Genomic DNA, 143,423 nt, shown 5'->3' with positions numbered 1-143,423 from the left:
TTCCTTCCAAAGTCCTCTCAGGCTTTTCTGCCACTCCTTTTTGATTGAGAGCTTCCTACCTTCTCCCCCTTCTCTCGTCTCCTGCCTCTACATTGGTCTTTTCCAATGGTGGCAGCGACAGAGCCTGCTGCCAGCAAGGCACGGCAAGGCACGAGCCGTGGGCAGTTGGGTCACACCTCTGCCAACTGGAAGCTGCTCAAACAGGGAACTGCAACGCTGTGCAGGGGTGTCTCCCCGTGCTCCACGAGGGAAAACCACTGCACAGATGGATGCTACTGTGGGAATACTGGATATTGAAAGGGAAGCATTCGCCACCAAGACAAAGAAACTAATAACATGCCAGCAAACTGTTTTGTATAAAGGCAAACAAATCTCTCCTGTACAAAATGGGACGCATATCCAAACGGTAACCTTTTCTGTGCTTTGGCCTCTGAAACAGAGCAGCTGCGTGAAGAGAATTTAGGAAGTGCTTTTAAAGAGAAAAACATGTGGTTTGGGAATACAAAAACAATAGACAATCTACCTTCTGTTGACACTGATATTACGCATCGATAGTATGTAATCGTAGACCAAGGAAGAAGACAAATTAAATAAGAAACAATCCCCTCTTGCACTTATTTCTTGCCAGTAAATTCTTCTACTAAAAACCTCTACTAGCAGGAAGAACATGCAGTATCTGCTTTCTTCTGGTACTCAAGACTTTTGACACTCTCGTACCTGTGCACATTACAGGACTGCAGTTCTGCCTTGAGGGGAGTATCTTTTGGTGTGAAACACGGCTCACATCCTGCTCCCAGTTACACCGATGTGAAACCAAGGTGCTGGATTTATTCCAGCAAAGGGAACAGGGAACAGAAAACAACAAAGCCATTTTTGAAGACAGAACTGATTTGAAAAAAGGTGAGATCCCATCACGGAAATCAAAATAACAAACACTGAAATGTATTTTGCCTTCTGATATGTTCCAAAAGTAATGCCCCACTTTGCTGCAAGCCATATCTATGTATAAAAAAAGCCAGAGGAACTTAAACAGTGTCACAGCCTTAGGACTGATTCATGTGTTTGATCAACACCTTACCAATTTCATGACAAATTACCAGTCAGTACAATTTAATGCAAAAAGTTGTATACTCTGTGATATTTGGGTAATGCTTGATATATAAAACGAGATTTTTCAGTAGCAGGTTTTTTTCAACTATTTAATACAAATTTCTTGCAGTTTTTGTTGCATTACAATATTTTTCATTACTTTTGAAATTCAGTGGCAATGTAATATACCTTTATGTGGAGACTACCAAGACAGTTTCTCTGAACAGAGTAATTTTTATGTTGTTATTCTGCTGGTTCCTATTAGATTCATATGCACATACATATTTAATATTTTATATCCTTGCATCTTTGTAATGCTAATTGTTCAGTAAGAACAAAACACATTTAGGCTAACTTTCCCTTTTGGTATTCCTGCACTAACTATGGGAAGAATTAACCTTAATTATCTGTGAAGCATCACATACACTTACAACACTCTGAAAGTAATAAGCCAAATTTTGAAGCTTCTCCAAAGCTCAAAATATTCTATGTCCCACATGAGTATATTGGTGCACAGCAGTACTGAGGGACTCCTCTTTCTAAGGTATAGGTTGATCCATCCTATTCTTTGTTGTTTCTCCATCTCAGAAAAAGTTCAGAGCTCTGTGCCTCAGTTAATGTAAGTGCACCTCAGCTACTTACTTAATGCATTTTGCAACAGAGAACGTGGCAGCCACCTGAAAAATCAACCCTCTGCAGAGGCTAAAATTGATGGCCATCCTCTGGTTTTACTCGGTCTTCCAGTCAACTCCTACGGAGTTTGATCTGCTTGTGTAGAAACTCAGTCACGGCTTCAGCATTTGGCCCAATAATAATAAAAATTTAAAAAAGAAGAAAAAAAAAAAAGTGAAGCCTCTCTTCAAGGAAAATATCAACATCACAGTATCTTCAATTCTCCATTGCCCAGCGTCTAATTTAGTCACTAGACAAATGAAAGAAAATGAGCGTTTAGAAACACTATGGACTTCTGTAAGGTCCTCAAGTTTCTCCGGCACTCCTTTGTGCTAGGCTGAAGGGCTGGCTTTCCTTTTAAATAGCCAGAGAAGATCCAGTTTGAACCAGAGCAGGATTAGCTGGCTGCATAAGAAATCCCTGGAGAGGAGAGGAACGCACAGAGCTGCAGCACTCTGCCAGGCAACGAGCACCGCTCCAGCCCATAGTACAAACCAGGAAAGCTGCCATCACCAACAGATGAGCTTCAGAAAAGAGGAGCTGAAATAGTTTAATACACTGGTGCCCACACGCAGTGTCCACCCTACACCTCTGATGGGCGAAATACAGCAGAGGAGAGCATGTCCACACATCTCCTTTGCTTGGCATTACAGCCCTGGACTGGGAACCAGTGCAGCTGAGATGCTGCTCACATTTGCTCCTACCACCGAGGCAGCAACCTCCAGCAAAGGAGCCGTGCTGACAGCAGGGAGCAAAAACTTCTAAAGACCACCACAGACCTTTGCTTCAGTGCCCACAAAACAAAGGCTCTGGGGAAGCCACCAGGGTGGTTTTAATCACTGCAGGATCCTCTCCAGGCACCAGAATTTCTCAGGTTCGCAATGGCAGAAGAAGTGGCTAAACGGTTCAATAAGCTCCTGTCCTGCCTACACCAGACTCTTCATCCTGGGCCTCGTGATTTAGACCTTTTGGGACCTGATAGAGCTTGGCCATGCTGGACACTGGGAAAATATAGGCACAATGGGATTAATTTATTTTCACAAACTAAAAATGTATTGTGCTTTTGGAAAGAAATTCATAAATATTATGCTTCCATGGAGTAAAAACAATATGTACCAATATAATTTCTGCCCCAACTTAGGAAACATGTTTCCAAATCCAAGATTACATAAATGTGTTAGTGAGCACAGTTTTACATGTACGTAATTCATTCTTTTTCCTGATGTATTTGCAGGTCAAAATGACATGTGTGATAGTTCTTACATGTTTGTAATATATCTCTACCTGAAAAGCAGCAAATTATAAAAGCAGATTCTGCATAAGCTATCAGATTGCTGCAGAGGAAAAAACAACCGATAAAATAAAAGAACCTCCCCGCAAAACCAAACAAACACTGATCTCACATTTAAAACTGTTTTCCTGACTTTTTCTCTCAAAAAATGCATAACATTAGTTGTGTAAAAACTAAACCACCATATGAGGCATATTTTAAAGCCTCATATAAACAATGAAGCTTTTATGGCATCCTCAGAGCAAAGAATGTCCAAATATGGCTGAGTTAAGTACCCTGAGAATTAACTGCTCTTAATAAATTCACTGAAGTTTGTAAGTCCACATTTACCAAGAATCAGAAGAGAAATAAAGGGAAGGGAACATGGTTCAACTCATTTTCCTGTACCATTCTCTAAAGATGTTGTGTTATAAACTTCCTCCATATCTTGGATGCTGGAGGCGTCTGTGGAATCTTGGTCGCTGACTACAATTCCTACCGAAGAAAGGCTAGAAATGAAGGAGTGCATCTTTTTTGCATAAATATCCCTAATGTTAAAATAAGGTAGGTCATTACATTTCTCTTTGCGATCATTGTTGCATTGGTCTGGATCAATATCTTTTTGTTTTTGATAGTACTTAGAGAACTTATTGAAAATAATGGTGATTGGAAGTGCTACTACTAGTATTCCGCAGATAATGCACAGGGTGCCAAGCAGCTTTCCAGCAAGCGTGACCGGGTAAGTGTCCCCATAACCAACAGTGGTCATGCTGATGGTTGCCCACCACCAGCAAACAGGGATGCTGTGCAGTTCTGATGAGTCATCATCTTTCTCCACTGAGTAGACAAGCACTGAAAAAATAGAAATCCCAACTGACAAAAACAAAAGCAGAAGTCCAACTTCCTGATAGCTATGTCTCAAAGTGGCGCCTAAAGACCGCAGTCCTACAGAGTGCCTGGCCAGTTTCAGGATGCGAAATATCCTCATTAACCTCAGGATCTGAACCACTTTCCCCATGTTTTCAATATCTTCACTTTCTTCTTCCTTCGTGTCCACAGCCAACGTGGCATAAAATGGGATAATAGAGACAAAATCAATGATATTCAGTGGTTTCTTCCAGAACTTCTTTTGACTCGGAGCAGTGATGAGCCTGATTACTAGCTCAGCAGTGAACCAGATGATGCACGTAATCTCCACAGCTTCCAGCACAGGGTCTTCAATCTCCCTGTCATTGGCATCCAGCCTTTGAAACTCTGGCATGCTGTGAATGCACATGGCCACGATTGACGCCAGGACGACACTGAGGGACGACACGGCAATTAACTTGGCAGACAAGCAGTATGCAGGATTTTCCATTCTGACCCAGATCTTCTTTCTTATTTCACCAAAACACAGATTGTCAAACTTTTCCAGCTCTTTATCAAATATGGATGACTCTTCGTTAGAGGAGTCTATACTTCTGTCATTGCTCTTCTGATCCCAGTCTTTCTCAGGACCTTCTTCTTTCCTTTCTTGGTACCGATTGCTGCAGCAGGAATCAATAAACAGCTCATTTATCCCCCAGTACTCTATTTCCTGGCAGAAGGAAAAGACACAAAGTTCTTCCATGACATGAAGTTTGCCCGTGTAGTAAAAATTCAGAACATATCGGAACAAGGAAGGATTCCTGTCAAAGTAATATTCCTTGTCTGCAACACTATAATCATCACACAGTTCTAGAATAGCCTCTTCCGAATGGCATTTGAGAAGTTTCCCGAGTCTGGTATGGGGAAATCGGAGCAAGGTGCTTTGATCCACTGATTGTTTAAAGCCACCCACATTCAAGTTGATAAGTTCTGCATCTTTGCCGGGTCTGCGGAAAAATTCACCATAAACCATTTTGAACAGAAGAGTTCTACTTCCACAAGATTACATTGAACCTGGAAAGAACATAAGATACTGTTAGAGCATTTGATTCGGTTTTGCTCTTGTGACACATTCTTTTTTCTGTCTCTGGTTACTGTGAAATGCTATAACAAAAAAGAAACTAAATGATGAATACCATTATTCAGCATTTCACAGAAATAGGTTTAAATCAGTTTGATGGTTTAACACAGCTTCAGCAAATTTGAAAGCAATGGGTTCTGGTTTTGGTCTCCTTAATTTTTTCTAGTGTGGAGGAAGAATGCCTAATTCATCAGTAAATCAGTTTCTGTTCCGCTATCACATTGAAATTAATAGTCATGAAATAAGTTTACTTCAATGATGTAAAAAATCTTTAGTTTAAAGACAGAAAACGTGTCAATCCACCAAAACATTTAGGACAAAACTTAAGAGCAGGTGTCTCTCAATTACAGTTTCAGTAAAGTTGTATTGATTTATACGATGTTGCAATTTACAATCCACTGCTTTCAATGTTATCTGATTGAATATGGTCTGCAATTACTTCTGTTGTCATATGAATTAATTTCTTTCTAGAGTCATCCACAGAAGAGCATTCCGTATTCTTGAAAACATACCAAATGTGCATTCGGAGCTTTCCAATTCCTGGCTTCAGAGTTATGTCTAGCACATATTTTGGTATCTGCACTGGCTCAGGATATTTTTCTACCTGCCTTCCTACTCACCTGGAGTGCCACAGCCCTCTAACGACCTTGGTCAGTTCCAGAAGCAATTCCTATTCTGCCACAGCATAGCCATAACCACTATGGTAATGCCGACAAGTTGGTGTTGAAATGTCATTTCTGGAAACAGGAGCTTCCAGACATGGAACTTCCAGAGAAATGTTGCCTCAGCAAGTACCTGTAGATACCTGCAGAGAGATGGAAGGACATTTCAATGTTTCATATTTTACTGTAAGTTAAATCATTCAGCTGAAACTGAATTCAAAAAGGCAGATACAGTTACTAGCAAATAAGTTAACTTTTTCAGGAGAACTTCACTCTTGCTTTCCCTCTAAGGAACAGTTGTCTTCAAGCCAAAACTGGCAGTTCTTACACTTGTCATGAGATGATACATAACTTCTGATCATGAGGAAAGCAATTTTTTTTTTATCTCTCACACTTAAACATTAATTGATGTATACTAAGCTAATTTATTTCAATTTAATATGGAAGTCAATGAATTTTAAATGTGACGAGAGAGCATCGTAATTCTCTAGTCCTAACAGATGGACCTATATCATGCAAAGAAATTGCTTTGGTGCTCTTTAATGTCTTGGGGAAGCTACTCAAGGAACAGACTGCAATTTCTATACCTGTCCATCATTCAGTGCTTCCTGCAACAGCACCAATTATGATTCAAAGTTGGGACATGTCTGAATATTTTGAATAGTTTGAATATTTTTTTGCTGCTCTTCAAGGTCTCCTGACTCAGTTAATGAAGGTCATTAAGGTTATATCTATTTCCATGTTCGTAGTGTGTGCACCATGGTTGCATCCCTGCTGTATGTCGGCATGAGAGAGGAGCGCCAGCACTGTTTTACATAAAAGAAACCTGGGCATTTTCCTCAAACCAGAGTCACTGTAGACTTCAATAAGTGCCAGAGTAGATGGTTGGGATACTGGGCCTCATGGGTGAGCACCAGTTTACAGCAACAGAACAAGCAGGAGGCAAAAGAAAGAGATAATCCCACCCCACAATTCAGCTTTCATTCAGCCCCAGGTACTTGCATTAATGGCCTAGTTCTTTTGAGCCATATAAGCCCCACTCTCTGAATTTGTAAAGACAGCAAGTGTTTTCTTTCTGTAGCATCACACAGAAGACTAGAGCCATGGGATCTTGTGGAGAAGGGAAGACTCCACTGAGATATGACCTCTTGATATGAATCAACTGTGAATATCCTGAACAGAGATAAGTCTGCATCGCCACCACTGCTAGCTACAGCTCCATCAGTCACCCAAAATAACGCACTATGAAAACTCTTAGGCACCTCTATCTAATCCAGAACTGACTTCCTTATGATTTTTAAAACAAAATGACTGAACTGGTTGCATCACAGAGGTGGAACCATTTTCCAGCTACTGACCCCAAGTCTATCATCCCAGATGGAAGGATCCAGAGAGGCTGCTTGCCTTGGAGGGACCCACTGTGATGCAGAGCTCCCAACCTCCTTTTACGGCAGCAAGACCTAAAGGGAGACAACCCCATCCATCCTGCTTCATAGTAGGGTCAACCCTCATGCACAATTTTGTCCTTGTCACTTTTTGATTATAGCAAAAGATGGAAATGGGAAAAGCCTTAAAAACTGGGTTCAAACTTCTGATTAAACACCAAGGAGAGGGGAAGGAAAGGCAGATACAGAACCATGCTGGGAGGGAAAGCGCCAAACTGTCCAGAGAGCTGAAGAGTTTATCAGACAGAAGTTGAAACCCTCCAGCTGAGACTGTTTCATGGTATCTATAAAATGTGATGGAGAACACCTACTGTTTAGAGGAACAGCAACTCCGTGTAACTGCCATGAAGGAAAGGACTTCTGTTGCCTTCTTGCCACTCCAGTGCCTTCCAGACAGGGTGAGAACAGAGAAATAGATCTCTGGGAGGTCGTGGTGGCAGGGTTTCAGGGCACAAGTTAATGCACATCAGGTTTTAATACACATCCATTTTTCTGTGTAGGAGGAGGTTACAAAGGACTTTCTGAGCCATGATCTTCTCACTCACCTCACCTTTAGCTTCCCCACGTGCAAGGGTTTCTTTAGGTTTGCCACAAACATCACTAGACACCTACTCAGTGATGTTCTCTCTTACTATTTTCGTCGTATTACTTTTTGATAGTCCTTCACACAAGCAGGAACACAGGGTCTGATGCGATAAACCTCACGTATTCTACTTGTGCTTCTTCATGGGACTCATTCCAACCAAAGCTACTGAAAATCTCATAGGAATCTCCCTGTGTATAACAACTACTGACGCATATAACACATGAACAACCAGGCCCAGAAGATGCTGAAACGACATATTTGCTCTGGTAATTAATTCTGCAAAAACAGATCTCTATCCAGAGGGAGCTTTATTTATAAGAAATAAAAATGTTATTCTGAAAAATAGGAAAAAGCATTTCTTTCTCTGGCCACACTACAACCCTCTTTAAACAACTTATCTTAAACCCAAATTAGTTTGAAACATTAATTTTCCTGTGTGCGTAGCCTACTGCATAATCAAGATAAAGTTCTTGTTCTGCTAAGACACAGGGGGGTGGGGAAAGCCCTACATGAGACATACTGCTTTCTAGCTAACCAAGACAAGGAATAGTCAGCTTTTACGGCATGATAAACTGTGTACACAGAAGTGATTTTACACCTTATTTTGAAGACAGGTATTTACTAGCTAATGGAATGATTGTAAGACCCAGTTGCTCCAGGCATTTCCCAAGGCTCAGCTGTTAGGAATGATTAAGACATAAAATAACAGCACTGATCTCTGCTCACAGATGAAGGGCAGCAGGACTCAGCTGATAAACAGTACCACACTTATGATCTAAAGCCAAGCTGTGTTTTTACAACACTATAAATTAAAAAAAATAAATAAAATAAAATCAATCTCAAGGACTGGGGGGATTAGAGGTCAAACTATATTCAAAACCAAACTGACTCTATTTATGGATTAATTTCAGTGAGTAAAATCTCTAATTCGTTTTCAGTAATTCATTAAGATGAAAGCACTAGCAATGCAAACTAATACAAAAACCAGGCAAGATCTCGTGTTACCTACAGGCATTTCTGACCGTAACAAAACCCAAGCAAGTTTTACTTAGAAATAACTAAAGCAAGAACTTAGTGCTCAGCAAATCCTCCATACACTAGACTCTGACTTACTGTTGAGACAGCAACATAAAACCATATTGATTATGCAGATGATATTCATAATGGTGCCTCCATGTAATTGCTCTGTATAATAAATTCAGTGAGCAACAATTTACTGCTTTGTTTTGAGGGCACTGTGGTCATAATTTGTGCAAGATACAGAGAGAAAATGGATCTTGCTTAGGAAGGCCATGGTCCAGAACCTGCTATAATACCACTATTAAGTGATTTTTAGATTAAGACAAGAACATACAGGAAAGTTTCATGATAACTATGTCGAGGGGAGCTTCATGATCTGAAGAATGTCTTGTTTGACTTGCAGGGACGTTGATCCCTGAGCCATGGACGAGGACATTGTTGTGCCAGGCACCATCAGAACAATCTGCGGCATTTAAACAAGTGACTCCGGCCACAGGGCAAAGACCACAGATGATAACTTCTGTCTCAGCACAACATGCTCTCTACTCAAGGGAACCCTTTACTCACTCAACTGACTTTTTAACTCAAGGGTAAAACTGTGTTTAGCTGGAAACGATGCTTTCCTGGAGTGCCAAAGCCTGTGAACATCCTAAGAACACAGAGCTACCACAAACTTTGCAACTCTCAACTTGAAGTGCAACATTAGCCTCTTTGATCTTCTGTAAACAACAAGTATTCATATATAACATAATAAACTGCTAACCATTCCAAAGCACACACTTCTTGCCCTGGAGAGAGTATAAGAGAGTAAGCAAACACATACCAGATGTTAGTTACTTGGTTGCTTTAATTGCTTCAATTGTTTCAATGAGCTACTGGATAAGAACTCATATAGAATAGAAAATGAAACAAAACACAAAAGAATGATGCCTACTGGAAGAATCAACTTTATTTTCCGAGACGATGGAAAAAACCCCAACAAATAGAAGTTCCAAATGTTAAGCTTGAGGGCCAAATAAAAGCCAGTCATAAGGAAAGCTGTGTGAAAAGGATACAAACACTACAATAAAAAACAAAGCAACAGGATCCAACTCTTCCCAATCCAATTTGGAGATGGGCTCCAGCCAGCGCTTCTGCAGTCATACATTGTTGGTGAGGCCACAGGCCCATTGTCTGGCTTGGAAGGGGGATAGCAAATTTCTGGGCTTTTAGCACGCTGTGAAATCCCTAAAGCTCACAAAAGGAGAGTCACAGAGGCAGAGTTTATACATACGGTCCCTTTGAGAGAGCTATGACACAGATGTATAACATACCCCAAAGTGCTGTGGTTTCCAGTCTCTTCTGGAACAAATCCCTAAAAGATTTTTAGTGGCAATGTGGATCCCCATACCACAAATTTATTTGTCAGCAAAGTTTCTCTTTCTCAGTTATCTTTCACATATTATCTACGCAAAGTCCCCGTACTCTGTGAGGTCCTGTATCACAAGCCTCAGCATATCTTTTTTGATGTGCTGCACATTTGAGCATGGTAGTACCTCAGCTGCTGGTAATTCCAAATTGGTACAGTTTCAGCTTTTGTTAGCATTAATCTGTCTGTGATTATCCGGGCACAATAGAAAGTAAGTTGAACTGATTTACAGTTGGATAGACTATGTTGTGCTTTGCTACTTAAAATATTCAAAGACAGGACATCCCTACAGATTTTGTACAAGTTTGCTTCACAACTATGTTTTCTACAGCCTTACCTCCTACTTGCTACACAGTAGCACTTCATAAACCTCTCAAGACTAAGAAAGTTCACATTTTAGGATCATTTCCTCTAAATTGAAAGCATATGAATAAAAAGGGACAAGTCCTGCTCACACTGACGTCATGAGGGATACAATACTGACGTGAACTTGAAAGGGCAGGCAAATCCCTGTAACTCTACAAACTATTTATAAACAGAGCTCAAGGATAATTTTTCCCAAAGAATCTGACGATCTTGGTAGATTTCCATTTTAGCATTCCCAATTCAGAAAACTGAATTTTGAGCAAATTCACTCTAAACAGTCTTAATTGGGCATCCAACCATCCCCAGGCACCAGATTTTGCCTCCTAATGATGCAGACAACCACCTGGGCTCTAACTTCTGCTAATTTCCTAATAGTTAAGAGGTTCTACAAATTACAAACGTGCAGCTTTAGACACCTAAGTACTTTTAAAAAGCTGTGGATATGACCCTAACAAACTTGAGCTCAGGATCAACATTTTCACTGATTTTTTTTAAATGTTTGAATTTGTCCATTCATCATAGGGCAAATACTTGTCTAATGCATCACCTAAAAGTACTGTCTATGCTTTCTGACTCACTGAGCATAGTAAAACATCTAAATGCATGTATAATTTACTTGATCAATCACAATTAAGGATTTGGACTGAAATCCAGTTAGTATGACTTAAGCTATTGCCTGTCAGCTGGGCAGTAATAACTGCTTTAGCACACATAATTAAACCTAAAAAAATGTAAGGTAATATTACTTGGCACAGCCTCTTTCATTGTGAGATAAGCTGTAACCATCAACTCTCCTTTTTAATATTTGACACAGTTAACTGTAAAATCATTCGCAAACAGCCTGTGGAGGCAGAGGTTAACTTTAAAAAGCCAGCACAAATAGCAAGACCATCTAAAGAAACTGCTCTGTGGTTACGGACATTCTGTGAGGCAAAGAGGATAAATTCATCTACTAAATTATTTGCTCAGCTGTAATTTATTTTTTATATTTCATTGGCAGTGACATCCTTTATCCAGAATATTGCATTAAAATGCCATGAAAATAATAGAATTATGCAACTACATTTCTCTTAAAATAGATTCAATACAACCTCTCAGGAGACCTTAGGTAACTAAAGTTTGAGTTGAAATATCCAGGGCCAAATTTTGTTCTGACGTTACTTCCACATATGCCTACTTGGCTAAGTTCACCCCGGTACAATTCTACTGATGTCACCAAACTGTTTCAGAAACTGAATTTGCACCAAATGTTCGTGCATCTTTGTAATAAAACGTAGATGACAAAGAAACGATCATCATTTGGAAACAACAGTAGCTGATAGGAGCACTGCTGCCAACAAAACGCAGAATTATTTAAATACCTGTATCTGTGGAAAAATAGTCTTCAAGGCAAAATATACTTTCTTTGAAAAAAATCACCTCCTCCAAAAGACTGCATAAGAAAGAAATGGAAAAGAACACAATCCGAAAGAACACAAGCAAGAATAGAAGAATAAGCACCTCCGGCCCACGGCTCATACTGTTTAGCTTAGGCACATGTTTTCAGGAGGGGTGAATCATCTACTGGAGAAACCCATCTCTATTGACTAGATAAGCAGCCTACGTGACTAGTGTCAATAAGGCGTCTAACTTGCATATGGCCAATACTAGGTAACATGAATCCTCCCAAAGTTAAATTCTGCTGGTTTTCACTACGAGGATGCTGGCAAGGACAGAGTATATGCCAAGGGGTGGGTAGGAGAACGGGGCAAGGAAAAACAGTGCTGGTTGTAGCATCAACATGACAGAAGCTTCTTTGGGAATGCAGTCAGTGATCTAATTGGCTTTCTTATACATGTAAAGAGCAGGGACCGAGATCTAATATCACCATAAGAACGTCATCTTGTAAAATGATTTAAGGAAAAGGGAAAAAAAAAAAAAAGAAGAAAGAAAGAAAAAGGTATCTCCTTCCTAACTTGAAAAGCTCCTGGAGATAACACACATTATGACAGTTAATAAGGCTTGCACCTTGCAACATTCCCAAAGGCTCTGCAATTTATATTCTGTTCATATAAATTAAAAGATCATTATCCACCTTAACTAAGTGGAATTTACAGATTAAAATGCCTTTACTTGAAAATCTACCCGTAAATCCCCACCAATTAAGCAAAGTTATAATGCCGCACTTACGATACCTGTTGGCTTCCAGACAGCTGACCACATTAAGCATTTCCTTGAGCTGTATTGTCCCAATTGCTGAAGTTCATGAAAGTAATTAAGAAGATAAGAAGATCCTCAAGGCACTATTATGACCAGGTCAGCATTGCTGTGGTTTGATGGTAAAAAAATTTTCGCTCTCCAAGTTAATTTTTTGGCAATAACCTTGTTTGACAGGTCATCTCAATGACAACCATCAAGAGCACAGTTTCAAAACAAGAAGTACTCTTTGAAGTGAACATTGTAACTTGCAGGTCAAAGGATCTCTGCAATGAGTGCAGTTTCTATAGATTCCCTTCCTCAAATTAATATTCTGTACCCCATTCTCCACTGAATCCTACATTGTTGCCATTCGAGTACTTCTCCAACAAGCGTGACGAACGAAAAAAATCCTATTGTTATGCCTATTAGGTAATTTGTAGTACCATTAGTGGCCAAGAACATCTGACAATGATCAGATGCTTTTCCATATAGGAAAAATGACATGGAATAAATGTACATCAATGTATTTCTTTAAAAAAAACAACACCTGCATTCTTCTTTCATCATTAGATTAGTCTAGAGTCTAAGGAAGTCCTCAGCGAAAGTCTATTTCATGAGGTAGTTTGGCTTTGAAAGGTTAATTATCTAAGCAAATAAGATGATGCAGATACCCAGACAGATAAAGCAGCAGATCAGCTGTCCATGAACAAGCGCAGCCCACGTCCCCTTGCACCATGACTCTCTCCACGAACTCCTCAATACCAAGCACATTCCAAACCAGGTAGTGGTACCCAGAGACACAGGGCCCAGAGCCAGCAGTCAAACACGTTCTCACAGACTAGCCCTATAGCAGGTAATTTAAAAAAAAAAAAGTGATTTATAGGAGTCCCCTCACAAACAGAAAGGACAGTCTCTAACTGGACTCAGTGGCAGGTTCAGTAGTCCCTTTAATATGCGTGCTGCTGCTGTTATCCAGAAAAACTAGTCAGCTACCCCGTTAATGATCCTACAGAGGCTCATTTTTCCTGAAACATGACATCTTCAAATATTTCTTCATCTAAAAAAAAAAAAAAGGCACATTTAGCTAGAGTAGAAAATCTAAATATTATTCCTGCATGTATAGTGCAGTTTCAAGAGTCAGTGGTAGCATTGGGAGGCTATGATGGCCAAGGTGAGAAACTGCACAATTCATCCCACCACTACCAATGCCCCCAGGCCTAACATAAAGGGATGAACAATTAGACGTGATATTTTTTCTCTAATACACAGGTGCACGAACCATTTAAGACTCTCCTGAGTTTTCAAGAAGAGTGTTAATGGTTCACAAGCCTCTGCACAGGGGTGAATTATACCCACAGTGAACCATAATTCTTCCATGTTAAAGGAAGGCATATGGAGTTTGGTGAAATTCAGAATGTTCTTATCTCTTGTGGAAGGGGGACAGAGAGTTAAAATTAAGATTTAACTTACTGCCAGGAACATTGACCTGATATTTAAAATTTTCCATTCATTAGTCCAGCCTACAGTTTTGTGATTGTAAAGGAAAACTAGTTATTCTCATTTCTCTCTTTGGAGTCTGAGGAATTGTCCTCCAGTTCCCAGCACCGATGATTCCTGATGCTGCAGGACTGTTGATCATTTCTGCTCCTAGATTATCTCTTCCCCCTCCTAATCTTTCTTTTTTTTTTTCCTTTTTAGAAGCAAGACAATGCTTCTAAAGGACACAAAGTCCAATCACAACAGTCAGATTCACTGGGTGAAAAAGTTGTTCTGAACAACGACAAATCTACGCACTCCATAAAGCAGGGCCTTTCCACCTTATGCTGGGGAAGAGACATCTATGAACATACAACTCAGGACTACACTGTAGTACATCATAGCAGAAAAAAACGTTAGGAGACATGTGAAATCAGCCCTGCCTGTGCCACCAATCACGCCTTCCCTAGCACTTAGCCACAGGACCAAAATAGCTAAAAGGGCAATTTGGCTGCAGATGGCACTGTCCTAAACCACTCAGTTGGCTACCCATAACTTTTGAATCCATTATAGTTTTATTCTAAAGTCTTGCCTTTGGGATAAGCTGCTTAAAAAAAAAACAACAAACATTTCCCACAATGTTGTTATGGGTGTCTCTCAGTCACTTTGGCTATTTTTATTTATAAATTAAATGGTATACGTTAGTAATATACTATCAACTACAGAAATTAGGTCGCGAATGGACCTTGAAGAGTAATATAATTCAATCCCGCCCCCACCTCAAGGCAGGATCAGTTTTTCTTAAACAATTTCTGACAGATGTTTATTTAATCTCCCACGATAAACCCTGCTCAAAAAGGTTGTGGAATCTAGTCCAGTGCTTGAATGCCCTTCTTCTCTCAAAATTATTCTCCTAACATCTACTTAAGTATCTTGTTCAGTTCAGGCCCGTGGATGTGTATACTTAGAGTAGGTTTGGAATGGGATGGAGTCACTGAGGATGGACAGCAGAAACAGGCTGTCTACAAATTCTTCATAACAGTTCGGTTTCTTCCTTTGCTATATATCAAATTTTACTTGGCAGTCTGAGTAGCTAAAGTTACATGGTATTTATTTTTTTATGTTTTGAAAAAAGTCTATTAATCTCAGACATAAACAAAGGTTTTCTTTACCATGGTGAAATTCTGCAAGACGCTTGCAGAGTCTCTTAGGCAACAAGAACACAAGCAATTGTTGTTGTGGATATTTTGGGTGAAACCCTCAACTGAAAAGCTGTAAAAACCTTTGTGTTTGAAGCATGTTAATTTCATTAAAAGGAGTCTGCGTTGTTCAAAAGAAAATTCTCTTGACCCAAGACAACTCTGAAGAAGAGCTCCAGATCTCACTTATTTAAGTCCTGCAAGTCTGCTTCGATCCAACAATCGCTTTCAAAGCATCCAAATAACTTTTACAGCGTGTGAGCATGCATGACATGAGGCCACACATTAAGGGAGGATATGTGGAGGCAGATGGAGAGAATATCTGCAAGGGAGACCTTCTTGAGCACAGAAACCTCTGGATGCAAAAAGGAGTTGGGGACAGCCTTCCAGCCAACACTGGGAGCAGCTGGTCCAGCATGCTACAGGTCAAACCAGCCAGCTGTGTCCAGCAGGTACCATCTCTGAATGGGAGACAGGCTGTAGCATGGTGCTACAGAAACGTTAGATGTAGACCAAGCCCTGGGGACATACTGCTCGGAGCCACTGTGTAAACCTCTGGAAGCCTCAATTTCTTGGAGCACTCAGATTTTGAGACACATGCTCACCACTCCTATATTGGACATCACTTTGTTCTACTCCTCCTCTTGACTTTCCAGGTAGCATCACGAACTAATTTGTGTTGAAAAGGTCCTTTGGAGGCCATATTGTCCAACTCAATCTGCAAAGCTGGTCCAGTCAGAGCAGCCTGTTCAGGGCCAATTGAGTTTTGAATATCTCCAGGATTTCCCAAACTCTCTGGGCAATGTGGGCCAGTGCTGAAACCCTCCGATGGTGAAAATAGTCTAATCAAAAGCTCTTTTGTTCCAACTTGGGTTCACTGGCTTGCATCCCATTGCTGTGCATCTCTGAGAAAAGTTACACATTAGGCAACTGTAGACCACAGTAAAGTTTCCCCTGCAACTTCTCTTCTCTAGATTGAACGAACCCATCTTTGTCAGCCTCTCCTTGTACCCTGTGTGCTCCAACCCCCAACTAACTTGATGGCCTTCTACAGGACTCACTCCAGTACATCCATGTCTGTAGCAGAGAGCCCAAATCTGGACACAATCCTTCAGATGCAGTCTCACGGTGCCAAGCAGGGAGGAATAACTGCTGCTGTGGAACTGCTGGCTACAGCCTTGCTAATAAAGCCCAGAATGCAGCTGGCCTTCATTGCGAGGGCACACTACTCACCCATGTTCAACACGTTGCCTACCAGGATGCCCATGTCCTTCTCTACTGAACTCCTTTCCATTCAGTCAGTCCCACAAACTGCACTGTTGCCTGGGGCTACTGCAGCCCAGATAGAGTTTCTCCAAGATGTTGAAATCCCGTTTAACAGTATCCCATCAGCGTATCAGTGTAGTATTAGCCATCTCAGTCCTCAAAAACTAAAGGTATTTTCCTCACTTACTTCAACTTTGCTGTCCCCACAAAGCATTTAGCAAGAAAGGACATTGCCAGAAAACGTGTGAAGCAAGTACATGGCAGGCTAAGATATAAAATTGCATCACTGCACCACTGTTAAATTGCATATTGATAGAAATAGCTGAGGCATTGTCATGATACACAAAAAGGAACAGCCAGCAAATAAGTTTTTCACCAAATAAGCATCAGTCCTACCAGTGCAATTCATCTCGGCACCTGTCAATATGATTACCCATCATTTTTTCGGGAAGTGTTGAGTAGCTACTAACACCTGGATTTACATATGCAAAATAATACCGCACATTGGCACAATCCGTAAGGTACTGCAATGTGTAGGCTGGATTCTGGCAATGTCAATACATGGGTTTGCACAGCCCATAAAAATATAGCCATTTACTCAACCCAGTGTCAGGCCCTATAAAGTTATTCAGGTATAACTTTGACTATTGCCTTCCAGTGACAGAAATTTTGGAACAGAATATAAAGCCAAGCCAAATTAGAAGGAATTTTGGAAGCCAGAAACAGCCCTTCCTCTCATTCCTTCTCCCACCTTGTTTTTACAAACACTTTTTCTAATGTCTAAGATGACCCATACAAAATCCAAGAAGAAAAATGAAGAGAGGTGGCTGGGTAAATCCTCATCCCCCAAAATCAGCAGAGATTTTGCAGAAGACTTTAATAGGATGAGGGATTTCTTAGGTTTTTGCCTGGGATAACCTTCAACTAGAAAGATTGATAAACTCCCACAACAAGCCCCAAGGATTTTGAAGGTACCACAAGACGGAGGCAGTTCATACCAACAGGTCCAGAGGAAAACCTGAAAATCTGATCACATATCTTCAGAGAAAGAATTAGATTTAATTAAGCATATGCGGTGCATTGGAAGAAACTAATTTAAGAGCAATAGATATTTGGTTTAGTTGGTATTTTCCCTTTATAAGCTGCTGCTTGAAGCAAAGTACCACGAAGCACCACTTTAAGCTAAAACCTGTTTGGCCTTAGCAGCAGCACTAATCCAAAACTCACTAGGAGGAAGAAGACACCTGAAATTACATTTCTTTCTTTTTGTCTACATTGGAATGAAATACTTCAGTATGTGCTCAGTAAAACCTTGGAGAGAAAAATGACGACTTCTGCCTCTCACTTCATTTGTGCAGCACTTTCCCACAGGTCCCAGGGGCCCCGAAGATCTTTAAAGTTCAGACTTCGTTTCTGAATACATAAACACTTGATATCAGCTGAAATCAGTAAGATTTATCACTAAGAGAAACCTGTCTGATTGCCTAAGACTCAAGTCGCGGGCCTGGGGCCAGGAGCTGTCAAAGATGCCAGCTGAGACTCGGTCCAAAGTTTTCAGATAGAGGTGGATAAACACAAGCAAAAAGAGCCTCTTTCAAGTCACACTGGACTTCTTACAAGCTAATGAATAAACCTGTGCTTAAGTATTACCTTGAACTGGAGCTTTTGCTCAGCGCCAAGGAGAACTGATAGCTTAAAAAGGCTGAAACACATTCCCTGCCTCTAGCATTTACAGAAAACCTCAGAAAAGGCTGGCTTCAGGGCCAGGAGATGGATGGAGCATCCCAGAGAGCCAGGAATAAGCACTTTGCCTAGCAGCAAGTGTTTTCAGATTAAGCTTTTCTCATTTTTAAGTATACCAGGTTTCAATGTGTCCCACCACAACTCTTATTTGAGCGTTAAATAGACTATGAGACCTGGAGAGATAGCTTTTCCTTAGCTTTTTATTTTTCTGTCATCCTAAAAAATTAATCAAAATTAGTGGGGAAAACTGCTCTCTGCCTGGCCTAACACACAGCAAACAGCAGAACAAAATCACAACTCCCTGAAAAAAACAGTTTACAAAAAATGAAGCCATAAACACCGTTACTATTCCCAGACTAATGGCACCGAGCAAAAATACCAGCAAGGACCCAGGCTATCCCCCTTGTTCAGCTCAAGCTTTTAGCAATTTCATGGGTGAATTAAAAGAGCGGTATTGATCCAAACCGCCAGTGCAAACGTTGCACTGGACTGGGAGACACACAGATCTTCTCAGCTTAAGGAGAACATACAAGGCAGCATCCTTTTCAGCTGCTTACTCAGAGAAAAGGCGTCTGCCACTAAAACGTCACGCTGAAACCGTCATTCAACGCTTGTCACTAGCGAGGGCTGAAACATGGAGGACTTAAATCTGTGCTGCAGTAATGAGTTAGTTATTTTCAAAATCAAAACCTAACTTATGACTCTATTTGTTCTTCTTTCAACTGGCAATAAATAGAGTTCATAAAACTACAAAGCAGCTTTGGAAATGTAATCCACTTAAATTAGCGGTTATTATGATTCAGATAACTGAAGAATTTTAATTGAAAAAAAAAGAAGATAAAAGATATAATAAAAACCTTCAATAAAAAGGAGTCTTCTTTGGGAGATATCCAATCCTTCACCGCCCCCCTTTTAAATGTACTGATTGACAATAACTGTACACTAAAGTAGTATTGTAGATTTATCATTGCACCTCACAAACTATGAGGTCGATTTTTCTCCCCCTTAAGTTAAAAGTGACTTTTCCTTTCCCTCTGCAACACGCTCTCCCCTGGCATCACGAAGGTTTCTGAGCCGAAGCTTTCACAGCAGTTAACACCGCTGGAAGCAGCACCAGCTCCTGTCAGCTCAAGGAGAGTTGGTGGAAGAGGAGCAAGGAGCAGAGCAGAGCTATCAGAAATGCTGCCAACTGTTATCAAACTACCCAGGCTGTGCCTTAACTCCTCCATGCAAACCAAAGCTGTTCATAGATTTTTCCCCGAGTTGGCTTTCTGCCTCCCCCAGGTAACTTGCCCGTGGTTACATCAACAGTAGCAATCAATTTGTTACGCTCAGAGAAAAAAAGAAAAAAAAACAAAAAAAACCAGAGAAATATAAAATTCCCCCTATACATGGCAGAAAATTGCTAATACTAAGTTTTACATGACTATTAACAGGTTTTGTCCATAAATCTCACAGCACTTTATTAACTTAAAACTGCTGTGAGGCAGAGATGCCTTGAGCTCCGTGATTTGGAAGCCGAACCTGTGACTTGAGAAGTGACCTGTTCAGTGTTACGTAGCAGGTCAGCATGTTCTGCTTCAATGTTCTCAAGTCCATAAAGCCCCTGTCTTTGCTTTGCTTTTAGTGAAAACTGAAGAAGAAGGGCCAGCAGCCCTCTGCACAGGTTGAGCTCTGAGCTAGCACTGGACTAGAATGATTAAAAACATGGAAGAATTAACCTGTTTTTAAGATGTCAGGTGGCATCTAAATTGCTTTTCCAAGCTGATGAACAAAGGACAAAAGTGTACAAAAGATAAGGAAAAAAAAAGGAAAGTAAAATTCTCTCTGTCTCAGATGATCAATATCCTGTCATCCTTAAACCAGCCACGCTCCGTTTTGTCCATGTGGCCTTTGCTGGTTTTTACTGGCAGGCTGGTAAGACCCAAATATTCCCAAAAAAGGGAAAAGTTCATGTATTAGACTTTACCCCAAGACAATCCTCTTCAAAGCACGGGCAGCTCCAGCAGAACAGCGACCCTTCCAGGGCACGCACACCTTGCCAGCACGAGCCCTTGCAGGGTGAGAGGGGACAGCTGCGTTTCTTGCTGCTGCTGGCAGAGGTAAGGACGGTGCAATGCACCACACGCGGATCGATTCTGCTGGATCAAAATTGGGCACCTCCCCCTACCCAAGTTCAACCTTCAAGACATAAATGGCAACAGACACAGAGCAAGCTGAAGCCAGGCTGATGTCTGCAGTCAGGGCACGTGGCTGTCCTGAACGGAGAGACCAAAGGGCTGAGCCGTAACAGTCTCCCCTTGTGCCACCTCCCAGCAACCCCTCAGCAGCCAGGAGAACCAGGAAATCAAGATCTCTCACCTCAAGGCAAAATGGATAAGGCACTTGAGCGTGAAGGGCAAGAAGATGAGCTGGAGAGCTTGTGGATAAAGGGATGGGAAACAGAAAATCACGCTAAGAGCAAGGACATAAGGAGTACCTATCAGACAGATATCAGTGAGGGAAACAATTTAGAGAGGCCAAAATGAGTGAAGCCTTCCACAATCCTTTGTATCAACGTTACCAACACTTCAACCACAGACCACCATGCTCACTCCAGACTTGTCCTTGCAGAATAACGCATGAAAATCAAGGTCTCAGGCTTGAGAGCAAATGGCCTGAATCCAGAGTAAACTAAGCTCCAAAATAAGAGCAGTGACCACAACGGGACCTTCTAACATAAGTGATAAAGCTCATCCCTACAGAAGACAAATCTCTCTTGAAAAAAAGATCATGACTGTGGAATGAGCTCCCTCAGAAACTAAGGACCAACATGGTCAACACCATCTTCCCTCTCCAAGCAGGATAAATATTTTAGAAGTCATCTCTTCCAGAGCAGAATGAAAAACAAAAGAAAGGAAAACCATTACAAGCAACTCTCCCATACAGAAGTGCCTTCTAAGAAAAAATGGGCAAGTTACCCAGAAATGACAGATGACAGCAGTTTACGGTTGTCAGGACTTCAGATATGTTATGAATGATGGTAAGACAAATTCAAATAAAATGGAAAGTAGAGTATAAGAAGCATACATAAAATATGGAAAAATAAAACGGGCCAGAAGGAAATGGGGTGTAAAAAGAATAAATGGTAAAGAATGGAGAAGCATACTGGGGTTACACCTCGGAGCAGATGATCGCCTGACATTAACTGGTGCAGAACTATTGAGAGGAACTGGTCAAGGACAATTTCTGTCAGCTGAGGATTTGGCTCTCTACACAGAACCAGACAAGGGCAATCACACAGCATCCTGCCTGGTTTTCAGGGGGTGCTTTCCCTCTCGGAAAATAAAGGAGAAAAATAAGATGGTCTCATAAATTAAAAAGGAGAAAGAGGCTAAACAGAAAAAAAAAATATATGAAGAGCAAGAAATAAGAATAAAGAGAGGGGGCAAAGGCAAGATAAGAATAAATATCCACAGGTTAGTGGAATACATTTTATTTATTCATGAGCTCTGTTTTATTATGTGTCCTTGGCAGACATCCCATAACTGAAAATTTGCAAGGCAGGGAATGATGTGAGTTTAGAGACTTGAGCCTTGTTTCTAGTCATTAGCCTTGGGCAGATCTTCTTAACATACGTGCCCCAGTAGCAAGTAAACAAGTTCTTTAAATCCAGAGCCTATAGGCAGGAGGCATGCTCCAAACAAACGGGCTTGGCCAGAGAGGGATTCCAGGAGAAAAGACACAACCTGCTTTCCAGTAACCGAGCTGAAGGACAGGCTGTTAGGCAAGAGATTGCCCAACAGGATACAGTCCGCTTCTCACGCTGACCCTAGCTCACATCAGACTCTGCAGAGCATCCGCCTTTCCCACGCACTCCTTGTTAACCGGCACTTATTTTACCTGAGAGCGTGCGGAGGCTCAGCTTGCCCGGCTGGCAGGGAGGAGGGATGCACAGAGCAGGCAGCCACCGGAGCAGCGGTCCCTGGCAGCCATCCCAGCACCGAGGCAGGCCAACGTGTCCAACTCCGGCTTCGCTGGGGGCTCAGCCGGGACAAAGAGCACCCCTCTGGCAGATGCACCCAGGCTGAGCGGGGAAAGCCGGCTGTCTCCGCTCTCCGGGTGGGTTTACGGTGCCTCTGCAGCTCAGCTCAGTCACTGCTCAGCCCGGTTTTGCATGGAGGCTGAAACTGGCCCACGGTCTTGGCACCTAGTATTAATAGTTGATTTTACCTTGCCTATAGCTGTAATTGCACAACTAAGGCGATATTGCTGGCTTAATACCAATTTATCATCTGTTCAGGTTTGAGATGTTTTCACTCTTCTTGCCCTGGGAAATTTCCTAAGTCCTAGAGAGGGTGAGCAAAGAAATGCTTCACCTTCTGTTTCTACAGAGGAGATTTTAGGAAAACATCTGACCTCACCTGTCTCAGGAATAATGCTAGGGATCACACTGGAGTTTGCACCAGCTCAGCTAAAAACCTCTGTTTATTGATTTCTTTTGCCCACACTCACAAATAGGAAGTTGACGGGCTGCGACCATTTCTGTGGGTTGCCTTAATGCTGAGACTGATAACAAGACATAGACATTTAGACACAGCATTCAAGGAAGGTCTTTTCAAAAAGAGCTTTAATGTCCTCTGCTATGAATACGTATAGATTTTTCTTATTTTAAGATCAACTTAAATCTTTTCAGCCTGTGTAAAGAAGGTCTAACAGACAAGTAAAAAACTGTGACTTAGGAAATTTGGATACTATTTCTGGACCTTCCCCATTCTTCAGTTCCTGAAATTGAAAAAAAAAATGAAATCATGATACTGCATCTCTTTATAAAAAGAACTGCTTTGAAATCTATAGGTAACAAGCACCATGTAAAAGTTCAGTATGATTACTGGCAGTTATAACTCTTTTATCATCATTTAGCTACCTACCTATATACAAATAATTTACACAATTTCAGAACATAAAATCATTTGTCTACCCACAGTGCTATCTCAGCAGAAGTTTAAATACAGAAACTAAGAAGTTTTTTCCTTATTAGCCGATTGTCTTCCACTCGCCCAAGTACTATCTTTTTGAACAGTGAAATCTAGAAAAGTAGAAGGCAATGAGGAGAGGATGCAGTTCCCTATAAAAAACCCTCCATTCTCATCACAAATGATTACTGGTTTTTCAACCCCACTGCAATGGGCAGCTTCTCCCTAGCAGCAGATACCAAATACTTTTTCAGTAAATCTGAAAAGCCACCTCTACTTCCTACTGAGTTTAGGATATCAACACTGATCATATCCTACCAAAACTGTGGATGACTTAACTCTGGAGCAGAGAAGGATTTTGGAAAACACTGCACTTGTGACCAAGGAAAATAAGAACGCATGGCCTGGGACATGCTTCTAAAAATGAGACCTTCCCAAGGTATCACCAGTCGGACACACAGAATTTGGCTCAAACATACCTTCGGAAAATCCTGGCTCAAGTACAAAGTGTATTCTAGCCTCCTCTGTCCTCTTAGGATGTTAGCCTGAGTACCTTATGCCATCTATTGGCCTAGACCAGCGACAGATGCTCTGAGGAGAACTTTAATTCTGGGAAAGCGACTGTGTTAAAAGGGATCTGTCGGTAGATCTGTAAATTCTGCTAATGGAATCAATACGCTGCCGCTGCTCAGATCTTGAGGTCTACCTTCCCCAGCAGACACTCTGAGTTCAGCTCCCAGAATAACCAGCAGTTGGGCTTTGCATTAGGCAAAAGAGAAATAGTATTGACACAGGGCGCTCTCACGGGTGAGAACATCCAGAAACTGCGCGGTGAGGATTTTCACTGTCTTGCAGAAGCACACAGGAAAAGTTTTTATAGTAAAAATAGAAAGCCCCTTCAAAAATCAACCTGGATGTAAAATCAGGGAAACTATCCCCAACTTGGTAAGTCTACTTTAAATCAGCCACGCAGAGAGAAGAGACTTCTCCCACATTTCTTTAGCCGCAGAGGCTCCTGTAGTAATTCCCGGCTGCTTAAACCTAGTTTACTTTTTAATCTAAACGTGGTTTTAAAAGGCAAAGGCAGAGCTCTGCAATGCGAAAGGGATTCAGAGACACCTCTATTGACCAAGCCAGTAAAGTCGGCAGGAAAACCGAACCGCCCGGCCGCCCCGTCCCCTCCGCGGGGGCCAAAGCGCTCCCCACCGCCGCCGCCTCCCCGCAGCCGCCTCCTTTCGCTGGGGGGGGACGCAGAGGGGCTGCACGTCCCGAGCCGGAGAGTTCAGGGCAAGACTTCGGCAGAGCAACGAAGCCCGCCGGGGATGCACCCCCCCACCCTCCTCTTCCTCCTCCTCCTCCTCCTCCTCCTCCTCCCCCGGCGCTGCCTACCTGGAGCTGCGGGCCGCCGCCGGCCGCTCCGCCCGGCTCCGCGGGGCCGCACCGCGCAGCCCGGGGTGGGAGGGGATGGAAAGCGGCGGCGGGCGGGCTCAGGCGAGTCCCCACCCCGGCCTCGGGTATCCCCGGCCCCCGCCCCGGCGCCCCGCTCCCGTCCCGGCGCCGCAACGGAGCCGGCACCGTCCGGGCGGGGCGGGAGCCGCGCTGCCTCCGCCCCTCGGGGTCCCGCACCGCCCTCGGGGGGGTCCCGCTCCCCACCGCGGCGTCCCGCAGCGTGACTGAGAGGTGTCGCCTTGCCTCCTGCCACCGCTGCCGGGGTGTCCTGCATCGCTCCCGGGCGTCCCGCTTCATGCCCCGGCGGTCCCGCTCGGTGTTACCTGCAAGTTCCGCAGCGGCCCCGGGGGATCCTGCCCCGTGGCCCCCGGGGGGGGGGGTCCCGCACCGTCCCCGGGGGTCCCTCTCCTCTCTCGCAGAGTTCCCGCACTTTGCCTGGGGTTCCCGTACTTTGCCTAGGGTTCCCGCACCGCATCCGTGGGGTCTCACACCGCGCCCGGAGAGTCCCCGCTCCGCGTCTCGCGGGGGATCCCGCTCAGTGCGGGGGAGTCCCACAGCCCGGCCCCGGACCCCGTCCCCGCAGCACGCCTGGAGACCTGGCTGCCCCGCTCCTTCCCGTGGCCACCTACCAGGCAGTTCCCCGCTCTCCCACGAGTGGGAGGAGGACGCGGGGCTGGGGGCAGCCCGCCTGGGGAGGGTGATGCTGCCGGGGCCGGGCCGTCGGCGCGGGGGTGGGGTGGGGGGCAGCCTCCTCCTGCGGAGCCGGTTCTGCTTGTGCCGCCGGTCCCCGCAAACTGGGCTGCTCGGCTTTTACCTTCCCGCCCTTGTGCGGCAGCGGTGCCAGGGACCACGCAGATAACGAGAAGGCGAACGGGATTGATCCGCGATTGATTCGCTAGCGCTGATTTGCTGAAGTGGCAAATACACGGCTTTATTTGCCGGCTGAACGGCGTGAGATGTGGAGTGTCCGTCCCCCCCTTCCCCCCCCCCCCCCCCCCCGCAAGCTGCAGAGGGAACTGGTTTCTCCTCCGTAATTAGCCCCAAAAGTAGTCGTCTGTATCAAGGCTCACATCTGCCTTAGTCAAAGTCAGAGGGTAATGGGAAGCCAGGCCAGCTCCCAGTATAACTGCAAAGCACAGCCGCACCGACCTTCCAGAACAGAACATTTTGCCAATTCCATTGGTATCGTTTTGAAAATTGCCAGGGGTGAACGTGGAGGTTTATTCCTTCCTTACAAATTTTGACACGAAGAAAAGTACTTTCTGTACTTCTGCCAAACTTTTTTCAAACTTTTCATTTAAAAACTCCTCTGAACCATCCACATCATCATAACCAGCTGCAGTATTTGGAAAAAAAAATCTGCTTAGTAACTATGTCTGTCATTTTTTTTTTCCTAATCAATCTTCCCTTGAAAAAAATAATGCATGAATGTTGCAGAAAATTGTCCTCTGATTCTCCTCTGTTTTGTTGTTAGGTTTTTGGGGGGGTTGGTTTGTTTTGCTGGTTTTGTTGGGTTTTTTTGTTTTGCTTTTTTTTTTTGCGGGGGTGGGGTGGTGTTAGAAGTCATTTCAAGTTTTAAGCAAAATAATTCAATGGCCTCTTGTTGTAGTGTCAACAAAACTACTCACCATGCTGTTGTGTTCCACATAATAATTTTGAAGTCTTACAAGTGGCCTCAGTTAAAAAGACTGAGGAGACCGGGGATCCTAAGACAATATATTTCTCTCTGATTGTGTTTACTGGCATTCCCCTAAGTTACTATTGCTGTGCAGAAAGGGTTCTTTTTCTTATGAGTTATGGTCTATAATTGCATTAATAAATTCATTGTTTATCACCTTCCTGTTTCATTAATCATAGGAGTTTTAATCACTGCAGAATATGGCTTGTCGAGATATTACATCAACCCTTCAGTGTTGTGCACAGCAATCTGCATTTCTGTGACTTTTTTTTATTGAAAACCACATATAATTAACCAGAAGTAATACTAAGATGAAAAGTAACGACGTACACAGAATGACATTTAGTTACATTTTTTGTGAGAAAGCAGTGCACTGAGTGCAGAGTGAATTTCTCAGAACTATCCAAATATAAGAATGTGAACAGAATACTTCCTGAAGACAAATGAGGTCATCTTAGTGGGTCGTTTGGAGATTTCAGCATAAAATTTGAAAGATCCTGCAGAAATATTGTCACTGACTCTGGAAGTGATACAGAGCACAGCAGCCCATCAGACGGTTACACAACCCAAGCTGTCACAGGCGAGAATGTGAGATGCTGGAGATTGCCCAGGCAGGTGAGCAGCAGTTCCCTGGCCAGCAAGGGCATGTACGTTTTTGTAACTGGGAGATCTGTAGTGGCAAAGGGGGATGCGGTGGGCTCATTGCTCAGGTTGACATGTCAAGTGACGCCGGTGACCCTGTCCTTAGCCATCGTTGTGGCCACTGGACATGTCCCATGGTCCTGCTCTGCCTGGCATGGAGGGCAGAAACGTGCTGGCTTGGCTTCTTACCGAGCCTGTCAAGCTTCAACCTACATTACCATAACGTACAGCTCCTTACATCAGCATGAGCTTGCATTGCTCTTTTCTGGACAACAGACGCAGTCCCTTGGGGGCAGCGCATTTAGAAATGCCAGTTCTCTCCTCCCAGTGTTCTGCAAACCCAGACGTCTTCTCTTTTTTATCATCTGCATCAAGAAATATCACAAGACTTAGGAATTGCATTTATTTTTGTATTTGATGCATCGTGGTTTCTTCTCACACAAGCAGTGTCTGAGCACCGAGCATCTTCCCTTACAAAGCAGTTTTTCATGTGCTTCCACTAAAACACAGCAAGCCCCCTGAGCTGTGATCGTGCTTTTACACGGAGGGATGACTTGAGGGGTTTGGCAGGTTTTTGCATCTTCGTTTGAAAACATGCCCCAGAATTTGCATGACTCGTTCATCTGGAAAAGGAGAGAGGTCATTTCTAGCTTCCTGATGCAGGAAAACTTATTGGCACCTGTTTATGGTGGGCATGAGTTTAGCTGCTGGCAGTGGGGAAAAGAGAGGAAGGGAAATCTAGGCTATAGCACCGTCATCTTCATCGCACTGCAGTGGTTTACAATATTGCAAAATGGTGTTAACTGTTGCCCACCAGCTTAAAAAGACTATGAGATGAAGACTATTCGGGAAAGTGGCATATATAAGACTGGCTCACAGTGTCTTGTGCTCCAGCCAAAGGTCACCCAGAAATATTTGTATTCTGGAACAAATCATTACAAAGTGTCCAGACTGGTTTTTATAAATATTAACTCCTTCAAAGCTGCCAGTAGTAAGTTAACTCAAGACAAAACTGTTGTTTTAAAACCCTTTTAAGATGACAGGATTTTTCACCGGTGGAGTGAAAATTTGCACTAGTGGCCATATGGCTATATCGGAAGGGCTTGTGACCCCCATAAAATGGCTTACATCCTTTTTATGGCTCTCTAAAGCATGCAGTGAGCCTATCCAAAGTCAAGCTGCCACTGGCTAATCTAAACTGGAAACAACAACGCCCTGAGCACTGTTGTGCATGAGTTTGTTGTGTTTGTGTAATGCTGCCATCCCTAGGGGCTGGCCATTTTTCCCCCTATTTGTTTTCTTCCCTGAATTGCCTTCATTCAACCAGATGCTGTCAGCAGTTCACCAGGGGGACCCTATTAAAGGCAAATGGACTCAATGTTCTTCCTCCACAAATGCTCATAATTTAAACTGCACAGCTGTGGGACAAAGCCGGAGTAACTCTGCCTTAGGTGCTTTCTTGGGGGAAAAAAAAAGAGAAAAAAAAAAAACCAACAACAACACAAAGGCAATTAGAATGGCAATTCTTCTGTCAGCGAGAGCTGAATCTGATCTGCTCTGCCTGCTGCAATCCCACCCTCTCCAGCCCGCGGGAAGGCACGTGGGACAGGGGCTGCAGCACCGCCGCCAGTCCCTGCGGTACTCGCTGATGTGCATCCACGGCCGCCGCAGCAGCGAGCACGGGGAGTTTTCTCTTGCCGCACAACCAGCCGCACGAATCACAGCTTGTCACTCTCCCACTGACCGAGGCGTTTCTCGGCGCAGGAGTGCGGGTTTCCTTTGCGCCCTGGCTGGATGCGAATGGCTTCGTTCAGTCGAGTTTTACAGGGGGTCTGCGCCACATCCGAGCAGGCCCAGCCCTCCCTCTCATCCGAATCAGAGGAACCACTGTTGTCATGTTATGTTTTCCCATTGTCACAAGCGAGAGGTGGATTGGTAACAGAGCACTCCTGTACTTGTTTTTCTGTTCCCAACCTGGGGACTGTCTATGCTCTTTTGATTTAAGAAAATCAGTGGGAATTTACCGCTTCTGTTGTTTAGCTCAGGAGACAAACTTTCTTTGTAAATGATAGGGTCCCTCCTTAATTAGCTTGAGAAAATAACTTCATATAATGCAACAAAGCTCCTTCAGTTCACTAAATAGCATATGCCCAACGATAACAAAGTATTACCAAGAGAATGATAAAGAGTTTTAAAGGGTTTCTGAGGCAGCATGATCCAGTAGCTTGAGGAAACTCTACATCTGCTGCAGAGCCAGGAACAGAGCTTAGAGCTCCAGAGTTTTTACTGATTTTTTAATGCTAAGGTTAGTAGTAAAGTAGTCAGAGTAGTCAGAGGAGCATACTGCTAGCATTTGGATTTAAAAGCATCTGTAAATGTTTCTAGGAATATGTGAATCACAACAGATCTTCAATCAAGCAGAAGGAAAGAAATTTATCAATGCCAGCCACTCGCCAGTTACTGGGCTACTGACATATTTCTTAGGAGGATAAGTCAGACGTACATGTGTGTTAAGCATATTCCATTTCTGGAAAGTATGTTTGCCATTTATTCTGAAAACATATTAATGTAAAAGCTAGTTTAATAGAAGATGAAGGACAGCAAGTTACTGAATCACTATTCACTGAGGTGGATTCAATGGCCGGTACCTTTCCTAACTCAAGGTAATAAGAAATTACAATGTGACTTGTAGCAGAATAGGTCTAAAGCAGGGCCTTGGAAGCACAATATCGACATGACAACTTGTGTAGAAATGCTGAATGCAGCAGCTATTGTTACACAGGCTACTAATACAGTAATTACACACTGGATATATGAGCTGGCTTGCCTGTCACAGACGAATTCTTGCTTACAACAAATAAACTGGGCTCCACAGTGCTATGCTTTTAAAAAAAAAGTAATGTGAAATCATTAGTGACTGAGTTAGTGAGGTAAGAGAAGACAGGGTGTTTCAGTGGGAAAAGCAGCTCTGTAAAGAATGGTGAAGGAGGGTTGTATGTAATCTTTTAATTTCTCCTACAAGTTTATAGAGGATTGTTTTTTTTTCCTTTAGGAAGACAAAGTAGAAGAAAGTTAGAGCCTGCTTTCTTCATCTTTCTTCCTCTTCCCTTTATTTTTTCTTTGTTGTCTTTCTTCTTGGTTTTCAACTCTATTACTATTCAGTGTTACTACGGTAGTCCCTTAGGAACCTCAGTCCAGGCACATGACTTCATTTGGGTAGATGTGATACAATCAAGTACAAGGGAAGCAGACAGGGCTATAGAAGAAACTGAAAATGGGGGTTTGGAAGGCGAGGTAATACTAAAATGAATAGAGCAATATTAAAGCTATAGCAGTGTTTCAATTTGCTTAACTTTTAAACCTGCTTTTCTTCTATTTCTCTTCAAATCTACAATAGTTTTTCTTCTAGTTCTACTTTCTTTTCTTTCCTTTTGGGGATTTGTCCTTACTTTGCATTTCTGTTCGACTCTGAAGTCCTTGACACGTCCATTTCTCTGACTTGCCCTCAGTCACTGGCTGTGCGGGTGAAAGACAAAATTGCAAAGATTTCCTTCAATACTTGAGAGAAAAACTGGCCAGGAATCAATATAGCCATACCGGCATATAGCACTGATTATCAAGATGTAAGGGTATTTACATCTGAAAGCATTCCACCATGCTCTTCTCATGAATAATGAAAGAAGTTACGGCATTCTTGTGGGTCTGGGTTAGCCAAATAAAATCTTAGGAGTGTATGAAGGGACTACTACATCTTCATTACCATCCTGTGTTTACTTAATGTGTTCTGGGAAAAAAAAAATAATAGAGTACTAGAAGCTAAGAACTTTGTCCACATTTTGGAAAGTTTCTATTCTGAAGAATCTATGGAGGCAGACCATTGACACAATTACTATATAATTTCCAAAGAGGGTCAATACAGAAGTCTTTCAGCTCTAGAATTATTGCATTGTAATTGCATGTAAAATAGTATGAAGTTTGCTCATGCCTCCAAAGGCTGTCTTCAGTCTAAGGCAACGAGTTAGGACCTTCTTCTGTCAGTGACAAGTGATTTATTCCATCTGTCTTAGACACACACCTGATAAGAAGAATTGCGTTTTTGGGGGCGCTCATTTTCATCTGACTAACTACAGGAAAAGTTTAAGCCTAATGGCTTCAAAAAAAACCCCTAAAATCAAAGGACTAAAACTGAAACGCATTCTATGTGATTAACATGGAGGGAAATCTCTCTCTGGTTAAGACGAAAGATATTTACCTGATTATTTTGTTGTGATTTAGCAGTTATGGAAAAAGCACTGACCAAAATGGCAGCATGAAAAAAATGACTGCACAGCCCATTGCAGAGACACTAACACAGTTTTGGTGACACAGCCAAGAAGAAACATTGATCATAGAATCATAGAATCTTCATGGTTGGAAAGGACCTTTGAGATCGAGTCCAACCAAACAACCTACAATCTCTGCCACTAGAGCATGCCCTGAAGTGCCACATCTAGATGTTTCTTAAACACCTCTAGAGATGGTGACTCAACCCCCTCCCTGGGCAGGCTGTTCCAGTGCCTGACCACTCGTTCAGTAAAGGAATTCTTCCTAATATGTTTGATATGTTGATGTTTGAAAAGGAATGCTTGTTCTGCCCTCAAAAAAATTCATAACCATCCTTGTCACTACATCTATAAACTGGCTAAAATTGTAGATGTTAAGTGGAGAAAGCGGATGAACTGGGGTGTTCTACCCTGCTTTGCTATCAGCTGTAAAGCCCTGTTTTGCCAAAATCTTCTTTGGCTACTATCTAATTTCCCATTAAACAGCAATACGTTCTGTTGCATTATGCTTGGTATGTTCTAGACTCCCCAGAAGTCTGCCAGAACCCAGAAAATTAACAACCCTGCTTAGAACTCAGGTCCAATGTCCAGCAAAGAATGATTAAGCAGGACACAGGCTGTACTGGTGGTTAAGTATAGCTGGTTAACAACTGGCTTACTTTTCACATTGCACATACCTTTTTTTGTGTAGCTTCTCTCTCCTTTCTGGAAGTTTTTTGAATGTAAACAAGCTACATTTCATATAGCTGTATTAACAGGGCACATAACATGATACAGTTTTGTGCTGCTTAAAGGTAGGAGACATTTCGCATCCAGCAGTTCAAATGCAACAAGGAGATAAGCTGAAACCTTCTGCTCAGAGTTTTGACTAGAAAGAATAGAGGAAGATGTCATTAAGGTAATTAGTCACAGCATGGCTATGAGCCATCGACAGAACACGGCCATAAAAAAGCCCAAATATTTTCGGTAGTGATAGAGAAACATCCTTATCGTTCTGTACAGTGCTGGTGAAACCTCATCTGTATTCACTTCTGATCGTCCGTATTACAGAAAAATATGCTACAAGGATGTTCAGAGGAATGGAGAGTCAAGTGTAAGAGATGGGATGAAAAAGACTAGGATGCTTTAGTCCACAAAACGGAGAGTAACAGTAAGTATAAGTTCTTCTTTTGAAAATGAGAAATAAAACCAGCAGGTGAATAAGAGTAATTTAGGCTCAAGAGCTATACTGGTACAAGAACAAATCAATGTAAACTGCTCAAGAACACAATCTGGATAAAAATTAGAACATTTCCAAATGTCAAGGAAATAAAGATCTGGAACGCTCTTTCAATAGAGAGTTGGGGGTGGGGCAACAAATTTGTTTGCTTTTGGAGTGGGTTTTAATCAGCTGGTGAAAATGAACGTATGGTGGATTGCCTGCAATGGTGGGGCAATAACTACATGGATTTATGGACTCATAAACCTCTTCCTAGTCCTGAGATTTTTAAGGATACCACTGTAGCCAAATGTGGAAAACCTCCAAATTAAAGTATCAGCATTTAACATCTGCACAAAGGAAGCTGTAAACAGTCACCCCAGTCACCCTGATCGAAAGCCCTTTTAATGCTATAGACATTTTCTTACAGTGATTAGAATCAGGTGCTTTAAGAACTGTTTCCTTCAGCAACAAACATCTATTTACATGCCCAGTTTGAACGTGGAGGCATTAGATGAACATAGATGCAAGTAATGCCTCTGATGAGGCTGGGCTTACCAAAGGAAAAACAGGTGGGCCAATTATAAATCAGCTATGGAGCAACCTGATTGCTTAATGGAAAGATATATGAATCCCACAGTGACCTTAGGTTTCATGGTGCTGTAGCCCACCTTTGTACAAATGCAATAAATAGCACAGAACTCAGTAAAATCTTTATCTGTACGAATTATGAGGGTTCTAACACAGTGTCGTGTCAAAACATGAGTTTTTTGACCGCTACAGGTCTATGAAATTTTTTTGATGATCCCTATAACACTTGGATTTTTCCAGATATCTGAGTTAAAGCAGTTGCAGCGGAATCTGTTATTTTATTAATACTTTCTTGAACACCAGCCACTGTTCATTGCCTTGCGAGAGGAAAAAACAACACTCAGCGCCTTGAGGAGCTGGACACATTCAAGGCACATAGTGCTTTCCCAAAAGAAAATCACATTAACATCAGCATTGTTTCCCAGTCCTGGGCTATAAAGAGACTGCAAAGGAGTTTAAAGCAAACTGCTTTGCAAACATACAGGATTCACTTGCTACACACAGGAGCTCTAAAAGCAGTCCTGGGACATCTATTGGACTAATATGCAATATTATCAGACTGACAGATAGTTTTAAAAGCTGCATCACTACTTCTATCCTGATGTCAGAGCGCTGCTCTAATTTAAAAATAACATTGAAAGGGGATTCCTTCAATTTATGTAACATTAAATCATATCATTAAGTCTAACGTGATTTTATTGTCAAGCCGTAATAGTCTTGCCTCTAATATGTACAAAATCCAGAACAGCGTATTTGTATGTTCTTTAGGGTATGGCAACTGCACCATAAAAAAGAGTCGGGCCACAACTCCCCAGCTCTTCCCCCTGTTCTTCTCCTGGTCTTAGTCAGGAGTCTCCTGACAGGCTTGCTCTTGCTGAGCAACATCACAGGCAAACAGACCTGCAAGTTCAGCACAGTGACGTAGTAGTTTTATAAACAGACAAGGATATGAAGCATCTAAACCCAATTTTCAGGCGGCTTCTCCAGTAGTTATGTGCCATGCTCAAATCTCACCTTTCAGATGCCTGACTGAGGCATTCTGACTGCAGTCATGTCATCTAAGTTCAAGAGTGGAGTAAGTCGCACTCCCTGCTATTCAAGGTTGGCAGATACCACCTCCATACACAGTCCCTCCCCCATGCCAAAACAACCCAGGTCCTCTCCCCTCGCCCAGTTGTGCCAGTGCTGATTTAGGAGAACTGCAAAAATGGGTGTTTTCTTCTAATGGTGGTGCAGTCAGCCAATTCGGTACACAGCATAGCCCCCTAAGTAGTTGAAATTATGCTCCTACGGGGGTAGCACCTTGCAGCATGAACACAGAAAGGTCTACCAGGTCATGGGAGCCAAGCAGGGAAGACATTCACGCAGTTTTGCCACTGTGAGCAATACATAGTCAAACCCTCGCTTATTCTGGGAGGAGCCAAATAAGCTAATAAACAGGTGTTTTCACTAAGCTGCACTAAATGAGCTCCTGAGCTCTTCAAGAAACTCTAATTCTACATCCCTCCTACAACCTAAATAATGAAGTTACAGCCAGAACCTGTTCAGAGCTAGATCACGGGTCGTGTGACACCAGGCTTCTCCTAATTGATCTTCACTCTTTCAAAAGAACAATTACTAATTTCCCTGTGATAAGAGTAAGATCATAATCAAATATTCAATTGTTTGATAAATTGGATTTTTTTTTAAAGAAACAGTTTCTGCTGGTTCTTTTGAAATGTAAGCAAAAAGAACTGTTGGCATTTTCAGTAGAAAATACTAAGCTTTTACATGAATTCAGTAAGGGTCCATTTATGAAATTTTTATTAAAATCAAATTCTGAAATCTTAGTGAATAAGTGTTTTCTGTCAGCAAAGTGAAATTAAGAAGCAAAACTTAATGTATAAGTCAAGGTCAAAGCAAAATGGGGTGGCTTACACGCCTTCATCCATCCTGGGATTTCAGCATCATCCTGACTCTCAATTGTAATCGCAATTACTGTAGAGTAATTCCTTTCAGCAAGATGACATCAGTATCTATATTAAAACTTGCCACGACTTACTGCCAAACGACTAAGTGTCCATGCAACTCTGAAATGATCAGTATTGGCATACTGTCATCAGCTCCCACGGCAGCTTCTGAAGCTGTAGTTCAGTTGCTGAATGTCTCCTGTTCTTCTCCATGGTCTGGAGCCTCTTGCCATGCAGCATCTTCCTGGACGTGGGACAGGCTGTTATCCATTGAGACACGGGAGTATATTGCAGATGAGGAAGTCTGGCAGCAGAATTCGGCCTACTGTGGAGAGCAGTGAGATAAGACATTTAGTCTATAATCTCCAAATGATACCGCAGAACCTCAAGAGGCTTCAACCGATCATCAAAGCAAGCTGAAGCGAAGCCCTTAGATTCTTCCAGACTGAATTTCTTCTGAATTTTTCTTTCCAAACTGAAATTCAGTTCTTCTGAACTTTCTTTTCTGCTAAGTATTTCATTATTTCTGCTCTTTATCTCTATTTGGGAATAAAACAAATGTCAAACTTATTACCAGGACATAATGCCATTTTTTTGACCGGAAATGATGGATGTTCAATGACATTTATTGTGGAATCAATAGGAGTATATGAAACACAGAAAAAATGTGCGCAGTATCTCCTTATGCCACAAACTTCTCCCATCTCTGTAAAATACTTAATCTAGGGCCCATTTTCCCTGTAGTTATTCAACAGCAGTGTAAATCTAGATTGGTTATATTTAAAATAATGCAACTACAGGAAAGTGCAAGTCACCTTCCTTACTGATATGACCTTTTTGGTACATGTATTCTGCGGTGTATGAACAGTTCACAAACTATTTTGTATCTTGTATTTTGCATCACAGTACTGTGAAACATTCTTAACCCTGTCTTATAAATAGGAGATGTAGATACAGAGGTTTAATGAGACTTCCAAGATCGCATAGAAGCTCTGAAGCAGACTGACCCAGTCTCAGTATAATGTTCTAATTCAGTTTTGTCTGATTCCTCAAGATAATAAGGGGAAAAAATGGAAGGGGATTTTGGAAGAGACAGCATGTCTTTTCTTTAGTCTTTTTCACAGACTGCTGTGGAGCTGAATTGGAGGTTAAGCCAATTTTGCTTTGCCTCTCTGGCCTCGTTCATAGGGCAGTCTCCCTTACACAAGAGCTGGTTCCTTACACAACCCACTGCACAAGGTGGAGATCTTCCCTGACCTTATCCATGTCTTTCATGGTCCCGCATAAAGGTCATTCATCATTTGGCTCTTTATGATTAGAATCTGTTTCCACAGAAGAAAGAAATCTGACAAAAAGCCAGATTTGCCCCCTAACCATTATGAAAAGTGCCGTGAGACCTTTAACTTAATGCTGGATGGCTGACAGTTCTGGGGAGAGGAGATGTGTCATCTGAATTTGAACTTATCTTCTTCCCCACAGGCAATATGAAGCTCTATCAGCAGACCAATGCAGATAAACACTGATGCAATTGAATACACTTCCAAATTTCAAAATAAATCAATCAATAAAAAAGAAGTTTTCTGCTGCTTACAGTGTACTGGGAACACAGACAAGCTCGTCCTCCAAACTTTGAGAGCCTAATCCAAAGCTCACTGAAATTGGAGAGGATCAGATTGTTGTTCGTTCAAGGCTGCAGCATTAAATGCTAGAGACTTCAATAAACAAGCATAAAACTGTATTTAAATAAATTACAGTGAGACTTACAAGTTAAAAGTTATAAAGATACCCTGGGAAGATTACTCTTCCCTTGGTTCTATATGGCTTCATTTTGGCTGCTAATAAGACACTGTGTGGAATTACTTGAACAGACAGAACAAATCTGTTTATTTGCTGAAGAAGACACACTATTTTCACTTGCCGTCTCTGTTGCTACAAAGTCTAATTAGTACTGGGGCACGGTCTTGCACCAAAGAAAATTTTCTTCCTTCTTATAGCACCTAAGACTCACTTACTCCATAAGTAAATGACAGTGCAAGATCTCAAAGATTTTACATAAATAGAGACAGGATAGGATTCCAAACCAGTGAAATAGCCAGTATAAATCCAGAAAAGTATGGGAAGTGACCAAAGAAAGGAAATCTGTGACTGAAGAGAAACCTGTCTTCTGAGCATGGGCCTGAGTGTTTCAGGTTCTTCAGCATCGCAGGAGGATTGAAACTGAAGATAAGCTAAAAATACAAAAGGATTGTATTGCAATATACAATATCTGCACAGCCCATCTGCATGACAGGAGCTAGTTTATGTGTCCATTACTTTGAGGGATATAAATGTGCAATAGCATCTTCAAATACAGACAAAGAGAGAGAACGGAAGGGAAGAGTAAAATGCGTTTGTCTATATTTGAAATAGAACTAGATCACAGATTGTATGTTCAATTTAAGAACAAGTAATTCTTTCCTTGTTTATTACAATTGTCAAGTAACCATATATAACTGCATATAGACAAAGACAGGGTTGTACAGGGGCAGCAATTACTAATGGACACCACTGAATGATAAATAAAGAGCTAGCTCAAAAATGGTATTTATTGCACACAGATGTCTGGACCATGGGCAGATGTCTTAAATTGTCTACACAAAGCGCTTTTGTGCTATCACAGTAATCTAAATTGCTTTGCATTTGGTTCCAGACATTCCCACAGACCGTTCTCCACCACACATAAATTCCTATTCTCAAATTCTAACTGGACTTCAAGGGCCAAGTTTCTTCCTGGTGTAACTCTTTCACTTAATTTGACTCAGTTTTATTGACGCAGACAAATTTGGAGAATGGTACTCTCAGTTTTAGGAGATCTTGTACATAACTCCATAGGTTATGGTCCTGGTTCAGGGGAGGCCATCCGCTGCTCTGACACTACCATATTGAAGGAGACGACGCTCAGGAAGCACGAGCAGGGAGCAGGTGGGATGGAGGCATGGCTTCACGCATGCTCTGTGTGCAAAACACAATGCACTTCACAAGACAATCAGGTCATCGTCGACATCCTTGGGGGAGGCTTGTTTCAAACGTCCTGCTGAACCCTATCCCCAGAAGAAAGGACTAACACAGCATGCCTTATAAAGCTTTAACTAGGGCCATTTGTCCTTTTATATGTGCTAGTCCCTGGTTTAATCTGTGAATTGTCAGCTGATAATCTTCATACCTACTGCGCCTGAATATGGGGGAACCCAAAGAAAACCACCCACAACTCTGAGACAGATGGTTCCCTGACTCTCTGGGGATCTTAGCTCTACTGTACTCCTATAGCAGGACAGTTCCTAACCAAAAATCAAGTCAGTGATGATTTAGGAAATCATTTATATCCCCAGAGGAGGCATATCTTGCAGCAGAGACAGCCCAGCATAAGTTGCTGGGTTTTAGTTAATGGCCTCGTTATATCTAATGTGTCTGCTCTTGCAGATATCACTTACAGATGAACTGTGTGTTTTCTGTCTGCCCATTTTTTTTTTTTTTACACAGAAAATATTTGAATTAGGCTAGCACATAAACACACTGTCTAGGAATAGATTCATGGGAGGAGAAGGAAACAGAGAGAGGCAGATAGAGTAGTTGATTGAATATCTATTATTCTGAATTGCAGCCCTGTGAAGAAAATGAGTAATACATTTCCTCGTGGACATATTACAAGGGTCACTTTATAAGGGTGAGACTGCAAAATCTCTCTTGGTTTTATTATTCCTATTAGCATAGAATTATCTGTTACCTAATCCTAGAGGAACTATGGTGCAGCTTTAATTTATCACGTGTTTTTTCATGCAGTCAAAATAGCTTTCAAGGTATGCTTAACAAATAGCCATATTAGATGGTACAGACCTTTTTTTTCTTCATCCAAGGGTCATGGCACTACATGATCTGACCCTACAGCCCAGTCGCTGCTTGCTGTGGGAGAATTACCAGTTACCAGCTGAAATGCTGGTAACATTAAAATATGCTGATACCAGGACGTGGTTCCACGTAGTGGTTAGACCTGAAAGAGTGCGTAATACTGCAACGTTTCTTCTTCTTCTTGCCCTGATACTGATTGAAAGGCCCAGAAGGAAATTTTTATCTGTCACCTTGGACATTTTGGTCATAGAGTTTGAGAAAAGCCTTTTATATTTCAGTATTCTTTAGAAATTAAAATTGTGGCAGACAAGACTTCTTGTTGCCTTTTAGTTGTCAGCTCATAATTTAGGTTTGACTGGATATAAATAATCTCAGCTTAATTTGTGTTATTGTATTGCTCAGAATCATAATTACGGTCCAAGATGACATGTGTTACATACTAAAAAAGATTATAAAAAAAAACCCACAACAACCTGGAAACATTAAAGTGTCTAGGAATTAATCTACACTTGATTGGCAAAAACGGAAAAAGATGGAGACAAAGAAACAGTGATTATGTGGGTAAATTAGATGTGGAATGCTTTGAATACCGCTGTGATAAATCTGAGTTGTAGCAGGACTACTGCAATTCTCCTCCCATTCCAGTATATGGTTGATAGTTATCACGATCCTGTTTAAGCTGCACGAAGTGAATAAGACACCTCCAGGATGCTGCTTTGCCCCATAACCTCAGCCTGCTCTTGAGTATTGGCAGGTTGAAGGATTAATGGAAAAATGGCTGGAATCTGGGGTGGAAAAGCACGAGTAACCTTGACACTTACCGTACAATTGTTGTGATGGGCTTGTCAGCAGCACAGATCTGCTTTAAACGTCATGTGGAGTTCATGCAAGCTAGAGGAAATCTCAGGCACTTCCCTAGTGGTACCTAAAATCAAGTTCTGGAAAAGTGTAATAACCGGCTTGTAGTATTGTAAAAATACACTGCACAGGGCAATAAAGCCATAATGCAAATAATCTCCACTCTAACAATAATAAACAGGGATGTGCCAGCCGATATTTAAGCCATGGCTGCCTGATCATGGTTTTATTTTTTATCATAATTCATTACTTATATTGTATCCTTGGTGGATAGGGCTTCTTAGGAAAACTCCCCGTAAAGTCAAAAAATTTATCAGATCGGGAATTTCAGAAGGAGACAACAGCAACACGAACCAGTTGTGGATAAAACTTGCTTCTGGGGCAAAATCCAACATCCTGGAGCATGGCAAACTTTGGGGTTTTTTTTACATTCGATTAAATTTTTGATACCCTTGAAGAGGTGGGAGCGGTGCGGTGCGGTGCGGTGCGGTGCGGTGAGGTTAGCCGGGAGGCACCGGCTGAGCCGCCCGGTGGGAGAGTCTCAGGCTCCCTCTGGAGGACATCGGTGTCAATTGCAAATAAATCCTCCAGCTTTCCGGCTCCTGCAGCCCTTGCACATGCAGAGCAAGGAGCAAAACCCAAATGCGACGGGCACAAGCCTAGGACAGAAGAATCCCTAATATAAGGTTAACCTAAATATGAAATGTATACATAGAGAGGGACGCGGGCAATTGTGACACTGCCAAGCTTGCCTCCTGGCAAAGGTGTTTCAGACAGAGGAATGACACGCGCTGACATGCGTAATATTCCTTCGGTCCTGGTAAAGCTGCTAGAAAATACATAGGTGCACAAAGAAAATGTGGAAATTTTAGCAATATTTTAGCCATGAAAGAGGAGAAATTATAGAATCATAGAACCACAGAATAGTTAGAGTTGGAAGCGACCTTAAAGATCCTCTAGTTCCGTGGGCAGGGACACCTCCCACTAGACCAGGCTGCTCAAAGCCCCATCCAGCCTGGCCTTGAACACCTCCAGGGATGGGGCACCCACAGCTTCTCTGGGCAACCTGTGCCAGTGCCTCACCACCCTGGAACAGGTCGCCCAGAAAAGTCGTCATTATTTCATGGCAGTTATCATGGTCACGGGGGAACTACGGCTCTGAGAGTTGAGGATGCATTTGCACAGAGTGACTGACAGCTGAACGGGATGATGACCAAGACAAGGAATACTGACTTCTAGCACCCTTTATTACATAAAACAATAGCGCAGCTATTATTGTTTATGCTATTGATATTCTATAGTTGTACACAAACAGGGCTCATCACTTACAGAAAATGTGAATGGACACCACACCAACGCCTTTGCACAGTAAGAGGCCTGGCCACCTTCTGACGACCAGCAGCTCAACAGCCCCAGGGACATCACACCCCATCACTGACCGAGACCCAAGGCCACAGGTATAACTTCTCTGCCTTCAGCATGCAGCAAAGGCAGGATCCTTTTCTTCAACCTGTTAGTGGTCAGATCCACTCCTCCACAGTTTTGGGGTAAATTTTCCCCAAACTGGGGGATGATTTATGGTCTAGGTGTCCCACAGGTCACCCAGTCAGTTCTTCGTTTCGTTTGTGACACCCATCAGCCTCCAGCTAGGTTCCCTTATACTGTTGGTTTTGAGTTACCTTAAAGATCAACAGTTCCTTCCTTTTTTTTGTTATACTAATTGCCTTAAAGCTGCAGTTTACACATTTGCCTCTGGCAGAGTTCAGCTGTCTGGGGAAGGCCATGCGAAATGCTCCACAGAGGAGACCGGGTGAAGAGAAGTAACCCCGGAACAATGAGTTGCCACATGTTTTACCAGAACAGCACCAGTTATCCTACTGCCCCCTGACAACCTGGTAGGAGCTAGCAACCATCCAAACAGGGAGGCCTAGGTAGGAGCAGATTTAATCAGTAAAGCAAATGAACAGGTGACATGAATTACAGGTTAATAATTAGGAGGGTAAACAACTGGAAATTAGTTTCACCAGTATAAAGGTGGCAGCCTTTCTACTTAACCCAAGGCTCTGAGAACTCAGAAAGGCTTTGATTTCTATGCAAAGCTAATGAAGGAGATTTTTGTTTGTGTGTGACCATAAGGGGAAAAAGCACCACAGGTAGAGGCTGAGCAACTGCAAAATGGAGCTGAGGCTGGTGCGGAGGTGAGAGCTTTGTGGTGGCTGCTAACCATAAATGGTTTTACCCTAAGGCATTAAATATATTAACTTTTCTGATTTAGCTTCCCTAGCTTCTGGTGGTGACTAAGGAAATCCCATTTTGTAATTTCCAGATCTAGAACTGTAGCTCTAAACTTAAGAATAGTTTAATATCCAGACTGGGACTTCCTCAGCACAGAAGTTTGTTAGCAAGCTGTTGTCACAGCTGAAGCTGCTGCTAATCTCTGCCTTTTCTTACAGGTTGGTATTAATAGGGATATTAATCTCTGCAATACGGACCCAAAGGAGATCAGGTAATGCTGCTGTAAACTACTTTCAAGTAACAATTTCCAGGTTTTTTCATAGGTGATATCTGTGTGTGTCCTTCAGAAGAGTCTGAAGCTCTCGTGGCATCTATGTTTTTCTGAGAAACTCCAAACATAGAGGTGTTTATTTGTAACTACTCCCAGCCACAGGTTTATGTACCGTCATATTAAATGAATGTTTCTACCAATAGGGACTTTATTGTTGTTCTTGTTTTCTTGAGCCTAGTTATTGTTATTGACCGTACAATATGTAAGGTCTTTTAAACACTGTAAATATATCAGTGCTTTGCCTGAGGAGAAACGGTTTTCTTAACCAAAAACTGTTGTCTGGTTTAACTTCTTCCTTACAAAATAGGGCTGGTCCTGGAACGGCAGATACAGAGAGACGGTTCTAGGACTGTCTGCCCTACTGGTGCTGTATGAACATGTTTGCATTTACCAAAGTAAAAAGATATTGAAGGAGGTTTTATCCAGCCTGGAGTAATTATATAGCTTCTGCACTGAATCCAGTTGGTAGCTTGGAATATGGGCAGAATAAGTTCATGTTTGCCAGCATCTGTTTGATGTTCCATAGTACGACCATCTCTGATGTCTCTGGTTAACTTAAGGGTATAGTGCTGAACTCTGTAGGAAAAAGGATCCTCTCAGCCCTTTAAAATGCACTGTTACTATAGAAGGTCTAGTCAGCATTAGCTCACTATGCCATAGAAACTTCTGTTTGAAACAAAAAAATCCCAGTTTATTATAAATATATGTCAAATAAAAAGCCTTCTCTGGTCTCCAGTCCTACATTTAGAGTAGTTTTTGCCTGCGTCCTGCCTTAAGAGGTTTGGCAGCCATAGCTTGGCATATGCTGTGGTGGTAGCTTCGGACTTGAGCTTCTCAAGCTATCCTCTTTGTTCCTCTGCGGTCCTGCCCCAGAGTGAGCCAACTGGCTCCTGGTACTGGGGCAGGTGAGCAGGGTAGGCTGATGGGTAGCTGATGTGGCTGCTCCCCACTCTGAGTTGGCTTGTGGCTCCTCTTGTGAGTAGGTGCGTGTGATCTTGGTGCTTTATTTGAGGTCTTTTTGGTTGCTTGGGGTTCTGGGATTTCAAGGATTTCTCTCTTTTGCAGGGGTGGGCAGGGTGGGGATGACAATGATGACTTTCTTAACTGTCATCTTCTGTTTTATTCCATTTAAAGTATTTGGATTAGGGCAGCCAATTCAGTACTTTGTTGTCCCTTTAAAAATCCTACTTCCATGACTGGCTGCTGCAGGTAGCATTGCCAGCTGACCAGACAGTTACTATTGGAATACTAATTTCAGAGCTGGCCTTTCTACTTTAAGCATTGCTGTTTGTTTTTGTTTTTTTTAAAAAAAAAAAACCTTTAACACTTCCTGGCCAGATATGCTAGAATATGACTGTTGTAATATTGACTTTATAAAGTAGTCTGGGAAGTAACAAATTTCTGTTTGTATGTTACCTTTAATTCCCTACTTACTAGCCTTTCAATATGCTCAACACAGGACCTGTGACTTCAGAGTGCTTGGGGAACCGTTTGCGTGTAACACTGAGTGCAGAATACTTTGAGGACAAATACTTATCTTTTTCTGTTGTTGGTAAGTTGATACAGAAGAACTTGGAGAGGAAATTACATGTGGTGAAACGCAATTCTCTGAGGTCCTTCTATGCTAGAATTGCCTGGATTATACTAAGATCACAATGCTTAGTAGGTTGCACCTCATTGTAACAGCCAGATGCTACCTTTATTTCTATCTAACCTATCCTATAGACTTGTAGAGTGATAACTTTGCAGTAACAAGTCTAATCATGGTGGACTTTGGACTGAAATTAAAATGCGCGTGGTAGTTTCTAGGTATGTTAATGCTGGTGGATTTCCCTCCTGGTAAAAATGTTCTCCAGTAACAGCATGGACTATTCTGAAAATTCACCAGCTGAAGCTGGCCCTACATTACTGATTTAACACTAGTGGCTCTCCACTGTCTTTGCTTACAGCTAAGGGACCTGGTGGAGGCATATAAATTTTTAATGAAGCTAAGAAAAACTAGCTGGGCCCTCTGGCTATGGGCTTAGTAATAAAAAAGTGGTGCATTTGAGTGAAAAGCACTACTGAGTGCCCTAAAGGGCAGAGTGAGATAGCTTTTGGGCTATAAACATCAACAGGTGTAAGATTATATGCATAAACTGTAAACTCATCCTTGAACTAGTTCTCCATGCTAGTTAGCTGTCTAACTAGATATAGTCCATAACCTCCATCTGTCTAGAATGTTAAACTTGTCTAAAAATCCACTTAATGTATGTTCATTTTTTAGGCACTTTCATCCATACATAAAGACACTCTGCAATTGGGGTATGCACAGCTTGAAAGCATAAAGCAATTATTTTTGGAAGAGAGAGATTTTTAAAAGGGAAAAAAAAAGACCACAAAGACAATTTTGAAAAATCCAAGCTAAGCTTTAGTGTGCTCATTATCCTCGTTAGACCCTTGAAGATGCTCTGGCCAGGTGGGCACCAGAGAGAAACATGGACCAGGCACAGATCTGACTCTTGATGCTGCTATGCTGTCATCTGTCAGTCCTGAAAACTTTGACACTGACGACCTAACCGACTGTTCTCTGCTTAGTGGGGGTTTTGCCCTTCAGGATTTAATATCTTTACATGTTGGAGATTTTTTTTCATCTTTGGTCCTTGAGCTGTTAGTGTTCCCTGTCCTAGCCTGTCTGTAATTTTACCTTTCTTCCTTTTTATAGATTTTGTTACAGCTCTTTTTCACCACTTTGCAGTTCTCTTATGTCTCAGCCCAGGGCACGCAGCTGGGCTGTACTGGAGCAGGGTCAGCTGAACCCTGGGGGCAAGGGCAGGTTGCTCAGGGAGTTTGCAGAGTAGGAGTTATACTCATTAATATGGCTCTCTGCTAATTGCCCATAGATCAATCCGGCGTAGCCTGGGAGCTAGATGAGGCCATGGCATCACAGTGCGGCTACACAGTCACTTACAGCAATTGGAGTAACATTGAGTTTCGTGCTTCTGCGCTAAGCTGCCATTCTCATTTAGAGGTAAGTCTGTTATAGGCGTTTTGACTACAGCACTGTTATATGTGACCTTATGCAAGAGACTACCAAATTATTGATGGGTATTAACCGAGGTGTCATAATGCCTTGAACATCTATTAGCAAAAAAACCCAATTTAATTCTCAATTGTAGCCAGGCATCTGAGAACATACCTTGTCTTGCTTTCATTGTCCTACAGCAAAGCACAGATAGACACAGGAAGAAGCATATTGCACATATGCCCTTGAAGAGTAACTGGTTTCTCCTGGATAAGGACAGGGAATCCTGTCTGGCAGCTGGGTTGGCCCCTGCTCTAGTATTTAGTGTCTGAGACACGTAAGGGTAAAAGCTCAAAAGCTTTGGTTACTTGCGTTGCTTGCTCACTGCTGCTATGTCAGAAAACGCAAGATCAGCTGTATTCTAGGGAGCTCCTTTTTTTGTCCAGCTCTAGGGCTATGTGAAATGTTGAAGCTGCCCCCCTCCCCCCCCACCCCGAGTATTTGTGTTGCTATGTACTATAGGCACATAGCCTGTGTAGTTAACCAAGTAGAAAACAATAGTGCTTCCGAGTGGATTTGTTCCTCTGCGCAGAGGCTGGTAAGTGGATTTTGTAAGTTACTTTTAATTCACAAGGGTAGGTGGTGTCTAACTAGGAAAAACTGGTGTAACAAGCACGCATTCCCTGTGTCCGTGCAGAGAGATGTGTTCACAGTAACCTTACAAATCAAAGCATCGCGTACTCCTGATATGAAAAATGCTGCAACTCATCTGAAAAGTGCAACTTGCCCTTATGGCCCATGGAGTCCAAGAGAGGTAGTATGTGAAAGTAACTACATGGAGGTAAGTACTGGAAGTACAACTGGGAAGGTACTTAAGGTGAGAAGGTAAATACTCAAAGATACTCTTTTTTGGGAGTTTTTTAGTTGCTAGGAATGTGTATTGGAAACAGACTTCAAATGCCCCACCATGAACAGCTCACTAGTGAATGCACAGCATGCATCTTGGGTGTAGTGATACGCTTATTATGCTTATGTAGCCTATTAACCAGCATTAACAGCCAACAAAAAGTTGTGAAATAGTATTCAAAAGGTTGAGCTAATGGATTAAAGTTCCTGAATGTTGCCTGAACAAATCTTATTTGAGATGATAACGGAAATGCATACTTTCAGAATTTGCTGGGGAGAAGGTGGGGAGGGCAGAAAAGGATTCCACTTTGAAGAGGATATGGGCTTTAACTGGAAGTAGAAATGGGAAGATACGCTCAAAATAAAATGAACCTGAAATCAAGTGGATTATCAATAATGCACCATGCATGATGACATTTTATGCCTTTTTCTTTTTTAACTTGAAGCGGGTGGGAACCTCCCTTTACAATATACTAGTCTCCTCTCTCAATCCTATGCTGTTCTGAAAGTATTGAAAAAGACTTACAGGGTGTTGGAGACAAGCAAACAAGTGCCTCCTGCAAACCCCTTGCAGAGCCTTTTTCCCTTCAGGTTTCTGTCAGGAAGGAGGTTCCACAGACTGTAAAGGACTTCATTCAAGATGAGCCTGAGGACTGGACTCTTGCCTTTCCAGAGGTAAAACTACAGGTTTTCTTCCTAGTTAAAAGCTAGCGCTACTTCTGGCCCAACATCTTCTATGTCTGCACAGTATGAAATGTCATTTCAAAAAGCACTTAAGAAGGGAAGAACTTCTGCATCAAGTGGTTTTAGCATAAAGATTATATACACTAGAAATAGCTGTAGGCCACGTCTCCAAGGAAGAACTGGAAACTGATTTCTCAAAAACCCTAGAAATCAAATCTTCCCCAGACAAGAGACTGCAACAAAAAGACCAAGAGGTCTCTAAGACCTCATGGCCCAGGAGTGCACTGTGGATAGGCTTTTTTTCTTCTTGGGCCCTGTATTTGTGATGTAGCAGTGCAGTTAATCTCCAGTGCTCTTAATATGGGAAGCTTTCTGTATGTGAGAGGCTGAGCAGGGGAAGGCTGGAGCAGCGTCACATTAGCAGTATTTAGAATAAGGCAACAAAACTGCTGGGCAGTTCAGTATAATAAATCATTCCAGGTAGCAAATAAGAAATTACTTTGAATAGAATGTTTGAAACCTTAACGAATTTCTCTGGGTAGGCAAAAGTAAGAGAAGCCTCGATATGGCAAGTAGTGTTTCATCAACCAGAAGAAAAAAAGGCTCTTCTTGTGAGCGATGCTTGGAGCGCAGGCTATGGACTCAACACAACAGACACCAGGGTTCTGCTGCGGATACCATACACGGCTGAGCAAATTCAGCTGGTCGAGGTTGGTATGCTCTTTCTGGCCCAGCAAGCTGCCACGAAGGGTAGGTCCAACCAGATCTCTTCCTACAGGATCAAGGAATTACCTTTTCTGCAGTAAGATCAAGTACGTTCTACAAACAGCGATGGATGATCCTGATGGTGGATACTGCTGTGGCGTGTCCTGTAGGTGAGAAATGTGGTACACTACTCCAATGCTTAAATGTACAGGGACCGACTTAAAACTAGAGAAATGAGCTGACAGCTTTCATATCTTGTCCCCAAGATGGTGTGGACTATGCTAACAGAACAATCATCTGGACTGTTCCGAAATACATTCAGCTGCTCTCTGCTGGAGCAACTAGCTTTAAGGATGTGCTTGTTGAAGCTGGTGTGGACCTACACAAACTGTCTGCCAAAGAAATGGCTTCCAGGAGATATGTGTTATTGAATGACTTAAATGCAATTACAGTGAAGATGCCAATAGGTGCAGAAGGTGGCTATTACAAGGTTAGTGACTTGTGTTATGTCTGTTGGGCAAAATACTTTCTGTTCTTTCCTCTTTTTTTTTCCTTGAGAGGAATAATTCTTCATTGTGTTCCTTCCAAATGAAGGATGGGGATGAAGGGGAAGAAAGGATATATTAAAAATCCCCAGAGCCTTGACCAAAGATAACTCTTATAGCCGCTACTTTGTGAAGAATTTGTTTTTTTAAAGCACAGGTGGACAGAATCCTATACAGAACTATTGATTTGCCGCCTCCTCAGGTTAACACAGAGCTTTTGCCTTTTAGTCCTGACATCATACCCCTTGGAGACAGTCCTAACTGGACTGTAAAGCATGTGTGGGTTCTGTTGTATTTTACACAGACCATTTAAAAGAATGGGAACAACCCATTTGTCCATCAGACTGTAGGATATTGGGATGGGCTGAAACTATATGTCTAAATCTAGTTCCATGGAGTGGACTGATTCCTGGGCAAATGCTGTAAAAACTGAACCTCAAAGGAAGCTGCAGGATGAGCCCTTTCACTGGTGAAGTATTCCCCTGCTGCTTTGAAACTTGGGAATGGGGGACAATTTTCAAAAGGAAGTCTTCTGAGATATTCTAAACTCTTAGGCAAAAATAGAGCCCATAATAGTGATACGGCAAGTGCCACTTAGGAATTCCTTATTCCTCATAGGTGGTGTGGTTTTGCAGATTTCTTTCTCAATATAAAAGCAGGGCCACAGAGCTGAGAAGGACGTTTGTTTGGAACTGTGGCTGAACCTTGAGATGCTCCAACTTTAATGTAAAATCATGTTATACTGAAGGCTGTTGATTTGAAATTCTAGACTTCTGTGAGCAGTGGCCAGCATGGGGCAAAATACACCGTCAACCTATTCTTGGAACACCAGTGGGAAGATAACAAATGGGGACTAACCAAATATACTATCATCAAGGAGATAGAAACTCCGTTTGAACAAGTAGAACTTGCCATAACCAACAGTAAGTAGCCTCACATGGAATATACGGAAGGTTTTGGTACTGATAAGAGTTTAATGTTACTGTGTTCCTTTCAGACTCAAACCTGAGTGCGAGGCTAATGAATGTGACAGTGGGAACGTTCCTCCCAGATGTGGAGCTTGTGAACTTAATCATTGAGGGGGTAACTGTTGCTGTACCTGAGGCTGTTCAGCATGGGTGTCTAATACATGAGATCAGACATGCTAATGGAAGCAAAGCCTATGTAATACAAGTCCCGTTTGATGCACCAAGCATTAAGAAAGAGGTGTGTGCTAAGACACTGCAGCATACCATGGTATAGAAATTATGATGTCACTTGGTGATTTTTTTTATTTCTAAATATGATTTTTTTTCCTAGTACGTGAGCACGGACATGAGAGCATACACCCTGAATGTCACACTGATGTTCATAATCCATCCAATAAGTGAGACCTTCACTGTCCCAGTCACAACAGTCTCCACTGTTAAAGATGCAGGTAAACTAGTGGAACTTGAGTAAAACTGCACTGACCTGGCTGTGACTATCCTGGCTGTGAAGTCAGCTGTTAACCGGGTCTACTTCAGCCAGGGATACTGTCAGTCCTAAATAGCCCTATTAAACTCTGATGACAGCTAGTGTGCTGGCTGACTCTTGACTGTATTACAGTACTGCCCACCGCAAGAGGATTTTGTGATGGGAGGAACCTTCATCTCATTATCACTCGTGGAAATGTGGACCAAAACTGGCTACCTTTCATCTCAGACTGGCACCTGACCCCAGAAGCTGCGCAGAAGTACAGTTACAGCCTGAGGGACAATGGCAGTCACTTGGCTATCTCTGTCCCTTTCCTTTCTTCCCATGTGAGATATGAGGTAAGGATGCCAGCATGTAGCAATTAAAGGCAAGCTCTAGCTGTGAGAGATGAACAAGATACACCATGTCCTTGAAGGTCATAAAATAAAAGGTACCTTTGAGAAAGGCTTCAAAGGATTAATGGAGGACTATTTCTGCTCCTGGAAGGGCGCTTTAATTTCCCTTGGTTAATATTGACCCAAGTAGTCAAGGAAAAAAACATTCTGCAAGCACTTTAAGGCTGAGCTATCTTTAATGGTAATTGTACATGCAATAGAGTTTGGATTGCACTCTATTGCAAAATGACTGAAAAAGCTCATTGTGTCAGCTTCTAGATTAAAAAAAAAAATCCCTCCTGTGGATCTGACTTTGATCAAGCATCATTACCTTTGGCTTATGATAACCTGCCCTCTTAGTTTTTTTGCATGCTTTAGTTGAACACTGTGTCTTTATTATCTTGTTCAACCTGTGATTGTCATTTCCAGGATTTTCATGCCTCTGGAATAAAGGCTTCACTCCACTTAACCTTGAAGGATGGCATCACCTTGGCTAATAGGAAGGACTTCTCAATTTCCTGCAGATTTTCACCTTCAGAGCTAATACGTAATAACATGTTGGGGGATTAGCTACTAATGCTCTTTGAATCGTGTAATGTAACTAAGTCGCACAAACCCGTGCGGTCTGAAGTTTCTAGAGTTTATGCTTGTGTGATACCCTGTCTGCCTGTCAGATTTCCTACAAAGTAATATGCTACAAGGCAAGTCAAATTACGTATTGAAGTGACTATCCTGCCTAACTCAGGAGACGGCAAAGGAGGTGGGAAACTGCTTGCCCTCACACCTCCAAAAGCATGAAGCTTTTAAAGGTGTTTTGGGGTCGTTCTGGGGTTTCTGTTCCAAGGGGGTTGGGTTTTCATCTGAGTTCTTTGGGGCTTTTTATTTTTTTGGGTGTGGGGGGGTGTCAGCTTATAAATTAGTCATTCCAAAGCTACTCATCCGGATTGAATATCTTGCCTAGAAAAATACCTTTGGGAGGCGTGAGACCTCTTGGGGCGAAAAAGGTGAGTGAAATGACAGTCTTCACCCATGTAGTGCACATTCTACTGTCAGTAAGCTTGAAGAAAATCAAATGTTAGTACTGAAGAGCATCTTGCTCAAAACTTAATCTTCATGAGCTTCCAGAACACTTGCTGGTAAATCCACGCAGAACCTCTTTGTTGTGCTAGGCTGCATAATAAAGGAGCCTGAGTCCTGACTTGTATGGAAAAACATATTTATTTTTTTTCTTTCAGAGTGCCTGCCCAATGGCACTGTGGTTATTACTGCAGTGAAATTGGTAGGAATTGCAGACCTGGACACCAGCCTGCTTGTCTTGAGAGACAGAGAGTGCAAACCCAGTTTAGTGACAGAGAAGACTGCAACCTTCAAGTTCAATGTGAACACGTGTGGAACAAATAGAAAGGTAAGGACTTAGTCCCATGAAGTTTATTCTGCATTGGGGTAGGGTTATTACTAGAACTGGCTGAGGTTCAGAGTTGAGCAGAAGCTGCAAGAAGGTCACAGCTGACTCTTTGATAAGTAGTATATCTATATTCCTTTGAGGATAATAAATTCAGTTGGGCAGAAGTTCTTATTTGGTAAAACCAGTTTTCAAGGCCAGAGGTGCTTTCTGAAACTAGCCTTCAGTTTGACACCTCTGAATTGTTTAGTAATGGACTTGAACGTTAGTTTACACTAGTGATATATACACATGTGCCTTGCAAAGGCTGGTTAGGTGTAGCTAATGACTCCTTGGCTCAAGACTAGGGTTGGTCCTGTTCCTGCCACCTATGCACTGCATAAATAGAAAACAGACAAAATAACAAAGGATCAAATTATGCTCAAATTCAGGTCACCACAAGAGCAGATTACTTCCGCGAGTGTTGTGTCTTATGCAAGACACTGATTCTGTCAACAGAAACACCTGATCTCTTAGGCCCAGTGCTCTCTTTTATGGGGTGTTAGGTCATGTTCAAGGTATTTTTAGCCAATAATCTGTTTATAATCTGTTTCTTCTTGACTATGTCATAGCTTCAGCTGTAGTTGGCTTTAGTTCAGTAGGTATGGGGCTGTTGGCCAGAAACTTCTGATCATTCCTAAGCACACCATGCTCAGGTCAAATCTGCAAGTGAAGGGATGTGGCTAATGTGTCAAACCCAAAGTAAACTCTAATGTAACTGTCCTGTTTGTAATGTTGTGTATCTTTCAGTTCAATAGCACAACTATGACATATGAAAACGAGGTACTCTATTTCAGACCTGGCAATGATACACCAGTGTACCAGTAAGTGTCATTCCCTAGAAGAAGGTTGTCCAATGTATTTTGGTTTCTAAAATCTAATGTTAAACCTCTTCCCTCAGACTGAAATTTGCGTGCTCATATGCAATCAAGCAGACAGTTGATGTCCGATATGAATCAAAGAAGAACCCACCACCCAGTATTAAGCCAGGGTTTGGCTCTCTTGCTCTTTCACTGAAGCTTTTCAAAGGTAACATTTATGCTTAGACTTCATGAAATGGTTGAGGTGGGAAGGGACCTCTGAAGGTCATCTTGTCCAACCCCTGCTCAAGCAGGGCCATCTAGAGCAAGTTGCCCAGGACCACGTCCAGATGACTTTTGAGTATCTTCAAGGATGAAGTGGAAACATCTTTAAGGCCTCTAATAGAGGTTTCCATTCCAGAATGCAATACAAAGGATCAAGTATCAGCAGTGGATCAGACAGACGCTTGTGTTGTCACTGACACAGGTGTGGCTTTCCAGCTTGATCTGGGCATGCTAAAAGTTTTGCGTAGTGGGTGTGCTATCAGCTTCTCTCCCCTGGCAACTCCCTAAGTGTTGCTAAGCAGAGTTAGCACTGATTGAAATAATCATAACCTGTGTCAGAGAAGGAGGCTACATGTAATACTGCTGTAAAATGGTAACTACAATGGCAGAAAGTGTTAACTGAAGCTTGAACCAAACCCTCAGACCTTGCTGTAGTGGCCCTGAGGCATTTTTATAACTTCTTTAGTGTCTTTCTAGAGACAGTTCTGAATGAGCATCTTACTCCAATGAGGGTTTTGCAGAAGGAGGAATGTCTCTCTTCTGGATCCTCAGAGCCAAGGAACACAGTTCAGGTCTTTACTTTTGTTACCAGTTCTTATTTTTCTGCCACCCTATCCCCGTTTGCTGACATCCATATGCTCTCCCAGACTTTAACGTTACGGTGCTAGAGTCAATTGTGTTGGAAAGAAGAGTGAAGCAGAGAGTTCATGAATATTCACTCTGCGAAAGGAAACTCTAACATCAATACTCTCTTCTAGAGAAATCCTACTCAGACCCCTATCAGGAATTGGAATATCCTGTGGTAAAGTACCTGAGGGAGGCACTGTATTTTGAAGTGAAACTGCTCCAGCCTGAAGATGAGAGACTGGAACTAAACCTGAATGACTGTTGGGCTACAAACTCCCAAAGCCAGGACAGCCTTCCACAGTGGCCCATCCTTATAAATGGGTAAGGAGGGCTTCCCTGTTCGGTAGCTGTTCAGCACCAGGCCCCTTACCTTGACTGGGAGGCGAAGGGAAGAGGACAGAAATCAGCTCAGATGCACTGTTTTGTCCTCACTGTGCAACTGCTGCTACGCTGTGGAGCACGTGTCAGTGTCAGTACAGTGGCTGTGCCTTCTGGTGGCAGCAGGTCATGGAGGTGGCCAGAAGTGCTCCTAGATAACAGCTTCCCACTGGAAAGAAGAACAAAAAGGAGCCCTGACTGTGGCCAAAGACACAAAAGCTCTATCCTCTGGCCAGACAAAAACAGAGAGGGAACTTTCTCTGCAATCCATCTCTTTGACATGTTTAAAGATCCAGTTGAAGTGATGAGGGTTTAATTTAAACTTATTCTTTTTCATGTTCCCAAAAAGGTGTGCAAACAGTGAAGACTCCTACAGAACAGTCTTCCACGAAGTTAACTATAGCTCCAGAGTAAAATTTCCTCAGCACCTAAAGAGATTTGAAGTGAGGATGTTCACCTTTGTACAAGGCACGACTCTGTTACAAGAGCAGGTGAGATGCCCCCATGGTTTGTCATGTGTTGTCAGCAGTCCCAAATTAACCATGGAGTGGTGCAGGCAGCGAATGCTGCTCAAGATCTCAGCTGGCCCGGTGCTACCTGAGACTATCAGCCATGTCCCGAAGGCATAACACTGTGAGTAGTAAATAAAGACTAGCAACTTAGCAATGTTCAGTTCATCCACTTTGGGGTCACTACACATATCAGATGTTTGCCAAATAAGACTCCCCTACATATAATATAAATATTCTTGCCTCGTAGCTGTATTTCCACTGCAGCGTGGTGATCTGCAGCACTATGCAACAGCCTTCAGGCTTTCCGTGTCCAAGGAGATGCAGTCCTGGGAAACATAAACTTGGTAAGAAAACGGTCACTTCTCAAGTCACTCCTGAATCTTTGCTCAGCAACATGGTACATGCTCTCAGGAGCTGTGACAGATGACAGACTCCTAGTCCTAGTGTTTGCTGTACAGAAAACTAAAAGCTAAAATGTCTCACTAGACCGCAGTGCAGAACCACATCCACATGGGCAAGCATCATCTGGAGCAGTCCTTGTTAGGAAGGAAAATGACTAGCAGAGGTTGGTGTCAATCTTAATTTACACTGCTGTAATACCAAGCATACTGCTGGCTGTACCATAACAGACTTCTGCGTGTGTTTCTTCTCCCTGTAGGTGAATACACTGACTTCTGAGAGAGACTGAGCAAGAACTATTTAGTTTTACGAAGCTGCAGTTAGGTAGCCTAAGCAAGCACAGCCTGCCCAGACTTAAGTAAGGACGTCTCAAAAGTATCTACTAGAAAAATATACTGATGGTGTCTACTGAGAAAAGTGTCAGCTAACCGGTATGAATGTATCTCTGCCTCTAAGTTAGTGTTGTTCTCTTCTGTTCCTCTGCAGTGTTGAACCCGTAGTCTTTTGTGTGACTGGCATCTGACCTAGTCCGCTCAGCTAACACATCCAAAACTTGTGTCCGGTCACTTTGCAGCTGGAAGCATCTGGTTTGGGGTAGGGGGAGGAAGGTGGCAACAGGTGTGAAATCAATTGTAAATCACTTTGGACTTTTTTTTAAAGCTTCAGTATGAACAAAGCATTGTAGGGAGCTTAATGTCAGTAAAAGAAAGTGGTTTTTGAAGCAAAATGAGGATGAACATACTTGATCCTGTAGCGGCTATTGACAGAAAAGCTGTAAGCTGTGGATCTTGCAGGAGTGTTGTGGCTCTGCAATGTCAAGTTGCCTTGTCTAGTTGGGGGGAAATCACTCACAGGTAGCATGAGTGACTGCTTAGCTGAGTAAGCTGTCAGCCTAAAGGGAAAAAAGCTTTTAGTGAAGACTTGTAGTAGTAACAACAACAATACAAGGACTCTATCCACAAAGTGTTAAGGCTTCTTCCTCACTAGAGAACGTGATTCTTAGGAGATCCTGTCAGATTATCCTGTCTCTTAATTTTTTTTTTTATGGGAGAAAAATTCCTTGATTTCTTCTTTGCATCTGAACAGTGATATGAAAACAGTTCAGATCCAATACTGTATTTTCCTGTTCTAAGGAAAGCTATGGCTCAACATGAATTGTTATGCCTTATGGCTAAAGATACAATAATGGGTGTCTGCTTTTTAACTTTATATTAAATAGAATTATGCTACAGGGAATTTCTGTGAAAGTTAACTCAAGCAAGAAACTATTTTGTTGAATCTATTTGCACTTTGTGAAAAAGCATGGTGACTAAAAGACTGTAGCTCTGTTGCAACAATACGTGTACAGAGATCCCACTAAAGTGTGCTATAATTACAAGCTCATGTTTACAAGCCTTGTCTGTCTTCCAGTTGCCTGCTAAACATAGCTATAGTAGATGTCTTTTACTGTTGTCTATGGAAAGTCTGTCTGGGCTTCACAATGAGGGACACATGAAGTCCCCAGCTGTTCATCAAGCCTCTCTTCCAATAGAGGAGGCTACTGTGCTCAAGGAGTCTTATTTTGTTAATCCTGAAGTAGGTGAAGGCTAAAGCCACAGAGCTGTGATATTGAGGAATGAGATGTAAATATGTCAGCATGGGAATAAAAGGAAAATGCAGAAGATATAAGCCTGACAGCAGACTTGACAGATCAGTGGCTTTGAGCTTAGTGATTTCCCCTACATTAACCTGGTGGGTTAAGTACTAGCTATGCCTCAGTCTGCGGGCACAATCTAGTGAGAAATCACAAGAGACACCTATAATATGCTGCTGGGGTTTTGCACCTAACAGAGCACAAGTATGGGCACTTTAAGTGGTACGCTGACCTCCCTGTGTGTCTTGCATGTGCCGCCATACAGAGAGACCTGGACAGGTTGGAGATCTGGGCAAAGAGGAACCTTATGAAATTCAATAAGGGCAAGTGTAGGGTGCTGCACCTGGGGAGGGATAACCCCATGCACCAGTACAGGTTGGGGGCTGACCTGCTGGAGAGCAGCTCAGTGGAAAGAGACCTGGGAGCCCTGGTGGACAACAGGATGACCATGAGCCAGCAATGTGCCCTTGTGGCCAAGAAGGCCAATGGCATCCTGGGGTGCATCAAGAAAAGTGTGGCCAGCAGGTCGAGGGAGGTCATCCTCCCCCTCTACTCTGCCTTGGTGAGGCTGCACGTGGAGTACTGTGTCCAGTTCTGGGCTCCCCGGTTCAAGAAGGAGAGGGAACTGCTGGAGAGGGTGCAGCAAAGGGCTACCAAGATGATGAGGGGACTGGAACACCTCTCTTATGAAGAAAGGAGGGATTTGGGTCTCTTCAGTCTGGAAAACAGACAGCTGTGGGGGGACCTATCAACGCCTATCAATACTTAAAGGGTGGGTGTCAGGAGGATGGGGCCAGGCTCTTTTCAGTGGTGCCCGGGGACAGGACAAGGGGTAATGGGCACAAACTTGAGTGTAGGAAGTTCCACCTAAACATGAGGAGGAACTTCTTTCCTGTGAGGGTGACAGAGCCCTGGCACAGGCTGCCCAGAGAGGTGGTGGAGTCTCCAACTCTGGAGATATTCAAAACTCGCCTGGACGCGTTCCTGTGCGACCTGCTGTAGGTGACCCTGCTCTGGCAGGGAGGTTGGACTAGATGATCTCCAGAGGTCCCTTCCAACCCTATGGTTCTAATCTAATCCTAATCCTGACAGTTTCCCACGAAGTGAGACTGTTCTGCAGTGTTTTCTCCAGATAGGTGAGTGGCAGTCTTCATCTGCCGTGGCAGTGCTCTACCAGCGCAGTGTGGGCTGCCTTGGGTAGCCTGAGCCACCTTCTCCCCACTTACAGGGTGCAGGGGGGAAAATGTAGCAACTAGGGACTGCTGTGAGAACCAAGCATGAGGTTGGGCAGCCTATTTCAGTACTGTTAACTCAGCCGTAGTTGTGGCTTCCTGGGTTTCTGATTCCTTTCTTCAAATGAGGACTCAAGGACAACATCGCTTAGGAATAAAAATCTGGCATTTACGATCTTGTCTAAGATACCTTCATTTCTTTTCATTATATAAGTCAGTATCTTGAAATTCTTTGTGTTGACAGGTATTTAGGAGTTGTTGAAAAGCAAGATGATGCCCAGGTAAACTGTGGCTTTACTCTTCAGCTCTTCTAAAAGCTCTGCTTAGTGCCATTTTGCAAAATGAGAGGTGTTAACAGATAAGACCGTCTTTTACCTCTTTGATATCTTGGAAAACGCAAGGAGATTCCACTTCGTGGTTGGACCAGGATTATGTAAACCTTCCTGTCGGATTTTTCCAACAGCATGCAAGACCCGCACAATCCATTTGAATATCAGTAAAATCTTTTAAAGACCACACGACAGTACCTCTCTCCACCTTAGAGGTGTCTGTTTAGACAAAAATTCAGGAACTGCCTTCCTGGTTATACATATATAAAAAAGAAAAAAAAAAAAATCCTCTTCAAGTGTTGTATCAACACCTCTTTGGCTTTTAAGTGGATATTTTATGACCACATGCTTTTCCCCCTGGTATTTGGGATGTTATTTTTATATCCCTGTTAACACAAGTTGAAAGGAGATCAATCTTCTTTGTTTATGCTTAATGTCTTCTGCAATTTCAACAGGTGAATGATAAAAGTCTAAGGGAAAAGAGAAGTCTGGTGTGATTTGTTTTTGTAGGAAAATAGGAACAATAATAGAAATGTACTGCAGACAGTTATTTCCACTTCAAATAAATGATGGTAAGTCAGTGCTACAAGGAGCTTCATTGTATGTGGTCACTGATAGAAACGCAGAGCTCTCACTTTTACTGTAGTCTATATTCAGTGAAATGGGTAGTATTTTAAAACTGTGTTACTGCTCTGGTGATTTAAAGCAGCACTAACTTACTGCTAACAATGAAAAATTAAGAAAATTGACATTTGCATTTTCTAGCCCAATTAATTTCCTCTTTTAGTATACTGCTTTTCTCTGTGTTTTAAGTCTCGGTGCCTGCAGTAAAAGAGTAAATGCTATGCACCTCTATCCAGAGGAAAATGTTCTGAGGGTCATCTAATGATTTGGGAAGCTTTGGGTCAAGTTTTGTCTTCTACCCCAGGTTTGTTTTGAGTCTTTAGCTTGTCATTCCCATAAAAATGCTACTTTCATTTGTGCATGTGTGTCCAGAAATACCTAAACACAGCATTAGCTAGATCCCCAAAGCCCAGACACGTGCATGCTTTGAAAGAAATGCTTTAAAGCAGAAATAAGTTGAATCTCTCTCCTTATGATACTTGGTGTACTGATAAAAGAGCAAGTCTAGGCTCACGTTGCTGTGTAAAGAAGCAAAAAGTCAGGGGCTTGATCAGGGAGAGGGTTCAGATGGACCCAACTTCTACAGGTCATTAAAAACAAGCTGCGTTATTGGGAGCTGGGACTTCTCTCCACAACTCAATTTCCCATTTGTTTAAAATCAATAATAGCATTTGTGGTTGAATGGCAAATAAACCGGGGGAATAAAAGTCAGATACTGGCCCCTTAGAAGCTGGGGTGCATGTATAATGTTGTAGGCATTTTTTCTTGTTGTTGTTGGTTGTTTTTTATTTGTTTTAAGCTACTGCCATGCTGAACTGGAGGGCTGGCCCCTGGCATCCCTAGGCAGAGGGCATGTGGAGCTGTGGCAGCTACCAGATCAGCAGCTCCCCCAAGGAACTGGGTGAAGCTCTTTAGCAGGAGGCTTTCTTCCCCCCGCAAGCACACCTATGTGCAGCCCAAATGTGTAACCATAAAACCTCTTGGCACCTACGTGGCGCTCCTCAGCGTAGAATTTCAAAGCGCTGTGTGTGCGCGGGCGGGTGGCCGTGGGCTCTGCTTTGGGCCTTGGCGGGGTGGGGGGGTGAGCTCTGCTGCTCCCAGAGCCAGGGCTTGCCTGGGGAGCTGCTCCTCCATCTCATCCTTTAACCACTGGGGAATATTCTCCCTGAGGTACTTCCTCTTCCTACCAGGAGGGAACTTGACCTCCTTGCCATCTTCAGGGTGTTTCTTTAGGTAGTACTGCTGCTGGCAGGCAACATGCTGCTGCACCCTCTTTATAGGGAGGGCACAGACGTTGGTAGTCTGCTGAATTCAGGTGGAAAGGCTGCCCTGGAGAGCAGAGCTACAAGTCTCCTAAATCCTGGGCTAATGCCCTATCTACTAGGATTCCAGCAAGCTCGTGTATGCTGAGAGTGAAGGACTAGTGGTTCAGAAACCTGGTTGTATCAAAGGTTTTTCCTGAGATTCAAAAACATGTTTTAATCAATTAATTTCTGTAGAAGACCTTATAATGTTCTTCATCCTTCCCCTGTTTGGTATTTGAGCACTTATCTTTTGCCCTTTGAGCATTATGACTGGTATCACTCATCAAGTATGATTACAGGTACTAATTTCTTGTATGAGGAACTTGTGAATGCAGTGGGAAACTGGTTTTGTGGTGGTCGCTTCCTCTTTAGTACCTGTATTCTGCTTTCTATGTTAGTGAGGAATTTCAGTGATGTGCTAACCTGGAAAAGGGAGAGATCCTAGGGCCAGAAGAGTTCATTTTATTGCCTGGGACTGGGGTGGGTTGTCCCTGGCTGGACACCAGGTGCCCACCAAAGCTGCTCCATCACTCCCCTCCTCAGCTGGACTGGGGAGAGAAAATATAATGAAAGGCTCATGGGTTGTGATAAGGACAGAGAGAGATCATTCAGCAGTTATTGTCATGGGCAAAACTGGATCCATTTAAGGAGAATTATTTTAATTTATAACAAATCAAATCAGAGGAAGAAAATGAGAAATAGAAACTAAATCTTAAACCACCTTCCCTCTACCCCTCCCTTCTTCCCGGGCTCAACTTCACTCCTGATTTTGCTCCTGAGCAGTGCAGGGGCATGGGGAATGGGTGTTGTGGTCAGTTCATCACACGTTGTCTCTGCCACTCCTTCCTCCTCAGGGGGAGGACTCCTCACACTCTACCCCTGCTCCAGTGTGGAGTCCCTCCCATGGGAGACAGTCCTCCATGATCTTCTCTAGTGTGAGTCCTTCCTATGGGCTGCAGTTCTTCATGAACTGCTCCAGTGTGGGCCTATGCTCCGGCGGCCACGGGGTCACAAGTCCTGCCAGCAAACCGGCTCCAGTGTGGGCTCCTCTCTCCATGGGGCCATAGGTCCTGTCAGGAGCCTGCTCTAGCATGGGCTTCCCATGGGGTTGCGGTATCCTTTGGACATCCACCTGCTCCAGCACAGTGTCCTCCATGGGCTGCAGGTGGAAATCTGCTCCACCGTTAACCTCCATGGGCTACAGGAGGACAGCCTGCCTCACCATGGTCTTCATGTGTGTAAGCCACAGACCCTCTGCTCTGGCACCTGGGACACCTCCTCCCCTCCTTCTTCACTGGCCTTGGTGTCTGCAGAGTTGTTGCTCTCTCCTATTGTCACTTGTCTCTCTGGCTCCAGTTGCCCAGGGTTTTTCCCCCCCCTTCTTAACTATGTTATCTCACAGGTGCTACCACCATAGCTGATGGGCTCGGCCTTGGCCAGTGGTGGGTCCGTCTTGGAGCCGGCTGCCATTGGCTCTGTCAGTCATGGGGGAAGCTTCTGGCAGCTTCTCACAGAAACAACCTCTGTAACCCTCCCTCTACCAAAACCTTGCCCCAAAAACTCAAGACAGGAACTAGTTCCAGTTCGCTCTCCTGCACCTCTTTCTCTTTGGTGTGGCAAACAACTCTGTCCCTCAGGCAGAATGTAATTGTGTTCCTCAGCCATGGACTTCCAGGGATTGTGGAGCTACTTCTTTGGCTTTGTTTCCACGTAGATTTTTAACATGCTAAGAGAAAAAGCTTGCATGTGAAAGGTGTCCTCTAGTTCTGTGACATTTACAGCCTTTGCACTTTTTCACTTTTGGGCCTCTCTTTATGGATTATTATGGTATTGCTGTTGGAATTCAATAAAGCTTTATGGACCTTATGTACGGTCCTGGAGGATAGATCTCATCCCCTCAAGTTGGGGACTTCACTCATTCTCTTTCACGGGAATTAAATATCCTAAATGCATGAGGGTAAGGGAAAGAGGAAAGAGCATGAACTTGGGACGTATTCCATTTTGTTTAAAAATAAATAAACCCCAACATTTATTAGCAGCAGGACTTGTACCATCATGAATATAATAATTCAGACTATTTTGTCTGGATCAGTGAAATGTCTATGCCAAGGGTAAGAATTACAAAGGGAGGGGATTAGAGAAATGCTCCATGTAAGACAGAGCAAGAATTCATGTCTTTCCACAAGGAGAGAAACAAACCTGGTAGGTCCTGGATCCCAGGCAGGCACTGAACCTACCTACCTCCTACTCATGTACCTGTCACTTTTTCCCCCTCATGTGCATGTGCAAGGAGAGATCTCTGTCAGTACCAAAAAGTTAAACGGGGTGAGAGTACAATGTATTCTAGTAAACTGAACTCATCTTGGACATGAGCTTTGGTCCTATTGCAGCACAGGGAGTGATTTAGGACAGACAAAGGCCTCTTCCCTGAGGTCAGCTTAGATGCAGCCACATCACCCTAGAGGTCAAAGTTTAAATTTAAAGGTAGGGCAGTGACCACTGGACTTCTGGGTCTGGAGAGTGTGCACAGGTAAGGTCTAGTTCACCGTCAGAAAAGCAGTAAAATGTTCTTCTGAAACTTGAAGCTTTGCCTTTATGGTTACCTAGAGCTTTTGCTCCCTCACAGGAAGATGGAGGAAATCTACAGGCACGTAACAAGCTATAGCCCAGCGCTTTCAGGGCCTTCAGCTACCGCTGTCTCTGGGGTGGTGGGAAATGCTGACCCTAAGACACTTCTTAAATCTGCAGGGTGCCTCCTACTGCACCGCTCTTTCTGCATAGAGCGTGACTTAGCTTTGTCTATGAGCAGCAGCCTTCTGAAGCCATTAGCCGTTAGTGTCTTCATTTGTGCATGGGGAAACTGAGGCAGCAATGCTGCATGACCAGCCAAGGTCCTAGATCAGCTAGCAATAAAAGTGGGTCCTTCCAATTCCTTGTTCCTCTGCATAAACCACAACTCTATACGCTTCCTTAGCTAAAGAGCTAAAAACCAGAGTAATTATCTGTTGTTTCAGGTGTAGAAGCTTTAAGGAACAAGGTTAAAAGTCTTCCCAATTTACAAAACTGGTATACTTGTGAATGATGATGGTCTTTACACAACATCCATGGCAGCGGGGTTGGAACTAGATGATCTTCAAGTTCCCTTCCACCTCTAACCATTCTATGGTTCTATGAACATCACAATGACAGGACTATCTTCCTGTGCATCTGCTAGTGGTTTGCCAGAGCCAATGAGCAGGTACCACTTTACGGCGAGAGCAAGAGTACTTGGGAAAAGACTCAGGTTTAGCTGTGGTTCTGTGCAAGATCCCATGGGCAACGTACAATTTCACTCCCTTGAACATTATGAGGACCAAATCCAAAACATAACGCAGGCTGACCTTGTCTATGAGGCTCTTCATTTGCTCAAATCTGGACCAGTTGCACAGGCTTGTACTGAGGAAAGCTATGCTGATATTAGCGCTGCTATTTCCTATGCGGCTAAAAATTCTCTCTAGTTTGACAGTTTTATAGGGCTTTAAAAAATGATTCTGCTTGTGTTCTTGCTGAAACCTTAAAGCTTGTAGAAATCTAACAGGGGTTAAAACAAAACAGAAGCATATGGGATATGCTTAAACGTGGTTACACCTGGAGTGACAGTGTTACCTGTAGCAATTTGAATGTAGCTGCTTTTTAGAGACACTGATGGATTTCACGCTGATTGCTCCAATATGCACATACCACGTGAGAGGAGCACTGAAGCAGCCTAGGCTGAGCCTTGGGGGGAAAAAAAAAATGTACGAAGACAACTGTATTTCCTTCCAAACAAACAGCAAGAGGGAAAGGAAAAAAAAAAAAAGAGAGAAGGATGCAATAAGGTTTTAGCTTTGTGGTGCTCTGCTACAGGATGTACCCACAGAGCCAAACCATCTGCCCCACGCAGACGTGCTGATCCCTCCATCCTGGTGAGACAAACCTGCTGCCTCCCGGCTGCTGCTCTCCCTGTGCTTTACATCACCCTGCGGAGAAAAGGTTAATCTCAGCACACCTCAGCCCTGGGTTCTGCTCTGCTCCGTGCTGGTCCCAGCGCAGCCGAGTCTTACGAATCCCTCTGCAATGAGATCTGCAAGGCGACCCATGTTTTCTGGTGGTGTGGTGAGACGTGTGCGATGCTTGATGAAAGTCAAAGTAATTACGGATTAAGACTATGTCCTCATCTGTTTGGTTTTGGGAGGGTTTTGTGTGCGGTTTACAGGACCATCACCGGCTGTAGGAAACAGCTGCTCTGACATTCCGTTTTACCGCAGCCCTCCTAGGTTTCAGTACACCGTGAGGATACAACTTTGCATCTTTCTGATATCTGAATCAATGTATTTCATGTCAGAGAGAAGGAAGATAACCCAGCCTAATCTTATTTGTTCTAGCAATTTGACATAAAAAGGGCTTACATAATTTATCAGGCATCGAGGCAAGGGGGTTTTATACATTAAATACAGAAATATTATATGTTTCTGTATACATTAATAAAGAAGACAGGATTTAACAGCAAATCATCTACACGGAATGTCAGTTTGCTTATATTTCATTTGCAGTATTTAGCAGTCATTGTTAGATTTTACTTATCTATCAGTCAGATATATAATACAAGATTCAGACTATGACACTGATATTTATTTGTTTATGAGCAAAGATGTTCTGTTACTTAGTTTCTTGATTTTTAGGTACAATGGCAACGTGGATAAATAGACAATACTTGAACTAACTATACACGTTCTTCCTCATCCTAATATTTAAAGTGCCTACAAATCAATACACTTAGTATTCCTATAGTGTTGTCATTCACTTTTTAAAAATTCAGTTTAAAATCTATGGATTTACTGTTGTCCTTATTAAACAGAAGATCAGTCAGAACAGTGACACATAAATCCCAGGAAGAGCAGTTGGCTTTTTTTTTTTCATTACTTTTGTATCAGACTAGGTTTAATATTTCTCAAAAGCTTATTATTAAAAAAAAAAACAAAAAAAAGACATTAAAAAAAGCAAAAAGCAAGACTTCTGCCTCAGCAACCTGCAGCTCAGGTTTTTAGGCAATCCTACATCACCTTCCAGCATCGTGTCCTAGGTACAACGGCGGCCCTTGCTCTCCCTCCCTCGCTCCGTCCTCCTCTCGCGCCACCGTGCTCGGGCAAGGAAGAAATTTTGCTGGTTTTTTTTTTTTTTTTGGTTTGTAAAGACCCTGAGCGCGCCGGGGCGGGTGCCTCCAGGTGGTCTCTACGCCCGCTTGACGCTGTTGAGGAGCTCCGTCAGTTCGCTGATGTACTTGATGGTGTACTTCAGGGTTTGTATTTTGGTGAGGGGCTGTCCCCTCTGGCTGTAGACGGGGGGCAGGTAGTTGCGCAGCGTATGGAGCGCGTCGGCCAGGGTCCTCATCCGCAGCTTCTCCCTCTCGCTGGCCTTCCTCCTGCGCTGGGCGGACATCCGCACCTTGGTGCCCTTGGGCAGCCGAGCCTGCCCGGGGCTGGGCAGGTAGGCGGGGGGGAAGTCCACCAGGCCGTAGCCCACCAGGCTGTAGCCCACCAGGCTACCACCGCCCCCGCTGCCGTAGGAGGTCTCCGCCGCCGCTGAGCAAGGCGATGAGGAGTAGGATTCGAAGGAGGGTGTCGGGGACAAGCTGTGGGGAGAGGAGACGGGGTGCAGCTCGAAAGCCCCAGCGGTGTTTTTCCAGTCCCAGGACGATAAGCAAACGGAGTGCTCCGAACCCAAAGCATCTTCCATGTTTATCAACGTCTCGTGCAACTTGTCCATGCCGGAGGGAGCGCTCGGGAGAAGCAATGCCCTCTGCCCGCCAGCAAAGGCTGGAGCCGCCGGCTGCCGGGACCTTTTTATGATGGAGGGAGGAAAGTGACAGAGTGGGAACGCGGGTTTGGCAAGAGGAGTTCAAAGGAGCGCCACAAGTGCTAAGATGGAAAATGAACTCCTGATGTGCTAGTTTCTTCTCAGTGATAATTATCAACCTTCAGCTAAAAAGCCTTTAAGCTAACAGGCAGCAGCGAGAAAGGAGGAAAAAAAGATTATCTTCTTGCAACTAAACCAATTAAGGCTGCGCATCTACATGTAACGTTGCGCTGGGGGGATAAGTGGTCAGAGAGGAAAAAGAAAATTAACTGTTTTACAAAACAATTTACAGACATGGAATTTAAACATGGTGACCACTAACACAAACCCTAAATTTAAGCCATCGAGTCCCGATTTCTGTGTAGCTGAAGGTGACGGCGTTGGAGCAGTGATGACTTGACCCGCGCTGACTGCTGCTGAAGGAGTCTCTCATTATCTGCGTCTTAATCGTGAAAGTCAAAGATGGTTTGTTTGGATTTGTGTGTGTTATGGCTCTGTGGATTTCTCTTCTCATGGAATTGAAACTTCTCTCTGGATCACTTTGGCTTTCCACAGGAGAAAGGAGGAAAGAACAGCAGTGCCTTCCCTGCAGTCTGTAGATTCATTTGCTATTTTAAATCATGACTGGGAAATCAAAAAAAAAGGAAACCTGTAATTGTAAACAAAGCCAAAGTCCCATTTAAAAAAAGAAATATGAAAACGTAATTAAAAAAAAAAATTCTAGGAAATAAAGTGTGTATAAACTTTGGGCCCAGAAAAAATGTCTTACATGGAAATTTAATTCAAAGTAATATACAGATTAGTCGTGTGTCAGAGAAGACTAGAAGCTACTTCTATAAGATTTTCTACCTCTAGGAATCCATTCTTCTGCCAAAAAAACAACTTTTCCAGCCCTGATTCAACGCAACAGTGAAGTTATATGTTACACAGTTAAAGTGAAAACATATATCCTATACATTAATAGCATTAATAAAGAGCACTTTTCATCTCTAGGCTTCGGAACAGCTTACAGGGATGATTAATGATCTCTATTACTCTGGGGAAATGGATAAGCAAGGAGTAACTTGCCCAAAATCACACAGCAAATCATGAGGGGAGCCAGGAAAACTGTCCAAAATAACTGAGCTCTGCAGCTCTGCTGAGCAGCTCGGCTGCCAGCCATGGCTTTGTATCGGCCCATAATGGAAGCAAAATGTAATATGTAATGAAAAGAAGGGAAGAAAGAGTGCCAACATGGAGGAAAAAGAAAAGTAGGATTTATTTTAGAGATTCCTTCTGTGTGCACCATAATCCACTCTGAAAAAAAGCAGGGGAAATGCCTCTGAATGGCACACAACTGAAGCAAGTTGAGGCTTTCTGGAACACATAATTTCTTTTTGATTGTGAAATCCTCACTACAACCACTCAAAAAAAAAACCAACCTACAATCCAATACTCCTCGCAGTCATTAGGAAGGCTCTTACGAGTTTTTAAGAGTTTGGGATCAAAAAGTTGCGAAGCAGCTCGTGGGAAACTTATTGATTTTGTGCTGAGATGAATAAGAAAGAATCGAGAAGTGAAGGATTTTCACATTTCAAGCCGGGCTGAGACAGTTTGACCACGATGACATCTAGTCCAGGCAGAGAGCTGGGGCACAGCTCCCCACAGTCAGGATTGCTGTGGGGTTTACGGTTGCCCAATCGTATTCCAAGCTCTGCTTTACTCGTTCTTTAAGGAAAATGAGCTGAAACGTTCTTAAGACTCACAAACGCCTGCTACAAATTAAAATTAAGACAAGATGGATGACAGGTATTTTTCTGTGACTTCAGTGAGCTGAATGAGTTTCACTGAGCACCAAGACAAGAGTCACAAGGCCACAAGTTAGACACAAGGTCTAATTTAGCATAAATAGGGGACTCGGTTTTGTCCCAGTTAAAATATCTCTCCCACTTTTTTCCCCTTTTCTCCCCATAATTATGTTTATAGTGCCTTTTCCATTTGACACATCCCCTGCCCTTATTTTACATTTTCCCTTTTTTGGTAAACATAACAATTAAAAGTCTGTGAACTGTTGATAAAAAATCAGGAGGGGGAGGTGGAAGAGGAAGAACTTCTGTGTGCCAAGAAAAAGGAGGTTACAAATATATGTAGGTATGTGAGTATATATAGAGAAATATAAATATTTTTAAATATGCATATTGAGCATATATATATATATAAGCTCTTCTGCTCAGCAGTTTTGATTTTGGAATCAAATGTTAATTAAAAGAAGTCAAATTTAGAAGCAAAAATTTGAACAAGTTTGCTGACTATAAACAGTACATGTTGCCAATTAATTTATAACCCCAACCCATGAGTAAATCACGGAAAGTGTTGCTCAGATACCAAGGGGGAAAAGATTTTGTGCATGTCCATGATGCCATTGCTGTAAATGAGAGGCATGCACAGCCAGATTTCGCCTCTGTATTCTTGTATAAAGGGATTGGGATGAGATTAGGCAGGGAAGAGGAATGCAAATTATAGCAATAGCTCTGTTTTTTCTTATATTTTATGGGGGAATGTTTAGAGCGAGCTAGGCAGGATATGAGGGTATGTGGACAACTGTTCTGGTTGCATGGAAAAAATCACTGGATCTTATAAACTTATGCTCTTATAAACTGTTACATGGGCAAGAAAAATTTACTGGCTTTTCTATATTAGTGAATACTGAAGGGCTAATGCTCGTACTTGAGAACTACCTTGCAGTTGTGCACCCTGGTTTGTTACCATCGTGCACCCTGGTGTTATTTTAGCTTGGACCCACCTAGTTATGACCCAAACACTGCCTGACTGTGGGTCTGGGGAGACCGTTGAGGGCATAAGGATGAGCAAAGCGTTCACCCTGATGGAGGCAAGTTTTGCCATAAAGTGCCTTCAGAGCCAGAGAAGGAGCCGTGGCCCTGTTTGCTCTACCGGTATAGACGCAGACAGAGGTTCAACTTTGAAAAACAGCCACCCATTTCTACCCACAGAGCTCAGGTTCCCAAAATGTACTCGTATGAAGTGTGCCTCGGTTTTGGCCAAGTCGGGAAGCTCTATAAGGTCTCTCCATGATCTCTGTATGATCCACAGCCCGTGTAAGTCAGTAGAATCTCATGGTATCTGGCTGCTCTTGGATTAGTTATTTTTGGATGGCACTGTGTTGCGACCCACAAGTATGAGAATCCTCAGTTAGGAAATTCTCTTGTAAAGTAGGGACAATTATAACAAACAAAAATCACTGGAAATGGTAGAACAGTTCACAGTTTTGTTTAATAACAGGGCCTTAGAACGTACCATACAGAGGAAGGCATGGCTACAGGCTGGTGTATTTTTCTATACCCTATGACCGTTTGATACTCTCTCACTGAAGAGCTAAGAAAGTCTATTATTTCAGGTGTCATCTTCCTAGAAAGTAAATTCATGACAAAAAAAAAAAAAAGTGTTTGCATTCTTCATTTTATTCTATCTATCTCTCGCAAATTTTAGGAATTCCCTTTTTGTCTGCCAGTAACGTCAAAACGTTGAAGGGTAGTGAGATATGAGGCTAACACCAATGAAATACGAACTGACACTTCGAAAATTGTAAGACATTTTCTGGTTGAATGGCAGTTGTGATTTTTATTTCAGTAATGTATTCTGCAATACAAAGGCTAACATCTCAGTCTTCATCTCCTTTAAAATGAAAGGTTCTTTGCTCATATTTCTGAAGTGATTATGGAAGGGAGGGGAAGCCTGGATGCATGGAAGGAGCAAAAATTTTTCCATTAAAAACAAAAAAAAAGACATAGAATAGAAAATTTTTAGAGCTTCCATATGTGTCTGATTCAGATTTGAAATTTAAAATAAATTCTGCAGATAATCCCTGTCATCCGCAAGTATGGTAGATAAGTGCAGTTTTTTGTGTACAGCTATTTAAGGACTGATCTACTTTTTTTTTTGTTCTACATTAAAGTATATTTCCACCAAGCTGTGAGTTTGGTGAGAGAAACAGACTTGTAACAATAAGTAAAAAATCATATCGGATGGGAAGAATACAGGCTGAAACTGAGTAAATACGGATAAATGTGTTGTGTTTCAACAACACTAATCCCATAACATTCAGCCTCCTTCACAATTAGGACAGAAGTCTAGTCTTATTTTACTGGCAAGAAGCGGATCATACTAATATCCATGTAGAGCACTTAGTCGACAAAGCCCCATCTTGCAGTTTGTACCATGAAAACAATATCTATCTCCCAAAAGCTTTTAAAGCCACTTCATCTCTTATTTAACAAGAGGTTTCCCAAGTATTAGCTGCTACACTGGCCACTCACTGCGGCGGAGGCTGTTACCATCCAGCTTTACAGAGGCGCGGACGAGGAGTCAATCGCCCGTATATAAAACGTGGGGCAAGCAGCTGCAGGTCTCACCAACTTCAGCAGACGCAGCAGGTGTTCAACACTTCTGAAAAATAGTGTTGAACACCTCAGTTTATGCCCAAGCCGGCAATAAAGGAAGGAAAGGATCCACCACATTTGTCATCCAGAGTCACATTAGCCCCCAGACCATGCTTCTCTCCTTTTTAAGGTTTTCCCTCAATTTGGATAGAAGCTTTTTTTTTTTTTTTTTTTAAATGAGTAGACTTTGCACTTTCTTTCTACATGTGGAAGATGGTTTAATCTGTGTCCAACCTCAACTGAAATAAATAAGACTTCTAGGTAAGCAAGCTGGTCAACTAATACAGACTTTTGTTTTTCTTTTTTTCAAGCTGGTCAACTAATACAGACTTTTGTTTTTCTTTTTTTCTTTTCTTCTTTTTTTTGAGGCCAATATGCCAAAGAATAGGGATGAATAGCCAGCTACAGTTCCCAGAGGGAAAGAAGGCAGTAAGAGAACCAGGACTGATCCTGAGTCCAGCCCTATGAAAGGAAGTCCACAACCCTCACTATAATCAATGAAAGCCATGCGTAAATTTGATTTCTAATTGTTAATAATGTTTTTGTCCATACAAACCTGTGCCTAGCACACAAGAGAAAATGTTGTTATTCATTTGCAGTAAGACCAGAAATAGGCCAGTTCTAGCGCTGTTAAAAAAACCTGCCATAAATATTTTAAACCTTTAAAGTTCTCAAGGGCGCAACTCCCAAATGCCAACCAAAGAGCCTGCTCATGGAGAAGAAACAGTCAAGTGAGCGTCATTGTTTTCACTAGGGCTTTCCATAGCGACAAGCATCTCCCTGGCATTGCCCTGGCAGGATCAGGACCTATCTATTTGCTCTACATCCTCAAATGTAAGTATTTGATCCTCCAAATAGTGGGGGTCTCCATTGACTGACAAGTGACATCAGCTCCGCAATTCATTTAAAACATCTGATCTCCAAGCAACTGCCTGCCCAGATGAAAAGGGCTACGTGTGGAATTTACACCTACCCACCTTTTAAGTTGGGAGTTTATTACCTAGTGGTTTTCAGCTGATATTTAGGAATGTCTTTTTAATACCCCTGTTAACAGAAGTTGAAAGGAGGTTCGACTATGTGGTTGGTCTTTAATGTCTACTGGCTACTTCAGCCAGAAGGAAAGGGCAAAGCAGGGGGAGGAATGGGAGAATAATAAGGTTTATTTTGCTCAGAAAATGAAAAGTAACAGATATTATCAAAATAACAAAAGCTGGTTCAGTAGGACAACTCCATTATCATTCACTGCAGCTTCATTGTACCAGCTTTCATGCTGGGTTTCAAAAAATTTTGTCTGCTTTAAGAAGTTGATGTATTTCAGTTTTTTATGGGAGAGGTGGAGGGTTAGCTGTTGCAAATGTTTCAAGATCTTCAGCAATGATGGTAAGCAAAAAACATATGCTCCATTGTAATAAATGATAAAGTATAATATAAATTATTTCCAAGTGTTTCTTTTACTGTCCCCATGAACAGCTTGATGATTGCCTTTGCTGTGTGGGACAGTGGTTTCACAGGGCTTCTTAAAAAAGCGGGATAGCACCTAAGGGTCCCAGGGGAAGTTCAAGGTTTGTGCTCTTGCTTTCCTGCTGTTACGATGGGCTTCCCCACCCTGGGCTCTAAATGGCTCATTTTGCAGCGTGATGAATTTTCCAAAACTAGCTAAACCTTGCAAGAATTTCCAATAGCCAGGAAAATTGCACTAAAAGCTCAGTTGTGACTATTTCTAGTCGAGCGGCACAGCTGAAGCTGGGGGTTTGTGAAAGGAGCTGTTTTTCAGTTGCTGTGATTGCATTTCAGCTCAGGCTGTTCCTTTTCATCCGCTGAACCCTCCTCATCAGTATCTGCTCGTTCCTTCCTCCCCTGTGTCCTAGCACTGATGTGCAGAATTGCTGCGTGCTGCTAATAGAAACCGTGTTTCACCCGGGTGCTAAACGAAGTTATGCTCTGGGCACAGCCCGCAGTTCGGTTTAATAATTATAAAATGGATCGATAGTCCGGGTAAGAGACAACATACAATACAAGTGTTAGATTACAAATTTTATTTCACTCTTACATACTTCTCATTCTGAAATGAAGCGCTATGTGCCTGTTCAAGCCACCTTTCACAAGCACACGGCCAACCCACGGGTGAGGACCATTGATTTTAAACTGCAGTCATAAATTTCTTGGCAAGCTGCTAAATCTTAATTGTCGTCACATTCAGTCCCACAAAAAAACAAGTCTGTCTTTCAGTCGACTGATGAACAGGAATAGCGTATTAAGTTTGGGTTGAGTTTTTTTTTTTTTAATTTGCTCTGAATGCTTCTATGAATTTTGCCTAGCAAATTAAACTCAGTGTTACGACAGTCCCATGAATACATTGGGTAAAATCATGGGTAAAATCATAGGGTGAAATACATGGGTAAAATCATAGGGTGAAATACATAGGTAAAATCGTTCCCTTTTTTTTACAGGTGAACTTTGCCCACACAGCAGGTTTTCAGATTATATGAAATTGGAGGGAAGTGGTTAATATATTGGAGAGCAGAGCTGCCATTCAGAGCGACCTGGACAGGCTGCAGAAAATGATGCAGGAGCAGCCTCGGGAGGTGCAAGGAAAGCAAATGCAAATCCCTAGGCCGGGTGAGATACCCTCAGGCAGCAGCGCAGGCTCAGGGTGAAATGCCAGGAGGCAGCAGCAGAAGACCTGGGCAACCTGGTGGGTTGACAGGCTGGAGAAAGTCCAGCAAAGCGTGACCAAGCTGGCCAGGGGGCTGGTGAGCAAAGCGCATGGGGAGAGGCCCAGGGAGCTGGGTCGGTCCAGGCTAGAGGCGAGAAGGCTCGGGGGAGACCTTACCACCGCCTGCAGGCCCCCGATGGGAGAGTGAAAAGAAGAGCAACCAAACTCTTTGCAGAAGTTCACAGTGGAAGAAAGAGAGACAACGAACACATCAAGTTCTAAGTCTTACAAGCCTTTGACCTTTCAATGATGCATTATAGGTTTCCTGCTGTACTTTTCCTGCTGTGTAGACGACACTGATATTTTTCCTGCCTGATTAGATTTTTGGCCAGTTGTGCTTGGGTGACAAGGGCATAGTGCAGAGGTCTCTATTCTCCACCACTGGAGACCCTGCTCCCTTTCTTTGCCTCCCGAACAGCTTTTATTTTCCATCTCTTCTTTCCATCTTTCTACCTCTAGCTTGTCCCATCCATGACTAAACACTATTTCATGTCCTCTTTTCTCTATCTTTTCTTTTCCTTTCTTTATTTTCGTTTTTTTTTTTTTTTTTTAAGGGTTTACCTATTTGATTTTCAGTCTCTTTCTCATTCTTTTTGGTGCTTCTTGATACTGACAGTAGAACATGATGCCTTTTTTAATACCCCGTGCCCACATAAAACTTACTTCTCCGTTTACCTGATCATGGATGAAGTTAATGTTAGAAGCAGGAAAACATTTAATTATCCACTTGAAACAGGCACAAGTTCCAGTGCACACATTATCAAATAAATAATTACACTAGTTACAGTTACAGTATATACTTATAGACAGGGGCTCAGTTATGGTTGTAAAGTTGCAAGGAGTCATTTACTTCAGGCCATCGTTGTTTAGAAAATTCTCATATATTTTAATTTCTATTTTTGAAACACATGAAAGAGGAAAAAAACTAAACTCCTACCTGGAAAACTTATGTACGGGCCAGTAAATCAAGCTTATAAATCTATTAGGTCAAACAAAAAGAAGGTAAAATGGAGAAACAGTGTGAAAAAAAGGATTACTGATCAAACTCTTAGCTTGCCTTGGCTCTGAGAGCCCATTGAACTGTATGCTGCTGGCCACCCCGTCACTCTGATGAGACACAGACATCTGGTTTGCACCCTGCCTAAGTTCCTGCTTAGTTAATGGTAATTGGGATGTGTAAAATCGGTGCATGCATGAATAAGCAGGTAGATCTTACAACAGCAGGTATGTAAATCTTGAGGGCAGCTGGTCTCGGCTAAAATTCCATTCTCTCAGGGTCCAGTTTGCTGCAAACCAGGGAGAACTGTAAAGTCAGGTCACAAATGTGCCATTCTCGGCTCTGCTACTGACTTGTGTGATCGTAGAGATCCCCATCTTCTGCTTCTGCTCCCCTATGTCTCTCCCTGCCTTAAATACAGACCGTGTCGGGGGAGGGATTACCTCTCTGCAGAGATCTTCTGTAGGATGCCCGCCACACTGGGCATTAAAGCTTGTGATGCTGTCCTGTTACAAAATACCGTATAAAATGGAGACAGCATCAGAAAACAAATCTAAATTGTCTGGGTAATATTGTTTCAGACCAACTGAGCCCCCAGAGAAGCAATTTTCTAAAGCAAATATTGGCAAATGGGTTGTAGTCAAAAAAAAAAGAAGAAAGAAAAAAGGGAAACTTAAATTTGCCTGACATTGACCTGCCCTGTCAGGCTGGGATGCACATTCATCAGTCTCTTGCTCTTATCTGGTATCTGACATTCTGTGATGAGTTGAAAGCAAAGTAACACAGATGGATAGTGCTCTCTTTTGAAGAACAAAACATACCAGGAACTGAATTTTCAAGTACATTCAACGTGAATTTAACTCTTAGGTTGTAGGAGCAACTTTTAAAGACAAGAGAAAGAAGAAAAAGGAAAAGAAAAAAAAAAAGCTAAAAAGGGCTATTGGGAATCCCCTATTAATGTGCGTATAAAGTAAGCTAACATTTACATAGTCCCCTTACTTTCAATGTACTTCACACAAAGGCTAATCAATACTCATTACACAGCTTTAAAAAGGCTGAGTATGCCGGGGTCGTGAGCCGCATCCTCGTAACTACAGCACACAGTCTGAAGCCACCTATTTATTTGGCCAGACACCTCCATCCTTGGAGTTTTCCGGAGGTCAGACAGGCTGTCCTCCCCCATGGAGCCTAGCAAGCCTTGTCTTCTTTCAGAGAAAAAACTCCGTTGGGAGAAATACCAATTGCTCGTGGCACAGGAAGGAATTTCAGGCCCGCGATTTTTAACTAGTGAACTCAGCCTACCTTAGGAATTGAGCCTGAGATGAGAATGAAATGAGCCCCTGGCTCACAGACCTGGAATTACCCATCATGATCCCGCAAATAAATCAGCTGATTATATTAAATTCTAGGCAATTGTGAGGGATACGATAGTCCTGTTTCAAATATTCAGCTATGTTCCTCCTGAGTCCTGTGTCTTCCTACTTATTTTAGGGTCGAATAGCAAACACTAAGAACATCCTTTATATATCCTCAATTATGCACTTGATATTGCTCACATGTGCTCATGGTGCCAGTAACCCCCTGATTTTTTTCCAAGGCTTCCTCTTCCAGCCTGAAGATAGCTCGCCTGCCCAGAGAATTCTGTATTATTTTTTTTAATAACAAAGCAAAAAATTAGATAATATTTAAGAAATGGCTCCATGGCCATCACAGTCTTTTCTGGAGTTTGCAACGTGCCAAAATTCTTAAAGTGTCCTACAGTGGGAAGTTCCATTTCAACAATAAATTCAGACGTACAGAAGAAGCCAATCTTTACGGCCCAGTGGGCTTTACATCACACTCCATATTCCTTTAAAATCTTCCACGGGGACTTTATCTCCCTTAAAAAAAAACCTCTACTAAAAGAACCTCAAATATATTTTGTCTTGCGTTGTATAAAGGCTGCTCAAATTCAGCAACAGAGTATGTCCTTGACACAAATTGTATGACTACTTTTTCTAGTGCCCATCTTCAGAGTGACCCTCAGAGCTGCTTTTGCTCCCAGATCTTCCACCTGGCAAAAAGTGCATGTAGGTGTCTGGCCGGGGCCACAAGCACTGGAGGAAAAAGATCAAAGGCCTATAAATGTGTCAAACTTTCAAATGCAAATCACCTGCCATAACGCTGCTGAGAACAAATCCTTCATTATCACCATTCTGTGAAAGGCTTAAATTAGCCTGAATTGGCTGAAAAGAACAAGAAAAAGAAAGCCATTTATCTTCCTGTGAGCTTTATTACCTTTAGATTTATTTGGCTAATGGTCCAATAGCCCAGTAATCAGAATATCTGCATAACAAGTTCTTCAAATGATCCATAAATAAAATATGTGATCGCATAATGTTAAACTGAGATCTGTGACAACAGGTTATTAAAAGAGTACTCACAATAAGGCGTTCTTTTTAATTGACAAACTACGAGATACCGTGATTTATGTACTAAAAATTATCAACCGGCTTCTTACCTTAAAATTCATTTAGGGGAATTTTTTAACGTGCACTTCCTAAACTGTATGTTCTCCAGACAGATGCCATATTCATCCTTATTTTAGGCTGTCGTTATTCTGAAAACATAATTACTTTCTTAAAAGGTACTATGTATTGTTTTTATAGACAGTTTCAGTATTGTAGTAGAATAGTCTAATTGACTGGAAGAGCAAGAGTTAAAAGTGAAAATGCACTAAATTAATCTTATTTGTAAAGGGAAAGCCTAGCACTCTGGTTTTAAACAAACAACTGCAGAGAGGTTTTGTTAAGCAAGCTTTACTGGAAGAGGAAGAGGAAGAAAAGAAGAAGAAGAAGAAGAAGAAGAAGAAGAAGAAGGAGGAGGAAAAGGAAAAAAGAAAAAGGAAAAGGAAAAAGAAAAAGAAAAAGAAAAAGGAAAAGGAGAAAGAAGAAAAAGAAAAAAAAAAGAAAAAGAAAAAGAAAAAAAAGAAAAAGAAAAAGAAAAAGAAAAAGAAAAAGAAAAAGAAAAAGAAAAAGAAAAAGAAAAAGAAAAAGAAAAAGAAAAAGAAAAAGAAAAAAGAAAAAGAAAAGGAAAAAGGGGAAAGAAAAAGGAAAAAGAGTCCAGAAAACAGTGACATCCTCTTTGATGATGGCATATCAGCAGACACCAGAATGAAGGTGGATTTGTGCTTGGAGACATGTGGGTGTGATTCCACCACCTTCACTTGGACTTGAAGGTAAGAACACCGACAAATGTCACACATCTCCTGATGTTCAAAATAAAGGCAAACCATGACCTCTAATCATGATTAGAAAGGTAATAGAGAAGCAGAAGATGTTGGGCTGTATGTGCTCAAGTAAAAATGATGGTAGGAGCCAGGCAGGGGAGGTCAGCGGTTTGGCACAGGTCTGTACACAGGCATGCCTTGGGCTCTCCCAGGAGGTTATTTCCAAATTTATAACACAAGTGTTTAGGAATGCAGGACTGATGTATGCCTTATGCCACCCCACTGTAGTATCTCCTTCTCCTCTGCTGTACCTCCTAAACTTCTCCATAAAATCAGCAGCACCTTCCTCAGGACTTTGATAAGCCCTCATGCTCCCCCCACGCATCCTCCATCTTTTTTGATCTGCCCGATAGCCAAAAGATAGCCCATGGTACAGCTTAGGGAAGCACATGAGCGCTGACTGTCCAGCTGGCTGTCATCAGAGACACTGCCAATTTCTTTCCATCAGGAAGGCATGAAAAGTCTTTCTTTCTTGAGCAACTGATTATTAAAAATTCATAGCCCTGAAACCATCAAATTTGGTTGAAATTGGCGAGTTGTTAAAAAAATATCAGTGAAGGACAAAGGGAAAGAAGTCACACGACATAGACAAGGCATCGTTCCATAAGGCTGGAGCCCCCAACGTAAGGACATGGACCTGCTGCAGTGGGTCCAACGGAGGGCCATGAAGAGCACCTCTGCTATGAGGACAGGCCGAGAGAGTTGGGGCTGTTCAGCCTGGAGAAGAGAAGGCTCCGGGGAGACCTTATAGCCCCTTCCAGTACCTGAAGGGGGCTACAGGAAAGCTGGTGAGGGACTTTTTACAAGGGCGTGTAGCGATAGGACAAAGGGTAACAGTTTTAAACTGAAAGAAGGTAGTTTTAGATTAGATATCAGGAAGAAATTTTTATTTCTATAAACTATTTCTATAAAACTATTTCTATAAACTGTGAGGGTGGTGAGACACTGGAAGAAGTTGCCCAGGGAAGCTGTGGATGTCCCATCCCTGGAAGTGTTCAAGGCCAGGCTGGATGGGGCTTTGAGCAGCCTGGTCTAGTGGGAGGTGTCCCTGCCCATGGCAGGGGGGTTGGAACCAGATGATCTTTAAGGTCCCTTCCAACCCAAACCATTCTATGATTCTATGCCCATAACTGGGTGGTGCGGCTACTCTCCCAGAAGACAGATGATTTCAAGCCATGTTCAAGCCATGTGCAAACCTCACGCAGTTCAAGTGCAAGTTCAAGAAACCAAGTGCAAGGTCCTGCACCTGGGTTGGGGCAATCCCAGGCACAAATACAGGTTGAGCGGAGAATGGATTAAGAACAGCCCTGAGTAGAAGGATTTAGGGGTGCTGGTAGATGAGAAGCTCAACATGAAAAGGAAATGTGTGCTCACAGCCCAGAAAGCCAACCATATCCTGAGTTGCATCAAAAGAAGCATGGCCAGCAGGTCGAGGAAGGTGATTTTGCCCCTGTACTCAGCTCTGGTGAGATCCCACATGGAGTACTGCATCCACCTCTGTAGCCCCCAACTTAAGAAGGACATGAACATGTTAGAGCGGATCCAGAGGTGGGCCATGAAGATGATCAGAGAGCTGGAGCACCACCTCTATGAAGACAGGCTGAGAGAGTTGGGTTTGTTCAGCCTGGAGAAGAGAAGGCTCTGAGGAGACCTTATTGCAGCCTTCCAGTACCTAAAGGGGGCCTACAGGAAAGATGGGGAGGGACTCTATCAGGGAGTGTACCGATAGAACTAGGGGTAAGAGTTTTAAACTGCAAGAGGGTAGATTTCGATTAGATATTAGGAAGGAATTCTTTACTGTGAGGGTGGTGAGGCACTGGCACAGGTTGCCCAGAGAAGCTGTAGATGCCCCATCCCTGGAAGTGTTCAAGGCCAGGCTGGATGGGGCTTTGAGCAGCCTGGTCTAGTGGGAGGTGTCCCTGCCCATGGCAGGGGGGGCGGAACCAGATGATCTTTAAGGTCCCTTCCAACCCTAACAATTCTATGATTCTATGCCCATAACTGGGTGGTGTGGCTACTCTCCCAGAAGACAGATGATTTCAAGCCATCCAGCGCAAGGACACATCTGAAATTCTGTATTTATTAAGAACTTCTATGAAAAAGGCACTCCACTTTCTTCTGGTCTATCCAACAGAATACTAGAGGCTGGATTAAGCCTACTAAGCAGTAGTTTTGGTTACCTGCTCTCAGGAAACTTTCAGATTTCTATAAACTCAAAAGAATGTAAGAGACTGGCAGCCTCTACTGCTAAGCAAGCTCTCTGGAATTATCCACAGTCAAACCACAAAAACAATTTAGGTACAGAAAAACGCAATTAATATAAATGTCCCGGTGCCATAGAGTCATCTGTGAACTGGTGATTGCCCATTCCTGCAGCAGCATCTCATGAAAGATGCTGTCTATCCCAGCAGTGTCTTCCTAGGTCATACGGAGACATGAGCCCTGTAATGAGAAGAAAAAAGACCATCTCCCACATTTCTGACTGGTGGGTCTTATTTGGTGAAGAGGCCATTCAGCAATTACAAAAACTACCAACATCTTAGTCCGGATGAAGGTCTTACAAAGCCCCTGCACAGCAGGCGTACACGCGGCTGTAACTCCTGAAGTCCTTCATTCATTAAACTCCAGACTTTGGAGAGTCTGAGCCTCAGCAGAGGGCTCTTTTCCACCCAGCTGCAGACCAAGCAGCAAATTTAGCTCATCAGTGTAAAAGATTCAAAGAAAATGTCTACAAGACATTGCAGTGGGTTGAGTACAGAAGCTTAAAGGCTAAAGCTGCTCTGAGACCAACTGATTCACGTTGGACTGGAAGACAGCTCAAATTCAACCTGAAATAAGGCCACAAATTCCATGTTTTTGCAGCAGATAGCACAAAGCCTAGAAGCTGGCCAAGTTTTATCTCGCCTGTCCGTTATTTGTTATGTGGTACCACTGCCAGGGCAGCACGGGGACGGTGGGAGAAGACAGCACATGAATGTTCATCTAGTAAGTTTGCCCACAAATTTACTCAGAGCAGATCATGCTCACAGTTCCTCCTACCATGTCATGAAGAACACCCATTACTTGCCATAGACCCAACCTTTGTCAAGAACCTTTGGTAGAACAACTAACTTGGCTTTGAGCATGGATGGGGAGGTGCTCCAGCAGAACAAATTGCAATTTAAAATCAGATATTAGTATAACACAAATGCTAAGGAACAGCTATTTCTACACTGTATTGGCATTAAAAATATCTCTGGTTAGCTTCTTTTCTATCATATTTTAGTCAGGCAGCTATTTCACTTTAAATATCCATCAGGTGGAATTTTAGCATACATAGCTGTTTTCACGGAGGAAAATTTTCAGTCATATCCCTTTTTCCAGTTGCATTCAGTCTTGGAAGTGACAAAATCTCTCCAAGCCCACCACAGGAAATTGGGGTGGCGGGTAGAGACAAGGCTTGGGTTTAAAGAACTTTTAAAGTTTGATATGTGATTAATCTTATTAAGTTAAACTAAGTTCAGTGCTGATAGTAGCTACGATGGAGGCTCCACGAGCAAGATAACTAGAGAGCAGTTCTGTCACCCATCGTAATTTTGTTTTCTTGAAAAAGTTAAAGTGTTTTGTTTCCTGAAGGAAAAAGCGCTAAATCTAGCGCTGAGTTTACTGTTTTGTCGGTAGCACTTAGGTTTATAACAACTCTCAATAATATTCTAACCGCAGTTTCCTTTTATCTGCCGACATAATTTGGCAGGGTTTAACACCTTTTTAGACATGAAAAGGCTTTATCTTGTCTCAAGTAACAGCTGCCGTTCGTCTCTTTCACCACTTTATTTCCAAGCTTCTTTCTTGACGCAAGAGCACAGAACCAAGTCTGTGCAAAGCCTCAATGATAAATAATCCCCTTCTCAAATTAGGAAATTTCTCTGTTAACTAGCAAAAGTTTTATCAAATTCATCAATTTTATCAATAAAGTAGAAATTGGTAAATGCAATGAAAATGAATTTTTCCTTTAGTTAGCATGTTCACACGTGCTAGTAAGTATTTCAGTAATATCTTTCAATGAAAAATTAAGAGCATGTATAGCTTAATATAGAAACTAAGAGGTGGGTTGTGGTTTTGGTTTTTTTTACATTATATTTTTTGTAGCTTTCTATGTATATATACCATGTAAACAGTATTTATTTTCCTTTCTGGTTGATTCCCCATGGACCTCAAATAGTAAGTTACAATCACAGGAAATCCCTTTGTTAAGCAATGCTACATAAATTTGCATCTAAGTGGATGTTTAATTCTTTTTGTAAGTGGAAATGATGATATTTACACTGATAAGCAAGAACCTATGCATTCTGCCCTATGTCTCTGCAGGAAAGATTCAAGCTAGAGGGATGCCGACATCCAGCGTGATAATCCAGGTAAAGCACTCGGGCTGGTACAGTTTCTTCTACAGAAAAACTTTCAGAAAAGTATTTGAAAAACAATGCATCTTTTATTTGCCCCATCCCCAGAGCAGGTATAGTTTTATTACTTTAGATGAAGCACCCTGATACAGCCTCTTTGGGCTGACTAGGATAGATGATAAATGAAAATATAGTCAGGGTCATCAGGCTGATGCATCACATTCACTTACACTTACAGCCAGTCTAACATAATCCTGTAGGAGTATTTCCCGCAGAAGAAAGTTATCTGTTACACCCACACAATTTATTTAAACATTTTCTCCACGAGTGCGAGAGGTTGCAAAACAGTCAGCTTTGGCACAGTAAAAACACTTCCAAAGAAGAAAAATCATCCCTAATCCTTATACTGAGTAAATTGCAGAAAGATGAGAAATCAAAACACTTTAAAAACTGTAATTTCCCTTCTGTAACAAATAACAAGTTTAATTCAAGTAACAGTCACCCCCAATGATAAACATTCTTGTGTTTATTTGCTGCAATGAGAGAGGGCATCCTATACAGTTGTTTTCACTTTTATTGCTGCTTCTAAAGTACTGGTAGAAAACTTGTACAAAATTAAGATGCAGTGCAAATGAAAAAATGGAAATTTTTCTGCTTTTCATGCTTGAACTGTATCTGTGAGACCAGATTTATTTGTAGCGAAAAATCAGCAACATAGTATCTTTTTTTTTTTTCCCCTCTGCAGTTCTTAATATCTTATTTCTGGCTTCCATCATCCATGAAACATGAACTTATCATAACTCTGGCACAGTATTTTCAGCGAATCATTCATTAAAGCCGTCGGCCCAGCCAGATTTGGAAAACAAACAAAAAACCTTCCAAAAGCCTCTCTTGCCCCCGATTCTAAACAAAAGCCTAAAACACAAAACCCCCACACCATGGGTGAAATTGTATGATTCCTTCAAAAAAAGAGAGCATTCTCATACACCATGAGCAAACGTAAGTGAGGTTATTTACATGACGTTAGCCTTTTTATTAATGAAAATTCAAACTCTTGATTACAACTTGTAGTATTCAAAAATCTGCAGCAAGGAAAAGACTCATACATAACCAAAAAAAAATATTTTTCCACAAAAAATGGTCTGATCTCTCCGCTACTGACCACTGCATAAAGAATCTCTCCATTTATGGTCCCCAGGTGACTGCTACTCTTACTCTGCTTAGCAATTCTAATTTTCTAGCTATTCATACCTCTCACATCAGATGGGTGGCTACAAGTCTCCAGAAGAGACAGACCATCTTCAAAACTGAAAATAAGTTTCCAATATTTTGGATTTTTTCTGCTCCTTTCCATAACACATTTCTCATTTGGAAATAAACTTTCTCCATCTGCCCACAGAGGAAAACAAGAAACTACCATTTTGGCTAATTACAGACTGCATTATCTGTATCTATTATATAGATTTTTAAGAAAAAAAAACCGCTCCAAAATACAAATGTTTGGTTAAAATAGCCATCAAAATTTCCTTAAATATTAGCTGTGACAGCTATAAACCCAGAATATCCTTATGTGGCTTATTCCATTTTTTGGAAGATGCACACACTCAAAGAACAGTTTATTATAGGGCATGGCAGATACAAATTTAGCTACCCTGCAAGGTACATCTGCTGTGTGCCTCTATCTGGTCCTTCAGAGATAATCAACACCACCAGCATCCCAGGAACTGAAAATCCATTTTAAAACTCGCAAAATTAAGTTAGTGGAGCAGAATGGAAAATTTCAGCTGGAAAGAACTGTATCACTTTGTCGGACTAAGAATACCCAACTGCAGCGCAGGCACTATTTTAATAAGTCTGGTTTTATAAGCAGAAGGACTAATAGCTGCACACATCCTCACAATTGGCTGTGAAAAAACCTTCCCATTTCGTAAATAAACCCCCTTGCTCCCTTGTATACTATATCCTGATGCATATGTATCAAGTTCAGAACGTAATCAAGTCCAGAATAACTGGCACTTCCCTATAATGCGGTATTTGTTACTTTTGCTAACATTTTCGTTTCGAACTTTAGCACCAGTATGCACTATTTCAGAGCACTTCTTATTCATCAAAACTATGGCTACTTAAAATTGACAGAGCACGCTGCAGAAGCTTTGAGAAGAAAACTCTGTAAGAGCAGAAGGTTCAAAGTTAATTGTCATCAGAATTTTATGGAGAACCTAATTGATGTTGATTCTTCTTTTTAGTCTTTCAGACAGCGGAAGGGGACTGTCTGCCCATGCAAAAGCCGGAACAGCACTTTCCGCTCGTTGCGTGGGACCAGAACCTGACCTCTCAAACGGTTGCTCTGGACTTTGGAAACAATTAACTTCCCCGACAGAGGATGGTTTTGGAGATACTTGCAATGACAAACTATTACCAGCTTTTTTTAAATTGCTCTTTTTCTTCTCCTCTTTAATTAAAAGGGCTGAGTCACTGTTTGTTCTTTTGCTAGTAACAGCATCACTCCTTTCCTTTGTGAAACGTTTTTTAAACTGACCAGGGTTCAGCTGACTGTTCTGCTGCTTATAAATCCGTTTTTTGTTCATATTATCATCATCACTGTCTTCACTAGAAGAATATCTGTTCTGACACACACTCTTTTTAAAGGAACTTTTCCAAGTAGTTTGAGTACAAGCTTTTTTAATGTGACCGCCAGTTACAACGTCTGCTGGCTTTTGAGACACTGGAGGCACTTCACACCCCAGATGCAGAGTCTCTGTTGTTTTACCACTGAGGGCTAGAGGTGTTGAACTGTTTAAATTACGGTCTTTTTGCATCATTTCATCCAGGCTGTCAGCTTTTTTGTACTGATGTTGATAAATGTGTACGCTGGATTCCCTTGAATAGTCTTCTGATAGCACATTTTTACTTTCCTGCACTAGTTTATTTAACTGACATGAGGAAGAGATATAATCTTTATCATGATGCAATGTTTCTTCTGTTTGTTTAAAATGTTTCAAAGACTCCAGTTGCATTACACCTTCAGACAACAAAGGCTTTGATGGAATGGAAGTCTTCTTAAGTATGCGCTCACTTAAAGACCACTTCTCAATCTGACCCATAGCATCATCAGAAATCAAATCAATTACAGAATGATGTTGATCAGACTGCGCAGCATCAGAATATTCCGAGCTGTTTCTTACTGTTTCATGACCCAGTGCATGTGAGTCTTTTATGTATGTGGTTAACTCAGCTGCTGGATCATGGGTATCACCCCCACGGGCTGACGAAGTGCTGAAGGAGGTTGCTTCCCAATCAATACTGCTCAGCTGTAGACCAGCTATTACAGACGAAGGGGATGATATCCTTGAATTTTCAGTAAGTTGTGCTGCCAATACAGATGAGTCAGCGAACATACTCTGTGAGAGCGAGTAAGGCGATGCAGTTGGAGGAAGAGCAGCTGCTGATGCTGGTGTCTGAAGAGTCGTTATGCAGGAAGCTGTAGCTAGCACTAGATCTTTTGACTCAGTACTCCTCTGGTGTATCTGATTTTCTGCAGGAGTTTTTATATCCGATGAGGAGTCTTGCACAGGAAGAATTTCACATCTAGATTTTAAATTCATTTGAGACAGAAGATCACTAACTTCATCATAAACTTTCGGTAATTCCTTTTCTTTTGGTCTGTCTTTCCTGTCTGAAAAAAATAAAAAGGGCATATCAAAATGTCATATTAAACACGGTTCAGATTTCCTAGTGCTAAAGTACAAAATGGTAAGAGAAAAGCACAGTCCCTGCAAGATACCTGATCTTGACAAAACATGGTATTGCTCAACAGTGGGAGAAATGTTTGTTGCTTTTGCTTCTTGTATTCTGACAAGACCCCTAAATTCCTAAGAAATAAGCTTTTGGACTTACTTTTCTGTTTCTTCTTCATAACGTCTGACTTTTCTACTTGATAAAGGGCAACGAGATCAGGATAAGCAGCCTGAAACAAAGACGACTCTTCTACTGTGACTACAAACAACTCCGCAGGCTCATCTTCTGCATCAACATAATGCTCTAAAAAAATTAATGACTGTACATTAGACACGTATATACACTAGGCGTATATATACACACATTTCAAAGCAGGGAATAAGAAAAACAAAGAATAAAAGATATATCTGAGTACAAGGAAGGTATGCGAAAAGGTCAATAGTACAATGTTTGAGATTTAGCTACAAGTCAAGTCTTTTTCCTCTTTGCCAGTCTCCTGGCTCAAACAGGCACACTAAAGGTAGAATTCTGTCACCATAGAAAAATGTCTAGCTAGTAAACAGTCGCAGCTCTGGGTACATAGTGAAAAAAGATACCAAATGCAGAGCCCAGGTCTTATTAATATGTACCAGAAAAAGTACCTGAAGACCGAGTCCCTTGCTTTCTAGGTAAATTTTTTTATTTTTTTATTTTTTTTTAAACATTGCTTTCACTGTCAGAGTATGTGAAACTTGATGCACATTTTCTATCGTTTTCATAGAAGTTTCCAATCTCACCCACATTTCATTTCCTCATAATGTTGTTAAACTCTTTTCCTCTTTAAAGCATGCTTTTCTCTTTTTCTATGAACTGTTTTGTTCTACAATGTACACAGAAACCAGACCAACCTGGCTTTTGCCACTCAACTTCAAAACAAGGAATTCCACTTTTAACACGTGTCTTGACTATCCTGTAAAAACAAGAAAAAGCCCATTAAGTTATTTCATTTAAACAGGAAATGAAAAATCTAAGTTACCTAAAATAAATCAGTACCCTAATTTTTAAGGATTTAGAGGTAAAAATATTCTTGTAATAGTAAAATTATTACATCTTTAAAAAAAATACACTATTTCTCTAAGTTATACAGCAAAATTTTGTGTCTGGATTTGAATTCTGAAACTTTTTTTGTTTTAAATGATACTGCTCAGAGGAGCGTAACAAGAAGTCAAAAAACTATTCTGCAGCAGACAACCATAACGCAGACTCCTACAAACATCAGTTTGATATCTTCAACTATGCCACCGAGAAGGCTGTTGCCATGGACAGTGGTTTTCTGAATGACCAGACAGGGTCGTTTATATCTTTTGCATGAGAGCATGAAGAAAGATAAAACATGAACTATGCAGGGACAATCAGTCTTTATGAGATTTTTCTAAAAACATTATCTGTACATCAGTTTAATAGGTTCCTACATGTGAAGAGGCTCCTGTAAATCATTACTGCATTTTTAAACACTTGTTAACAAAAGAAGTCTAGAGCACGCGTGATCTGTCTTTTAAACTCTTGAAACACTAGAAAGTGTTATAAACAGAGGATGTCAATTAATTCATTCATTATGGTAAATGCTGGTCAATTTATCTAGCCAACCCATTTAAAAAGCAGCCCCCAACCAGTCTCTCCACTCTTTTGAAAGATACCACTGAATAGAACAGCTTCTCTGCAAATAATAATTTAAGAGATTACAACACATTAAACCCAGAAGAGATACTATCACATTACTACTGACTGTTCTTCTGTCCCACAAAGTTAAGGTCTATAAAAATCTTGAACAGCATCAAGGAACATGGAAAAACCACTAACCCTGCAATACAAGAATTTGGGGGGGGAAGAATTTGGGTTTCATTTGGGAAACAAAATCATCAGATACTAAAATTAAAATAACGATTCCCTTCACACGGTGAAGTTAAGTTTAGATTTGCCAACAGACACTGTAGATTCTAAAAGTTTACAGAAGTTTAGGAAAGATTAGATCATTAAAAAAAAAATACATTGAGGGCTGATAAAATAAGAAGGTACTAATTCTGGCTCAGAAAACCCCTGGGTAACAGAAACCTGGGTGGTGGGAAAATATTCTAGGGGAAAGCACTTACATGCTTATCCTGTTTTTTTTCCTCTGCATATTCATTTTTAGTAGCAGGATACTTGGCCCTTTTTATATTCCTAAATGCAGCCATCCTGAATGAAACTGTTGTTTTGAGAAGAAGGGGTAGCAGAATAGAACCGTAAGCCAATGATTCCATCAGACACATTGTACAATGACAGTCGGTAGGTCTGATAAGACATCAGAGACCATGACTGAATCTGCAAATGCTCATTTCTAAGCCTAGGCTCTTACTTTGGATCACAGAAGCCAATTAAACTTCTGCTAAGAACCTGAGCAGAGGATCAAACCTGTAATGCTAAATCTCACGTACAGATTCAAGGAAACAGAACACAAAGCAAACATAGGAAAAAGCAGGCATTGTCAGTTAGAATGAAAAGAAACTACTATATGTATTACTTTTTGCAGTGGTAGTGTAAGGATCGGTGTACTGATCTGAATTTTTACCTCTATTCAAAATGAGCACAAAGCTTGCAACAGAGATGGAAGAAAACTATTATATTTCCATAAAAAAAAAAGGAAGAAAACTCAATTTTCATCCAGCAGCAGAAGTAAACATATTAAGTTCAAGAAATCAAACTACATTACCGTATTGCCTGCAGTTGTTTTGAATCAATGATTCCAGATTTTCTCTGGATCATATCATAACGTGTCAATAGCGCTAACAATTTCTTACAAGCGTAATGTTTGTTCCATTCCATCTTCTCAGAAGCAAAGATCTGTTAGTATAAAAAAAAACACCCCAAACTTTAAAACTTTCTTATTCTGTTAGATATCATGCTTAGACAGCTATGTAGCAGGGACACAGGACTAAATACTTAAAACATCTAGAATGCTTTTATACATTAGTGTAATGCCTGATGGCATCTCACTGACAAGGGAGGGAACAGTCATCCATAACACAGCAGATTCATCAGCTGTCAATAATAAGCCAAAGGAACAGTTGTGTAGTGGCAGCAGGTGCGATAAGACAGTTGCCAAACTCCTGATCAGATTCAGATCAGCTGTGCAAGGAGCTGTGAAAATTACATATTTTGCATGTGAGAGAAGGATGACCATGGATTTTCATTAAAGCTGCATTGTTCAACAGCAGTCTACTATGCTGTACATAATTATCACACTGTCATCAGTCCTGGAAAAATGAAACATTGTAAAAGATCTGCTTTCACCAATAAAGAACAAATAAATATCATTCTTAGAAAACAATGCTAACATACATATATTAACACGCTGCCCATCCACCCCAAAAGAAACCCCAAACACACACAAAACAAACCCCCAAAGCCTCCTGGGATATTTATTCTTTTTTTCTATGGATAGAGGAATAAGTTAGACCCCTTTCGAGCTTTGTGCACTTTGAATTAAAGGGCTTCTGAACTTGAAAGCTGGCAATGTTGTGATAAACACTGGAACAGGCTTCCTAGAGAGGTGGTCGATGCCCCAAGCCTGTTTTAAGAGGCATTAGGACAAGGCCCTTAATAACAAATTTTAACTGGGCCAGCCCTGAATTGGTCAAGCAGTTGGACTAGATGATTATTTTAGGTGACTTCCAACTCAAATAGTGTATTCTATTCGATACGCAAGAGAATTTTTGGGAAAATTCTGCTATTTTGGGAAAACAGGCAACATTCAGAATAAAAGACACTCTGCTTGTTATATACAGAAGCTGGTTATCTCAAAGATACAAAAAAAAACCCAAAAGAAAACGAACAAAACAAAATCACTGAAAAAAAAGTCCACAATCATGACCTGCTAATACCCAAAGTCACCATATATGCACTGCGTCAGTATGAAACAAGTATGAGCGAAAACAGTAGCTGTATTTGCTAATACCTTTATAAAAGGTGGGTGAAAACAAAAAAAGGTAACATCCCAGATGCATATATTATGCCATACAACCATATAGTACGTCATACTTTTTTGTATGCAGCACTCTGCAGCAGCATAATCTGCAGCACAAAGTATGCAGATTATGCAGCACTCAGCAACCCAATCTAGTAATACTGAACAGTGAAAAACATGGCAAGTGACCTTTTTTCCAAGTTCTCTTTCTTCCACTTTTCTACATACATTTTTACATCAACTGATTTTTTTCAGTCTTCAATTTTAGGCTTTCAAAAAATGAAGTTTATTAAGAAGTTGTAGCAAGATTCTTTAATTCTTATTTTCAGTAAAATTACCAACGGAGATAAAAATTATCAGATACCTTCCTTACTAATAAACAAAAAACCTACAGAGCTGAATATACAGGTTTTTGTTATATACCTGAAAGGACAATAAATTTGGCCTTTGGCATTCTTTTATCTTGATCAATTTATTCTTGTTTACAAGAAATTCTTGGATAACCTGGAGATAAAACAAAAGAGAGACAGTTTAAGAGAGGGCAGAAATCTGAAATTTCAGTTACTAGATTAAAAAGATTTATCTTTAAATAGGCTTGTTTGTTACCTCAGAGAATGGAAAGCCCTCACAACTGTTAGCTTTTCTGCAGGTAAAACAAATGCGTTAGGAACTGAACAGAAACAGAAAAGATGCAGAATTTAAATGCTCACCCTGCATACAAACGCAGGGAAAAGCAGTTCAATTTCAAGACTTTCCTACTTTCTGATATTGTCCTCCACTGCACTTGCTTGTTTCATTCGCTCTAACTGATGCCATTCACAAGGACAGCAGTATTTGGAGTCATTGGGTTTGCAGGATCTAGTGCTTTCACAGAATTTACATCCATTGTGCTCATGTTCCTTGTAAGATCCTACAGAAGCAGATGCACAAAGCGTAAGCAGAAAAAAGGTTTCCAAAAATCTCCAAATATACAAAGCTAATAGTACAAATACAAAGCTCAGAGCACATACGAATCTGACATGAAAAGCAGCTGTAAGCAGACCTGAGTGCATTAGCTGTATTTATATATTTACAGTGAAAACTGACAAATACAAGGAACCTTGGTTTTTTTCAGACTTTTCCCCAACAGTTTCAGACCTTATGCTAAATACTTTATTACCTAAAAAACTACAGAATTAGTCTGTGACATCTTGTCAAATGTACATAAGTAACATACTTGAAACAAGCTTTTTCTTCTCCAAGTGATGGGTTTAAATGAGTTCACTAATGAAAGCTGCTACCAAAATGAGGTTCCTTGAGATTAACTTCTTTTAAGAAAAGACTGCAGCAAAACCCAACAATACTAATGGATTCAGTCCTCCTGATGCAAGATCAATTCAGGCAACTAAAGAAATAGTTGCTTGTCAGTATAGCATGCATACTTTATTGATAATGATAAAAAGGCAAATATCTGGGATCACACAACAGCATTGTGATGACGTTCCATCTGCTATAAACTAGTTTCACATTTGAAGAAAGGTAGTCCCCAGCCTCAAAAATATTTATATACCGAAAACGCGAAGATAGTTCAGAAGCTGAATGACAACAAAAGCAATTTTTAATGCTAGTCATAAAAAACCCCCAAACCCAAACAATCAAAAAAACCCCACCCCACCCCACACAGCTAGAACGAAAAAGTAAACAATTAGGCTAAAAATAAAATCCAGCGCTTTTCACACTGACCTGGATGATGGCACTCAGAACAGTGAGTTACCCTTTTAACAACCAAAGGTGGATTATTACCGTACTGGAATTGTTCTTTCCATTGCTCAAACCTAAAAGGATGATATTAAAAGGATTAAGAAATATTTTTAACTTTCATACTTCAAATAAAATACTGAAAAACACTCCTTTAATACTTCTCAGGCTTCTAAGAGTTTTCTGATTTATGAAAAAGGTATTTTTAAAGTATATTATATGATTGTTGGATTTCCAGTATTGACACAGACATTATGATAACAAACACAGAAAGCATTTGGTAGCTCATGTCCTGATTCACCTCCTAATTAAAAAAAAAAAAAAAAAAAAAAATCAGCAAAAAAGTCTCTCATCAGTCTTTATGACTTCCTTTCCAAATATCAACATACATCTGCTAGCACAAGAGCTAGGAGTCAGCTAACATTTAAAACAATTAAGAAGCTTGGGCTAGCAAAACAGGAATTCATTTAGCAAATATACAGTAAGGAATGGGGTTATCTCCCCCTTACCCCTCCCCTCCCCAAATGAAGTATTACAAACATTGTCCTGGAGCTGAAGTACATACCATCAAGTCTTTGAATAAAATCAAAGTACTTAAAGTACTTCAGCACACAACTTAAGTTTTCACTTTACCTTTGCAATAAGTTTTGACCTCTCAAAGTCTCAATTAACTTTAAAGCTTGTTCTTTACCAACTCCTGGAACGCCCTATAGAGAGAGAAATATGAAACATTATTTAATGACAAACAGAAAGTATTCAGATTTTAATAAAAACTGCCTTCATAACATTATGAGACAACTGACAAAAATGATCCCATACGCTGAGAATAAATTGAGAAAAAATAACTTTTGACCAAGTTCTGCAGTCAGAAAAGGTGGCAGATTACAGCCATACTATCAGCGTAATGCACAAGCTGCACAAAATGCTCTTATGGTCAATAGCAGCTCAGATAAAACAAGGCAGAGAAAGAAGGTAGTAGAAAATAATAAGAAAAGAGGTTTTGTTTTCCTTGCTATCTGCAACAGGACAACACTATAAAATACTGATAAGATTCTTGCCAGCTAACTGCCAGAGAGCAGTTTTTTCAGAATTATCTTGGAAAGACAAGACAAAGACAGATCTTTTGGATTTTAGAGTCAAAAGGATGGAACTTAAGAGACAGAAGAAAGCCAGCAAAAAGCTTTCACTCACAGAAAAGAGATGCTTTACGACAACAGAAACTTTTAATATTTGAAGAACTCAAGTGCTTATGCAAAATCAATTCTGAGAGGTGACAAAGAAAAGGTCATCTAGTCCAATCTCCCTGCAATGAGCAGGGACATCTTCACTTTGATCAGGTTGCTCAGAGCTCCGTCCAACCTGACCTTGAATCCTTCCAGGGATGAGGCATCTACCACCTCTCTGGGCAACATGTTGCAGTAGCTTGGCAACTATATCAGCCAATTCCCTAAGGACTCTGGGATGTATTGGGTCAGGTCCTACAGACTCCTCCTGTATGTTCAGGTTCCTCACATGGTCGCAAAGCTGATCTCATACAGTGGGAAGGACTTTGCTCCCCCAGCCCCTGCCTTGAGGTCCATCCACTCAAGAGGTGTGGGAAGAGAGGTCGCCAGTGAAGACCGAGGCAAAGAAGTTGTTAAGTACCTCAGCCTTCTCCTCATCCCTTGTTACCAGTTTGCCAGTCTCACTCATCTCAGGGGGATATGCTCTCTTTGACCTTCCTTTTCTGGTTGACATACTTATAGAAGCCCTTCTTATTATTCTTTGTTATTCCCTTGCCAAGTTCAGCTCCAGCTGCACCTTGGCCTTTCTGACCCCACCCCTACACAACTGGGCAGCGTCCCTACACTCTTCCCAGGATACCTGACCCTGCTTCTACTGCCTGCGCATCTCTTGCTTGCCCTTTAGTTTGACAAGCAGATCTCAACTCAGCCATGCAGGTCTCTTGCCCTCCTTTCCTGATTGCTTACACCTGGGCTTTGAGAGATCTTGTGCTCTAAGGAAAGCGTCCTCAGAGATCTGCCAGCTCTGTTCTGCTCCCTTGTCCCTGAGGGCAGTTTCCCAGAGGGTCTTATTGACTCACTCCTTGAAGATCTGGCAGTTTGCTTTCCTAACATTCATGGTCCTGACTTTACTATTCCCCTGACCCATATCCCTCAGGACTGCAAACTCCACCGGTGCATGATCACTGCAGCCCAGGCTGTCTCCAATCAGATCACTTGCGTCAGGTCCAGTATTGCCTCTCCTCTGGTGTAGATGTCTATTACTTGGCTTAAGTAGTTATCTCTGATGCACTCCAGGACTCTCCTGGACTGCCTACAGTTCACTGTGCTACTTTTCCGGCAGATGTCGGGGTGGTGAAGTGCCCCAGCAGGACAAGAGCCTGCAACTGCGATGCCTCCTGTAGCTGGAGTAAGGTGGCTTCATCAAGAGGCTCCCCTTGATCAGGTGGCCTGCAGTAGACACCAACCACAAGGTCCCCTTTGTTACCTTTGTCTCTTATTCTTACCCATAGGCTTTCAACCTGCTCATGGGTATTCTTCCAAGACAGCTCTTCACACTCTATCCTACCGAAAAACCCAAAATTGTGGTGGTGACACCAGCCTCAGAGCCACATATTAATAGACTGGGCCCATCTGTTTCTTTCAATGTCACTGCCTGCAACTGGGATGAGAGAGGAGAAAAAACACCTGTCCTCCAGGTTCCCTTACCAACCATCCCCAAGCCCTGAAATCTCTTTTGACCCCCCTTGGATTACACGTTGCAGCTTCATCGCCACCCACATGAAAGAGCAGCAATGGGTAAGAGTCTGAGGGCTGTACTAGACTAGGAAGTTTCCTAGTGATGTCCTTAATCTGGGCCCCACGAAGGCAGCAGACCTCCCTAAGAGGAGGGTCTGGGCGGCATATCAGACCCTCTGCTCCCTTCAGAATGGGGTTGCCTACAACTATAACCTGTCTTTTCTTCTTCGTGGAGGTGGTTGTGACGTGGGGGAGGTAGGCCTTCCCCACCTTCACGGTACTGTTGGTGAAGATGGACCATCATTCACATCATCATCCATTGACCGGCCTTTTGTCAAAACGCACAAGTCTCCCTCGATACACTGTCTTGAAAAACAATAAACTATAAGTACCTAATAAAAAAAAAATTACATTGCTTACCTTTGGAAGATAATCACAACCCAGAAGAACAGCTAGCCCAATCAAAGACTCTCTGTCACAACCAAGCTTCTCCTTAATAGAGGACATTGTGTAACAGTCAAGAACTGGATCCTGCAAGAGAAATTTATCATACATTTTATTTCTGTAACATCAGGGAAGGAACTGCCCTGAGTCACGTTTAACTGCGATTGCTTACGCACCCCTATTCACCTACACCTGCAGGAAATGGGTCTATCCCATAAGAGGTGTCTGATAGCAAAAATAAAAAAAACAGCAATTAAATTTCATTATGTAATGCATGGACACAACATAAATAACTATAGTTCTGGAATTTCAAGTTGTAAGTATAAGCATCAACTGTTGAAAGAAACTAAAATAAGCCAAAGTTTTTTTTTATTGCTTACTACCTGTAGAAAAAGTGTGGCAAAATTAATATTATGTAGTAATAGTAGCTGTGTAAGTGATCTCAGGAATTGCAGTTTTTAAAGTCCATGTCAACATTTTAATGTGCTACTTGAGTAAAAAAAAGAAAAAATAATTAAGATGTTACCTAGTATATTAGACATGAGCTAAAGGAACACCTGAAACTCTGAAGGGTAGAGGGACTCAAACACATGAACATGAAATCAAGATTAACATGAATTATAAGGTAGGCCACTGCCTCCCCCAAAAACCCCATGCAAGCTGACAACCCAAAATAATCTAGTTTTCTGGAACAGATACCCCTGACAGACACACACCTACATAAACCATTTTTTGATGTTGACTCAGGTATGTAACAAAGTACACCTGAAAAATTGAGGCCACCTTCATTTTTTGGTGATAAATGACAAGGAAGTTGAATGAAAGCAAAGAACCAAATCAAGAGAAAACCCAAAAATGGTGCCATCAAAGCAAATCATCTTCCATCAGCTTTATTTTTTTTTAGAAGTTAGTTGTTCATAGTGCTTTTTTTTCCTATTCTATTGATTTTCTCCTATTACTGAAGTATTTCCTCAACAAGTCTTCCTGATGAACATTATTTAAAATTCCAACCCAAATACCGTTTTTCCTACACTTTCTCGTTAGATTCACCAGACAGAACACATGCATTCCTTTCTCTGATTTATAGAGAAAGTGTAAGTTCTGGAAATTTGGGGTTGCCTTTCACCAGCTCTGGAAAATTGCATTCCTAACAAATGAACACTTCAGCCCAAGGTCATAAATTGATTTGGTTTTTTGAATGACCACAACAATTGATTATTATACAGATGTACATCCCTACACTATTCATGTTCAATTGGAGACTAATAGTATTCATTATAAGTATATTCATAATAAAAGAAACCTGTAGGATGCAAGTGTGTGAACACTGTTATTAGACCCAGGAGGCCAACCACTCCCATATGTCCCTAACAGTAAATTTATAGGAAGCAATTATTTCACTCAAATTCTCCACTGTAGAGGAGGAAAGGGAAAAAAAAGTTTGATACTTAGCTTTATATTACACATCACAGGACAGTACAAACACAGACACTAATACCCTAAGTATTCCTCCATTCAGTTGTTTTGCTCTCGCATCCAATACACAGATTGCTAATGAATCAAACACAGCGTTCCTGTCTTAAAAGTACTATTTTAAATAAACCCAGCTACTAGAGGGTAAATGCAATAACATCTAAGTAATTGTTTCAAGTCTCTTCTTTCTATTTACATTTTTTGGGAAGAGTCTAAAGAGAGGGTGAGAATGGGATGAGATACGTTACCTTTGCATTCATGGCAAAGTTCCTATAAACTGTTTGAGCTCCATATAAGAAGACATCTCCATCATTGGTAATGCAGCCATCAACGTGTCCTTTTGCATTCAGGTAGGCACACATTGCCTCTGCTTCCCCGACTGCTTGAACCCAAGGGACACCTAAACATTCCAGCAGTTCAAGACACTAAACGAAGGAATCCAAAAGGAAAGAGAGACTGAATGCTGAATTACATCCACTTATTAGTATGTGTTTTCTCAGACACAATTGTATACAAAAACTGCTACCGTTGCACTGTCTATAGAACACTATGTTAATACAAGCACCACTGTAGGGGAAATATAGTTTACCATAACAGTCAAAAGAAACATCCAACTAAGAGCAAAGTATTAGTTACAGGACTTGAAGACAGCATGACTAATGGTTACTCGTTCACAGAGATCTTTACACTTTAAATGGATATTTAGGATGTTTTCAAAATAAGAGTAACAAAGTAATATTTATCTTTGTAAAACAACACTGTTTACTCAAGTAGTGATACTGGGCTAGCACAGACATCTTTCAACAGACACCAGACTCCATGAGAATACCAAGCATGAAAGTACAGTACTGTTGCCCTAGTAAGGCTGGATCACATTATAAGACTCAAAGGGTTGCAGTCAACACCTCCACGTCCAAGTGGAAATCAGTGATGAGTGGCGTTCCTCAGGGGGCAGTACTGGGACTGGTGCTGTTTAACATCTTTGTCAGTGACATGGACAGTGGGATCGAGTGCAGCCTCAGCAAATTTGCCAATGACACCAAGCTGTGTGGCACCAGCAGTCGGCATGGTGAAGGGATGCCATCCAGAGGGACCTGGACAAGCTCAAGAAGTAGGGCCGTGTGAACCTCGTGAGATTTAACTAGGCCAAGTGCAGGGTCCTGCACCTGGGTCACAGTAGTTCCAAAGACAAATACAGACTAGGCAGAGAATGGATTGAGAGCAGCCCTGAAGAGGACTTGGGGCTGTTGGTGGATAAGAAGCTCAACATGAGCCGGCAACACATGCTCGCAGCCCAGAAAGCCAACCACATCCTGGGTTGCACCAAAAGAAGCATGTCCAGCAGGTCAAAGAAGGTGATCGTACCCCTCTACTCTGCTCTTGCAAGACCCCACCTGGAGTACTGCATACAGCTTTGGAGTCCCCAGCACAAGAAGGACATGGACCTGTTGGAACGGGTCCAGAGGAAGGCCACAACGATGATCAGAGGGCTGGAGCACCTCTCCTATGGGGACAGGCTGAGAGAGTTGGGGTTGTTCAGCCTGAAGAGAAGGCTCCGGGGAGACCATGTAATGAACTTCCAGTACTGAAAGGGGGCCAACAGGAGAGATGGGGAGGGAGGGACTCTTTATGAGTCAGTGTAGCGATAGCATGAGGGGTAACAGTTTCAAACTGAAAGAGGGGAAATTTATATTAGATATTAGGAAGAAATTCTTTACTGTGAGGGTGGTGAGGCACTGGGACAGGTTACCTGGGGAAGCTGAAGATGTCCCATCCCTGGAAGTGTTCAAGACGAGGCTGGATGAGGCTTTGAGCAACCTGGTCTAGTGGGAGGTGTCCCTGCCCATGGCAGGGGGACTGGAACTAGATGATCTTTAAGGTCCCTTCCAACCCAAACCATTCTATGATTCTAAGACAAACTGATATATACTCATATATACCTCTTATAAATTTCAGAGAAAATAATTTCTTTTAGAATTCAAGAATAAAACATGAATTAATACATTCAACCTGTTGAAGCCATGAGCATCTATAAATTCTATTTCATAAAATTCTGGTTAAATGGTTAAATATCTGCAACAATGAATGAAAAACAAAAATTACTGAACAGGAGGTCTTTGCACCCAGAGTTGTCTCAACCAGTTATACGAAAAAGTCTTCCTTTTAGCCTAATCCAGTAGGCTTCAACAAGTATATCCTCTTAGCTATACAGCTACCCAGTCACAGATCTAGCTTACAAAACAGTTCTGTGTACCACTTCAAAAACACACTAGCTTAGCTAGTGTACATAGGTACACAACACATTTTTTTTCAATCTAGAAAAAAATTAAGTATGAATACTAACACCATTAAAGAACAAGAAAGTTGAATTTCTGTAGTAAACACCCAATTACGACTGTGGCTCACTACAGCATTACATGCACAGAACACATCAAACAAGAAAATATTCTAACCCCCTCTACAAAAACAATTAAGAGATGCTGTAATGCCCAATTTCAAAGGCATATATTCCCTCAAAGCTCAATTACTGTTGAAATTTGTTGTGTAGTAACTATTATTTCTTTAAAGTTCTTTTATTTAATGTTGTTAAGATTTCTTCCTATCACATTAAAAATACTTAAACACAGGCCTCAATTACTTACCTCTTTTAAAATTGCTTTAAATAAAGATCTCCCGGTTCTTGCAGCTCCAACTTTCTTTGAAGGTCCATAGCGCATCTCATTCCTCTTGCTCATAGTGTCTGCTTTCAACTTGGGAGCTTCTCCTTCCATGACAAAAACTAGTTTAATTCCCATTGATGTCAAGAAAGAGTATCGAAAAAATAGATTTCTGCAATAAAGCAAAGCGTTCCATAAGATGCAGAATTACCGAACATTGATTTCTTTAGAGGTTTTCCTTATATTCCTCAGCCTACCCCAGAAACAAACTTAGCTTTCTCTCCACCTTTTATGAGTCCCTCACCCTCAGGCTAACTTATCGATATCCCTGTCTTTGGTTGAAGTTGTTTTACTATGAATTTGTAACATATTTACAAAATTCCCAAGAAAATACCACGTAAGGACAAGAAAGATCTTTTTTAGGTGTAAACAAATTTAAAAGGCTCATTAAAAAAACATGCAATATCCAAAGTCTGCTTCCAAACACATATCCACATTGATTCTTTCAGATCAAATTTTAATCCAAAAATCTATCAATACATGTACCTCATATTCTGAAGTGACTGAATGCTGTGATATTAGACAGACTCATAGATACCATTACCATGCCAATTTAGTTCATATGCAAACCAGCATCACTGATGGGTGGAATTTTGCAAGGCAGTAATAACAACTATTTGGTAAAGAGAGCAGTAATATGCTTTTTTTCTAGTAATTCCAGGATCAATCTTTCAAAAAGAATAGCCCAAACATTTATATCTTTTCAACTGACATGGAGAGACCATTGTTCTAGACTAAATTTTGTACATTTGCTGTTGGTAAAAAAGGATAAGGTGATCTTTCGAGGCTAGTTCTATTTTCACAAAATGATATAAAAATCAATCACTTACAGTAAGTTTCTCTAAAATACTTAGTAAAACAATTTAATTTCCAACTGCCTGAAAACTTTTTTTTTTTTTGGTAGAAATCTGTTCATCCCTTTGTCTTGCTTTGGAAAGACTGCATAAGAGATCTGGACTGATGCTTCAATTCCACTGCACACAGGACATCCTACCAGAGGGAAGTAATGACTTTGGTCATGCTTCAAGTTTTAGTTAATTACCCACTTAGCATCATGAGCATAACGTTTTAAGAAATTATTCCCAGATGATGATGATATTTCATATCAACTGAATTCAACAGAAGACACAGGAACATCTAGCGGCAGCTAGTAACTCAGTATTCTTGAGCTAACCAATAACAGATCATTTATGAAAATTTGTATATATTTTCATTTTTGTCAGCATCATTTGCAGAAAACAGTGCTTTAAAGTTACAGCTGCTTATACTTGCTCATCCCTTAAGTATGTGATTCATTTAAATTAAAAACATATGTATTCTCCAAGGTTGTTCATAAGCCTGAAGAATTATTTAAACCCATTTAATTCAACATGGAGTCTAAATAGAATTTTAATTTATAAGCCAGATCAGGGTAGAACATGCACGACTCAGCATGCTCTGAACTGACTAGCATCCAAACTGCTGTGATAAACAGTTGAAACTCTCATATCACCTTCCATCACACAGCCTCAGAAATATATAGGAATTACCACACTGATTTGTGTTCCTTGATAATCTGTATATCACATAGGGCTATACCACAGTAAGACAAACATGGTTCTGCTTACATTCATCTCATCTTTATCTACAGTTGAGGCCTTGAGACAAAGTAGGCTGGGCCCAAGAACTTCTATTTGCACCCAAGCATTAAGTTGAATTCAGCCAGTATGACTGAGTCTTCACTTCAAAACCCTTATGCATGTAGCACAAAGAACAATAACAGAATCAAAACAACACAGTCATATGAATTTCAGAGGTAGTCTTAAATTTAGAATAAGTATCATACCTAAATTACACAGCTACAAGGCTTTTGGCTACAACAATTTATATGGATACCATACCTCAGATGTGGCTTGGTAACTACTCCAATCATCTTTTTAACAGTCTGTGCTTCACAAACCCACAGACTTAAATCAACAGCCAGCGTTTTTCCTTTGAGACTGCTCAAGTTGACAGGTTGCTTCACAGGCTCAAGGATTTGCCACAAATTAGTCACTCCCATTGTTCTAGCTTCTTCGGTGTCAGCATGAAGATTTTAGCTGTGAAGACCAAGCGAAATAAAATACTTTCAGAATATAACATGAAGTAGGACATATGAATGTGAGGTTCGGAAAATATTTAGTAATTATCAATTTTACTTTTATGAACCAAGAACATTTGCAATCAAGCCTTCTAACTGTGTAGTGACTCCGGTTCACAGATGGTTTATTATTCAATACCTTTTTTGGACTGTACATTTTCATTGCTAATAGCCTGAACATAAATAAAACCAAACTCAGCTGGGCAGAAAAAAATAAGTTAAATCATTCACTTGCGGGTCTCGTGTTCCTTGCATACACACAATCCAAGCTTCATTTAAAAACAAAGAAAAACCACACCTCTCAAGGGAATTACTCCCTGAAGTGGCAGAATTCACATTAAAATGTTTCTGTTCAAACAGAAGTAGATTATAGCTACTTGAGGAACATTTACAACGATGATGGAAATTAAACTCTCCTTAGTATTCCAAGATACACAGATTCTGGTTTGTGAAATTCAAGCTGGACTTCAGGAAAGAAATGACAGAGGCTACTGCAGCACTGGTTGCCAAGAGGTTACAGAATATTAATTCTTGGAGATTTGCAACATCCAGCCAGCATACTGTCTGGCTGATTTAATTCAATACGGGTAGAAGTCTTCCTCTGAGCAGGGAGTCAGCAATGATAACCTCCGGAAGTCCCTTCCAACAAACATTTTGATGTTTGTAACATGCAGAAACACGCCACTGTGTATATTTTTACTATTTTAATTTTGCTATAGTGTTACTGGCACCACCTATAATGAATGACAGCTGAAAATATACACCCGTTAGGTAGTATATTTCTTTGTCTTTTATTTAAGTATTCTCCATGCTTCTCCATTACTGGATTTAATTTTCTTCCTTTCCTTCTTTCCTTTTTCATTATTCTTCTGGTTTTCACACGTTGCCACTTCTACACAAGGCCGCTAACACATACTGTGCTTTTCCCCCTCACAACACCAATCTATTCCTGCACTGTCTTACAGTACAAAGTTTGCCTCATGCATTTCTCCACTTTTTCCTTTTCTCCCTCAGTATCAGAAGATAAAAAACAAATAAAATCTGTAACGTTTTCTATTTCTTTCATCCTGATTTTGAAACTACCGTATACTCAGATAAAATAAAACCCTTATTTCAATGATTCATGACTAGAGGAGCCAGCTACCTGGGCTCTGCAATCTGCTTAAGACACATGAGGAGCTATGCCACCTCGTGGCCTCTAGTGAACACAGTCACGTTAAATTCAGCAATCTTCCACATTTACTACCACCACAGTCCGTCAGAACAGCAAGCCTGTCTTTGTAGGGTGCACTGTGTTATACTCTAGAACCGTTTTAAAGCAAGGCAGCTAATCAATAATACATGATTTCTGACACTGCAGGAATTGCAGGTTGTTTTAAATCAAGTTCTAATATTAAGATTTACTTTCAACAAAAATCACATTTCTCTAATCCATTTCTTCAACTACTTCAATCACTCAACCTGATTTTAGTTGTAGGCATATAGGGTATGATGTATTGCTTCTGTTGTTGTTATACCTCAAGCACATAAAATGAGTTAAAAATATAAATAAGACATGCAAATACATGGCATAATCTCTTGAAGTCCAGGATGACAGAATCATCATAGAATCACAGGGTTGGAAGGGACCTCTGGAGATCACCTAGTCCAACCCCCCTGCCAGAGCAGGGTCACCCAGAGCAGGTCGCACAGGAATGCGTCCAGGCGGGTTTTGAATATCTCCAGAGACAGAGACTCCACCACCTCCCTGGGCAGCCTGTGCAAGGGCTCTGCCACCCTCAGAGTAAACAAGCTCCTCCTCATGTTTAGGTGGAACTTCCTATGCCCACGTTTGTGCCTATTACCTCTTGTCCTGTCCCCATCCTCCTGACACCCACCCTTTAAGTCTTTATAAGTGTTGATAAGGTCCCCCCTCAGTCGTCTTTTTTCCAGACAGAAGAGACCCAAATCCCTCAGTCTTTCTTTATAAGAGAGGTGTTCCAGTCCCCTCATCATCTTGGTAGCTCTCTGCTGCACCCTCTCCAGCAGTTCCCTGTCCCTCTTGAACTGGGGGGCCCAGAACTGGACACAGTACTCCAGACGTGGCCTCACCAAGGCAGAGTAGAGGGGAAGAATGACCTCCCTCGACCTTCTGGTCACACTCTTGATGCACCTGTCCTGGTTTAAGGTAAAACAGAACCAACTTTCTGATTTGTAATTTTACTTTTTAGCTTGGCCTCTTCTAACTGACTAAAATCTGAAATTAACAGCATATTTTTCAGAAACTGTTCACTCTGAGTGGTAAAGCCGGATTATACCAAGGACTGGTATGCACAGAGGCTCTTGCTTATACTTATTGCTGTAACAACCAAGGTCAGCTAACTTCACTGTTTACCCCGTTAGAGGGTCAGAAGCGGAGAAGCGTAGCAGGGTCCCACCTGCAGGGAGGAGCAGATGGGACAGGTGACCAAAAATTGACCAACAGGGTATTCCATCCCATCTGCGTCACGCTCAGTATAAAAGCTGAGGGATCAAAGGGGCAAGGCTGCTCTGGCTTGCTTTTTCTTCAATGGCCGACATCTGAGGAGGACCCTGTCTGTTTGTCTGCCTTTGATCCCAATCCGAGCATTCCTGACTCTAGTTCTAGAATTCAGCTCCTGTCCATTGCTGACTCCAGTCTGGGACTTTCCCTGTCTCTGCTGGTGATGCGATCGTCATCCTGGGAGCTGGATACCGTTTTGTACATATCGTATACTTTTTTTCCTCCTTTAATTTTTATTATTCTATTATTATTTGCTATTTTTAAATTTATTATTATTTTCATTAAAGTAGTTTAGTTCTTTTTCTAAACTCGTAAATCTCCTTATCTCTTCCTCTCCTCTCTGAGGAGAAAGTGGGGGGAGGGCCATCTGTCGTTCTGATGGCCCAATCCGGCCAAAACCATGACAGCACGCCGGGATGCCATTGGCCTTCTTGGCCACGAGGGCACATTGCTGGCTCATGGTCATCCTGTTGTCCACCAGGACTCCCAGGTCTCTTTCCACAGAGCTGCTCTCCAGCAGGTCAGCCCCCAACCTGGACTGGTGCATGGGGTTATCCCTCCCCAGGTGCAGCACCCTACACTTGCCCTTATTGAATTTCACAAGGTTCCTCTTTGCCCAGATCACCAGCCTGTCCAGGTCTCTCTGTATGGCAGCACAGCCTTCCGGTGTGTCAGCCACCCCCCCAGCTTTGTGTCATCGGCAAACTTGCTGAGGGTGCACTCTATCCCCTCGTCCAGGTCATTCATAAATATATTGAAGAGGACTGGACCCAGTACTGACCCCTGGGGAGCACCACTCTTCACTGACCTCCAACTAGACTCTGTGCCCCTAATCACAACCCTCTGAACTCTGTCTTTCAACCAGTTATCTATCCACCTTACTAGATGTCCATTCATCTAGCCCACTCGTCCTAAGCATCAATTGATGATCAATTTCCCTGACGCACAGGGGAGGCTAATAAAAGGCATCCAAACCTTTGCAAAAGACAAGTGTGATATTCAGGTTCAATGGAGTTTAACAAGAGAACACCTACCAAAAAAAGGAAGATGTCTTTTTTGATGTTATCATTTGGTTCCTGTCAGTCTGTATCAATACAAATTTTTTAAAAAACTGTGTTAGTTGGTTACTAAATATTGTTATGGAATATCACATGGTACTTACAGGAAAGAACGATTAACAGGAAAGACAAATACACTACAAACACTTAGCATTCCGTAAGATTACAAATAATAAAGAAAAAAGTATAAAAAATTTGGTAACTACAAACAAACCCCATTTTTTTTTCATTATCAGGTAACAAAGTATTGTTATTTGAGGACAGAAGCTTTCCTCATCCCCATTCAACATATATCTAAGGTTGAGTTATGAAAGCCTGTAAGACCTACCAGTCTTTGCTTTTTTGCCCGTATTCTATAAAATATTTAGATCTGGATCCTGTATACAAACAGATCTACTACTGTTAATAGCAGTGATCTGTCTACTCCGATTTTGTTGAGGAGCTTCACTCATCAAAAGCCTCCAATCAGCTTACAGAGATGGTAACTTCCAAAGAGGGAGACTGAACCTAATTTTTTTGATATACTTACAAATCACTGAAGACATCATCCTATTATAAGATCATTGTCACAAAATATAAATTAAAAAACCCTACACAAAACCTTCTCGATTTCTCATTGGGCCAGTATGTGCTATAGCTATATAGATTTTAGGTTTTATAAAATGTACTTTAGGACTATATTCTGCTCTACGAAGTTTCACAGCTGAAAAAGTAAGCCAATTGCTTATAAATAACGACAGAAGAGATTTAATGCTGAAGCTTAATTCATACCGATACACTTTCACTCATTGCCAAGGTAACTTGCAAAGACTGACAAGCATATGCTTTATATCTGACCCAGAGACCTCTAAAAAGAGAAAGGGGGCAGAGAGGGGTGAAAGGGGGGAAAAAAGTGAAAAAAAGAAAGCCCACAACACGTTTTTAACAACTCTCCCACTCCCTCTCTGCCCCGCTGCGATGCCCCAGCACCCGGCACAGCTTTGCCGATGAACCTGAGCGCCTCAGTGGCGTGCTGTACTTCAGCACGTACAGATCCCTCAACCTCCTACGTTGTTTTTTTTTCCCTGAGATGAAAACAAAACCGAGAAGTTGCCTGACAACGATGTATCAAGCCGCACTGCCATCTTGAACACAAGCATTTAAAATTCCCGCCTCGACGCCAGCGAGAGATAAACGCTGCACCGCAGGGGAAGAAGGAGCCGCTTCCCTGACGGGCTGCGAGACGAAGAGCCTTCTGCAGGACTCTCCCTGCCCGCTCAGAGGGCTGCAGGCCTGACTCCACGTTTGGGGCTGGGGGCCTGCTCTCCCGCAACGCTCCCCCCCTGCCTGCCTGCCTGCCCGCCCAGCCGAGGCGCCTTGAGGCCCCCGACGTCCCCTCAGCGACGGCGGCTTCAGAGGAGGGGGGGATTAGTAGAAACTTACATCCCGGTTTGAGCCCCGAAAGGCTCAGAGAAACCCGAGCTGGCCCAGCCGCTAAGTCCCGCGGCAGAGCAAAGGAGGAGAGACGAAACCCCCAATCCCACTCGCCCGCTCCAGAGCCCCAATGAGTGGCTCCGCCCTCCGGAAAATGGCGGCGGCGCGGAAACGGCCTCCTCAGGGCGGGGGCGGTGGCAGCGCGCAGGCGCCCGCGCCCCGCGGCGGCTCTTCCGTCGCACGGGACGGGGGATCTTCCCGGGCGCCGAGTGGGCTGGTGGTCGTTTAACGGCCCCGCCGCCGCCGTTGGTGCTGAGGAGAGGTAGGGCGGGGGGCGGCGGCTCTGGGAGCGGGGGTGGCTGTAAGGGGGGGAGGTCGTAGGGTAGCGGTGGTGTCTGCCCCTGCCCCGGCGGGCTGTGTCAGGGCAGCGCCGGGCCGGGAGCTCCGCTGTGATGGTTCCGTCAGTCGTAGCTGGCTTTTGTCACTTGCCGTCCCGCATGGCTGCTGTGCCTAGCGTGAGGGCTGCCCGCCGGGTGCCCGGCACTGTGAAGGCGGGAGGGGGAAGCGGGTAAGGACCGGGGAGAAGCTGCCGCCTGGGCTTTCCAGCCGCCAAGGGGGCGGTGCGTGGATCTTCCCGGTTTCGCCCAGAGACTCCCTCCACCAGGACTCCAAGGTCTCTTTCCACAGAGCAGCTCCCCATGACCTTTCAGATCATTGGGTCCAACCATTGACCTGACACTGACAAAACCCGTCACTAAACCATATCGCTAAGCACTATGCCTACCTGTCTTTTAAATACCTTCAGAGGTGATGATTCTACCACTTCCCTGAGCAGCCTGTTCCAATGCTTGATAACCCTTTCAGTGTAAACATTTTTCCTAATATCCAGGCTAAACCTCCCCGGTGCAACTTGAGGCCATTTCCTCTTGTCCTATCGCCTGTGACTTGGGAGAAGAGACCGACCCCCACCTTGATAAAACGTCCTTTCAGGTAGCTGTAGAGAGAGATGAGGTCTCCCCTCAGTCTCCTTTTCTCCAGGCTAAACAATCCCAGTTCCCACAGCTTTGTTTTCTAAAGACCTCGCGGGTTTCTCTGCCCTTCTCTGGACCTGCTCCAACACCTCAATGTCTTTTTCGCAGTGAGGGGCTCAAAACTGGACACAGCGCTCAAGGTGGGTCCTCACCACTGCCTTAGTCCTACTCACCACACTGTTCCTGATACAGGCCAGGATGCTGTTGTCCTTCTTGGCCACCTGGGCACACTGCTGGCTCATATTCTGCCAGGTGTTGACCAACGTTCTCAGGTCCTTTTCTGCTGGGCAGCTCTTCAGCCACTCTTCCCCAGGCCTGTAGCGCTGCATGGGGTTGTTGTGACCCAAGTGCAGGACCCGGCACTTGGCCTTGTTGAATCTCAACCAGGCAGGTAGGGAAAGGGGAAAAAACTTGTAGAACCGCATTGCAATGGAAACTGTGGAAAGAGATGCCCTTGGTTGAGTTGGAACACGTGTGGGCATCTCTGCATGTTGCTTCCAGTGGATGCAGCCTCTGTTTTCCTATACTTTGATGTTAACAGGGTAAATACTTTTCTACTATAACATGTAATAGTCCTAATAGTTGTATACAGCACATCTGGGGATTGCGTTTTTCTTTCCTGCTCTCATTACATGCACAAGAATTACTTGTAATAATTTGTAGTGATCCTGTGATGTTTTTATAATTGGATCTGTCTTGCCCTTATTTGTTCCCAGTGTATAGCTCCAGTTTTTATTTCTAACTGTATGCTCTAACGTTCTGTGATAGTAAAGTTCGTTTTCTCTATTAAATCAGTACTTTTGTTTTGTCTTTCTTAGTAACAGTAAGGTTCCCGTTTGAATTATTGATGTTCCTGACTCTCTCATCATAAGTTTCTATTAACATAGTCCTACTTTATATTGCAGTATAGACATAAATCTAGACTTCCGTTTTTAAATATGATGCCTGGTTCATTAAAAAACCTTCTGTTAATATTTGTCAGTAGTGTCCATTGTTGGCTTCCCATTAGTCTATGACATATCTTAAAATACTTCTACTGATGTAGTTTTTGCCAGTTTAATTGTTTCCAATATAGTATTGCACATCTTAATAACCTTCAGATAGGTCAGGTTGGCTGCTTTTCCTTTGCCTTGAATAGTTATTCCCAAACTGTTATTAAAGTCATGCTAAGTGTTGCTGAGACTGAAATCAACTAATTTTTCAATCAGAAACTTAATGAAGACAATTAGGGGTGTTTTGGTGCAAGAGTTTTGGGAGCAATTAATGTAAAAAACGGAACTTTTTCTGTCAAAAATGTCAAGAGAACCTAAAGGTAAAATTCAAATGTATGTGGCATTTTCTGTGGGTTTTTTATTTTGTTTCCTTGTTGCTGCAGCCAGTTTCTCTTTCCTTCTGGCTTTTTTGTGCTCAGTGTAGGTATTGTGTCCACTGGCACTTGTCCCAATAATTTCTAAGGCTACTTCAATAAAGTTTGCTTGTAGTTCCACTTAAGTTTTCTTTGCAGTACTTGCTCTTCAAGAGTTCTGTGGTGCAGACTGTTCTGTCCTTTGCCTTAGTCACACTTAGATTACAGGAGTGAATTTTCTTCTAGGTTGCTTTGTTCTGTCTTCCACTCTTATACTCTTTTTCTTAAATGTCCAAATGTTACAGCGATGGAACTCAGAGCCCTGATCTTTAGTTCAGACACTAATAACTGCAACATTTTAATCTTGTGTTTTCCCTTCTTTCTAGGGAGAGATTTCAACGGAACAGCAGATTGAATGAATGCTTGTCTTCATATTTGCGTGATGCATAAATTCCAAGAGCATACAAGCGACTCTTTCCTGGTCTGAGTAATTTAAGCGTAAAGACATGTTTATATAAGACACAGAAAGTAGCATAGCAAAAGGTATGTAGCTGAATGAGGAAGTGTTACTTGCTCCTTGGTTTCTATGTGTATGGTACTAAACTACATAACATAAAATGGAAATGACATATTCCCTGTAAATACTTAATGGACATAATAACAATAATCAGTATTTGATTTGAAATCCCTGCCATACAAGATTATTACAAGAATGTCAGATGGGAAGTTTATTGCTTTTCTGCATTTGCTTTGAATTTTGTTCATTGCGCTTTCTGGAAAGAGAAATTTGTCTGTTATTTATTCATTTGCAGAGGAAATATATACACGTATGTTCTCTATATAGAGAATTGTTATCCTTCATTAGTAAAATAACAGCATTTTGTTTACTGTGATCACATTACACTGCTTCACCAAAGCAGGGCAGCTTTGTGCAAGCAACAGCACAGGGACAATGCTATGAATCTAAATTTACCTTTATTCTACTTTTATGTGTTCTGCATATTAATTTTCTAGGCATTTGTCAACGACGTAATTAATACATGTTGGTTTTGGCAGTGCAGCTCACTTTAATCAAACCTGCATTGATGCTGCTGATCATACTATGATAGTACTGCTTATAACTTAATCTTCAACTCCATTAGTAACCAAAACCAATTCTAGCAAATGTTTCAGTGTCTAATGTACCAAGGAAAACAGAATCAAGGCTTATTTTGCTGTTAATCAATGAACAAATTCAGCTTGATTAAAATAATGAAGTTGTGTTTCTTTTGTTCTAATGCAACTTCATAGTAATATTAGGCTTAAATTCACTGAGATTTCAGTTCTGAAAAAGTATGTTTGTTGCAAAGTTTGCTATGATCTTAATACTTCTTTTACCAAAGTAAATAAATTGGTATGTCTGTGGTATGATCTGTTGGTATTTTTTCCTCTAGAAGACTGAAACCTACAATCTTTCCTTACTTTCATTTTTCAGTACTCATGGGTAAGAGAAAGGAAGAAAGTATTTCAAAGCCTGGACCCAATAAAAGGCAGAGACAAGAATACACAGATGAACACAGTGATGACTCTAATGAAGAAGAAATTTCACAGTCATCAGCTGATAGTAATTTCTCCTTACAGTCGGTAAGTTTTTTAAAAAGTTGGGGGGAAGATACAAGAAAAAGTTGATATGAAAAAGTTCTGTGCCTTTGGCTGACATAGAAATAAACGTCTGGCATGTAGGCTTCAGTGGCAACAATATAAAAGAGAGTAGAAGTTATGTCTGTGATAAGGACTTCTGCATGAGTTCACTCTTACCTTATTTCTTTTGGGTCATCTAGTTACAACGGTTGATCACTGTTAATACACTGTTGATAACAGTATTCCAGTTTTATGGAATGAATACTACTGAAGTTGTCAAATAACCAAAGAAAGGAAACCAATTTTGTTTGATAGAAGTACATTATATTTGGCTTATGGTTGTAGTAAAAGCAGAGAAAATATTTAGAAAACAAATGATTTCCTGAAAGAAGCACCAAATACTTGTTTGTTTTGCATAGCTGACACTTTCAAATGCCTTAAAAAAAAACCAACCTAGTGTTTGAAATGCACGTTTTGATGGAAATGAAACTTGAAAACATGAATACTATTTTCTGCTTTTCTGTTGTAGTTGAATTATAATTTGATGGAGAATTTTTAAAAAACTATTTCTGAGATTGCAAATATTGTCTTGTTTATTTAGACTGGACATCAGGAAGCATTTCTTTACCAAGAAGGTGGTCCAACACTGTAACAGGCTTCCTAGAGAGGTGGTCGATGCCTCAAGCCAGTCAGTGTTTAAGAAGCATTTGGACAATGCCTTTAATAACATGCTTTAATGTGGTCAGGCAGTTGGACTAGATGATTGCTGTAGGTCTCTTCCAACGGAAGTAGTCTGTTCTATTCTGTAAGACACCAAGGTTGATTTTTGGTACACAGAAGCATTATTCCTCGCTTAATTTTCTTAAACAGCAGCTTTTCTTTGTCATTGGTTTGTTTATTTTTCCTGGGGACTTTGCTGTGTTAGAAAACATTGTTTTTTCTGAAGCACTGGTGACTAAAGTTTTTTGTCAAAACAATGCTTTACCGGTTCAACAGCGGGCTGCCCCACTTTTAGCTTCATTTCCCCCTTCATGATCTAATTTAATTTCCCTCATTCTAAGCTATGCTAAGAATTATCACAAAATCACAAATAGTATTATTCAAGTAACAAAAAAGTCTTTCTATGATGCTCTTTATTACTGTGCTGACAACTGTGTAGAATCTATGATCTTAATCTTTTATGTTGTATTAATTATAAGTTAGTTATGGGGAGAACTGAAAGTTACTATGGATGAGCAATTGGCTTTGGTAACTTTTCCTCTTATTTTATTATGTACTTTCTCTGTAGCAAGCAACTTTTCATATTACATTAAACCTGTCTGATTTTTTTGTAGCTTGTAACCATTGATGTTTTATATCATACTGCCATTTGAATTCTCATTATATTTAAAATAGATAAACTATATCTTATTAAAATGCATACATAACACCAATTTTAATTGTTAATTCTTTAGACTGCAGGGGAAGTTGGGATAATTGAAAGCATCCAGCTGAAGAACTTCATGTGCCATTCGATGTTGGGGCCTTTTCAGTTTGGATCGAATCTCAATTTTGTTGTGGGAAACAATGGAAGTACGTATTAATTGCATCATTTCTTTGTCAAAGAACACTTTTGTTAATAGTTTAGAAGATGTAATTTTTATTTGAAGAAGAATTGCTAGCCATCTTTTAGGAATGGAGATGGATTCACTTTTGGATTTGGGAACCACATAGGTCTGTCCCCGTAGTTCAAAGCTGGTGAAAAAGTTAGGTCTTAAATTTGGAGATTTGCAAAAGATCATGTGAATATAAATCTTTTCATAGCTAAACCATACATAAATTTGTATTTAAACCAAACATATTCACTCATATGTTCATTATTAAATGCACAGTAATTATCCTGTTATAAGAGATGGAAATGATACTTATTTATGCAAGTTCACTTCTTTTGGAGAGACAATTCAAAAATTAAACATAAATTTTGAAAGAGAGGTTAAAATCTTTCAGATAGTTTTATAAATGGTAATGTGTGTTTCATTTCTTTGGTTGTATACCTGTTTTCTGTATGCTTGTAAGGAAGGGGAGACTCCTCCTGAGATAGGACGTCTTGTTGTATGCAAATTGCTAAATAGAAGTAACAGAAGTTTGGCTCAGCATGTTGGTTTTTTGTTTTTTTAGGGAGAACCTTGGAAGTGGCAGATGTTTTTCTAGAGTTACCGCTATTTTATGTGCTTGTTGAGTAAGGACAGAATTTGGAATTTAAATGCATGAATACATAAGCAGTCAAACAAAAATCTGTAATGTGGGTGAACTGGATAAAGAGTTACAAGAACTTCTTTTTAAAAAAAGTTCAATGCTTCTGTTACAGGTGGAAAAAGTTCTGTATTAACTGCTCTTATTGTTGGACTTGGTGGAAAAGCCACTGCAACTAATAGAGGTTCCTCATTAAAAATGTTTGTACGAGATGGAGAGACGTAAGTAAAATTTCTTTGGTTTTAAGGTTGAACATGTTGTTTAGTAATTGTGAGTCAGGTTAGCTGATCAGTTTTCTGTTCACCTTCACGTCCTGCTTTGAGGACTCCTAAGTTTCTTTCTCTCCCTCCCTCCACTCCTTGGAAAGAGAGGTGGGGGAGAGCATCTGTCATTCATCTCAGTGTCCAGTCCAGCCCAAACCACAACACTTTGTTTTCTCTATTCTCTTATTGAATCTACCAGTTTTGAATAAAAACCATAACACTTAAGAGACAGTATTTAAACAGAAAAATCCCAAAACTACAAATAAAAAACACATTAGTAATCTTAACCAGTATTATACCATTATCTCTGAACTAGCTAACATAGTGATATGTCCTGATTATTGCCCAGTTCACGTGTATTACTTTCACGATGTACTTGAAGAAGAATTGAGTTCATTAGGAAAAAATCATAGGAAACTAGTAGCATTGTTCTGTGAGCAGTGAGGTTAATTCTTTTTCTGTCTTTCTGGTAACATGAATGAGTATACAGTATGAAGACCATGATATACAGGTGGATTATTAAATACGTAGGAAGTAGATTCATGTCTGCTGCTAGAGTAGGGATAAAAAGATAGAAGTTTTAAAAGTTTACATTTAGAAAAAGCTGTAACTTAGAGCATTAGGCTTTTCCTTTCAGAGGGGCTTGGAGTGAAAATTGTTGGCAGTACCTGCCTCATGTATAACAACTTAATGTTTCAGCATTCACTTGAGAAACAGAAAATAGGAATTCAGAGCTGAAATCACATCTCATCTTTTCTAGAAGACCGCCTTAAACATTCTGCTATAGATTACTTTGGTTAGGGATAGCTGTAGAAGCTAAGCAACTCTTCTACAGAAGCCAGTTTGGGGACAGGAGAAGAACCAAAAAGAAACTTGATTCTGCAGCCTAAAGATGGGGTCACTCAGATGGGAAGGGAAGGTGGGGGAAATCTGCTTTCACAGCTGTTTGCATTTTGGCTCATGATTTATCTGAAGCATAGCAAGTGCAAACAGGTCAGTGTATGGCAACCTTTCTGACCGTGTGTCTCCGATGCTGTTCTGGCTCAAACAACATAAATATATCTTGTTCTGATTGGTACAATGACTGACTTCCAGTTTTGACCTCTGCAACACATGACAATTTTTGTGGAAAATTGGAATGGTCTGTGGGAGTTTTTTTTGGTTTGGGGTTGTGGTATTGTTTTTTTGTTTGTTGGTTTGTTTGTTGTTTTTTTGGTTTGTTTTTTTTTTTTTTTACATTTTGAACTAATTTCAGTTTTATTATTTTTATTTTTTAGTTCAGCAGATATTTCCATAACTTTGAGAAACCAAGGCAGAGATGCATTTAAACCAGAAGTGTATGGTGGCTCTATTATTGTGAATCAGCACATTAATTTGGACGGAAGCAGGAGTTACAAACTGAAAAGCAAATCTGGTTGGTTTTCAGTCTTAAAAGTTCTTTAGATGTTTTCATTGCTTTAAATGCCTTGATGTTAGTAAAGGATGATGTTTCTCATTTCATCTTTCAAGGATGATGATGTCCTTTTTTTTTGTGTGCTTACCTTAGACTAAGAATATTTTAGCATGTCAAAAGCAGTTGTGTCAGGTTCTGCATGTGAAATCATACAGTATTTGTCTTCATGAAAATCTGCTTCTGTGATGAGGATAAACATAGTCTTTAGTCTTTATGAGTTTTTGTTGAATTTGCTGTTTACCCAAATTCTGTCACAGAGGGTTTATGTAGCAAGAAGGGACTTTAATTAGAAGTCTTTCTGTACAAATGCAAATATATTGGCAAAATTAAAAAAAAAAAACAAAACAAAACACAACCAAACAGTGTTTCTCGTTTAGGAGAATTCATGTTACAAAAATACTAATCTAATGTTTTACATTTATTAAGAACCACTAGATTGAAAAAACGGCTACGGCATTGTATGTCGCTTTACTTTGGACCTATCAGTATTTCTCCTTTCTTTCTTTACCATTAGGGGCCATAATTTCCTCAAAGAAAGAGGAACTCATAGGAATACTGGATCACTTTAATATACAGGTAATTGTTATACTGTTTAAATTCTGTGCAATTCAAGATGTCAGCACGTGCTGTTACAATTCTTCAATTAAAAGACAACGTTCCATTTCGTTAAATGGGAGAGGTTCACCTCTTCTGTGTTCTTTCAAGATCAAATGCAATGGCAAAAGAAAATTGAAATTTATATCTCATTCAATGCAGAATACGATTCTGTCCCAGACAGATAAGGATTTGCTGTCGTCTGTGAGCTGTGAGTCATGTGTCCTGTTAATGAAAGTCTTAGCGTGTGTAGGTTTTTTTCATACCTGGAGCTTTCTTTTTTTCTGCTCATCAACAGTTTTTGCTGTTGAAGAAATTTGAGTGTTTTTGCTGCTTGACTGATTAAGGAAAGATCAGGTAGTACACATGAAGTTTAAAATATCCAACATATTCAGCCTTTCAAATAATACAAACTTCTGTTAATATGTGTTGATTTTATTTTGTGAAAACTTCCATAAGAACATATGGGGCAATTGATTGTATTTAAAGCAATACTTTGATCTATTAAATAATGAGCAATTAAACAGCACTGGAAAAAATTTCTACTGCAGATGTTGTTAAATAAATGGAAAGAAACAGGCACTGACTTTCTAGAAATCATTTATCCTCCTGGGAACAGTTCTTCAGTTTTCCTTGTTGTGGTTGTAATTTTCACTTGATACAGTTGGGTTTTCTTATTTTTTGTTTGTTTGTTGTTTGTTTTGTTGTTTTGTTTTTGGATTTTATTTTTTTTTAAAGGAGTAAGAAGAGTAGAAATCTTAATTTCTGTATCTGTTTCTCTCAGCTTATTACTGAATTGCTGGGTATGGAACAGGGAGATGGTTTGCTCACTTTCATGGATATGCAGTTACATGGGAACTTTTTTACTTAAAATAAATAAAAGTAATTTATTTGTACAGGTAGATAATCCTGTGTCTGTTTTAACCCAAGAGATGAGTAAGCACTTTTTACAGTCTAAAAATGAAGGTGACAAGTATAAGGTAAGAAAAAAACCATTTAACATTCTGATTAAACATTAAAATACTGATTTCAGATTTTTAGAGGTGGCGTTTGGAGGAAAAATTCTTAATTTTAATGATGTGTTGTAGTTTAACTCAGGTAAGCAGCTAAGCACCATGCAGCCAGTTGCTGACTTCCCTTCCCTGCTGCCCCCGGCTTGAGATGGGGGAAGGGGAACGGAAGAGTAAAAGCAAGAAAATTTGTGGGTAGAGATAAAAATTGTTTAAAAAATGAAAGAAAAGCTGGAAGAAGAGAGAAAGAAAGCAAAGCAAGAGATGCAAAGGCAGTCACTCACCACCTCCCATGGGTAGACCGATGCCGAGCCAGTTCCTGAGCAGAAGATGGCTAATCTCCCTAAACCCTTTCCTCTCCATTTTTATTGCTGAGCATGACTGTGCTGATTTCTGGCTGGGATAGAGGTAATTTTCTTCGTAGCAGCTAGTATGGGGTTATGTTTTGGATTTGTGCTGAAAACAGGGATGCTTTCATTATTGATGAGCAGTGCTTACACAGTGTCAAGGCCTTATCTGCTCCTCACACTACCACACCAGCGAGTACTTTGGGTATCATTCAGGATACACAGAGGTCGTGATGAGTAGTCTTTCTATGGTAATTATTTAAAGTTGAAAAACTGTCTTTTCTGAAAAACTGTCTTTCTGGTTGAAAGACAGAGCTCAGAGGGTAGTGATTAGGGGCACAGAGTCTAGTTGGAGGTCAGTGAAGAGTGATGTTCCCCAGGGGTCAGTACTGGGTCCAGTCCTCTTCAATATATTCATCAATGACCTGGATGAGGGGATAGAGTGCACCCTCAGCAAGTTCACCGATGACACAAAGCTGGGGGGGTGGCTGACACACTGGAAGGCTGTGCCGCCATACAGAGAGACCTGGACAGGCTGGTGATCTGGGCAAAGAGGAACCTTATGAAATTCAACAAGGGCAAGTGTAGGGTGCTGCACCTGGGGAGGGATAACCCCGTGCACCAGTCCAGGTTGGGGGCTGACCTGCTGGAGAGCAGCTCAGTGGAAAGAGACCTGGGAGTCCTGGTGGACAACAAGATGACCATGAGCCAGCAATGGGCCCTCGTGGCCAAGAAGGCCAATGGCATCCTGGGGTGCCTCAAGAAGAGTGTGGCCAGCAGGTCGAGGGAGGTCATCCTCCCCCTCTACTCTGCCTTGGTGAGGCTGCACCTGGAGTACTGTGTCCAGTTCTGGGCTCCCCGGCTCAAGAGGGACAGGGAACTGCTGGAGAGGGTGCAGCAAAGGGCTACCAAGATGATGAGGGGACTGGAACACCTCTCTTATGAAGAAAGGCTGAGGGATTTGGGTCTCTTCAGTCTGGAAAACAGACGGCTGTGGGGGGACCTTATCAATTCTTATAAATACTGAAAGGGTGGGTGTCAGGAGGATGGGGCCAGGCTCTTTTCAGTGGTGCCTGGTGACAGGACAAGAGGTAATGGGCACAAACTTGAGTGTAGGAAGTTCCACCTAAACATGAGGAGGAACTTCTTTCCTGTGAGGGTGGCAGAGCCCTGGCACAGGCTGCCCAGAGAGGTGGTGGAGTCTCCGTCTCTGGAGACATTCCAAACCTGCCTGGATGCGTTCCTGTGTGACCTGCTGTAGGTGACCCTGCTCTGGCAGGGGGGTTGGACTAGACGATCTCCAGAGGTCCCTTCCAACCCTATGATTCTATGAAAGTTCACTTAGATAAGTTGCTGAATCTGACATCTGCATTTTTTTATTCCTTTTTAGTTTTTTATGAAGGCAACTCAGCTGGAACAAATGAAAGAAGATTATTCATCTATTATGAAAGCTAAAAACAATACATGCATTCAGATAGAACAAGGGGAAGAGGTATGTAAAAGCTAAAGTAATTATTAGTACAGATCTGAGCACCGAAAGAACCATAGGAATTAAAGTACATAGTTTTCATTTGATTAGATCTCAGTGACATTGCATTTAAAAAAAATAATTCTTTTCAAGATTTCATATTAAATCTCAGCTTTTTGCACTCACAGTTGAACCTCTCTTTTTCTTGTTCTTTTTCTTTTTTTAAGCGTCTTAAAGAACTTAAGCAGCTTTATTCAGAAAAAAAGCATCGTTACAAAAGCATTGGGTTTGTGAATGACATGCGAAATCATCTTGAAGATTTGAAACATAAAATGGCTTGGGCAGTGGTAAATGTCTTCTTAAAATACGTTTCCTCATGTGAAATGTACTTTAAATTATTTCCAGTCTGCTGCGGACAGTCTGATGTATGCTAATACATGCTTCTATTTAGGTGGGTGAGATGGAAAAAGAAATACAGCCAATCAAAGAAGGCATCAGAGCTGAAGAAGGAAATACAGAGAAGTTTGTTCAGAAGCTAGAAGAATGCCAGGTACATGTATGACTGAAACTACGTGTCACTCTAGTTTTGGCTCCTTGACTCAAGAATAAAAATAGTATTTAAAATATGATTGTCCTCTAGCTTGTAAGCTATTGAAGCTGGCCATCTTAGCTTTTGACAAGCAGCTAAGAACGTTCCTGTTTATTCACATTTTTAGCCATCTAAAACTTAACAGTAATGTCTGCATTCCATACTGATATTAGGACATTTTTTTTTCCTGTTGTTTAGTTAGGGTATGTGTGTGTGGTTTTCATGCTGATGCTTTTGTTTCAGGTAAGGATTATATTATTTTGACTGGCAATTTGCGATGACCAGCATTGCATATACCTCTGAACACTAATTTAAACTGTTTTATTGTTGAGAGTACTTACTTGATGCCTATTTCTGTAACGATGGAGCATCTTCTGTAGAGAAGATAGTGTTTGATTTCAGGAGACATCTGGAAATTTAACAGACCCTGTGGATGGTACTTAAGACTTCTGTAGGTAGCAAGAAGGAATAATTTTGCCAAACATTCAGATTCACATGTGAAAAATATATTTTGCAGAAAAACACTAGGCATCATTACTTTGAACTCTTCAGTCTATTAAAACTCCAAACTTTCTGAATTGGCATTCATTTATCTTTTTCTCTTTTTTTTTTTTTTTTTTAAATGTTAATTTCATTGTTTTAAGATGGAGTTGTTTTTACTTTATGGCCAAACATGTCTGTGTAGAGTTGAAGGAGCATTGTCCAGATACTGGTTTGACTTCTTTCCATGTTATGGTACTTGGCTTTGTTGTATTAAGAGTCCTGTGTTTGAGTAAACCATGAGTTAGAAAAGCAAGTTGCTGTTTACTTCACAGATATGGTAGTTTGTTCGTTTCCTGAGTGTGTTCCTTTATTAATTTTCATCTTAGTGTATCCACAGTGGCAATTACTTGCTTTATTTTTCTTTAACAAATAAAAAGCAAATGAGAAATGTCAGATGGATTATTTTGAGAGATATTTCTTCTGTAGCATTAAGAGGATTTGAACAAATTTTGCTTCATTACTTGTGTATTGTTCTCTTTTTTTCCACCAAAGGTAAAAGTGAATGAAGCAGAAGAAAAGTACAAAGCAATACAAGACAAGTTAATAACAATAAGTGAAGAAGCACAAGCCCTGCATCCTCAGTGTGTATCTTTGAAGGCTGATGTGCAGGCAAAAAGAAAAGCAGTCAATGAAGCTGAGGTAGGCAAAAAGAACTTTCAAAGGTCGTACCAATTTAAAGCTTTAATGTTGGCCATGCTCTACTCATGTGTACTCTTCTGTCTGTGTCTAAGCTTCCTGAATCCATAGTGCAGTTCAAAATAGGTGCAATTTCCTGCCTGACTTGCAAGTAGTTTCTGTTCTGGGGACATGGGGTTTATATCTTTACACAGGTGTTAAGTGGTGTTAAGCTTAGGTCAAAATAAATATGATAACTGTGTTATTCCTTTCTCACGTTCTTGAAATTCAAGTTATTTTTGTCTGTTTTGATGCAGTTCAGTGTTTATTTACTCAAAACTATAGTTCTTTTTGAAATTATTTCTTGCTTCTATTTATTAAACTAGTGTATCCTATTTCCTTCGTAGGTACTTTATAATCGTTTCAAAACTGAGTTCAAGCGTCTCGGAAAAGATGATGAACAGCTACGTAAACGAATTGAAGAACTGAAAAGCAGGTAAATACAGATACAATGATTACGGTGTATGTTTATTAAGGTATAGGTACGCAGGGAGTGAGCTCTTCTGATGAGTGAGAATATCTGCAGTAACAGAAAATATTTATTTAAACTTTAGCAGGATCCAGCTAAATATTTAAATTTATCTGATCCTGCTTCTTTGCATACCAAGATTTTGCCTAGAAGGTGATGAGGTAAATGGGCAGAAAAAAAGCTTTTCTTCTTTGTTGGTGATAATATAAATTTTCTAGCTTCCATAGTCTTGCAAAACTAAATGTAATAGGAACATAACTGGAGAGGGTTATGTGTGGTTACAAATAAAAAAAAAAAGGTATTTATGCTTTGTAGATCTTGTAAATGCACAGAATCTTAAATGTAACTTTCTGATGCATAAATCTTTTGTATGATACAGGTAATAAAACAAAGTTTGTGTCACTTATAAATCATCAGTGTGGTTTTAAAGTACTGAAGCGTGATCTTTTCTAGTGCTAATCAGGTTTCAGAGCCTGAAAAATTGGAAAGACAAAGGAAAATCGCACACTTAAGGGAACAGTTAAAAGCATTCCATGATGAAGAAGCAATGATTGGTCAACAGGTGAATCAGTTTCAGCAGGCGGTATCTAGGTGTAAGGAAGAACATACTAGACTGATGTAAGTTATGCTTTTTGAATTTAACTGTTTTCCTTTGTTTCAAGTTAGAAGTAGTCCCTTCTTACGTACCTGCATTCCCTGAGGTATTAGGCTTCATTTTCTTTTTCTTTTTTTATTTTTTCCTAGTTTATCTTGCAACTTGCTAAATTTCTGACTTTGGCACGACATGACTTAATTTAGAAACTTTTTGAAAATTAAGAAAACTGTTTTGTCGTTAAAGGAGAAAAGATATTACTAATCAAAGTCTTATTTAAATCTGTACTGTCAGTTTAATACCCTTCTTTCTTCCTCCCTTATCCTCTTATCATCCTATAGGCAGACTATGATTTAATTTGTTTCATGTTGTCTAATACATTAGTACATCCTGATATGATGTCACAAGATATATAAAACGATATAAGAGAATAGATGCACTTAGGGGTCGTTATTGTATCTACTGTTAAAGGGAAATTTATAGAGACTTTGAGGCAAGTGGTTCAAATATCAATTTAGCCCATATCCGAGCTAGAAAAACAAAGCAGCCTTTGGGTTTGATTTGGAAACCTGAACTTGAACAATGATTACCTGAGGGGATTATGGCGATGTTGTCATTTATTGTCTTAAGAGATTTGAGAATTGTCGCTTATTGCACTTGATGTATTATTTTAAACATCTTTTATCAATTCTTGTAACCAACAGTTCCATTCTGCTCTGTTGAAGACCTTTGTAGAAGACAGTGAAATTGAAGCATGTAATTAGAAATAAAATAAACTTATTATAAATTGTTAGAAAGAAAAAAGTCCTGTAAAACTGTTGCAAAGTAGTGCTTTTCTTTCTTGATTTTTTGTCTTCTGTTTCTTGAAACTATAAAAATATTGTTGCATGTGTGTATCTAGCTGTACATTGGAGTTCTGAGGTCTTGATATGCTGCTGTATTAGTACTTGAAAAATGAGACTTTAAAATAATTATAAAATTATTTTAATCAAATTAAGGCTTCATAAGCTATTGCTACTGAAAAAAACCCCTGTTTTCTTAGGAGAGAAGACTGTGATGTGAAACAAGCACTGGATGCCAAGCAGAGACAGCTGAGAGAGCTGAAAGACAGTAAAACAAACACCTTGAAAAGGTTTGGACCACATGTACCAACATTTCTTGAAGCAGTTGAAACAGCCTATAGGCAAGGACGCTTTAAACACAAACCTGTCGGACCTTTAGGTAAGAGTGACTACTGAAAAAGACATATTTCCTTGTGGGATTTATTGCACGGCTACTAATGTAAACGGTGATCTTTTAGAGGAACTATTTGTTCTTTAAGGAGCTTGAGGTGTATCTTTCTTTTGTACTTCCTGGACTAAGGTTTTATCCTGGTAGATTATCTTTTGCTTCTGTCCTTTTTATCACCTGCACTAGCTAACATCTGCTGATTTTCATCATTTTCAAGCTGTTTCTGTTAAGGTATTTTATGTAGTTACAGTGGTAAACTTTCAATGTGCTCCTCTGACTTCCCACACGCTCTAAGCATCAGTCCGCTGTGCTTTGGCTGGTTGTTCCGTGGTGGATAGCACTGTCCAGCTCTTGGACATTTTGAACAAAATCTGTCCAGTTGCTGACTTGTGGGCTTGTCAAACTTGAGATGTTTTGCGTGGAGCAACTCAGACAAGAACCAATTGAGATTTTCTTGGAAAGTTTGGTTTCGTTTGTTTTTTGACCAGCTCTGACAGTGACTGCTGTTTTCCGTTTGTGACTGGGAGTAACGGCTTCAGCACATTCTGGTTGTAAGTGTAATACTTAACTCTGGTTAAGCAATACTTAAGTATTTGGCATTTGCTACAGGGTGCAAATGTGCAAACACACGTACTACTGAAGACAGGCGATACAATGGAAATCTTCATCTTTGTTTAACTTGCAGCATAGTTGTTCCTCTGCCTTCAGCCTTAGAGTATTAAATTGTTGATACGCAGTCTTTGCCTTGATATACTCCTGCTGAGCTGCCATAAAATTGGTACCTTAATGGAAATTAGTAGTGACTCCGACAAAGATCTGGGAAGAAAACGTAGGCCTCCAAATACAAATAGGTGTCTCCATAGGAAGAGAAATTATATGTTTATGTTCTCAGGGTAGCTTGTCTGTTGTAGCGGTTTTTATCTTTTATTTAACTTCTTCATTTTTTTTTTTCTTCTTGTAAGAAAGGTTTATTTTAGACTCTTAACCCAAAAACGTATAACACAACAAAACAACCCTGAGTGATAAAAATGCGTTACTGGATGCTCTGTTATAGAGCACAGCTCCTAAAGCCTTGTCTGTTTATTTAGGTGCTTTCATTCATCCGAAAGATGCTGAACTGACCTTGGCTGTTGAATGTTGTTTAAAGAGCCTAGTTCAGGCATTTTGCTGTGATAATCACAGTGATGAAAGAACTCTTCAGCAACTGATGTCAAAATATTATCCACATGGATTTAGACCTCAAATAATTGTAAACAAATTTCAGAATAAAGTTTATGATGTTAGGCACAGGTAAGTTATGTTTTGCATTTTATTGCTTGGCCTTGATACTTCAAATTACTACTTTTTTAAAGATCTCGTATGAGCTTTATGAACGGTGTTTTTTCTTCTTTTCTTCAGAGCAGTTGATCATCCAGAATTCCCATCAGTTCTCACAGCACTGGAGATAGATGATGCAGTGGTTGCTAATTGTTTGATCGATGTGAGGGGTATAGAAACAATCCTGCTCATTAAAGTAAGGCTCTATGCTCCCTATTGGTCTTTCAAGAAAAGCGTTTTCTCGTTGTATGGAGCATATGTGATACCTTTGCTGATAGTGTCTGTAATGGACAAAAGAGGTAGAGAAAAATTTGTTTGTTTTTCTTTTTACCCCTCTGAGGAGAGGTGAGGACCCCGATGGCTCAGTAAACCGTGACTGTATCAGTTATCACTGGAGGGTTCCTGGTGAGGCCCTCCTGGCACTCAATAAACTGTCAATATCCCACTTCAAACACTGTTTTCTGTCATGGGTGAGGCAGAGTAAACTGACAACCCATAGTGGATTTAGATACTGGGATTTATTTAACAATCAGCAAGGTTAGAGCTTTTACTCTTATTTTCACACACTTGCTTGTTTCCTTGTCCCCTGCAACGCTGTCTTCATAGGTCTCAACTTCTGTCCCCAGCAGGGAGATCCAGGAAGGTCAGGCAGAAAATCTTATCAGTTCCTGCTCACAGATACGTGTTAGGGCTGTTACTGGCTGAAGTCCAGGGCATTCCCTGGGATTTGTCTCTACACATCTCTTGCTATGAGTTTCCAGGACCTTCCCTTTTTTTTTTTTTTTTTTTCCTGGGATGTTCACCACCACCTTTCTGGGCCTCTAAGTGGTCTATTTTCCCAGTCTAAATAGCTTATGTGCATATGATCATCCTCCGAACTGTTGTTGCTGTCTCGTGTCGCCATTAATTGGTGGTTTCAGGATGTATCAGTTCTGCGTAGTCTGAGTGTTACCAAAATTTGCAACCAGCCCCTACCGGTTGTACCTAGCAACTGGTAGCTAGGTACCAGTTGTAGTTGTAGCAGGCTTGTGCTTGAGACTTCAAAAGTTCCCCTTTGAGTATTCTGTCCCTCACTCTTACATGAAATTATCAGCACCTAGTGGCATTCACAGCCTAGTTTCTTTTTCACCTACCACAACTAGAGCTTCTTCGGACTCTGCGCTATTAAAGCATTTGGGATGAGAGTGTGTGTTGTGGTTGTTGATAGAGGCTGGTTAAAAAAAAAAAAAAAACCACAACAAAAAAACCAACAAACACCAACAAACAATAATCAGTTATTAAATAGGATTTGAATGAGGTGGCTAGCGACTGGTGTTGAAGTAAGATTACGTACTATTTTGATAAGAATCTATCTTTTGATCACCATAAAAACATGTTAATGATCTTAATTGATTTTTGATTTTCTGTTACTACTGAAGATATCAGCTCCAGCAAATAAGATGACAGGTAAAATCTTCAAGATAAAAATAAGATATATATATTTTTTTTTTTTTTTAATTAAAGAAAGCAGGGTATTCTGTGAGCAGCAGAACTAATGATACCTGCTTTTTGTGGATTTTGATTTTTCTCCAAACCCACTTTTCCCAGTTTGTCCTCTGACATTCCTGCTGGAAAAGAGGCAGTTTACGGTCTATCTAGTGCAGAGTTGACTGACTGTTTAGCAAGCACGGCTGTTACTGAATGGGATATGTAACAGCTGAATTTTCTAGGCTTTCTTTTCATAGCAGAAATGCTAGTTTTTGGTCTTCCTCCTCTGCCTTACCTAACCACTGATTTTCATAACGTTACTGTTGTCGAGCCCTACCTGAGCAATTTCAACTGAATCTGAACAAAGGTGAACGGGTATTGTGTGGATGAAATGATACTTCTGAATGGGTAACATGATTGCCTTGGACAAAGGCACTTGTGACCACTTAGTCTGGCACTGGCAATGTTGTCTTTTGTTTTTTTTTGTTTTTTTTTTTTTTTACTAGCATGTTTCCCTAGTCTTTAATTGAATATTGTTTGACGTATACTTCACCGCTTTCTTTGGAAGATTGTTTCCTGTATGCATATTCCACTTTTGACAGTTAAATATACCTGTGCGTAGTGACCTTTTGGTTAGTGATTTTTTTTTTATTATTTTTTTTCTTCCCATAGCAAACTATAAGGGACTGATTAGACTACAGAACTTACAATTTAGAGAAATTTGTAATAGAATAAAAGAAATGGGCAACTAAACTAAGTGGGTGGTTTTTGAGAGCATAAATGTCTTAATCAACTAAGAAAAGCAGATTCTTGACACTATAGATTTTCTTCACATTCTTTCATTACTGTTATTCTTACTTTTCATTAGGAGTTGGAAGTATTTCTGGGTATGAACTTCTAGACAAGTTTTGAATTGGTATCTTTAATTATGGTTACTTTTCTATTGGTGCGATAAGGCCATTGTATTTTTCAGAGTAGCCGTAAAGCTCGTGAAGTAATGCAGTTTAATCGGCCCCCAAAGAATTGTAGAGAAGCTTTCACTGCTGAAGGTGATCAAGTATTTGAAAGACGCTATTACTCTTCTGATTACCTCAGACCCAAGTTCCTCAGCAAAGATGTTGAAGCAGAAATAAGGTTAGCATCTTGTAATGTCGTATTTGTAAAAAGTGCGCATGTTGATATGAATAGTGGAATTGCATATTTGTCTATTTGCATATACACTACTACTCAGTCTCTCCATTTTCTTTCTGAGACTTAACACTTCCTTGTTGAGAATTCTGGAAAACCTCTTTATTTCAATGCCTTTCTGTGATAGGTACAAACCTGAGTTGTACCTCCATATTTTTTGTCTTGTGGCATTTAAATCTTGCTTAGTAATTAGGGATTTTCTGGCCTGAATGCTCCAGGAAAATCTAGCTACTTTCCTTTTTGTTGTGGTTCCTGAAAAAGAGTATGGAGTTAAAGCTATTTCTTTAAAAATCTAATATCTGAACAGTGGTGGTGTAGTTTACTGCAAAGGAAGCCTGATTATTCAAACAAAAATTACGTTGGCATGCGTAAGCCTATTGGTTTCAAGCTTTGCGTCTGTGTTTTCTCAGGCTTTTGACTTCACTCATGGTGGGTGTCTCTGATAAACTTGACTCCCCCCCTGCCCCTCCATTTTATTTTTTAGTTGTATTTTTTCTCATTAATTTCAAAATGGTAGTTTTAAAAGCCAAATGTATTTCAAAGTTTAAAAACTTGAACTGTTACCAAGCAAATTGGTGACAACAGAATATTTTATTTTGAGGCTTAGATTATATTACAGGCATATTAAGTAAATATTTCGCTTTATTGTATTAATAGCTGATAGTGTAGACTGAATTGAATGTTAAAAATTTATTTCTGCAAACTCAAAAGACTTAAGTATGTCCGTTAACTGTACTTTGTTCGTCTCAGTATATAATGAACTTCACTTAAAGACTGTCTTAACTTTCAAAGTGTTACAGGCGTTTCGTTACCAATATTGCTACAGGGGAATGATGTAGGCCAGCGAAAAAGGAAAAATGTCTTCCCACCTCCCCCTCTTCAGAAAGTAGCCTAAAGCAATGACTCATTTACCTGGAATAGTAGATGCAATTTATTGAACACTGATTCTGGGATCAGACTTAATCAGTCCGTTTCATGCATCTATAGGAAAAGTTGGATTAAACCTTTGCGTTATTTTTTTTTTTTTAACAGTAGTATTAGTAAAGCTTCCCCTTTCTTTTGCAGGAATGAAAGACTATCAAAGTTTTGCCATCTATAAATAATAATAAACAACTGCTTTGTTTTGCTTTTCAAATAGTTTTACCACAAACTTAAAGAATTAATTATGGGAATCTCTGGACATAACCTCCTTCTATAGAAGGAAAAGTAGGAGACTATATAATTTTTTTTTCTTCCCACATCTCTGTTAATGTATTTTCTCTCTGACTGGTAGTGTTTTGTCCTAGTCAAAGTATTTGTTTTCTTTCAGGATGCAAAAATATTTTTAGAAGTAACATCCCTGTTTAGTTCAAACATGTGGCCTGTTTGCAAAAATTGCAAACAGAGGTTACAGATGGTTCAAATTACATGAATGGTTTATCCGCTAGGCGCTGAACTAGGACCATCAAATAGCTATCTGCTATGAGTTCTGCGGTAGAGCTTTGGAGGTTCTGTATTGATCATTCAAACCTTCCAATGCGTAACAAACTTCAGATTTTTTTTTTTTTTTTTTGGGGGGGGGGGGTTGGGGCTGTGCTTTTTACCCTTTGTCTTGTCATGCATTTAATTTTGTGTATTTCTCTTTTTGTGTGTGTGTAATAAATAACATCTGTGTAATATATAATATCTCAATATCACTTATTTTATAAAGTCACTTGGAGAAAGAAATTGAAAACAAAAAGGCACAGATAACAGCATCTCACCAACATTTACGTTCCATTGAAAGTGAGATTAAGCAGAATGAAAATCATCTTCGTGGTCATCGACAACATCAAAAAGAACTACAGGTAAAATAGGTACAAAATTAATTTTTAGAAACTGGTCAGTCTTTCCCTATTTCACTTTGACTTTCGCAATATATTTTGAGTGGATGATAGTTTTTAATGTTGATCCTTACTTCTGTTGTTTACTTTTGTAGTATGTTTTCATCATTTAGGACAGAATGATAGAGGTCACATCAACCTTACCATATGCTGTTATTTCCTTATGGTATCTTCCCTCCCCCACCCCCCCCCCCCACCCCGTGCTAAATCTTGCAAATTTCTACTGCTTTTTTTGACACAAATAGGAAGTTGTTGCAATATTTAATGTAAGTTTCTTTTCCCTGCTGCCCCCTTCTTTATTTCTGTTGAGGGTTACCTCTTCATTTCCAGCATCTTGTTTCTCTTCATGCTTTTCATTTATACTCTTAAACTATTTAAATATGCTGAATAATTCACCTTCAAGTTTTCTTAATATTAATTTCTTTATAAACTAGTTTACAACTCATAGTCTTCTTTCTTTGTTTTCCTGTACTTCTAAGTAGGATATATATTTGTCATGGCCAATGATGTTACAGTTACACACTGTAAGATAATACATGCTATATAAGGTTATATTCAGTAAACTACAAATAACAACTAGCAAAAAAACTGGCACATGGACTCAAATTGCTAAAGATAAATATTTGAAGGAAAAATAAAATATATTTTATTCAACTGTCATGTCGAATGGAAATACAATAATACTTAATGATTTAAAGTGTATGTGACTTTCAGAACAAGTTATGTCTTATAAAAATGGATTCCATACATAAGTGGGAAGAGTTCTGACTTTTGTAGGCAGTAATGAAACTAAAAGACCAAATATCTTGCTTTCTGTGTTGACTTAAATGAACAAATGTGAGGTTTGGTCTTTAGATAAGCTCAAGAATATTTATTTTCTTTTTCTTTTCAGATAAAAATAAGAACAACAACTGCAGAAATAGCAGATCTTGAAAATATGGAAGAACACCAATCAGTGGACATCCGTACACTAGTAAGAATAAATTATCAAATTATGTCTAATAAGGATATGAAATAATGTCTTTTAATGTTGGCAGTGTTTTGAAATAAGCGAACACTGTAGGTTTTAAATTACTGTACCAGTTGGATAAATAATGAAGAATGTAACACTTTACAGGACCTCTACGATTATGGCAATGGCATGATTTTATTTATTTTTGGTGAATTTTTGTTTGACTGTTTTTTTTTCTTGTGGGTTTTTTTTGTTTTTTTTTTTTGTTTTTTTTTAATTTTATTTTTTACTTCTGCCCTTTTTCAAACCAATAGCACTGCAGGTTTGTGGAAGGTAAGGTGGTCTTGTAAAGGGATATTCTGTGCATTTTCTTTCCTCAATCCAGACCTGCAGTGCTGTAAAACTCTGGCTGGGGAGAAGCGGTGCTGTAGGTTTGGAGGTCAGAAGTAGCTCCATCTAAGCCATAGGTAAAGGCCACTTTGGAGCATACTTTATGTCACAGCACTGCTGCTCTGCCCTGAACCCACAGTTTCTTGCTTTGTTGTAGCTTCACCATGCAGAAGTTTTGAAGTTCATATACCGCTCTAGGGAAGGATCATGGTAGTACCATGGTTTCTCCACGTGTTCTTAAAATGTACACAAGAACAGAAGAAAAATGTGTGATAATCTGTTGTGATTTGCATGATGGTGGCCATGAATTTCAACTGTTACTCTGTAATTTAACGTATAGTTGGCGAAGATTTGCGTTCTGAGAATCATGCTGATAGATGTTAATAATAATCCTGACTTTAGTTGTTTCAGTTAAATTCTGTGCCAGTATTCCCACTATTTTATCTGCTATCTGTGAGAGGCTAAGTTGCTCCGAAATTTTTTTTTTTTTGTTACTTTTGATGTTGGCACAAACTCACACTTTTTCAGTGGTTTGTCTTTCCACGTGTGTGCACATGCCTGCGTATAAGTAAACATTTCAAAAATTACTCAAAGTAAGGGATCATTACAGATTCTGTGAACTCTTATAGGGTTTCTCTTTTCCAGATTATCTAGTTCTGTTGGTTTAAAAAAAAAAAGTATATTCTTTATCCTTTTGGTGAGATGGAAAAATATTACCTTTTTGTAGGAGAATGTCTTCCTGTTTGAAAATTATCTTATACTTGCTTTTTGAACCTCAAAATTTTTACCGTTGCTTCTGATAATAGTCTTACACAACTGGTAGATTTATATATTTGCTTTTCCTTATTCCTTTCTTGGATTTTTGTTGTTTTTCTGTTTTCTGCGCTTTCTGACCACTACTATGTATTGATTGCTGTTCTTTCACTTGGTATTTGTCTTTCATTGCTAGCTGGTTTTCACAATTGTGTGATTGTGAAAAAGAATCTTAGAGATACAAAGGTTCATTTACACATTTTTCCCAGGTTTTGGAATATTTATCTTTTTGAATCAGAAAGTATGTATGATGAAAATTCATTACAAATGGTATAATTGTCCAGGGAACAGTGATGATCCACTTACTCTTCCTGTATTCCTTTGTATACTGAATGTATATACCCTGTCACAGATCCAGAGGGAAGTTACCATGTTCTTTTGTATAAAAAAATTGCTGTAGCAAAATATTCTCATGACTAAGTCTTCACAAAATCCTAACCTCTTTAGTCTTTTCATCACAACTCCCAAATATTTTAATCCCCTTAATTTTCAGTTATATAATTAGGAAGTTCCACTTTTGCAGTTCGATTTAGTGGTCTCCTACAAGATCTGTCAGTCTCTTCTTTTGGGCTTTGGTGGCAACTGCATTGAGCTGTTCATGTTCCTATTAGAGTTAGAGAGTACGGCATGTAATCTTGTAGCCTGATAGAGATAATAAAAATCTTGTACGGTAATTTGCAAATGTATGTCTCCTTCTATTATTGTACATTTTAATGTATTTTGACAGGAAGATGAAGCTGAAGAAAATAAGGGTAAAATGGAAACTGTAAAAAAAGACATGCAGCAACAAAGCAGAAAAATGGAAGAACTAAAAAATATTCTTCAGGTAGCTGAAAAAAAATTTGAAGAAATGAGAGAAAAAATTCATCAAGTAGAAGAAATTGCCGGTCCAATTAAGGTAGCGATAATTTCATATTGTATTTTTAAATTGTTCCCTTTATGTGGCAAGGGGTAAGAGGTTAAAAGGAGAAAAGACTGTGCTCCTTCCTGAAACATTTAAGATCTGTCTATGAAAATGGAAATAGAGCATTCCATCTAGAGCATATCAAGAAATATGCTTGGCAATATTTTGAAGATGATATTGATTGTTAAGGGTAGATGCTATAGTGATTTATGTTTAAATAGAGTTTGTTTCCAGGTATTTTTAGTCCTGGACTGATAACAAAGAAAAAATAGTTTCCTTGACTTTTCTTTTTAACGCATCACACTTGTTGTTTAGGCTTCTTTGTTTGGTTCTGATTAAGGCCTGGCTAAGAATGTTCATACCTGATCGGTTTTCCAAATAGCATTTGAAGTTCTGTATGAAATGGTTGTCATTCTATAAAGTTGCATAGTCATGGAAGGTACTGATACGTAGATTTAATTATTCAAGACAACTGAAGATACCTGGAAATCACAGAGAACTAGCAAGTCTTAATATAAATAGCAGAGTAGGGACGTGCAAAACTTGATATTGGTAAATGGAAGGCAATGGCACGTTGCCAATAAGAACTAATGTTTTGAAAATGGATAATGGAAATAACAGTCCAGAATGTTTACAGTATTCTTGTATAAGGATAGAATGAGGAAAAACTTGGACAGATTGCTATAGGAATTTCTTATATGCCTCACTTAAATTGTATATTGCTATGTAGTCTGCCCAAATTAAAAAAGCAGGAGCAAACAAAAAGAGGAAGGAAGCAGGTAAGGAAAACAACTGCTAAATATATTAGTTATACTGTGTCTAATATGGAAATTCTAAAGATATGTTCTATCTAAAAAGAAGAACCATGTAAGAAAATAAATAGATTTATTCAGAATATTAGAATATTATTGCTTGTTATTAAGCAATAGAGGGCAACAATTAAATTCCTGAAAGGATTTTAGATTAGATGTGCTGCTATGTGTTCTACAGTTGTTTAATGAACTCTGACATATAGCAAGTTATGGCTTTAATGCAGGATTAGGGAAAAGCTAAGAGCATCCATTATTGTTGGTGATGCTTGGTTTTCTTGTTTGTTATTTTGGTTTGGGTTTTTTTGCGGTGTTTTTGTTTGGTTTGGGGTTGTGTTTTATTTTTAAGATGAGCCATCTAGTTGTCAGGGATTAGGAAGAAAATTGTCTTCTAATGTATGTCATTCTTTATATCTGTTTGCTTCTCTGGAAAGATAGTGTCACTTCAACTGTATCAACAATTACGTAGTATCGAAGTTGCTATTGTCTACATCGTATTATAGGTGTAGTGGGACACTGAATTTTCACACTGAAATGCAGTTCTGGCTGTCACACGGGCATCAGAAGTTCTGGCTAGAATGTGATGTATAAAATAAATGTAGTTTTTGGAGGCTTAGGAGAAAGGATGGGTTTTTTTCCAGCGTTAAAACATACCCTCAAGATACAGTTCTTAAAAACATTACAGGCATTTATTATGTCCTTGTCAGAATTGAGTATAAACTTTCTGATAATTTGCTGTTAAAGCTTTTGGACTTTAAAAGGAGTAGCCTTACTGAAAGCAAAATAAAATAGACAGTGTTAAAACCAACATAATTACCTGTGGTAAGTCAGTAGGCATTAGGGAGATGCTTAGGAATCTACCCCAAACAGCTCACTTATCACATCTTGATTTATTCCAAACAGGATGAATTAAACCAAGCTGACTCAGAGGTGGAAAACAGTAAACGCCGTTTGCAGCACTATGAAGACAAGCAGAAAGAACACTTGGCTTGCATAAAAAGACATAAAGATTTACTAGCTGCCAAAGAAAAAGAATTAGAGGTAGGTGTGGGTTTTTTTTATTTATTGAAGTCAGGTGGTCATGATTCTTCCAATATTTAATAATAAATCACTCCACTTGTACAACACACAGACCGTATTAATAGTCAGCTGCACTGAGTATTTTCTCATCTACGTCTTAAGCTGACTGTATCTAAATCAAGTATAAGTAATGTTGTATAAACGAATCGAGGCCTCTTTTTGTTTGGCAGAGCACCATTTCTGTCTTGACAGGTAAGTTAGAGGTTATCCATCTAGGACTCTTCTTCTGCAATGAAAAGATTAAAATGACTTAACCTTAAAATTTGTATTTCAAGTTAAATTGAATAATGCTATTTTGGGTTTTTTGGATGCTAAGCTTTTCCTTGTACAGACCTCATACCTGATTTTTTGAAGATTTATCTAATCAAGCTTTATTAAGTAAGTCTGAAATCACATCCACAAAGACTTTTGGAAGACTGTCCTATTTAATTATGGTGAATTTGGTTCTTTATTTATCTGTGTTAGCTAAATAACTGTGAACGTGTTAAAGATCTTAGAGGGATACAGTTCTTAGCACTGAAATAACTACCTACCTATAAATGTTGTTAGAAAAATTGTTAATGATAACTAGGTTTGCTGTGGTAAGTATGCAAAGAATGATACAAAAACACTGTTCTTCCTTGTAGACCTTGTTTTTCCACAGCACAAAATATTTGTTGTGAACACGAAATGGATTGTTTAAAAATGTAACAATTAACTGAGTTTCAAACATTGCTTTAGGAAAAAATTGCACAAGCTAGGCAAATCTACTCAGAGCGCATAGAAGTCAGCAGAACTGTTAAGAGTCTTGATGCAGAAATGAATCGCTTGAGAGAGAGGATAAATTCAGAAAATGATCGCCATGGAAACAGAGAAGAAATAGTACAGTAAGTAATCTTTAACATCTAAAGTTGTTCAGGTAAGATGGAAAAGATAGGAGAAAGAAGAGTTTTCTTGTTGACTCAAATTTATATGTGTTTTTAGTACTTAAACCATGTACAAAGGTATGAAAACATGCTGTGCTGATTGCTCAGTCAGCCAGTACTGAACAGGCTTTGGAGTGTTGAACTACCCTCTAGTGATTTTAGACAGTGTCTGTACTATATGTGTATATATGATGTTACCAATAATGAGATAGTATCCCAATTACGACTACGAGGTGTGAACGTAACTCACCGTTGTTCTGTGATGCAATAAGCATTAAACGTACTTCTGATCACAGAATCATAGAATGTGTTGGGTTGGGAGGGACCCTTAAAGGTCATCTAGTCCAACCCCCCTGCAGTAAGCAGGGACATCTTCAACTAGATCAGGTTGCTCAGAGCCTCATCCAGCCTGGCCTTGAATGTCTCCAGGGATGGGGCCTCCACCACCTCTCTGGGCAGCCTGTTCCAGTGTCTCACCACCCTCATTGTAAAGAACTTCTTCCTAATGTCTAATCTAAACCTCCCCTGCTCTCGTTTAAAACCATTGCCCCTCGTCCTACCGCTACATGCCCTTGCAAACAGCCCCTCCCCAGCTTTCCTGTAGGCCCCCTTCAGGTACTGGAAGGCCGCTATGAGGTCTCCCCAGAGCCTTCTCTTCTCCAGACTGAACGACCCCAACTCTCTCAGCCTGTCCTCATAGCAGAGGTGCTCCAGTCCTCTGATCATCTTCGTGGCCCTCCTCTGGACCCGCTCCGACAGGTCCATGTCCTTCTTGTGCTGAGGGCTCCAGAGCTGGACACAGTACGGCAGGTGGGGTCTCACAAGAGCAGAGTAGAGGGGGAGAATCACCTCTCTGGATCTGCTGACCATGCTTCTTTTGGTGCAGCCCAGGGTGCGATTGGCCTTCTGGGTTGCAAGCACATGTTGTTGGCTCATGTCCAGCTTTTCATCCACCAGTACCCCCAAGTCCTCTATCACGTCATCTCCCAGCCTGTATTGATAAGGAGGGTTGTCCTGACCCAAGTGTAGGACCTTGCACTTGGCCTCGTTGAACTCCATAAGGTTTGCTCGGGCCCACCTCTCTAGCTCGTCCAGGTCCCTCTGGATGACATCCCGTCCCTCTGGCAGATCAACCGCATCGCTCAGCTTAGTGTCGGCAGCAAACTTGCTGAGGGTGCACTTGATCCCACTGTCTGTGTCATTGATGAAGATATTGAACAGCACCGATTTGCATAACTAATGCATAAATTAGGCAATTACTTGAGGTTTTGACTGCAGCGTTTCAACAAATCACTCACCTTCGATATTCTTGACCACGGGGAGCCCAGTCATTCATTCTTGTTGGTGTAAGAGTGTTTTTTCAAAAGAATTAAAAATAAAGTAAAATTTATTTTTTCGACCACTTTTCGTTTGTGAACAGCATCTTACTTGACTCATCAAATGCTTTTAGGTTCACATTGATCATCACAAGAAAGTTTTTATTTGAATGTTTTGATTATCAAATTGATTTTTAGCATTTACAACCATAGTTTGGGTTTAATTTAATGCATGTTTATCCTAAACCTTCTGTTAATTAAAACAGGCAATTTCATGACGCAAAAGAAAGATATAAGGCTGCAAACAGTAAAGTAAAGAATTTAAAGAATTTTATTATGTTGCTGGAAGAAATAATGACACAGAGATTCAAAATATATTCGCAATTCTTAAGGTGAGTTAATTTCACTGTAATTTCATGTTTCAGATAAACTATTGTGTTGATGTAAGTAAGTGCCCATATTCCAGGGTGAAAATTGTAGAGCAGACGTGTGAGAATGAGATATCTTTAAAGTGGTATTCGCAGCAGTCTTTCTAATTTAATCTTCCTCCCAGATCCAATATTATTGTGCCTGACAGTTTAGAGGCAGCCTGGACAGACAGCTGGGAAAACAACATGCTCAGTGGAGGCTGTGTTTTGCTTCACCCAAAAGGCCTCAACTATGCTGACTTAAGCCACGCTGAGAGGAGTCTGGCCCCATCCTCTTGGCACCCGCCCTTTAGATACTGATAAGCGTTGCTGAGGTCCCCTCTGTCTTCTCTTCTCCAGGCTAAACAGACCCAGGTCTCTCAGCCTTTCCTCATAAGAGAGGAGCTCCATCCCCTTGATCATCTGTGTAGCCCTCTGCTGGACTCTCTCCAGCAGTTCCCTGTCCTTCTCGAACTGGGGAGCCCAGAACGGGACACAGTACTGCAGATGTGGCCTCACCAGGGCAGAGCAGAGTGGGAGGATGACCTCCCTCGACCTGCTGGCTGCACTCTTTTTAATGCACACCAGGAGACCACTGGCCACCTTGGCCACAAGGCCGCATTGCTGGCTCATGGTCAACTTGTTGTCCACCAGGACTCGTAGGTGCTCCTCATGTAATTTCATTGTGGGCCAAACAATCCCTGTGCAGAAAAAATTTCAAGCTCTTTGTTTAGATTCTGCAGTTTGTCAGCTGCTTCTGTCATGGAGTGTCCATACTGGGGGTGCACCCTTCCTTTCTTGCTTCAGTCCATTAGTATCCTGAACCTATGAATGAAGATTTTGAGGTGGCCTCCCTTCGAAAGGACTGATGGTCCGCTTTCCAGTGCAGCCCTTTGTCACTTACCATTCCCTTCAGCGGAAATTGAGGGATATCTGTGTTGGCTCTGCTTTTTGTACTTTTTGATCTGGGATTTGGAGGCAGTGCCAGTGTGATTCCGACAGATAGTAATGATCAGGAGAATACCAACCTTTGCAGGTGGAAGTCTAGAAATACTAATGGGTAAGATTTGCCTGCAGAATCCGATGCTTGCCTTTTGGGGCCCACATGTGTCAAACTGAATCTTGTTCCTAGAGTCCAAATAAATCCCACTCTTAAGATGTGTTAAAGAACCATAGTTCGTTCTTGAAGTAAGTGTGGTGTGTTGTCTACTGGGGAATTACATGCTAGAACTTGGCGGGGGGAAGGGTGCGTGTGGAATTTAATATCCTGGGGTCTACCAGAGTCCACGTAAATTCTTTTCTATCCTTACTGTGCAGTCCGAATACTGGATAGGAAAGCAATGGAATTTCATAATTTTCTATTGAAGTTGTGGAAGAAGGGGATGAAAAGGTTATTGTCAATTGAAACAGACTTCCAGAAAATGTAAAGCCTGTACTTCTGCATTTCTTACCTGGTTACTTTGTGTCAGTGACTGTCTGTTATATCCAGTATCAAATGTCACTTCTTTGAGAGCATAATTGATTTGAGAAAATGTTATTAATGGAGCAGGGCTTAGTATTCAAGATTATGATGTGCAACTGTTGATAAAAATCTGCTGTAACTTTTCAGTGTATTTTAAAACTAACTGACCTAATGACTGTTTGTTTGATTTAACTGATTTAAGGCTCCTTTCTTTACGATGCAAACTCTACTTTGACAATTTATTACGTATTCGAGCTTGCTCTGGAAAAATACTTTTTGATCACAAGAATGAGACGCTTTCAATAACAGTAAGTTATTTTAATATTACCTTAATTATCATAATATGTAATGGAAATATTAAATTCTTTTTAATATCAGCTGCTAGAACATGCGTTACAAAGGATAGAATAAGTTGTTCTCCCCTCTCCAGAATGTGATATGCTAAATTGTAGGATGTTGAAAACAAGCAGGAACAAAAAACGTATCACCATCTTATATGAGCAGGTTGCTGGATTACATGGAATAAATTTGGACTGTCATCTTCTCTGGTCTAGTGGGAGGTGTCCCTGCCCATGGCAGGGGGTTTGGAACAAGATGATCGTTAAGGTCTCTTCCAACGCAAACCATTCTATGATTTTCTGAGGATAAGAACTCACCAGCCATTCATCCTAGTCAATCTTTCAAAATGACTCATTTGTATTTCATTGATAGGAAGATTGCTTTTATTTGTGTGACTGTATAATAGCTCTAGTTGTTAAAACAACTTCTAATGGCTGAAAGCTTCAGTATTACGGTTTTTTCTGTGTGTCTTTTAACATATCTCCCAAAAAGTTTTAGTCGTGGGGGTGTTTACTTGTTTTTTCTTGTGGGAGACTTCAGTTTTAGGAATTGAGGGCAAAAATGTGTAGTGACAATACAAATACATGTTGACACACAATTAAACAGGTGAAGGATATGTATCTGAGGAACTTAAACTCAGTCCATAAAATACCAAGTCATTACCTGTTTTTCTTTATCAGAATACTTTTTTTTTTTAATACCTTATGTTTCATGTTTCTCATGCAAGAGATCTACATTTAGTCAAGGAAGGTAAATTAAAAAAAAAAAAGAAAAGCACCACCACCCCCCAAAAACCACCAAAAGACCCCACACCAAAATAATTATTTTCCCCCTTAGCTCATTAAAAGTAACATAATTAACAGGACAAGAAAATGCTTAAGTTTAATCTTAAAGGGGAAGTGCCACAAGGTGTCATCATAATCAATGGAACCAAAGAACTGTTCACCACGTTTCACGTATTACCAGTGACAAACCGTTGCTCCTTTAAACTCCTGCTATAAATCAATTACCTGCTTTTCTGTTGTGGCTGGTAACCACTGAATTTTACTGTAATATAACTACACTGGTATATATTAATTAAACATTGTTTAATAGCTATTAAAAATAGAGAATTGAATAAGGAAACACTGGCAGAGTCATTCAGTCTGTCCAATGTATTTTACTGTGGTGGAGAAAGTTGCAGCGATCCTAGAAATGTGCTATGAAATGGTTAGGGGCCATCCCCTTCCAGACTGGCAGTGGCAGTGAAGTGCATAAAATTGTTCTCAAGTGATCTCTATCTGTTCTTGTGTAAACGTGTTTGCTGGTAAAATTACGATTCTGTTAGTAAGTTTCTACTTCAGGCTTAAAAATGGCTCTAATGTTTTGATTTCAAGGTTCAGCCTCGAGAGGAAGACAAAGCTGCCCTTAATGATGTGAGATCCTTATCAGGAGGAGAACGTTCCTTCTCAACCGTTTGTTTCATTCTCTCTCTGTGGTCCATTACTGAATCTCCTTTCAGATGCTTGGATGAATTTGATGTCTACATGGTATAAACTTAAACTTACATTTGCTATTCTGATTTGTATAAATTAGTGAAACAGTTGAGTTGTTACCTGTATTTGGTTAGATTTTAAAACACTATAGTTAACTCTAAATAATAAATAAAAAAACCCCACAAACCAAACCCCCAAACCCCAACCCAAAACTTGGTAGGGACCTTTGTTCGCTTTGTGTAGTGACTTTTGAAGCTTATTCGGTTTCTGAAGTTGGTGCCCAGAGCTATGAGCATCACTGTTACTTTACATACTTAAACCTTATTTCAGTGCAAAAATCATAAAATATAACTTTTTATTAGTTCCCCCAGCCATTGTGACTGTGTTTGTCACAGATTGTCTCTGCATGTGGCTCTGACAGTTCTGGGTTTAGCATGTGCTTTGGCTTCTACCGGTTTTGAGATCAATGGGGATTTTTTTTCAGAGCGAGTGCAGCAATTGAGTTCACTGTTGCTCCTCAGAAACTTGTTTTGTACTTCATCCACTAGCATCTTTCCAGGATGCTGCAATGCAGAATAATGAACAGTAAATACTAATGTCAGCTAAAACTGATCAACCTGATCGTTGTGCACAGCTTCCCTGGATAGGTGATTAACCAGTTTTTTAATATATTTTTATTTCCTCCTTATTAATGTACAGTGTGGTATGGTTTGAGAAAAGAATTTGTTCTGAGACAGAGTTGATTATTTTATTTTGCCTTCAGTCTCCCTCCTCCATTAATGGATTTATTTGCTGAGTCTCCCAGACCTAGAGAGGAAAACAAGATAATATACTTTGTGTATAAAGAATTTCCAAAAGGAAAGTATGCATTTAAGGTGGTCAAGCAGTCATTTTTCAGATGACTTCCAAAGCTTAGGTCCTCTTTTACAAGTTAGTTGTGCAGAAGTTCATCCATCCATCCAGAAAAGGGTGGATACTCAGAACCGTAAGCTCTGCAGACAACTTCCATTTTGTCTGTTCCGTAAGTAATTCCACACAATTTGTCTTTCCACTGCTGTGCCAGTAAGCGCAACCTTACTGTTTCCACGTTCTGTAGTTACTTTTGGTGCTATCCTGGAGACCCACCACAAGAGGACTCCATCAGCATGTTTGCAAGGGAGGTACCTCGTTTCACACCTAATAAAGCGTAGAAGCAGAGCTTTGGTTAACCCCTGCTAATAATGGCTTTCCATTACACATCTTCTTCAGTAAGCTTAATGCATAAGGTTGTGTTCAAAATAGTAAGAATAATAATAAAAAAAATAATCATCATCATAAAAACAAGCCACATAATATTTTAGGTTTCATGCAACCCTTAAATCCTTTCAGGTAATTTTGAGGCAGGATTTTATAGGAAACATTATTCTACTAAAATGCAGTTCATCTCAGCATACCAATAAAGTACGAAGTACTACGTGTATATCAAAGCTGATAGAAAAACATCGTGAGTGGGAGTGTGTGATCGTTCCAACAGAAGCTTTCTGTTGTGCATGTATATGAAAAAGTAGAGTTTAAGAATTTCCAAGACTGTAATTTATAGCTTTTAGAATTTAACCCTGATGTTTCTCCACCTTAGTTTTTTATTAGACTTTTCTTTAGCTAAGCTTTATATAAATTAATTCCGATAGGTTTTTCTATTAATATATTATCTAATGAATTTGTTCTTAAGCATTTGTCGTGATTTGTGCAATGATAGGCCAGTGAAGCACACAGTCGGTACCATTACCTGATAAATGTTTTGTCTTTAGGACATGGTTAACAGAAGAATTGCAATGGATATGATTCTGAAGGTGGCTGACTCTCAGCATCATCGGCAGTTCATTTTGCTAACCCCACAAAACATGAGGTAATACTGTTGTGTTACTTTTCCTCGTACAAGAATTACATGGAAATTGCACTGCAAGGATTATAGCTTGAAAAAAGTAAATATGAGGAGAAAGGAATTTTGCTGCTTGCAGCGGTAGAACATCAACAATTAAGCAGTTCATTGCTGATGGTTCTGGGAATTTAATAGGCTTTTCACTCTTCCTTATGTAATGTCTCTTAATACGGTAGCTCAGTGGGACTTGAATCAGTTTATCTGAAGTAGAACAGGTTTTTGAAATGTTTTACTGTGTAAAGTAGGCTCCTGGTGGCTTTTAGCCCTGCAACTCCCTCTCCCATCACAAAATTAACATAGGACTTAGCATTTTTCCTATGAATACTACAGTAGTACTTTCAAGATGTTTGTAATTCGAGTTGATTTTTCCTTTTTTTTTTTTTTTTTTTTTCAATATCACCAGTCTAGAAACTGATAACTTACTCCTCCGTTGTTTGGTGGTTTTGTTTTTGGTTTTTTTATCTAGTAGCCCAAAATTCTTTCAAAAGCCCCATATAGATGCCTGGTAAAGCCATGCCCAGCTTAAGGGGACAGTCACTGTCTTAACTTTCTGCAGCCAACTCTTCTCTCTATTAGCCAAATGGAATCAGTGAAGCCTGTGGAGGATAATTAAGCAGTCTTCAAAATAAAATTTATTTACTTTTAATAGTGTTCTCTTGCTAGAGTCTATAAAAAGCAGAATAATGGTATTGTGTTGTTATTTAAGTGAAATGCATTGTGTGGGGAGTTTCTGAAACTGTATTCAATGCACGTACAAGGATTTTACATGTAGTTACTGTTTAAAAGCTGAATTCAAGTGCAGCTTAGTTTTGTTATATTTCTGGTACGTGTTGCATGTTCGTCAAACATTTAATATAACACAAGTAGGCAGGCACCTTCAGAAAAAATTCATTTAGGATAATTGTGAAGAAGCCTGTATAACTGTATCTTTAGTAACTTCGCTCATGCTTAGTATGACGTGAGTGTGATTATACATGTATAAAGTGTGTGCCACTTCAGATCCGTAAGGCAAATATGAACTGTATTTGATCATTATTTCTTTTTCTTTATCATAAAGTACCTTTTTTTTTTATAATTAAGGTAGTCTAATTGTTAGAAAACACATAATTGAAATCAGTCGTTGTCTTTACCTCAAGCTTTTACTGAAGTCTGGCTCCAGTATCAATTCAGTGAAGCCAGAACTTCATCCCACGTTGCTGTTTTCTAAAACTGACAAAGAAAAGAGATGGAATTATTTAAGGGAAAATATGTAATGGAAAGAATCAAGTAGAAATATTAAAATTTGTGGAGAAGAAACACTGTTTAAATGATGCATGCTTTATTTTTAGTTCTCTGCCTTTGAGTTCCCGTATTCGAATCCTCCGAATGCAAGACCCTGAAAGAGGCCAAAGGACATTGAATTTCCAAAAAAGGAATGACAAAGAGGATGATCAATAAGTATCTGTGTGTAAAACTACGGCATACTGTTGAGGATAAATGTGTAATGAATGATGTGTGTAAAGTTGTTATTTCCCGATGCTGGATAAGGGCATCTTTTGTTAGATACTCTCAGGAAAAGAAGAGGGTCCTGTATTTTTTTATTTTTAAGAGTTACTGTCTGTGTACAGACCAAGGACGAGCACAGTTTTGATGACGAGAAAATCCTGAATGTTCAGTTGATATTTTTAACTACTAACTAGTAGAATTTTTTTTTATCAGTTGTTCTGTTTTTTCCTTCTGGAAAAGGTGAAATATGTTTTGAATAACTATGGAGTAGTATTTTAATAAACACTGAGAACTGATACTTGCGGTAATGTTTTTAGTGTCTCTACACAGTTAAAATTAGCATTAAGTTAAAAATGTTGGTTTCTTCCCAGCTCTGCTTTATTTCTTAACCGTGTGCTAATTAATACGTGCAGCAAAACATGGTTCATTTTTTTGCCAGTGGAACGACAGCAGCTGAACATAAGAAGCTATTAGTGCTTATAGCGTATACTTTCATAATTAGAGAAGCGAAGAATTTATTTGCAGTGTATTCTCTGGGCATGTAAAAAGTGCTTTTATTTCTTCCTTTGTAGTTTGTAGGGCAGAGTTTGAGTTTCTTTGGACACAACTTTACAAAACCTAGCAAATTGTGGCTTTATAAATTTAGATATTTAATGCCAATAACCGAAGTTCTTGCACAGTCCCCGTTTGCAGGGACAGACTAAGTCTGTAGATAAAAATGACATTATAACAAACTAAAGTGACAGAATTCCTTCCAATCTAGAGGAATGAAGTGGAATAAGAGTTTTGGGAAATAATACAGTAACTTTTCTACAGCATTGTAGGTCTGTGTTTTGTTGGGTGTCCCCGCCTCCCCTCCCACCCTCCCTGGGCCTGTACTAGAGCAGCTAAAATAAAATAAATTTGCTTTATTTAAATGATACAAGCATTTATTGGGGATAAGAGGGACAAAGAAGAACCAGATTTTTCAAACTACCCCAAATTAACTTTTTTTTTTTTTCCTCTTCTGTTCTCCTTTCTCCAGGAACTTGAAATTGTTGGGAGCTCTTCAAAAACAATGACTTTTTAGAATTCAGCCATTAGACATACTTTTTTCTTTTTTTTTTTCCCCTTTTTTTTTTTTTATTTAACATTATGGGGATACAAAAGCCAATGAGACTGTTCCGAGAACAGCTCGGCGGTTTCTACAGTTATTTACCGAATAGCAATTCCTCAATAAAACCTCATTGCGGTGTAAGTTTGAACTCGCTGTTGCAGCTGAATTCGGTTTTAGCCACCGCACAGTATTTCATGATCTTCAGCGTTGTTCAGTTTTTCCACAAGCGTCTGTTAAACTTGTCCGTATCTCTGTCATACGGAAGCTAGGTAAGAACTGAAGGAAGTAGACTGAGAAAAGCTAGCGGCAGTTCTAGTGCATTCGACCTGTAGGAATTAAGTCTAGTGATCTTTTAAAGGCTTCAGATGTTTTCTTCTGAAAGCCCAGCAATGGGCCAGCAGCCTCATAGCAGCTTCCAGGAGGTCAAAAAGAGACCTTTTTGTTGAAGCGGGTGGCAGCAGAGAGCCAGGCAGCAGCCATAAACTGAAGCGGGGAGGATCTGGCTGGATAAACCGCGGGGAGGGATTGTTCCTGATGAAGATATGAGGCATTTGAGCATGTTGTCCTGACGGGTTGTAGAATCTCAGTCTTTGGAGGCTTTCGGGGTCGTCTGCACCTCCTTCAAGCAGGACAAGAGACCTCTGGAGGTCCCTACCAAATTAAACAATTCCATAATCCTGGGATTTGATGAGATATATATTAAAGATACTTACAACTTGTTTAGGATTATGTGAAAATAGTGTGTGTGGGGGGAAGCCATGTGAAGTGCGCACTTGGCAAAACCTGTCTGGAGCACAAGCCCAGTTTGCAGTGGGAGCCCTCGATGCTATTCATGACGATGAGCCGCACGTTCAGTTTGACTCGATTTTATGATGGAACTGGACTGTTTCAGACCCTTGTACAATATGAAATGAGGGAGTGGCATAGCGTTATTTCCTCATGATTTTCTTCAGCTTCCAAAAAAAAAAAAAAATAGGCAAGAGATAAAAGCAAGCATTTCTCTTCGTTAGTACTTTTATAATGAGTTGTGCGGAGAAAAGAGCTTCTCGCGTTCCTACTGAGCTGTCGCTGCAGCTTTCTCCCAGATTTTCTACAGACTTACTTGAAATATTGGAGCAGCTGGCAACAATTCTGGTGTTTGGTTCAGATGAATATATTGTATTTATTCTAATCTACCACTGTACCTGGTGCAACCGTGTGCCTGACCGTGTTTTATAAGCAGCCGTTTTCATGGTAGAGGATTAGTTCTGAATAAACAGTTACCGAAACACTTGCTTGGAGGCACTTATTATTGCAGTGATCCGTCTAAGGTCTCAAAGCTATCTTATTCTTGATAGTTTAAAAACAGAGTTTACCATAGCAGCTCCCATAGGGAGAACTGCAGTCCCGATGTTGCATTTGGTGGCTGTGTTTGAGCCGTTGGCCGTTTTTGGATGGCAGTGCATTGCTTAACGCTGCACTCCAGGA

At 40.7% G+C, this 143,423-nt stretch overlaps 5 protein-coding genes across 7 annotated transcripts; 2 read left to right on the top strand and 3 right to left on the bottom strand.

Moving 5' to 3' along the window:
• Positions 1-2,799: 2,799 nt before the first annotated feature.
• Positions 2,800-25,601, bottom strand: KCNS3 (potassium voltage-gated channel modifier subfamily S member 3). The gene is made up of 3 exons (XM_074578365.1): positions 25,401-25,601; positions 5,639-5,823; positions 2,800-4,951 (listed from the first exon to the last, which is right to left on the bottom strand). The coding sequence occupies exon 3, from the start codon at positions 4,908-4,910 to the stop codon at positions 3,426-3,428; it is 1,485 nt and encodes a 494-aa protein (XP_074434466.1). The 5' UTR covers positions 4,911-4,951; positions 5,639-5,823; positions 25,401-25,601; the 3' UTR covers positions 2,800-3,425.
• Positions 25,602-41,966: 16,365 nt separating this feature from the next.
• On the top strand, positions 41,967-55,911 carry LOC141740133 (uncharacterized). Its single transcript, XM_074578364.1, has 22 exons — positions 41,967-42,092; positions 42,348-42,400; positions 43,920-44,012; positions 45,343-45,470; positions 46,162-46,305; positions 46,962-47,045; positions 47,597-47,764; positions 47,833-47,929; positions 48,026-48,249; positions 49,074-49,227; positions 49,302-49,510; positions 49,604-49,721; positions 49,892-50,097; positions 50,563-50,680; positions 51,369-51,538; positions 52,325-52,398; positions 52,476-52,603; positions 53,418-53,607; positions 54,014-54,155; positions 54,424-54,520; positions 54,663-54,741; positions 54,835-55,911. The coding sequence occupies exons 1-21, from the start codon at positions 42,070-42,072 to the stop codon at positions 54,734-54,736; spliced, it is 2,694 nt and encodes an 897-aa protein (XP_074434465.1). The 5' UTR covers positions 41,967-42,069; the 3' UTR covers positions 54,737-54,741; positions 54,835-55,911.
• Positions 55,912-64,387: 8,476 nt separating this feature from the next.
• Positions 64,388-65,481, bottom strand: MSGN1 (mesogenin 1). The gene has a single exon (XM_074578363.1). It carries the CDS (start codon positions 65,479-65,481, stop codon positions 64,948-64,950), a length of 534 nt encoding a protein of 177 aa, XP_074434464.1. The 3' UTR covers positions 64,388-64,947.
• Positions 65,482-81,882: 16,401 nt separating this feature from the next.
• Positions 81,883-105,455, bottom strand: GEN1 (GEN1 Holliday junction 5' flap endonuclease). 2 transcript variants are annotated; one of them, XM_074581905.1, is made up of 15 exons: positions 105,320-105,455; positions 103,874-103,923; positions 100,080-100,277; positions 98,125-98,311; positions 95,731-95,907; positions 93,986-94,096; positions 91,458-91,531; positions 90,810-90,901; positions 89,847-89,997; positions 89,694-89,730; positions 89,511-89,591; positions 87,834-87,964; positions 85,993-86,054; positions 85,265-85,408; positions 81,883-85,043 (listed from the first exon to the last, which is right to left on the bottom strand). In XM_074581905.1, the coding sequence occupies exons 3-15, from the start codon at positions 100,238-100,240 to the stop codon at positions 83,587-83,589; spliced, it is 2,865 nt and encodes a 954-aa protein (XP_074438006.1). In that variant the 5' UTR covers positions 100,241-100,277; positions 103,874-103,923; positions 105,320-105,455; the 3' UTR covers positions 81,883-83,586. The 2 variants fall into 2 exon arrangements, with proteins under 2 accessions (XP_074438006.1, XP_074438004.1); XM_074581903.1 differs by lacking the exon at positions 103,874-103,923 and having other exon boundaries at positions 105,320-105,446.
• SMC6 (structural maintenance of chromosomes 6) lies at positions 105,453-143,221 on the top strand. 2 transcript variants are annotated; one of them, XM_074581902.1, is made up of 29 exons: positions 105,453-105,632; positions 108,073-108,229; positions 109,161-109,309; positions 110,761-110,878; positions 111,654-111,759; positions 113,079-113,215; positions 113,769-113,830; positions 114,748-114,828; positions 116,596-116,697; positions 116,901-117,020; positions 117,125-117,223; positions 118,298-118,444; positions 118,828-118,916; positions 119,403-119,567; positions 120,584-120,762; positions 121,860-122,061; positions 122,170-122,284; positions 124,529-124,689; positions 126,434-126,569; positions 127,498-127,578; positions 129,488-129,658; positions 131,377-131,514; positions 132,274-132,419; positions 134,041-134,166; positions 135,846-135,951; positions 137,359-137,511; positions 139,245-139,342; positions 140,704-140,818; positions 141,885-143,221. In XM_074581902.1, the coding sequence occupies exons 3-28, from the start codon at positions 109,166-109,168 to the stop codon at positions 140,810-140,812; spliced, it is 3,291 nt and encodes a 1,096-aa protein (XP_074438003.1). In that variant the 5' UTR covers positions 105,453-105,632; positions 108,073-108,229; positions 109,161-109,165; the 3' UTR covers positions 140,813-140,818; positions 141,885-143,221. The 2 variants fall into 2 exon arrangements, with proteins under 2 accessions (XP_074438003.1, XP_074438002.1); XM_074581901.1 differs by lacking the exon at positions 141,885-143,221 and having other exon boundaries at positions 140,704-141,156.
• Positions 143,222-143,423: the final 202 nt, after the last annotated feature.

Source organism: Larus michahellis, chromosome 3 (genome assembly GCF_964199755.1).
Source record: "Larus michahellis chromosome 3, bLarMic1.1, whole genome shotgun sequence".
NCBI lineage: Eukaryota > Metazoa > Chordata > Aves > Charadriiformes > Laridae > Larus > Larus michahellis.
This window is presented reverse-complemented; position numbering and strand designations above follow the sequence as displayed.

What these genes read in the sequence shown, in the direction of transcription:
- KCNS3 (XM_074578365.1), bottom strand. Translation starts at nt 4,910, where the DNA reads ATGGTTTATGGTGAATTTTTCCGCAGACCCGGCAAAGATGCAGAACTT.
- LOC141740133 (XM_074578364.1), top strand. Translation starts at nt 42,070, where the DNA reads ATGGAGCTGAGGCTGGTGCGGAG. An exon ending in CAGAAGGTGGCTATTACAAG is followed by an intron (nt 48,250 to 49,073) that starts GTTAGTGACTTG and finishes TTGAAATTCTAG; the next exon opens with ACTTCTGTGAGCAGTGGCCA. An exon ending in CGTGTGGAACAAATAGAAAG is followed by an intron (nt 51,539 to 52,324) that starts GTAAGGACTTAG and finishes TGTATCTTTCAG; the next exon opens with TTCAATAGCACAACTATGAC.
- MSGN1 (XM_074578363.1), bottom strand. Translation starts at nt 65,481, where the DNA reads ATGGACAAGTTGCACGAGACGTTGATAAACATGGAAGATGCTTTGGGT.
- GEN1 (XM_074581905.1), bottom strand. Translation starts at nt 100,240, where the DNA reads ATGGGAGTGACTAATTTGTGGCAAATCCTTGAGCCTGTGAAGCAACCT. An exon ending in GGTCAAAACTTATTGCAAAG is followed by an intron (nt 90,902 to 91,457) that starts GTAAAGTGAAAA and finishes TCATCCTTTTAG; the next exon opens with GTTTGAGCAATGGAAAGAAC. An exon ending in AGTTGAGTGGCAAAAGCCAG is followed by an intron (nt 85,409 to 85,992) that starts GTTGGTCTGGTT and finishes TAATTTTTTTAG; the next exon opens with AGCATTATGTTGATGCAGAA.
- SMC6 (XM_074581902.1), top strand. Translation starts at nt 109,166, where the DNA reads ATGGGTAAGAGAAAGGAAGAAAGTATTTCAAAGCCTGGACCCAATAAA. An exon ending in ATTGAAGAACTGAAAAGCAG is followed by an intron (nt 118,917 to 119,402) that starts GTAAATACAGAT and finishes GATCTTTTCTAG; the next exon opens with TGCTAATCAGGTTTCAGAGC. An exon ending in CCAAAGAAAAAGAATTAGAG is followed by an intron (nt 131,515 to 132,273) that starts GTAGGTGTGGGT and finishes ACATTGCTTTAG; the next exon opens with GAAAAAATTGCACAAGCTAG.